This window comes from Centroberyx affinis, unplaced genomic scaffold (genome assembly GCF_046629955.1).
Source record: "Centroberyx affinis isolate AG114_WGS23_722 - 3 ecotype Tasmania unplaced genomic scaffold, CSIRO-AGI_Caff_v1 ptg000366l_1, whole genome shotgun sequence".
NCBI classification, from domain to species: domain Eukaryota; kingdom Metazoa; phylum Chordata; class Actinopteri; order Beryciformes; family Berycidae; genus Centroberyx; species Centroberyx affinis.
In genome coordinates, this window is record NW_027279037.1 from 145,825 (window position 1) to 267,720 (window position 121,896).

Below are 121,896 nucleotides of genomic sequence, written 5' to 3' on the forward strand. Positions count from 1 at the left end.
TTGTTAGGGCACACATTTTATAAAATATAGACATGGTGAGGAAGGATGCAGCTGGAAAGAAGAGGAAGGCAGAGACCATATAATTGTCTCCCAGGAAAAAAATAGAATCATAATCTACCAAAAATCAGCAATTAGAAACAGAGGTTTTCTGCAATATTCTGCAGCCATTAAAGACAAGGTAAAATACAAATGTTCATGAAATGTAGACACAACATCTTCAGTTACATTTTTAAGTTATACATTTCTTTAAATGGATCATAAATCTATCTAAAAATAAATAAAATAAAATCAACTATCTTTACATGTAACCAATGTGTTTCTTAATGAATAAAATAATAATAATAATTATAATAATAATCATAATCATGCTGTATATACAGTACTGTGCAAAAGTCTTAGGCACATGTAAAAAACATCCATTAAGCAAAGATGCTTTCAAAAAAAAGGTTTCTCCATCCATATCAAAGAAATGTACTACAAAGAGCAGTCTACTGACACACTAATGCAGAAAACAAATAAACATCAAAGATACATTTTATATAAAAAAGCTAGGGTGACTACAAACACTTTTGCACAGTACTGTATTTATATGTATATATATATATGTGTATATATGTAAAGGTGCAAAGGTGCAAAAACAAATTCAAGTTATCACATTACACAGTGCATAGAATATCATACCTCAGCTGCCTAACCTTCAGTCAAATGTGTTTTAGAGCAACACAAACGACTTTTAAACTTTATGCAACAAGGGTAACAATTTGATGTTTCTGTGGTGTTTAAAAGCGAAAAAAACAAAAAGGAAACCAGACTGGTGTGACACCAGGATAAAAGCTCATCTGTCCTTCAGTGACATCTACAGGCAGCTGCAGAACATGTTGGATGATTTTCTGCATCATACTGTGATTTCCCCCATTTTCAGTCATGCAATCCATTTTCAGTGAAAAATTCCACAACCAAACCAGGGGGGTTGTAATAGAAGTAGATTTCAAGGGTGAATTATGAAATTCACAGAAGAGACTTCTGTCGCTTCCTGCTGAAGCTTTCAGAAATGTTCCCGTATTCCCACAATAAATACGACATCTTTGAGTTACTACTGCTTGTAGTGCAGAAACGCATTCAGCAAGTCTTTGGCATTTTCAAAACTGGCTGCAAAAAGGAGGCATAAACTCACAGAATGTTACCAGGTGCGAACGTTAGCTTGTTAGCTATCACATAATCCTCTGACGTCATAACTATGCAACTTAATCCCCGGCCTGTTAGCATGCTGTGATCCTGAATCAAGTCACTTTTTTATGGTCGTGCAAAAGAAAAAGAAAGATATGTCAAAGACAACTCTGATTATGTTATACGTTTGATTGAAACTCAAAACAAGTGATGACAGACTGAGTTGGAGGTGAAGAAATTTGGGCTTCTAACAGTTTGGCAGTGGTGAGACACACACACACACACACATTCACCTCTAATCCTCACAAACTCATTCCTCCCCTTCCCTCATCCCAGGTTTCCGTCCACACACATTTATCCTTATTTATCCTCTTTTCCCAGTCAAGGATGATGGTGACCGGCTCCTCTGCCTCACCCTTTGCTGCCATCGAGTCGGCCGTCTACAAGACCCTCTTCACCGGCTACTCCCCTTACTCCGCCCTCACCGCCGAGATTAAGAAAGCCTCTATCGATAACGGCACGACCACCGGGACGACCTCTGCCGCCGCAACCAAAGAGTCCAGCGAGAACGGAGCGGCGGGGAAGCGTTCCCCGGCCCGCCGTGGCGAGGAAGACGGCGGATCCCTCAAGGCCAAAGACGAGTCAGAGAAAGCAGAGACAAACAGCTGCAAGAAGACCAACTAGTCAGCCATAGCGCCTTCTCACCTCTAAGCAGGGTTTTGGAGTCATTTCTGATTCAGTTTCGTTATGTCAGGAGGTCACTTAAACTTTACGTTCTATATTCTGTCATTTTAGCCTCTATTATTAGAAAACACTTTTTTTTCCCACCTGCTTCAAAACAATTACAATGAGATGTATGCCTTTTTGCTCCTAAAATACAATTTAATTTAATTTAATTTATTCTTAAAATACAATTTAAATCCAACTGCTGAAATGGAAATTGAATAAGAGCTGACCCCAATCAACCCTATGTCTTATTCTGGGATAATCACCCCTCTCTCCCTTAAAGTACTGTGATATGTATGATCTTAGATGTGAACCAATATCATACTCTACCCAGGCTGATTACAAACTTAAAGTGCAATGTGTAGCTCAATTTTTAATATATATATATTTATAATGAGAGCAAGCTGTTGATCTTTTTTCCAGATATATGATTGCGTCCTATTTAATCTCTGGGTTATGGGAACACAATGCTGTGCACCTGCTGATCTATGAATGTCCTTTGTCTTTTCCTTTCTTTCTGTACATATTCTGTTCCATGTATATGCGATGTTTCCTACTACTGAACTGGTTAGAAACATTTTTTTAAAAAGAGAGATTATATTCTATGATAACTCAGATGTTTTATTCTATTTATACTCAAGGAATGCACTCCTGAATGTACAAACTTTTGAAATGGAATGCGATTTTTTACTGTATTCTGTTTCTTTGGTGAATGCTTTGAAATACCATTGATAAGCATGAGAGTAAACGGGTTCACATGCACTATAAAATATGTTCGTGTGATTCCTCGCCTCTAGCTCCTTCGGACAGATTCTCATAGTTCAGTGGACATGGACTGTAGCCTCACTTCAAGCACAGACAGGCAGATGAAATTGGTAGTTATGGTATAATAGAATTAAACGACAATAGTTTACATTTTAAAATCTCTACATCCTCCAAAGAAACCTCATCAATAATAGAGTGGAGCTTCCAAAAGAAACCTCCTGTTAAAGTTGAAACATTGCATCAGTGTAACATCATCACCTGATTGATACCTCACCCTCTTTAAAAAGCTGTTGGAGAGAGATCCTGAAATCCCCCCCAATTCACATCTATGTAAACTCAGACAGGGAGGAACCCCCCCTGTGAATACAAATTAAGAACAGAGGGGGTTGTTGGAGAGAAGAGAGAAGACGTTCAAAGACGATCAAAAGCGTTACTGGTTGAGATGATGTACCTACCTTTAATACACCTTAGCCCACAGATGTCAGACGTATGCATGTCAATTACGGGGTTGTATCTCAAAGTGTTTGCTGGGAAATGGGTTTGGTTGTGTGTGTGTGTGTGTGTGCGAGCATGATTACTGTCTGACTGACTCTAATGGTGGATTGTGTGACCTGGGAAAGTGAAAGACGCATTAGCAGGGAAGACTTTGTGCAGCCTCGCTCTGTTCTCCACACACTGCCTCCCGTGACATGCGGGCAGATGACATGATGACAGCTCAGAGCCTGAAAGTTCCCAGACAATTCTCTTAATGAGGTCCAGGCCTGTGCGACCCCGGCCAGAATTACCAACTGAAGTGCGCAGCCCCCCCGCCACCAAGCCCCCTCTCCTTTGGCCTTGGCCCCTTGCTCCCTGCCTTCCACCTGCCCCGCCGCTCAACCTCCGTCTTTTCATCCCTCTGGTATTCCCAGCCTTCTGCCTGTTTTTCATGTGTCAGGTGCAGGAAATTCGCACACACACATGTATGCGCACAAGCCAGCGTAAACACACACACACACACACACACACATATGCATAAACAAATATGTATGCACACACACATTTTCATACACAAGCTTTGGACCCCACAGTGACGTCTGTGTAGAGGTCAGGGGATACACCAAGGACATGGCATACTATGCATCAGACCTGTCAGGTTTCCCTCTTTCAAGCACACACACACACACACACACACACACAAACACACACACAGGCAGGCAGGCAGTAGAAAGATTATTGGCAAATGGCAGCTCGGTTAAACACTGGGAAGCTATCAGGCCATGTTTGACACTGACAGCAGCTTGATTCTGTGACCTGTTTTTATTTATTTATTTATTTATTTATTTTTCACTGATAAATCTACTTGTCAACATCACCTCAAATCAATATAAATTATTAGTCATTAGAATGCGGTAATCTATTCCAAATATAAGCCATAAAACTGTTGTATGTCACACATAATGTAAAGCAAGTTAATGTTGAACTGAATTTCAGCAGCCTATGATCTATGTTTAACCATTACAGCAATTATCTTACTACTGAGGAAAATAACTTTAATTACATTCCATTAGTCCAAGTGCATTTATCAATAATGTAATACCTATACAATAATGAATGCATGATGCTATATAAAGTATGGCTTTATTATATGGTTCCACTGGTTAACTTGGTTAAAGACACAGAATTGGGAAAATGTCTCCTCCCATTTGGATTTTTACTTGAATCTCCAATTTCTCCATTTTCCACTGAATTTTATGAATACTGAAGTAATAATGATGTAATTTATGAGTACAAGGAGTACTTTTAACCCTAAGTCCCTCCTTAAACACACACACAAACACATACATACATACATACATACATACATACATACATACATACATACATACGTACATACACTGTTATTAAAAGTCTGCTTGTTCTGGTATAGGTTATCATAGATTTCCCTTGAAACATTGTGGCAGGATCTTGACCTCCACTGCTGCCTGGAGGAAAGCTGCCCTCTTGCTGCGTGGTGCAGCGGCAGCAGATTTCCACTTGGTGGCGTGAGGAGGCGTCAACACTGATGGCTAAATGCCTGGGAACTGACAGGCTGGCCAGCAGCTGCAGACAAGAAGGGACGAGGACAGGAGGGGACCCCTCTCTGGAGAACCAATGGTAGCTGCCTGCACACGTGTGTGTGTGTGTGTGTGTGTGTGTGTGTGTGTGTGTGTGTCTGCTTCGTGTGTGTGGGGTGCATGTGTATGTGACACGTAGAGTGGCAACAAAGGCTGAGTCCATCAAAAAGGCACAAAGAGCTCTGGGGTGCACACACACACACACACACACGCCAAATCCCTCCAACCACCAGTGAGACCCAGGCGCTTTGTTTTCCTCTCTCTCTCTCCAGAGAAACCAACATGAGCTGCTCACACATTCACACCTTCATTGCGCTGCATATGCATCTTTATTCAAATCTTCAGACAAGGGTCATCCAAATTCAGACAAATAGCTGTTCTTTGACAGTTCTGATCTGGGTAATGAGACTGAAACAAATCCAAAAGATATTTTTTTTGCTTAATTCCATTCAGTTGTGCATCTCATTTGACGTTTCAGACCCCACTTCATTCCATGAATGTGTGAAACTGGAGCTGTAATCTTCTAGCTTGTGGCTGTGCACCTGCTCCAACTCAGTGGTGACTCTAGCATGATGTCACAGGCTGTGCTCCGTTGTTTGGCCTAGCACTACACACTGACGTGATTCTCTAGTGGGACAGTATGCACTCTTTCTGCTCTGTGCTCTACCACCCAGCAGAGGACATCAACATGTCCGCCGTGCCAAAGAAAAAAACAAAAAAACATTGACTGATTATAAAGTCTTCACAGCTGCATCATAACTCAGAATTTCTCAAATTCTCAAAGCAAATTTTCTCTCTTTTTCACTGACAGCGTTTAACTTTTTCTAAAACTTTTTTATAGCATCAAAGTCTGTGTTTTTTTAATCCTACGTTTTGTCAACGAATATGAGGGTGATGCAACCGCTCCACTTCATTATCTCTTGAAATGAGATGAAAGTAAGAAGAGAACTACTCAGGACCACACAGAAAAAAGATTCAGAGAGAGAGAGCTAGAGAGAGAGAGAGAGAGAGAGAGAGAGAGAGAGAGAGAGAGAGAATAAAAAATGGGTAGGGAGCATTTGTGAGTAGGGAGTCACATCAGGGCATCATGACAGTGTGCTGGTGTTGAGCATGCCCTCTCGCTCTCTCTCTCCTACTCTCTCTCTCTCTCTCTCTCTCTCTCTCACACACACACACACACACATACAAATACAACAGTCTCTTCAGAGAACTCTAACTGAATGCCAAAGCAAACGGCCTATGTCTACCACCATTCAAGATCTGACTTGTAAAGAACAGCTGCAAGGAGAATGCCAAAAAATGGAGCTACTGTAATCTGACTAGCAAGCTGTGTGTGTGTGTGTGTGTGTGTGATAGAGAGAGAAAGAGATAGGCTTTTCCTCCCAACAAACACATAAATATGAGCCATTCTTACATATATACAGTGAATATCAAAAGTCACCCTTTTTCTATTTTTTATTGCCTTGAGGCCTGAAATGGAAAATGACCCAATAATTCAGATTTTTGCTTTCATTTGGATATTGTAACCTGTAAAATCAAGATAAAAACAAAAGTATACTCACAATTTATTAAAGATTATTAAAAATAGAAAACTAAAACACTTTTGTTATGTAAGTATGCAGACCCCTTCAATTAATAATCTACATAGAAGTCTGATTAGAGTAGTCTCTACCAACTTCTGGATTTAGGAGCATTAATCAATAAACAGAATATGATGTTACAATCCCGTGTGCCATAATCCAAGGTGAGCATTCATATAGAGGCCCAACTCAGAGTTTAACAGAATGATACACTACCATGCAAATGAGTACCACAGAAAACATCAGGCTACACAGTCATAAATCTACAGCACCATAAGACAGGCAGCAACATTCACCAGCTACGTACTAGCTTTCAGGATGAGTGATTGTAGTCAAGTCATTGTGGTTATCAACTGGGCACCTTCCTTCTCCGATGTTTTGTTGAATTAGCTGCTATCACCTGCACCTTGTTACCAACAGCACTACTTTACAATACACACAATACCAGTATATAATACCAATATTCTTTTCTATTCCAGAACATGCACTTCCACATTACAAAATTACAAACTACATCTGCACCACAAAGTTAGACACTATAAAAGTCACACACTACATCTACACTCTACAAAGTTACACACTATAAAAGTTACACACTACATCTACACTCTACACTTGCCCAAGCAGAGAGCAGACACCCAGCCAACTCAGCAGTCCACATATCCAACATTGTATCTGCTTGAGCTAAGATAAGTCTGACTGTCCCTGCTGGCTTGACTGGCAGCTTCATCTGAATGCCATGGCCCTCAGCTGTCCAGCCACCCTCATTGTTTATGTAAGTCACACAATTAGCCCACACAGTGGCCCTGTTTATGTGGGCTCTAAGTGTTAGGCTACTACCAAACTAATTTGCAAACAAATTCAAACACGCCAGTGTTCAAGCTACCAAGCTAATGCTAACACAAGGCTAACCCAGTTAGGCTGTCAGTTAGCATGCTTCCTCCTCATCCACAACCACTCACTAGCTCCCTGCTTCTGACTCTTAACTGCCTGCTTTATGCTCCTTCCACAGATGTCTAATTCACCTGAGAGAATTTTCTCCCATTGTTTGCAGAAGAGTTCAAGCTCAGTCAAATTTCCAAGGGACCGCCTACACACACTCTTCTTTAGGACAGGCCACAGGTGGTGTACAGGGTTCAGGTCCAGGCTCTGACTGATGAAATTTCTCTTTAACTCTTTAATTTGTTTAGTTTGAGCAATAAAAGCTAGAACATTTTAAAGGGTGTGTAGACTTTTGATATCAATTGTGAACATGCATAAATATGTTGGCTTGTCATTACCTGTTCATTAAATGTTGTTTGACATCATTAGGCTACCTATAGACATTCTGCTGCCTGCACATTATACTCAGATGGACTGGAAGGATGAAATAACCTCAAACTAGAAGGATGCCATCTTAATGCACCTGATCCATTTATACACACTACTGCCAGCTGTATCAATGGAAAGAAAGCAAAGGGTTTTATACTTACCACAAAGAAAAAAACAACAATACAAGAATATCAGGTACCTACTAAGGAGCAGGGCCACACTTTGTCTTAGGAACAAGTGTGTAGTGGGATATTGGATCATTCTTCAAGAAGGAAAGCCTCCATATATTTGAGGGATGAAGGACATAGAAATCTACATTGCTCACTGCCATCCATAAATTGCCATAAAGGTTCATTGATGTTTAGGTGCAGTGATTGGGAGGCTATGGAAGGTGCTGAACTTAATCTGAGTTTGTGAAAACAGTTTAGCAGTGTGTATGGGGGCGTTGTCATCGTGGAATTTGGGAACATCATGGGGTAACAGCGTTTGCACCTATGGTTTGCACCATAGGGTGCACCTGGTCCTGTAAAATAGCCTCATACTCCTTGGCTGTTATATGACTGTAGAGCAGTCACTGGACCTAAAGACTCCCAGGAGATGCTGCCCACAGCATTACCAGCATGGCCTCCGCTACCATAGACTGTATAGGTGATTTGTCTGGGTCTCAATACAACCCATTTTTACGCTCAATTAACTGCTAACTAGCAACCTCATGTGGTTGTGCAAATAATGACATTTTCTATAGCCATTCAGATTGGTAATCAGTAGTAGACTAAAGCCCTAAAGCCCTCTGAGTTGTTTTTTTTTAAATAGTTTTTGTAAATGAATGAATGACCAAAAACCATTTGCTTCACTGCTCATGAAAGATGGACATTCATTTTCATGCATGCATTTTCACACATTTTAATGTGTCATTTAGTCAGAAGATGACAAGTAGAGCTAGTAACACTGTCAAACATAACATACGCCTAAACAAACTTTGTCTGGATGCAGCAAAGTCCGGTAAACTTACAGACTGCATAAATAAGCTAGAAGGGCCAAGGTTTGTACTATTATTGCTTGTTCGTGAGTCGGATCCGGATCCGCTCCAAAATTGAATGGGTTCTTCCTTGGCCCATGCTACACCGAAAACATAACCTCCTTGGCGGAGGTAATAAAACATGGAATACCTTAAATAAAACATGGCATCTATTTTAAATGTGGCAAACATTTGTTTCAGTTCCAAAATAACATTTATTTTTATTGTAATAACTTTTGGTTTCACAGCATCAAAACAGAAATCATCACAAACTGGCAGGCAACCAATTTCTGTCTATATCATGGTCTACATCTAGGGGAACTAGACCAGTAAAACACTCATATGGGTCACCTGAGACAAGCCTGAACAATGGGCAGGAGATCTAGTAACCATTACAGATTCACCACTATGTTCAAAAGACATTGTGGGTTGAAGCCATCCTTTGGCTTTCTCCAAACGTAGATCCATCCCGATGTAGCAAAAAGGGTGAGAGACGACTCATCAGACCATATTACTTTTTCCCATTACTCAGGAGTCCAGGTTTTGTGCTCTGTATAACAACGTAAGCGTCTTTGTGTGGTGGCCTTGGATACAAGCAAAGTTTGCGGATGGCAGCCTTGCCATAAATCCCAGCCTTGCAAAGCTCACAATGTACATGTTCTGTTGCACAGAGGTGTTAATTCACTTCTATGGTAATTTTTGAGGTCGTAGTTTTGTGGTGTTTAGCTAATATGCTGTGAAGTGTCGGCTGTTGCTGAGCTGCTTTTATAAAATTGATGCTGGTCAGACTTCTTTTCAACTATATATGATTCATCTGTGTAGCTGGTTTTGAATTTATGATTTAGTTACTCCAAAGTTAGTTCTTTTTCATGTGGTGTTTCTGGTATTTTGCCCTGTAAATGTGCTGTTAATATGTTCACATTTTTTGTGTGCAGTTTGATGTGTTCAAGTCCTACTAATAAGTAGCATCTACAGTATGTTGGCATTCAATTTTTAACTTTGACTGAAGCCTCATGTTCTGTCGGTGCTTCTGCTCTCATGTTGTTCCACCTTGGAAATGACGTGAACATGGGGCATATGATCTTCCATTGTTCTCCACTGTATTTCTGCTCACATAAGCATGGCCAGTAGTTGGTACATGGTGTGCTTCTGTCACTCCCCCTCCTCTTCCTTTTCTCCTCCTCTTCTTTTCTTCTTTCACTGAGGAAGCAGATGGCGTTTAGTTTTGGTCCTTTTCATAAAAGACCTACTAGATATTCTTAGCTCAGAGGCTGTATGGGGTAAATGTGACCTTGCTAAGGGAATGGAAATGGAAAGGCTCAAACCTACAGTGGTCTATTTAAATAGACTAAAGATACTAAATATACTAAAAGAATAAATGTACTAAAGAATAAGGGTCTGCCAGTAGATCTGCTCACAGGGAAAGTGTGGTCTGGTGTGGTCGGTTCTCTTCCTATATTCCATTGTCCCCTCCTCAGTTTTCTCCTTCCTTCTTTCACTCCATCTGTCTGCTTCATTCCCCTCTATTCATTATTTCCCATTTACTGTCTCTCTGTCTTTCTCCCTCTTCCCTCTTCTCTCTTCCTGTGCTCTCTCTCCCTCATTCCCACTGTCTCTCTCTCTCTCATCCTGGGGGACCCTCATTTCACCATCATTGCCCCTCCCCTCCTCTCCTCTTGGCCCCTCCTGTATGCAAAGCAGGTGTCAGCCAGGACAAGGAGGACAGCGACTACCTCACAAAGGAGGCGACAGGGTCTCAGGGGCGAATACACACATACACACACACACACGCACTTAACACGTGCAGTCTCCTTCTCTGTCTCTCTCGCTCTCTCTCTCCTTCACACACACACACACACTTCACACATATGTGCTCCCTTTCTCTCACTCACCCCCCTACCCCCCAACCTCACACACACACATGCACACACACACACGCGCACATACACACACACACACACTCCCGTGGGCTGGGCTGGAGCTGGGGACAGGGAGAGCTGGAGCTGTCTGTCCGTCTGTCATTAGTATTCCAGCAGGAGGCTCCTGGCCGGGCCAGACATCTGAGCGGAGCAGCCGCAGCAGATAAAGAAGAAGCCATTAATCCACGGAAGATTACCAGCACTGATACTTTATCCCACCGTAATACAGCAATGCAACCAGACTCATTCCATTTACAATGCCGTCAGAGGAAAAAAGAGGGAAGAGGAGGTAGAGAGAGCTAGGCGAGCTCACCTTGTGGATGGAAAGATGGAAAGACAGACAGAAAGCAAGCATCCCTTCTTAACTAGGAGGATACTCATTTGATTTTTTTTTTTTTGATGGAGAAAGGGTTGGGCAAGTTTGTGTGTGTGTGGTCTTGCATTTGATTTTTTGATTTTTTTTAATTCAGAATGGGTCATCCTGCAATCAGTGCACCACAGATGCCCACTGTTCTGTATATCAGAAATCTGTCTGCTCAAAGAACAGCTGGCTGTCTTTCCTACACCATGCTGTGCCTATTTAAATCTAATATCTTTAATGTGTGTGTTTGTATGTGTGATTGTGTGTGTGTGTATGTCCCTGATTAACGTCTAGAATAGTCAACTAAACCACAACAGAGCAAGAACCTTAAACCAAAATGGGCACCATTATTTTCAGGGTGGGTGATAATATCCCAAGTTGAAACCATCAGTCCAGTGATAACACTATCAAGTCTAGCCTTGAGAACATGATCTAGTAGAGGCAGGCCTTTTGAAGATACAGTGAAACAAAGAGAGGAGGAACAATGGCACAGCAGATGTAGGAGATTAGATAGGAGTTAGATTTATACACACTAACAGATAAAGCCCAGTCATGGTTGGGATTTCACATCCTGGATGTTAGATGATTCAAAAACAGAAGGAGAGATAGAAGGAACTGTTGACTCAACAAGCAATGATGACGGATGAGTTGAGGAGAGGAGGAGCCAGAGAAAGGAGAGAAAGAGATCATGGGCCAGGCTGAAGGAGTCAATAGAGACAGAAATAGGAAAGAAAGATCAAGGTGTAGGGGAGAAGGAGAGAGACAGTGAGAGCAGAGTGTCCACCACTGCTATAGTGCTGAGCTCATATGTCCTGTAAAAATCCAATCTTTCAGACTTGGCAGATAGTGTTACCATGAGAACAGCAGTAGGGCTATTGTGAGGAGAGAGAGAGAGAGAGAGAGAGAGTGTGAGAGAGGGGGAGAGGGAAAGGCCAGACTTGCTCCAGCAACCATCTGTTACTCCAGCTTACCCTGGCACTGAGGCCAACCTGCCTCTGGAATGGAATGTACAAGTCCAACCACGAGAAAAGCTGAAAAGAAGGCCAAGGACTAAGCTAAAGTACTGTCCTGGGCTCTGATGCCAGAGCAGTAAACATGATTACAGTTGCATATAACCACAAGTGGATACACCAGGAGTATTGAGTTTTGGTTTATTTACTGGGTATTTCATTTGTTTGGTTGAAACGTTAACATCATAAGACATCAACATCCTTCTCAGCACATTTCTTGAAGCTGGGACACCTGCTAGTCTTCCACAACGTCCCCACAGAGAAGTTCAGCAATAATATTTCTTTCCTATCCTCTTTTGATCTTACCCTCTCTGCATCCCCATTTACTCCCAAAGCTAATAATAGGCTGGAGTTGTTCTTCTTTAGAGCCTGCTCTACTACTAACCTGCTACCCCTCTTCAAGTTTCTGATCCCCATTTTATTTCCTTCTCCATTCCCTTCTCTGCTAATCCTTATAAGCTGGTCTCTCTTCACACCGTCACTACTTGGCATGATGTAAGGTTTCTCCAGGTCCTCCCTCTGTTCTTCCCCCACTACCTCCTGCTGATTCCTTCCTGCCTCCCCCACTGATTCTGCCACCTCTGCATTCCTATCTGCTCTCTCATCGTCTTTTGACCTCCTCTGTCCCCTTTCCTCTAGACCTGCTTGTCCGTCCCCCCCTGCGTCTTGGTTGTCTGAAGCCTTGCGAGTCAAACATATGAGGCTTCAGGCAGCTTAGAGAAAGTGGCACAAAACTGGCTTGTTGGATGACTTCTTCCCCTTTCAATCGCTCCTCTCCTTCTTCTGTGCATCTGTATATATGGCTAAATCAAACTTTTACCACTCCAAAATCAAGTCATCTGCTTGAGATGTTTAACCATTTCCTCTTCTCTTCTTAATCCCTGTCCACCTACTTCTCCCTCTCTTTCTGCCGAAGACTTTGTCACCTACTTTGAGAAGGTGGACCTAACCCTAACCAATTTACCATCTTACTGTCTCTCTCTCCTCTCAACTAGATAAAGTCCTACAACTAGTCTCCCCCAGCAGACCTTCCTCCTGCCCTCCTGACACCATCCCCTCCTCTCTTCTCTAGACCATAGCGGCGGATCTGCTCCCCTTCCTGTCTACCATAAACTCATCCCCGACATCTGGCTGCATAACATCTGCCTTCAAGTCAGAAGTCAGTCATTTGGATGAACATCTGCCTCTAACCAACACTATCTGTTTGACCCCAGCCAGTCTGGTTTCAAGAAGCACCATTCCACTGAGACTGCGCTCCTTGCTGTCACTGAAGTACTCTGCTAAAGCTGCTTCTCGCTCTTCAGTCCTCATCCTGTTTGACCTATCCACTACCTTTCACACTGTCAACCATCAGATGCTCCTTACCACCGTTGCTGACTTAAGGTTTTCCAGGTCCCTCTCTTTTTGGTTTGCCTCCAAAACTGTCAGACTGCACATATCAGGTGTCATGGAGATCTTGACCACACACCCTTTCCACTGGGATCCACCAGGGCTCAGTCCTGGGCACCCTCTTCTTCTCTCTCTAGACTAGATCACTTTGCCTTGTCACCATATCCTAAATTCCTATCTTCCATCTCCTTGTTATGCTGACAACATGCAACTCTGCTTGACTCCTTGTTCAAGCTTTAGACATCTCACATCTGGACAACTGCAACCTCCTTTTGCTAGCCTCCTAAAACACTCACTTCAACCCCTACTCACTTCCTTGATTTGCTCCCTTTGGCTGCTCCCATCAACAATCATCCAGGAGGCCTATAAAAAGGAGTAGGGACAGCAGATGTAGATGAGCAGCTGTGAAGCCCACACTGCTCCAACTCGCACCCGTGCTCTTTCTCCACACAGATTGCACCCGCCTGGACAGCTGCACCACCTGCAATCCTACTATCCCCTTCTAAAATCCCTTCTATCTCTCCCTTTAGCTATTTCATTTCTTATACTTCTCTCTCTGCGTGGTAATATTGCCAGCTGGTTGTGAATTTGGTGCTCTATTGGAATTTAAGCTTATACTACTTTTGCACTCATTGTCAAAGAGTTTGAAGACAAGGCAGGCTGTAGCATTCCAGATGAACTGGAGGGGCTGAAGAGATGTCTTGCATTGTCCCCTTGTACTGTTCTAGGGTACCATGTTTGTCACTGAGTATTGTGCTACTGTGTAAGTTTGTCTGGTACACACACCAAAACACATCCCTCTACTGTAATTGAACTTGACAAATAAAGTGATTCTGTCCACTATCAAATTCTATGGTGCTCTGGCTAACTTTGGAAAGAATTGGTTGCTTTATATGGTCACCATTCATAAGATTTTAATGATTAAACACAGCAGATAAATCTAAAATGGACCAGACAACCTTTTTAGAAAGAATTGACAACTGTAAGGCCAATAAGTACTTATACAACAGGGTGAACCCAAACTTTATTTAAATCTACTGTACATGTGTTTAATCCCAGTCACTACTGTGCACTTTACCACATCTCACGGTATCTTGACCAAACAAAATTTTCTTGTGTCTCAACTGACACATAGATGTGGACATCATCATGTCACGTCATCACAGGACACTGCTACAGTGATGTTATTGTCTCTCATTGTCCATGTCACAGTACTAGTAGTTTTTTTATATTTATCGGTTAGTCACTAGTGACCACATCTCCTCATAAGGGCATGACTAGCTGAATTAATGGTGCTACCAATAGCCAGTGTGTGCATCCAGTGTGGATGTGGCCACTGTCTCCTTGGCCTGTCTCGGTTTAACTCATATCCAACAAACCATGGCTTATCCCTCTTCTTGCTTCCTCTATGCCTGCATGGGAAAGAAACAGCTGCAGTGGTGCTTGGATTTCGTGCTCAAGATGAGGCTACCATCTATGTCCTTTTTAGTCTCCATTTTCTTGGACAACAGCTTTAAACAGGATGAGGCAACAAAGCCTAGCATGTCCTCAGGGAACTAACGTGACAAAATGGACTTGTCTCTTTTGGCTCCAAAACATGTCACAGATATGACCTCTCACAGCTATCACTATGATGAATGAGTCCCATCCTAATTCAGCTGATAAGTTAGACCTGTTAGCATTGGACTTATAGCAGTTTGACAACATAGTTCAACTTGGCCAAGGGCAATGAAGCTTGTTTTCCTTTGGATGCCAATGGTAGCTTGGCTTGTATTTTCTTCCTCTGCTCCAGGGCTGTTACTCACTCCAGCTTAATGGTAGCAGCAATTATGCACAACTATCTGCCTGTGTTCAAGGACTGTAGAATCTTGTTCAGACAAAGGGAGCCTCCAAATGTTCTGTTAAAAGTTCTGCTTGTGCAGTTCATGGACATTGTATGGGCTTACTATTCATGGTCCCCAATAGGCTATTTTGTGTTCCAGGCCGATATGTTGTGCAGCAACAAACCAATACTACCAAGCAACAATGGTCACATTTCTGTCTCCCAACTAGAAAGGTTCAGGGGCTCACTGTTCAAGCTGTAAACACTTCTACAATTCTGGAGGCCTACCAAGAAAAACAATGGATGGATCTCAAATCTATGCCTCTTTGTGAGAGTCTTGTTTATGTGCACAGGACTATGGACATCTGTGCTTCACAAAAGTGGCAGCCACTTCCCTGGGCATGGGAATAAAAGAGACAGCGGTGGGAGGGCAACACCTGTGACTCACAGTCATGGAGCTCCCAGACACCTAACACCCTGCTGGGAAGTCTCCAGCATCTACCTAGGCAATGCCAGGGAACACAGTGGAAACATGAGAACCACAAGTTCATCCAGAAGAGCAAACAGTGACTATTCCATTGCAAGCATAATAGAGAAAACTCTGGATAAGGACCCCTTTCCAAAACAAAAGATTTTCTTTGCTGCTATAGGCACCTAGAGTTAACTTGGGACTTGGCAAAGATCAGGATGGACTGTGTGACAGGGGTTAAAACCAATGAAGTGGAATGCAAAACACATCTAAATCTACTACTTTGCATTGCCAAAAAGGAACAGAGGCCTTTACTTCATATTAAGCCTCATGGTTAGCCAATATCTGAGGTTAAAAAGTGTTACAAGCAGTAGCCTTTACATCTTACCTTTAGACTGGCTTATAGTCATAGACTTAAAGGACATATTATCAGCTGCTCAATTTCCCTATGCACAGAAAATGTTCACATTACCTTTTGACGACATAGCCTATGAATATCAAGTGGTGCAGGTAGTACTAAGCAGCTCTAGCTCCCATTAAGGTGCAAGATTCTAGCCTGGTCACAGCCCTCTGAAACGTCAACCTTTGCGTTCATCATTCCTTGGTTTCACTCATTTATTTTTGATCATTAGCCATGCCTATCTTGGGGAAATCTTTGGCACTTTGTAAGTCTGGAGGAAATGTCCATCTAGTTACTTTTTCTGATGCCAATGTAGAGACAGGTACACAAGCAGTGGCTGGATTGCACCCAGCCATGGTGTTCCAATCCTGGTGTAATATAATCCCTACTAATCAAAGAAAAGGAAGGTAATGACGTTATCTGAGTATGCGGCCTCCTTCACAATTGTTAATTTAGTTGCAAATACTGTTTTTTTGTCTCCACAAATAGTCAGTAGTTTTTATGAGTGTAACTTTTTGACTTATTCCATGCTTGCATAATGCTGGTGTGAATACCCATGCTTCTCTCTGAATCTGCTTGACTGACGCCGTTAGATTTCAACCTAGTGAAGGATAAAATACATTTCATGCCAAAAACAATTGGGTTGTCCACTCTCCACATAGAATAATTGGCTATTTGCAGTCATAATAGACAGCAGCACTACACAATTGTAATAATTGTAATAATCATTTACACCAGAATTTTTCTTGGCATTGAGTTGGCCTCAGTAGCCAGTTGGACTCTTCCATCTCTGAGAATAGATGTTTTCTAACTATCTACACTCTGATTCAAACTACATAGTACTGTATGCTTTTGCCAGTGTGTGCATCTATTGGGTCACATGGCTTTCCCTTTAGCAGTAGTCCCATTGGGATTTTAATGCAAAAGAATGTATCAGCAGTGATGGGTTGTGGCTACTGACCTGTCTCCACCAAAGCACTTACACCCTTCAAATCACACTGTTGTGCACAAACGCTCTGAAGTCATGACGAGCTCTGGGTCTCCTAACTCATGGTGTATCGCTGAGCAGGGGGCTATTCAGAATGGTTGTGACCACTCATGCCTCTCTGAAATGCTGGGGTGCAGTTTGCCAAATAATGGCAGTGAATGGTGTATGGTCACTGGAGCAGAGTACACAACACATGAGAAACTTAGAGCCCTTACAGTGCAGCTGGCCTTGGAGTGCTTTCATCAGATGGGCAAGATAATGGGTCATCGATGTCCTAGTGATCATGAACAATACATGGGTATAAGCCCATGCACTCAGCTACTAACCTAGTCGTCAGCTTATCTGCTTGCTTAGCCTGATATGTTAGCGTCTACCTCAGCATTTAGGTTCAGGTTTATTTATTTATTAGGTTTAGAGTCCCACCCAGCAATTTAGCCAACACTATCTTCTCACTAGCCTAGTCTGGCCTATAGCTGCTTAGCTGCTAGCTTAGCTTGCTGTATTTGTGTTACTGTCTAATAGTGTATTAGTGTTTACTTAGCATTACTTTGTGTTTGTTAGCGACACCAACAAAGGTAAGTGGTATTCATTTTTAAGAAGTTGTCTCTACTAGAGAGACGTGTAGTATGTGGTCTGCTAGTGTATGACAGCATAAGGCAGTGGCTGATGAATTTGTCCTACTTTTTGAGGCATCCAATAACTCGCTGGAGCCAGTTGCCAGTTGCACAGCCTGATTCACAATCAAGAGAACAGGTTGCAAATAGTTTTGCTCCAAACTAGGAGTAGACACAAGAGTACATAAGGCACATGCCCCCACACACTATATTTAGCAACATTGTTGTGCATGTCGGCACTCATGATATTAGGATGAAGCAATCTTAGGTCACAAAGAGTAACATAGAGACCCTTACCCGTGAAGGGTAATGATGAGGTTTATAGCAGATTAGTCTCCCTGAACCGCTGGTTGGCAAAGCTTTGTGAAGAGCATGGACTAGTCTTCTAAGATAACCCTCTTTATGGGGCCGATCCGGCCTACTAAAAGTGGATAGCCTTCACACTACTGGGTTTGATGCCACTATTTTGTCTAGGAATACAGATCCTTGTTTGCGTAGTTTGAGGTCCTTGTTTGCATCCCTTTACAACTGCTAACAACTCTAGTCATGCTTCAAATTAGTTTCCCTAGACACTCTTTCCAAGTTAGTACCGGCCTCAAAATCCATGACCTGCATTTTTGACCCCTGCCTGCAAAATTTCTCAATTTTCTTTTATGACCCCCAAGGCTTAAATTATCAATTTGTCACTTTCTACTGGCATTGCTTCCTCTGCTTTTGAAACAGCCATGATTAAGTTGCTACTGAGACTGCACTCCTCATTGTGACACAAGCACTCCACACTGCTCAGGCTGCCTCCCTATCCTGGGTCCTCATTCTGCTTGGCTGCTGCGTTTGATACAGTCAACCACCACCTACTCCGTGGCATGCTTGCAGACCTTGTGATCTCTGGGAAAGCACTTGCATGGTTCTCTTCCTACCTGGATGAGTGCACCTATCAGGTGTCATTGAGACGGTCTCTTTCTTCACCATCTACCCTTTCCACTGGGGTCCTTTGTGGCTCAGACCTTGGCCCCCTCCTAATCTCATTTTACACCAAGTCCCTTGGCTCTGTCGTAACGTCACACAAATTGTCTTACCGCTGCTATGCAGACAATACTCAGCTGTACCTCTCCTTCCCTTCCTCTGACACACAGGTGCCTGGCTGACATCTCCAGGTGGATGTCCTCCCACCACCACCCCAAGCTCAATCTGGACATGACTGAGCTACTCTTCTTCCCTGGGAAATCTTGTCCCCTACAAGATCTCTCCATCACCATTGATAAAACCAAAACAACACCTACCCCATTTGTAAAAAACCTTGGTGTTATCCTCAACAACCAAATGTCCTAGAATTCCCACATTGCAGTCTCTAATCTTGCAGATTTGCTCTTTATAACATCTGTCAGATCAGACCCTACCTTACCAAGGAGTCTGTACAGCTCTTGGTCCAAGCTTAGGTTTGAATACTGTAACTTGCTGGCCTCCATACATCCACTCTTAGACCCTTACAGCTCATCCAGAATGCTGCAGCCCAGCTTGTCTTCAGCCTCCCTAAATTCTCCCATGTCATCCCCCTCCTATCCGCACTCCACTGGCTCCCAGTGGCTGCTCATATCCAGTCCAAAACACTGGTCTTAGCCTACAAGGCGACCAATGGCACAGCACCCCCATACATCCAGACGATGATTCAACCCTATACACCTGTGCCTTGCGCTCGGCTACTACTGGTCGACTGTCCATCCCATCCCTGTGACAACCTGGCCACCGCTCTGCCCGGTCCCGACTCTTTCCCTCCTGGCTCCCCAGTGGTGGAATGATCTTTCCAGTCAGAACTGCAGAGTCACTCCCCATGTTCCATCACAGTCTGAAAACCTATTTCTCCTGACTTCACCTCGTCTCCTGACCTCCAGCCCTCCACTCAACCCTGACTCTTTACCCAAACCAGGGTTTGTATGCTGCCCAGCGCCCACCCCGACCCTGACCTGTTACCCGAACCAGGATCCATACTGATGCTTGAGGAATGTTATTCCAAACTTATTCTACTGTTGCACTTATTGTAAGCGTAAATTGTAGAGATGCACCGATCCACTTTTTTTCAGTTCCCTTCCGATACCTGAATTTGGATATCTGCCGATACCGATACTGATTCCGATACCAGAGCTCTTTTTTCTTGAATACACAGACAAAAATTTGGCCAGTTGAAGAAAAAAGGAAAAAATACAACTTGCAAAAAGTAGACAAAACGAAGAAAAATAGGCAAAAAAGGATATAAATCAAATCTGCACTATAGGCAATGCTCCTTTAGATAAGGGCCCTCTGCAGATGACAGCGATCTGGCCTGCTTCTGCCAGCAAGGTCTGGTATACTCTCCCAAGGAGCTCCAGCCTCCACCTTTATATAGTAGCTGGCTCCTACTAAGACATCAATTAGTACTTGGTAATCAATTATCTCATAACATTAGTTACCTGGTTCATAATATTCCACAATATTAAATTCAACAATTAATAAAGGTCATTAGACATTTCCAAAACAATTGATCCACTCAAAAGTATTAAAAAAACTTTTCAACAAACCCACAATTAAACACCTCTGCCACTTTACCACACTTGGTCCGACCCCCCCCGGTTTTCCGGGTCTGAAACAGAGGATCAGCCAGTGCAGCACAGAAGACAGGTGACAAACAATTCATTTGTGAAAAGTACATTAATAAATATACATTTAATTGCCAAGACTATATGTCTCTTGTCTTTTTATTTTCACTGAAATGTTTTGTGTAAATGCGTAAAACTACGACTGTGTCGCTATGTGTTAACTCCAATACTACTATCGGCGGCCTCCGACATCACAAACAGAGAGAGAGAGAGAGAGAGAGAGAGAGAGAGAGCAAACGCAGCGATAACACGGCAACACGGCCACCTCTATGCCTGCAAGATGTAATTGAAGACTAAAATATCTCCAAACTAAGGACATGTTTTTAAGTTAGCCAACTGCTAACGTTACTAGCTCACTACTGCTACTACTTACTAGCACTGTCTCATGTTACGGCGGGTTCATGGTCCAGCGCAAGCAATGGAATGGGATCTGGATCGGTACGTGGATTGGCGACATCAGTCCGATATCCGATGAGTGAATTACTAGGGGTTGGATCGTTGATCATTGAATCAATCCATCGATCGATGGATCGATTCAATGATCAACGATCCAAAATCATCGATGCAAAGTGAAAACATCGATACATATCATCATCTTTAAGATATGCCTTTATTTTGAAATTCCCATGGCACTTCTGTGTCACCATTTCAAACAATGCTAGCGGCCTAGCGCCAGGCAGATAATGGCAAGAACTACAACTCTAAAAGAGCGATGAGTAGTATCACAGCTGCCATTTCATATTTCATTTGCAAAGACAGTGTTGTCGAGAACGACGGTTTTCGTGAGCTACTGCATACTCTGGAGCCAAAATATGCAATCCCATCGAGACAGCACTTCAGTGAAACTTGCATACCGAGTCTGTACAATCAAGTTAAAGATGAGGTTAAACGTGAGTTAATGAATGCAGAACGAGTCGCTATCACTACAGATGGATGGACATCATGCACAACAGAAGCCTATGTAACTGTGACCTGTCATCATATTGACACCGACTGGCAAATTATTATTAGAATTATGTTCTTCAGACACGTGTTTTGAACGACGCACACACAGGAGCAAATCTTGGGACAGTTTTGAAAGAAGCATGTGAGGAGTGGAATACGCAACAAAAAACCTTTGCTTGTAACAGATACTGCCAGCAACATGTCCGTAGCCAGAGTAGAGGCAAATCTATCACCACACATCAAATGCTTCGGACATACTATAAACTTGGCCACACAGAAAAGCCTGAAATGTGCTGGTGCAGGACGTCTTTTGGGCAGAGTGAGATGGATCGTGTCATTGCACCACTTAAAGCTACATTGTTGGAGCATTTCAGTATCTCAGAGAAAGACTCCACTTTAGTAACAGAGATGACATTGACATTGAGGTGACATTGTCCATTCAGAACACAGCGTTTTGTCTCCTGAACATGTCGATCAGTTGTTTTTTTTTAAGAAAAACCTCTCAAAGAAGAACACTGAAGGACATACTTAATTGTTGTAGAGGGCCCATAGTAAGCTATGATACAAGCCAATGAGCTGTCATCAAACTACTGATGATGATTACGCAAAGTACTTTGTTAAAGTATTTTACTTGTACATACAATATGCACTAAGAACATGTGGAATTGTTTACATTTGCTTTGTTGTAACAACTGAAATTTCTTACTTTGATTTGGTTAAGAAAAATGTATATCCCAAGGTGTAATGGATAGCTATGATGCAGGAAGACTGTACTGCATTTGCACTTACAAGTATAGGTTAAGTAAGTGGTGACCTTGGTTATTACTAAGTTCTGTTAAAAATATATTGTTTATGAGACACTACTTGTACAATATGCACTAAGAACATGTGGAATTGTTTACATTTGCTTTGTTCTAACAACTGAAATTTCTTATTTTGATTTGGTTAAGAAAAATGTATATCAGGTGTAGTGGATAGCTATGATGCAGGAAGACTGTACTGTATTTGCACTTAAAAGTATAGATTAAGTGGTGACCTTGGTTATTACTAAGTTCTAACTGTTAAAAATATATTGTTTAAATATGAGTGAAGGTTTACACAAAAATCCTGCTTTAATGTAGCCTGGTATCCAGCCCCTATGAATCGCAGTTTTTAGCACTCGAATTTGCATGGCGATTCATAAGGAGTTCCTTATGAATAAATAAATATAACCATATTTTTATAACCATTGTGTATAACCATATGTCACCAGTTCTTCAGAGCTCCAAAAGGCCTATATTTACACCATAATTTAGTGCAAATCTTAACTACAGCTGATTGATTTGCAACAAATAATGGTGTATAGGTCTTTCTAATCACAGTGTGATTGTTTGGCTGTTTTTGTTTTGGAACTCTAAAGAACAGGTCCCCATTGACTTCAGTTGTTTTGGAGAAGGCTGCTACCAAGTTGTGCTGGCAACCTCCCTGTGTGTTATATGGACTAACACATTTCACCTTTGCTTCATTTGGCATGAGGGTGAGTAGATGATGACAGAATTTTCATTTTTGGGTGAACTATTCCTTTAACTAAGTTAGCCACAGCAGGATTTCCAACAGTGAAGAGGTTAACTAGTGTCCACATTATTATTTTTACCCATGTGGATTGTTGGACAAGGCAATGTTTAAAAAAATATTGATCAACTGTCTCATTTGCTTATGAGCAAAACCTGCACACATTTTCCAATGCAAGTCTTTTATTTGAGATGCCCGTTGTTGGCTCATTTACACTCCTCCCCAACCCTCCACCCTTCAGATCGACACACCAAAGCGCAGACTGCATTTACCAATACCCAAGATGTAACAATCCCTTGTGCTATAATCCAAGGCAAGCATTCATGCAGAAGCCCAATTCAGATGTCAAAAGAATGATGTACTAACCCACCAATGGTGAGTTATAGTAGAGGGCATCAGACTACACTGTCATAAATCTACAGGACCGTCAGACAGGCAGCACCATTCACCCGCCGCCTAATCTAAATGTTATAGGGTTGAGAGAGTGAATGCAGTTATGTCATTGGGGTTATCAAGTGGTCACCTCCCATCACAGATGTTTCATTGAATCAGGCCAACAGCAATTCCAGGCAGCTCTACAGTAAGTTTGGGCATCCCAGAACCAACCCCCTCCACATCAACACCAAACACAGCTATGGTTACCTACACTACGCTGCACCTACGCAATTTTTAAACACACAGTATTTGTCTCAACAGCAATTGGCTAATGGGACAGATGACCCTCTGGCTTGAAACAGTCTGCTCAGCAATTCAGAAAAGGAATTGTATCAAGTCAAGTTTATTTGTGCTCTTAGCTTTTAGGGCTCAATTTTTGTGAATCAATGGCGCACGCTGCAAATGTACAGGTGTGGGAACAGATTTTTCGGTAATTTTGCGGTGCACCTGCTGCGCAGTTGGACACGAAGAGTAATACATTATCAGGTGTTGTGGTGGGGACTGCCTATTGTTCCGACGGCCCATTATTCCGAAACCCCAATAGTCCGAAAAATGTCCACCCATTGGACCGAAAGCCCATTTGTCCGACAGCCCGTTATCCCGGAGGTTGGGTTGAAGCATGGGGTCACTGAGGTTAGGGTTAGAGCAAGCTTACAGTCAAGGCTGTCAGAAGCCACGGTTGTGGATGGAGCCAGGCATGGAGTTTTCGGACTATTTCGGACTCGGGTTTTGGAATAATGGGTCGTTGGAACAATGGCATGGCAGCGTTGTGGTGGACCTGACTTCAATCATGACCAATCAAATCACTTACCTTCCCTTTAAAAGCAGTGCGCTCTGTGCCACAGTGCTCTGACGATTTTGTGATGGAAGAGAACAGTCTGACTAAATTAGCTTGGGAGGAGATAATACATTTGGTTACTGTGTTGCTCTGGTCCTAGGAGAACCGCTGCCAATGTAGGAAACAGTTCAATGATATTAGAAGAAAAACCAAACAGAAGTCGGCGCGAACCGCAGGGACTGGCTAAGGGAGAGGGGGCGTCCACCAGCCAGTCCCTGACATCTATGGAAGATGCAGATGCCTCACCACTCCATGTGTCATGGTGCATAATGACAGTTCTATGTTGTATGGCAATCATTCACAACACAGCCACATATGTATGTAGTTAGAATGAAAAATGTATCTTATTTTGTCCTGCTTGAAGGAATTTTATCAAATTGATCAACATATCATCCACAAAAAGGGTTGGTTAGCTTTTGGATAGTATCTGTTCATACGCGTATTGCCTGGTAAAGCTACAAAAATAGCACAGAACACAACTGCGCTGTGCGTGTTTTGCTTTTGATGTGGTCTGATCCCCATAATCCTTGACGGCAAAATTGAAACTTCACCGCTTAATCGATGCTGACATACCCCCTACTGCACCTCTCTTCCCACTAATGGCCAGTCAACTTCATGGCGGGTCACCAAAATACCAAACGGGCGCAGGTGAGGAAAAAAACTGTACGCCAGATGAAAAAAACTGTATGCCTTACTCTGCCCATTTTTTTTCTATTCTCCAACATACTTTGTGGCTTCTGTTTTGCTTCCTTTTGTTGCATACTGTATTACATTATTTTATTCTGTGATTAATTGTTGATTAGTTAGATCTAGGTAGGCTTGTTCTTTGTAAAGTCCTTCGAGACATTCTTGTGATGAAGGCCTATATAAATAAATAAAATGTATTGCAAATGGCTTTTTATTCAGTAGCATTTCTGGCATTTCAAAATTGCTTCAACAGTAGATACTCACCTGTTAACTGTCATTTACTTCATTTAGTCGCACCAAGAAAATAGAAAAAGATATATAGCAGTAAACAGCTGTATTCACTGCAGCTTTGCTGACTGAAGCAGATCATTGGGGATGCGGTTGATTTTGGTTTCAGAAACAAGAAACAATCACTGATCTGTGAATATCATCATCAAAGGCAAGTAAATTGGTATTATGTAATACACTTTCTCACTCACCAATGATTGCTATTGTCTTCCAGCGGTTCCAAAGCAGTTCTTGCATATACTGTATTTACAAACAAAATGCACCATAGTGACAGTGATTTTAGTACTGCCAAAATGATTCACTGTGGTAAAGTAGTCATAATTGTTATACAGTTTTTTTTTACAGTTCTTAACAGAGGGATTAAGAAATGAGAGGACTAAAAAAGGGACAGCACTGCAGTAAAGAGCAGTGGTTTGACATCCAATATGATTTCAAACCCAATATCAAATACAATCAATTTTATCCAATGTTATCATCTTAAGATGTAGGTCAGGCTGTGGGACATAGAAACAATATTTCCAACCCCAAACATTATCACCATAATGTTAAGCATAGGATCTATTTCATCATTGGATCTATCGTATCTATTTTCAACATGTTGTCCTGACTTGGCCACTTATGAGTAGTGCATATTTCCATTGCATGCCCTACATTTTGGGCATTAGCCTTCCTTTACCATATCTTCCCACCATATCCCATATCCAAATCCCCTTCAAAATATGCACATGCATAGTGTACACAATGTCATGTTTGCATTTTATAAAGCCTGAGCTTACCTTTGAAAGAAGACATCCATTTTGTACATTCACACATTTATACATGAGACATCTGGGCTACCTGTTTTTTTGTCCATTATAAGGAAATTAATCACATTAACATGTGGCTTGTTCCTTTGAGAGACTTACTTCGCTCACTTTGTCCTCTAAAATGTGGCATTCACACAACTGCACTGTTCACTAACGATCCATTACTCATCAGTGCAGGGTCAATAAAGGAGCATATCCCATGTTCACCCACATATCGTATGTTCTCACTCCATTCCCCCCTGTATCATTGAATTGAGGTTATCTACATAACCTACCGAGAAGCATTGTGAAGCATCAGGAATGTAGTAATTCTAAAGGGGCAGATAGAGATCCCGCTCCTAGTGTTCCCTATAGAGGTTTCGGGGGATGACTTCAGCTATGTTTTTTGGCAACTTCAGAAGGTGGTGATAAATTTGTAGAATACCTCCTTTCCTAATTAAAATGGTACAAAACTTTGTATTGGTACTTTTGTTGCAGAGGGACCAACGAATGTGCAAATGCATGGATAAACAACAACCTTTAGTTGCATCTCTCCTTTCAATCAATTTTCATTTGAATATTTGATAAAGGAATGAATTTACACTGAAACATTTTACTTACAACAATCACATTGACATCAGTAGATCTCATCAAGCAGATATCATTTTTTGAATCAGTGTATGATCTTCTCTTTTACACAGAAGAAAGCCATGGTCACAATTACACTTTTTACTATGGTGATGGTTTACTTTTAGTGATGCCTTCTCCTTCTGAGTGATCTAGTTTTCCTAGTTCTCCAAGGAAGAAGTTCAATTCCCTATCCATCTGTGACCTCCACAATTAACTCAGCGACCAATCATATCAGAGAGAGATGGAAGTGGATGTGAGCCACTCAGAACTCTGGAGACTGCAGGTCCTCAATACTTCATCATCACTGTCATCATCAGACAAAAACCAGAAGACTTGGTGTTACTGGGGAGAATTGATGATGAAAGTATCAGCTGGCGAAAGGAAAGGATCAGAGACACCACTGTGTATACTGCGCTCTCTATGAAACCAGCATATCTTCAAAGAAATGTATATTTTTTCAGAATCCTGTACAGGACTATCTGGATTTAGGCCATTAGCATACGAAAAATAAATTGGGTAGTATCTGAAGGCCAAGCTACAGTACATATCATAAGAGCAGCAAGCATCTTGTGTTCCACAAATAAAATATCTAAAAGATCCACTGGCATTAATCACTGACTTTGTGTGTGTGTGTGCGTGTGTGTGTGTGTGTGTGCCTGGTACTGACAGCTGTTTTGGACAGCAACCTCAAAAGCTCTACAGCCCTGAGTAATATTGTACACACACTGGCAACATTGTCACACCAGTGAGTGCGTGTGCAGGTAGGGTCCAAAGGGGGTTTGAGCACCTGCCTCTGGCCTGTCAGCCCTAAACCGACCTTTGTGAATGGAATTTTTAAAATACATATTTAAAAGTATTTTCATCATCTAATACAAAGTGTTGGGCGCCACTCTCACAGAACAGAGATAGTTTGATTTATAAACAAGCATGTAATTCATGATAAACTGCCCCCCTTATTGGGGCCGTTGTGACAAGTGGTAGCCTAAAGGAGGCCTATACTTATTTAGTGCAGCAACTAATAAGGATGTTCATGAACAGGCATAATCAATGATCTGTCAGGCCTTTTTTTGACTGTGTGCAACAACATCAATCAATTTTATCGAGCTAAAAGATTAGTTTTGGTGTGGGGCATAGTTTTACTTAGTATCCTGGTGGAAAAATGCTGTCTTTTAAAATTAACAACGTCAAATAATGTAAATATTCTGTACTCGCTCGCTTCTGTACTCTGGGACCCCAACATGAAAGTCTGCTGCCCTGCCAAGTGAACTAAAGCACCAGTGTGGCTCCCTGAGAAATGTATATATTGCATCTCTGTATCCCACGGCTCTATATCTGCACTGTATTTTGGATTTTTGGGGGGTTGCCGACAGACCGACCCGGTCGCCTGACAGAGTGACTTAAACTAGCAGCTGCTCACAGCTAAAAAAGCCTCCCTGCTTCTTTATAAACAGTGGTTACACCCAATCCTCAAATCTCCAAGAAAAAAAAACACGCCTTGCTGACTTCAGAGTGCAAGCTGCACCTACACAGTCCATATCTGGCAGGTGGGAGTTACTGTTTTACCACAGGTATTCATGATGTGACAGTGTGTGTCATTCAATAAAATTAAGAAACAATTTAATGGATGCATAGTCAGTTTGTCCAAAAATGTTCGAACTTCAAAATTCAAACTCTGGTGTTAGGGCTACCTATCTCCGTTAGCTTCTTGTTAGCTAATAGCCAATGCCACGTTTCAATAGTCTTATCAGAATTAAGCAATATTTACAGTAACAATGAATGCAACATGTAGCCTATCTGTTTTGGTTGCTTGTTGTGTGTCTGGTTAGCTTTCCGTCTAGAGAATAGTAAACAGTGATGTTACTTTACCTTTTCACCCTCTCAGAAAGCACAGCACTCTGCCCTCAGAGTGCACTCCCCCATCAACTGAAGACTACAAAGCAGCAGGTATAGCAAAAACAAGCAAACGTTACCAATGACTGTCCATAGCATTGCTAGTGCTTTTTTCATTTTGTTTGTTTAAAGGATTCTTTGACAGATTTGACATCTTAATGTCTTTTTCTCTGTCATGGAGTTTGAGTCAGTAAGTAAGTGAATTATAATGTCTACATGCAAGGCTTATATCAACTGTGAATTGGATTTTGTGTTGTTTTATGCTGAGAGAGATCTGTAAGAGTGTGTGAAGAAAGCGAAGAAGATGGACAATATAAAGTTAATCAGCAAAGTGGAAAAATATAGGGAGCTGTATGACCGTCACAAAGACAACATTAAACAAGTACAGATCCTGTACAGACCCACGGCGCGTGTGTTCGATTGTATACACTGCAGCACTGCGACAAAGTTAAATTACCTAATTCCACTAACGTTACTTAAATACCACAAGATGATGCACCTACCGCTGACATTTGTAGGGCAGTGAAGATGAGTTACTGGCTGCAAATCCCCGTTACTGACTGTGGAATGTTAAGTTTCACTTTTGTTTTCACACCGGGAGACTCTGTAGATTGAGTTCAATGCTGCTGGTCTGCTGTCTGTACATCTCCAAATTACAGACATGATGTGATGCGCACAACAGGCGCATTAGGGATCGATTTAGATCCATTTCTATACAGTGAGCAACAGAAACACTGCATCTCACAGTCAAAAATGCCCTCTAGAGGCCATCTGACGAAGTGCATCATCTCAATAAGTGTTACTTGACTGACTGACTGACTGATTGCCTGACCTGAATTCCCCTTGTGATGCCCTCGGCTGCGCCGTGGGAAAGAGATAAGGCTTGGGATGCTGTTGTCTCGGCTGCTGGACTGCATAGAAATACGCTTCTGGTTCTGATTCGTACGCATAACCACTACACGTCCGTTCTGCTTCTGGTCTGGACCAGACCATCTTGAGGAGAGATGAGGAAAGGCGCGCCTGTGTGGCGCAGTGCGCGCTAGTGTTGACCACAAATTCTGTAGCCTAGTTACTGCACCATAGTTGCATGCCGGCCGCCTGCCTCACAGTCTTGACTAGGCATGGGCCGGTTTCCGGTTTCAAGGTATACCGCGGTTTGAAAAAGTCACGGTTCCAAAACCACTAATATTTCCCGTCATACTGTTGCGACGGTATGAGCAGTTTTTTTCCCCCAAGTTAAAATGACTATTCTCAAAGAGAGAAAGTGCAGGGAATCCCCCAGGTCGCGTGCAGACTGCAGAGGATCACGCCCCTCCCCTCGGTTGCGTACCGAGCAGTCAGCACTCAGCAGTCAGTCATGTGTTTACATCCCGTGTGTAACGTATAATGGCCGAAGGAGGTGAACCCCCCTTTTCCCCCCATCGAAAAAGACTAAGTCGGCTGTATGGGAATATCTCGGTTATTGAAAAAACACAGACGGCCACGGCTTAGATGAGGAAGGTCACCCAACATGCAAAACATGCTGCCACCCATTGCTCTTTGCCAAATTCAAGGTAACGTTGTCTTGAAATTAACTTGAGCAAGCATCAGACAGAAACCATTTTCCACCGGCAGGTTCGAGGAATCTTTCATGGTCATGGGACTAGGGAGTTACCGTGCCTAGCTAGCTAGCTGACATTAGTGAAATAAATACTCTAGGCTACGTTACTTCACTGAGCGAACGTCTTGCGCAGGGCAAACCATTGAATTTTGTCAGAATTAATTCAAAGCAAAATGCCACAGAGCCAGCAGGTCGTTTAACAAAACGTATTGTGCAGAAGACATGTACATAATGACCATGAAAGACTCCTCGAACCTGCTGGTGGAAAATGAGGCACAAACTGTAGCTATGCTGAGACTGAGAGAGAGCGAGTGTGTGTGTGTGTGTTATACAGAGAGAGAGAGAGCGAGTGTGTGTGTGTGTGTGTGTGTGTGAGAGAGAGAGAGAGTGTGTTTACGTGTGTATGTGCATGCGCATCAACATTGAAACAATCAGTATTATGTGTCCACCCCATTTTAAAAAAGATAAGCATTTATTTGATATTATTATTATAATAATGGCAAAAAATGTGAAAACCATCAAAATCTCATACCGGCCCATGCCTAGTCTTGACTGCACAACAGCCTAGCCTACTTAGAGAGACCATTTTCCGCCAAAATAAAATTATTTTGAAATGGGTCATGATCTTACCATAGCTGGCCACCATGGAATATATGTAAGGGACATACTAGTTAGTACTCAAATTCATAGCAGATAAACCCTTAGATCAAAACATTTTGATCATCGCCCTGCTGATCTCTAGTGATCGATACGGATCGATCGGATACTCATACTATTGTGAGTGAGTGTTGTACAGATGAGCCATTGTGAGGAAGCATCATGATTCCCTTCAATCTTGTCATGGGAAAGAATTACTTTCTTCAGTTTAGAAGAATGTGGTTTTGGTGGGTGTTCAAAACGAAGGGACGAAGGTGCCCCTTTTGTTTACTTGAGCCCCTGCCCCTCTAAATGTCTGTGCACAGCCCTGCACACCTGTGTCCAGGTCCAGGAAAAATCGGAACTGAGATTCTGTTCTAGTCTATATATTCTGTTACATAATTGAAGAAAATCTCTTTCTTGCTTATCAAGAACCAGTTCAATTTATTCAAGACTGTATGTTGTTCATTAATCATTTGAACCTTGTGGTACCATATCATCTCACTCAATGATGCTATTCTTCCATTCCTCCACTCATCCACAGAAACATCAGAAAAGGAAAGCATTGCTTTAAAAATGCAACACCTTTCAAGCGGTGGTCCTTAAACACAGGATCAACAGAAATGCCTGAGAGAGCAATGTCCTCACACACACACATTCCTAACACCACCTGCGGTCAGCACATCTTTTGAATCTCAACCTGATCTTCTCTCTCCACCCCATAATCTCATCTTTGTCCCACAATGCACTTCCTGCTTCCTCACCTCATCCTGTTTCCTTTAAGCCGAGAACATCTCAGCCTGGCTTTGAAATCAGGAAATGAAAGAGAGTCTCAGTATTGGGCAGAGTGAAGAACCATTCTTCCATAAACAGTGTACGATAAAGGTTACAGAGTCACAATAAGAGATAGTGCACCAGTGTTTTTCAAGGAAGGGCTTATTCCCATTGGTTGAGAGTTTTTTCCCATGGAGTAAAGCTCCTGGTGAATGATATGGCGTGTCTGTGTTGACAGGCTGGAGATAAGGAAGTGCCCTCAGGTATTAGTTGTCATTCCTTTTCACTGGGAAAAGCGGCTGAGAGTAGCTACCTTATTTTTTTCCTTCCTCCTCACTGGAGCACCTTTCCTCCTCTTCTTGGATGAATAGAGAAATTCACAACAACAAAGCCTTCCACTCTCATTAAGTCAGCCGCAAAGCCAAGCACCGCCGAGGAGCACAATATCTGAGGCAGATGAGTAATCCCCCCGCTCAATCTAGAAGCTGGCACAGAATTTCAAATGTCCATAATAACTGCCAGAGAAGGAAGTGAAGGACACACACTCAGGCTTGCAAACACACACACACACACACACAGTTGCACCCTCACGCATGCAATACATACTGTAGCATACAGTCACATACACGTATAAATGCGCAAGCACGCACACACACACAGCCCATATACACACACGCATACACATACTGTACTGTGATGAAAATAAATCTGTTATTGACCATTAGCCCACTGCAGCAGAGCAGAACTAAAATGTCCTTCATCTCAGAATGTCACACTGCGAGTGTGAGTATGTGTATGTTTGTGTGCACCAAGTCCTCAAAACCAATATCTTCAAAGGGACAGGCACCGACTCCACTCAGTTTTCACTATTTAGCGGCCTCAGCTTGGGACTACGCTATAATACATTATGATATTTTATTAGTCCCATTTACACTGGGAAATAACTTCATGAGGCCAGCACATTAGATAAAACACACACACACACACACACACAAACATTAGATAGATATATTGGCTGTAAAATAGTAACTTCATTCAGAAAGTCATTTTGTGTAAATATTGTACCTGAGTACCAAAGCACCTGTATGCTTTAGCACCGAGATAAATAGGCCTCCATGGCCTCCACTCAATGTGTGACACATTGCTTAGGTCACCGAATACAAACAATCCTGATAGCACTACATTTAGATACTGTTCCCCCCCTTGTTTGCATATTCAGCAGTGGAACCAGAAGGTAGCTGCAGCCAGTAGGAAGGCAAGACTATTGGTAAAGCCATTTAGCGCCTGCCCACTTTGGAAATATGGAGCTGAAATGCAGCGATGAGTCAGCTCTTTTGCTGGGAGGATGAATCATTCATCATGGCCGCCAGCAGGGTCCAGGACCGGGATGGAGAGATGGAGGGGCGGAGGGGTTGAGGGGAGGTCGATCACGACCTGATGGCAAGTTCCTCTGCTGACTCCACATACTTGAGGCTGGAGCTGCAGCAGCAGTAGCTGTTTCTGTTGTGGTCGCTGGCTTCTAATGTTACGGCCATCCTGGGTGGCACGAGGATGAAGAAACTGAGCAGTGTGCAGCCTGGAAGGAAGGAGGACAGCAGGGGAGTTTGATAAAAGAGAATTTTGATTATGATCATGATTAACTGAGTGCTTAACAGAGTGAGACTGGAGAGAGTGTGGAGAGATTTGTTGGACTACCTGTATGGCTTTAGATAGCTTTTGTTATATTATCGCTTTTTGTGCCAATCTTATATTATTTGTACAACATTAGGCATTATCAGTCTGTATGTAGTTGTAATATCTGCCTTCAATGTACATTCCAGAGGCCTTTGCCAAACGCACTTGTGGAAGCCTGATTGGGCATTTCTTTTGATTTGTGTATATTCAAGAAGTCACAACTCACTCCAATGAACCTGCCTGCTGCACTCAATCCCTTGTATCAGCTCTTTCTTTTCTCTTGAGAGAGAGAGGGAGAAAGCTTAGTTACAGCCTGGTAGGACAACCCTGCCCAGAGGGCTAGAGAGGAGAGGAGAAGCGAGGGGAGGGGAGGACGGGAGAGCAGAATAGAGGAGAGGAAAGCAGAAGAAAGGAGAGATGAGAACAGAGCATATTAGGGAATATGAGGAGAGCAAAAGAGAGCAGAGCAGAGCAGAGGAGAGGCATCAAGTGACCTCCTCCCTCTCCATTGTTGAAGAACACAAGAGCAAGGCTGGCCAGAGGCCACCACAGGGGGAGAATACATTTGAAACCAGCCAGAAAGAGAAAAAAGAGGGAGATCAAGGTAGAGAGAGGGAGAGTGCTCATGCTTTTCATCTTGTAGTCAAGGCAAATATCAAGATTTGCTAAACTAATAGCTCTTTTTACATAGTCATTGGGTATGCAGTATATCATTGTTGCGCAGATCAAGCTGACTGTAAACTGGTGGAAGTGTATGTTTCTGTGCTTTTCAAAATGCTAAACATGTGGTGTCTTCAAAGGGAAAAGCCTGTCAAGGGAGGAAATGGCTAGTGATGAAGAGCGAAGACTGGATTCAGATTGATGATTAGAACAGGAAGTGGAAGCAGAAAATAACAGAAAGGAAATGTCTGTGAAGGACAGGGAAACAGGTGGCAATGCAAAGTGATCTAGACCCACCGTCATGTGGAGATCAGACCCTGAGATGCTGCTTTCACAGAGAACCGCCAGCAACCTGGAGCTGAATACAATCCAAGTTGTGGCCTTGAGTATTGACTTCCAAAGGAACCAGCCTGCTCTTTAACCCCTGGAGATCAGTGGCTCCACTGTGAACTCAGCTGAGTCATTTAAGTTCCTAGGATCCACCATAACCAAAACCCCCAAATGGGATAAGAACATATCCTGCTGAATCGAGAGGGCTCCATTTTTATAAATCAGCGATTGAAAACATCCTCAAATCCTCCTTCGCAATCTGGTTCTATTCTGCCTCCTCCTACTCCAAGGACAAGCTCCAACATGCTGTCCGCTCTGATGAGTGGGTGAATGGCTGTCAGCTGCCCTCCATGAAGGAGCTGCGTGATGCCAGGGCAAAAAAAAAAAGGGCAGGAAGGATTGCCACCGAGCCTGCACACCCAGGCAACCATCTGCTCCAAAACCCTTCCGCTGGAAGACGGTACCTCCTCCTCACAACCCCCTATGGGACTGTCTGTAAACCTACTACTGTTACTGTTAGCATGCCGTTTATTAGAAACCAACCATCTTGTTTGCACAGTCTTGCACTAGTACAATGCCTGCAAACATATTTGCACACTACAACACTTTTCACCCAAAGGAATTATGTTCATGTTTTATAATGCTAAATATAAAAAAATAAATAGCTCACCAAGTGTCAGCACATTTTAGGAAAACATACACCAACTCCCACAAACTCTCAGATTACTATCATTCCCCGGCTATCATCATTGGAGCACCATACAATTTCCCCAGACATACTCTGACATTTCTGTGACATACTTACTATTTTCCCCATCACACTGCGGACCTCTCAGTGTTTTTTTTCACCACACCAGAGGGAGCCCCTGTCACTGTGTGTGTTGTGTATGTTTTGTCCCTCTGTAGTTTCCATAGCCTCATCCCCTATGATAAATTAGTGTTTGATTATGATGACGAATATGACAGTGCCAAGGTGACTGCCATTATGGAGGGGTGATTGAGGGCCGGTCACCCAAGCCTGTTGTTTATACTGTCTCCCTGGTGTAAAGTGCTGGTGTGAGGCCTCTGTGATGACGAGGGTCATTAGCTAGGGGAAGGTCAAGTTCAGTTAAGCGCGTACACTTATACTTGATGAAGACTGATACCCAATAAAAAGAAGTTTACTCTTCTCACCTTCCCAGTGAGATAGTTCTGCTATATTGCCAAAAACAATATATAAAAGATGCCAAGACAATAACAGCAGCAGGAAAAAAATATGATTAGCTTTGGCTTTTTTCAGCTCGCTTTAGGAGGTTTCACACTCCTGACCTGAGCTGAACTGAACTGAGCTCGGCTGCCAGTGACAGCTTCTTGAAATGGATTCTGTTGACCTTGTAACCTTTCCAGGAAATGTAAGTATGACTCTACGTTTCTTGTCTGAAGGTAACTTTGCTAGGAAGGAATTGCTGCTGACAGGGCAGGTGGCATACGTGTGAAAGTGATACCAAATAGACCAGTATATGCCACCGTGTGTGTGTGTGTGTGTGTGTGTTTTGTAAACAGACAGTATGTGGTAAGTTTGGATGGCAGAGGTGACTTAAGAACCTGTGCTACCTGTTCAGGCCTGGAAGGGCAGGGTTAATGAAACCGGCTGAGTGGAGACTTTGTGTTTCACAGTAACTTCAGTGAAGAATCAAGCCTCCGCTGCTCATGATGACTCCAGTCACTTTGCTTGAGTCCCGTAGAGAAACAGAGTGGAATTAAGCTATAACATACGAGAGAATGTTCTCCGCCTGGAGCCTCGTTCCTGCAGCTGCAGCACACTGGTACCAATAACCACAATGTACCAAACCTGGAGTATGTTAGTTCTTTTATGCAACATTTGCAAAAATGTTACAGTAGTATCAAACATTAAAGTCCCCATGAAATGAACTCCCATTGCTTTTACTTCCTGGAAAACAGAGTATATTTAATGGTGACCTCATGCTGCACCAGTAGGGAAATATAAATTCAAACCAATAAAACCATCACAGATTTTTGAACAATCCCGCCCCTCCGCCCCTCCGCCCCTCCGCCCCTCCCATCAAACAAAACTACCTGGCTGCGGTCGAATAGTCAAAAAAATACTTCCTAACTCCTATTCCTAACCACTTTTCCTTGACCTCGTTGGAAAACGTCATGAGGTCAAGGAAAGATGTGAAGGAGAATTCATAAGGGCTTAGGAAAAGACAACCGCGGTGCTAAGAGAATCCGACTGCACTTACACTAGACTATGTAACGTAACGTAACGTAACGTAACGTTAACAACCCGGTGAAAAATGTTGCTTCGTCACCAAGGTTGGAATTGAAATAAAAAAGGAATATAGGCTACCAGTCACAAAAGTGAAACGAAATGGTTGTTACATTGAGAAGGGTTGCTCACGCTCACCCTCCTGTCCACTCATATTTATCCACATGAATCCCAATTAGTATGATTGTATGAAAATAATTGTTAAATTCATGCAAGATAAACATAACATGTTAGGCCTACAAATATATTACTGTACATATCATCATTCTTCAGTTTCAAACATGATGAATTAAAAACATCATCTGGCTAAAAACGTCTCACATCCCTTTTTCTTGAAAGACAGACTTCTGTGTTATGGTTAATATGCTGATTATGATCTGATTATAAGCCTATGCATATAATAGCTTAAGAACCACCACACAACTCAGTAAACACCTTGAAATGTTGACTTGATTGTGCTTTGAAGTTGTTATGGCTGATACAGGCCTTTATTAAGGCAAGGGTTTCAGCATCTGTGACTGAAGTAAAATTAATTAATGATATTCCTAAAGGCTGGCAATACAACAACGCTCAGAATGAAGAAATAACTAATGCAAACTGAGAATAGGTTACGCTACAACGTTAACTTCACTTTGATCAAGTGAAGTTAACGTTGTAGCATTGTCGTTAATAAAGTATTTAGTATCGTATCGTATCATTTTACAACAGCAGCGTAACATTCATAATTCGCCTATGGGTTTAACATATTGTTGAAAGTTCAAAACATATAAGCATATTAGCAAGTTATGGCATAAGATGGAAAACGCTTAATAAGCAACAGTAACTTGCATGATCTTTCAGTGTTTCGGTGTTCGAAATCGCCGGCTTAATGTGGATGGAAGGCCAAAACGGAGAAATAAAGATGCGTTTTCAAATGTATTTATCCGGATTTGTGTGGACAATGCCCAAATGTAAACAAGGTGGAGCGATAACTTTCAAGTTATACGTAGGTACAAGTTCATATACTGTGGCCATAAGCCCTCACTGACCACCTCTCGTCCAATCACAGTACAACAATAGGAAACAACTGCTCCATAAAGGGTTTTCATATCTTGGCTGTTACTCGATCATGAAGCTCAGTAATCAACACTCAGCTCCCATCTCTCTCCTTCTATCTCCTCTCTGTCGTTTCCTCTCTTCCGCCTTTGCTTTATAATTCAATTTATATATTCTTTCTTGCTTGTGTTGGCTGATATATGAATATTCCTATTACCTACTGTTGATGAAACTCATGCAGTATATGGTGTTGAATTTATATTTATGACCTTGGAGACGCACGATAATGCAGGTGTATAATGATGCAGGAGACATGTTACGCCACATGAGACTACTGAGGGAATAATATTTGTTTTGTTTGCATCAGCTGGAATGAGCCTGTGTTGCAGACACAAGATGAAAAAAGAAATATATTGATCTGTGTGTGATGCAAGGTGGTTTTTGATCATCCAGTCTCACATACCACGCAGATCTAACATAGGGGAGCTGTTTGTTGTGGAATGACGAGTGTTGAATAGACAGGGGGAACAGTGGGGAGAGAACAAAACCTGTTGCAGCACTGAAGGGATCTTGAAGTTAGCAGAATCAAATGCATTCATGCATATATATTTTTCATAATATCATGTATGAATGCGAGTTGGACCAAACGTTGGCTGGAACGTGAGAGAAAGGTTACAATTGACAGCAGGGGCGGAGAGACAGAGTGGAAAAAGAGTAGAGGTAGAATAGCAATACAGATGAAGAGTGGAGAGGAGAGGGGGAAGAGAACATAAAGAGGGAAGGAGAGGAAATAAATGTATGACTTCTACTGTCACATTGTGATTGTCTTGTTTTTGTCAGCCAGGTAATAAATCAGGGAGTTGGTTTTATGGAAACTTTAAGCAATATTGACTCTAAAAGTACTATTCTGTCTGAACAATTGTCTCACTCTCTCAGCTTGCCAACCAGGTCATCTGACTAAAGCTACTAGCAATACTCAGCTCAACTGACTCATTAGGGTCCATGTTGCACCTGGAATGTTCTTTTTTTGTTACACTGAAACTGGTTGTGTGAACAAAACATCCCAAACCATTACATTAGCTGACAAAAGGAATCTTTAAGCACTATTCACCTGTTCGTGAAGATTTGTCGAACCTCTATTGCAAAACAAGTCTCCTCATACAGCACAGGTAATCTCATGTTTTCACGTCGAAAGCACTTCCATTAAACTCCAGTCGTTACATTCCAACATAATTACCTCCGCCAAGGAGGTTATGTTTTCGGTGCCGTTTGTTTGTTTGTCTGTTAGCAGGATTACAGAAAAACTACTTTGTGGAAGGGTGTAGCATGGGCCAAGGAAGAACCCATTCAATTTTGGAGCGGATCCCGATCCGACTCACGAACAAGCAATAATAGCACAAACCTTAGCGGAGGTCTGCGCTCTCCGAGTCCTCAAGGTGCGAACACTAACAAGCTTAATTAGCTCCATTAACAGAGTTGGATAGGTGTTGTATATTATGTTATGTTATATATTATATTATGTTATATATAAATTATGCTTTTACCAACTACTTACCAATTCCGAAAATGGAACGGACGAGCCCCCAATTTGTCATTGCGTGACCTTGGTATTACAGTATAAGGTTCTATCTGACCTTTTTGTCAAAACTGAGTCGAATAAACCTATTCTATGAGTGCCTGTTGGCATATGTGTGGTGTTATTTTTTGAAAATAATGATTTTTGAGTCTGTAATTTCTAAAGCAAAAGGACCCATCTCCATTTAACAATGTCTCAATGGATGCTGAAAACTTTGAAGCTCAATATCTCAGAACTATCCTGAAGGCAGATAGAACCTTATAATTCTAAGCTCATTTTGCCCCGGCTTGTGAGCCGTGACAAAAAGGTGGAGATACATGTATTTTAACGAATAAATGAATCAAATGTATTGGCAAAATAACAACGAAACCATATTTGAGTTGTGAGGTGTGTCAGTCAGTACAGTCAGTAGTGTCAGTGAGTGTGTGTGTGGCAAAAAAACCCCCCAAAAAAACAGCACAGCCAACCAAAACAAAACATGATGCATGAGGGACAGCATCCCTGGACTGAGGACGGGCTGGTCCTAAATACACCTGGGACACTGGCCAGGTGCTCCCAGTTGCACTAATGGATTACACACACACACACACACACACACACACACACACACACACACAGACAGGGGAAGACACACAAACGACAGGCCCAGACAGAGCAGGAGGGCCGACACACAGAGACAGACCCCACAAAAAGCAGAGGCAGGACTCAACCTGACCAAGCGAAGAAGAAGAAGAAGAAGAAGAGGACAGAGCATTTTCAGCCGCTGCGCCAATGTGGATGTCATATGGAGGAAATGTCACTCTCTGTGCAGCGATCAGCCATCACGGGGTCCTGCACCGCCACACCACCCTGGCCCAAATAACGCTGAACATCTGCTCGCATTCCTCGATGGTCTGTGGCATGCTCAGTTTCCGGCGCACTCTTCTGGTTCCTAACTGGTTCACCGACAACTCAAAGTTCTCCAATCTGTTTCCTCCACTGTAATCCAGTCCTTATAACCCCATAGTGGAATTTTTCGCGGCGTGGCGGCAGAAGGTGTATACGACCAAAATCCCCATGAGCGGGAAAACCTTCTCCAGGCTATAGGAGCAGGCTTGTGGGGACACACTGTAGCCCTGGAGTCCTGCCAGGGCCGGATCAGGCAGAGCAGGGGGAATTTCCCCCGCTGCCTGGCCAGGGCCAACGCTGGCGATGAGACGAAAACCTCTGGCCTGACCCAGACAGGATGCTGAGGGAGAATAAATAGCCTTTCACTTTCTTTACCAACTGTGAGTATATATTACTTACTTATACTCTGGACTTAGTTTTACTTCGATTTTTACTTGAATTCCACTGTACTGCTTGCTTCCCCAGCTTTTCTTGTCTGCTGGGAAATTCAGTTGAAATTTAGAAAATACAGTTGATACTCAATTGCTTACAGACATTTTCAGAAACTTTACCTCATTTACTCGAAACAGACACAAAATCCAAAATTATACAAATCTTTTGCAAAAGGAAGCATTACATTCAAAACCATGTTGTGTCTTCTCAAACTTGCATTTGCATTCAAATGATAAATGCCATCATATGAATTAACCTTTCTAAGAACCAGCTGAACACAGATGAAAAACACTATGAATAACTTTACTTATCAGTAGACTTACACCTTCATATATTCTATGTTATACTTACTACTTATGTATGTACAGTAGCCTGTTGTGAAAGATTATCATTGCCAAACACATAATAGGGAATCATAATAGGGAAAGTAGCCACCAATAATGCAAAAATATCAATATTTATTGGGTACCTGAAAACGTGCAGTCCCAATTTTACAAAAATGCAAAATAACGAGATGGGTGTGAAGGTTCAGGTACAGGCATCCAGCGCTTTCCATGTGAACACAAGAGGTTTTAGTTGTGAGGATTGTGCCAAATGTATAGCATTGTGTGTAGTGTTTCGCAAAAAGTGTGATATAGAGTGAAAAGTGAGTGAAAAGCAGAGAATGTGCCTGTATTTTTGAAGAGTTGGCTTAAGGGTTTGGTTCGTGACGGTCAGGTTTTGGTCACTGTGTCTCAGGATTCAGTGTTAGTGTGTAAAAAAACACAAAACTGCAAAAACTGCATAATTTTGTAGATTACAGTAGCATGATGTGGCAATGTGCAAAATCTATAGAGACTGGTTGACTGCAAAAAAAAAAACATGGTTACAGATTTATTAACAACTTTTATAGTAGTGTGTTTAATTTATCTCACCATTGTGTAATGGTATTCAGTAGTGTCAATGTATTTGATGGCTTTTGTGTGCCATAATAAGGCAAAGCTTAATTTAGATGGAAGATTTTTGGGTTTCAATAGACTGTTTCATTTTGTATGACGAAGTCTGAAATTTGGCCACGCAGGGTGTTTTTTTTCTGTGTTTACAGTTTTGGGAAAACGGAGTGTCATTTCAGTAAATGTGTGTTAGCAGTTGTGAAAAACTAAACTGTTCAGGGGTTCAAACTGACAGATAGCCGGGCAGAAAGAGTGAACGACAGACAGATGGAGGGAGAGATGGACAGATGAACAGACAGGCAACAAGTCAGAGAGGCAGGCAGACAGCAGAGACAGCAAGGCAGGTAGACAGACAAACAGATGGATAGACGTGGAGATAGACAGCGAGGCATATGGTGTAAGTATACAAAAAATATTCAGTATACAAATTCATCATAAAGTGGACACATGGATATGAGAGGGAGTTATGAGGAAGCATAATGTTTCACTCTGGTTGGGAGAAATGAGGGAGGAAAAAAAACCTCCTTACTTCCCGAAGAATAGAGTGTCATTACGACTTCTTGATGCCGCATAGCGACACCATGGTGACAGGTCTGAGATTGGAAATATGATTGGCTAATCCTGGAGGATGAGAAGAAATTCAGTGCCTTTTTGAAGACCAAGGTAAACTTAGTTGAGGACAGGGAGTTAATTGAAGTGTCACTCCAGTCCAGATTTGAATGACGTCTCGGACAAATGAGAATCACTGTTCCCCTCTCCCTGACTACCCTGCTCTGCATAAATCTCTGTTTGGAGGTCACTGGCTCTGAAAACAGCATCCGGTCAGTTAGTTCACACCAATATCTTAGTCACTCTGAGGCATAAAATGGGTGCTCGGCTTTATCTGCTGCCAGTAGGCTTGACTGACATGCATATTAGCTCCTTTCTCCCAAGGCTCTGAAAAACACATCATATTTTCCACAACTTTCATTTTCTCTATTCAGATTGCGGCCACATTGAGGTGTCTTTGTTGAATACTAATTGCGAGACGCTCACCTCTGAGAACGAGCGAGGCAACTCTGCGAGGAACCGACTATTTTTCACTGTCTCTGTCTCAATAAAAAGTGTCATCCAGGACAGGCTGGCGAATAGCTAAAAGATCCGGCGTCATCCGTGGAGAACCGGTTAAGATCAAAACACGGGCCGCGTTGTGTGAAATGTGATTGTTTGGGGACAGAACGTCTACATGGCAATATAAGCAGAGAGTTTCTTAATCTGCAAACCCAGCAAAACCTCCTTTTGTTCTCCTTGGCCTCCAGTGATTTACCCGTGTCCCGACAGTTGTTCCTTGCCTTTCCCCCCTTCTAATTCCACAGCATTCACCTGCTTTTGTCTCTCAATTAAATACCCCCCCTCCCCCCCTTCTTGTTTTCACCTCTGAAGGATTTCAGATGATTCCTCTGATGCATCTCTCAACCTTCAAGCTCTCACTGTTGTGCTGTGAGATACTGTGTGTTATTTCCTTCCCGAGAAAAAAACAAGATGATCGCAAATAATGAAATGCAGGAGTGACATGTAAAACCGTTCTGAGGGGAGAGCCTTGCCCAGGTACCAGATGTCTCTCGCGCACACACACACACACACACACACACACCCACACACACACACACACATATGAACACACAGCTGCACATACACATACACTCTCACACACTGTCTTACCCCACATATAAGGGGTCTGGGTGGAGGGGAGGAAATAAATTAAGACCATTAAGACAATTTGAATGGACAAAACAGATTTTTTCCATACAGTATGAGAATTTTTTTCAGGGCGGTGGAGGTTTGGGGATTTGATTGCTAAACACTGCTTGAACTTTATCTCCTGTCTCCACCATATTTAGAATCCTTTTCATCATGCGTATGGAGAAAATTCTTGAGGGAAAACGGGCCGCCCACTGAAAAAGAAACATAAAAAGCAGTGCAGAGCTTTGGGAAAGTCTGTGAGACTGTTTCCTTGCCCATTTCAGAGATGGCGTGTGTGTGATGAAATGTGGTCTGAGCAGGCCTTGTGTTTGGGATGAAATGAGTAACATGGTGTGTGTGTGTGTGTCTGTGTGTGTGCTATTTGGGATGGTATGAGTAACATGATGGTGTGTGTTGGAGCCAGAGGATGCATGAGTCGCCGTGGGAGACAGAGGAGATGACTGCTGCTGTGGCACGAACACAGGCTTCCACACAAGGGAACATAAAACACTGAAACCCAGGCCGCTAAATGCCTCGCCGTCACCTGAACGCAGCACACCTGTGTTATTTGCCTCATCTCATCATGTTTGCAAAAATGCCTACTGTTCACCAATTCAGCCCCATCATTAGTCAGTGTTTTAGTATGGGGTTGTGCTGACCGTCACTTCACAGCTCCAACCGACTGCAATTTGGTTCAAAAATGCATCTAAAATTCATCTAAAATGCCACTGAAACTTTTTAATTTTACACTAGTTTCAGTAGCTTGCAACATAACAATCACACAAGTGGGATTACCAGAAGGCTTCTAGTCACACATATTACATAAGTTTTGAAGCATTTGGGAGCATTTCTGAATTATTTCTCCAGAAAAAAATGTCCAAGACAGACTTCGATTCATGAGTGATGGTGTGGTTGCCACAGTGAAAGATTACTTCTACATCTCTAGGGAGTGCTTTATGTGTGTAAAAGGCATTGGGAGCCATTAGGTAAGTCAATTACGAATCAAAATTTCTGCCAAGGCAATGGATAAAACTGAAGATAGACTGTTATTGCTTACAGCTGGAGATGGGTAAAAAAAAAACTTAATTAATTAACTTCATTAATCTATTTCTAATCTTAACCGTAAAGCCTGACACAAATAAACATTTCTTCCTGCAAGGAGCAGCAAAAATGTCCTCACATATATGTTCTAAGTGGAGTATACATGGGCTTCTCGTACAGATAAAAGTGTAAGAACACAGATTATTGCCGAGCGAATGTGCATATGTGCGAGGACACACTCTGGCTGCTGCTCTGACACAGATGTCTGCCAGGTGCAAGAGGGGCCGACTTGTCAGAGCAGCAGTGGAGTCTCCAAATATGAATATTAATGTACAGTAGATAACCTGCATTATTATGCTAAAACAATGCTGCCCTTCTGCCTGGGACAGATTTATAGTGGGACAACAAAAACACAATGCTGTATACAGTCCATTTAGTCGATGAACTTTGTTTTACTGAAACAAAATACAAGAGCATTTTCTTCTTGTCTGACATGATGGTTCAGACATCATACTACCTTATTGCATTTGTGCCTGGTTGGAAATGACAAGGGAATATAGAAGATGAAGAAGAAAAAGAAGAAGAGGAGCAGAAGTAGAAGACGAAATGAGAAGAAAATATTGAGTTAAGTAACATGGTGTTTTAAAAGACATTATCCTCTCTGTATGTTCTGGTCTGTTTCACAAAGTCTGTGGCCCCTGCTGGCATCATCTGACACATGGTGTGTGTGTGTGAGAGAGAGAGAGAGAGAGAGGCCTGACAAAGGAATGTCTGGGTGAAATGAATGGCGGCTAAATCTGCCCATCAATAAGCAGCTTGGGTCTGTGCCACGAGGGCTGCATGCCTCCCTGCAGATGCAGCTCCACTTAAAAAAAGATACATCTGGATCTCAAACTGATAATGTGTGTGTGTGTGTGTGCGCGCGTGTGTGTGTGTGTGTGTGTGTGTGTGTGGCATGCAACTTGGTGCTCCTTCAAACAAGGATTAAACTCTCAGACATAGACTCATCTAATCACTGGTGGCCCAAATGGAGACAGAAAATCCAATCCCCTCCCTACAAAGTGTCATCATGAACACACACATACGCACACATGCACACATATACACGCACAGACACAGTCATACAAATACAATACAGATGTTTATTGTGATGTACTAGTTATTTATCGTTATTATTTTTATTCATTTGTATTTAGATGTTTTGGCAATACTGTTCACCTAACATCTACGCCAAATAAAGCATATTGAATTGAACTGAAATTAAGAGAAATAGAGAGATGGAGGAAGGGGAGAAAGGGATTGAGCCGATCTGGCTTGGCTTTGATTGAATTCTGCACAGAGAGTGGCGAGATACACCTGGGTTCCTCTGTTCATCTGAATCCAGATATTACCTCTGAATATAAAACATCAGACGCCTGATGAGCCGCCTCCAGTGTTTCTGATATGAGGTGGGGCTCATTCACAAGGAGGTTAGATTTACAGAGGTGCCAATGTTGTTGTGGTGCCCTCTCACATGATTGCATGCAAAATGAGAGAGGAGTATGAACACATAAACATGTGCGCACACACACACACACACACACACACACATACACACACAAACATCTGAAATGCTGAAAAGTAACTAGGGGTATTCTCAGTCAATTAAAACATGTTTTTGGTTATGACAACATGCAAAACAAATGCTTATTCTGTCAGGCTGAAATGTGATTGTTAATACATGAATGCTTGTAGACAGGTATTACAGACATTTAAGAAGAATATGTGTCCACCAAACCTAGGAAAATGAATGTTAACAAAGTGCAGACACGTATATATCCTATGAGACGTACCCGCCTGCACTGAGAAAGTTGTTGCTCATTTAAAGCAGATATGATTACCTTGCAGCTCCAGAAGTCATGCAGGTCTCCAGAGGTAAGCAGGAGCTGTCTTTGTTGGTGTATACCAATTAGTTTACAGACTACTTTGAATTTTTTTGATGGAATCACTAAGATGTTGTTTTGGTTTCAGCCACAGTCTTATCTCCAAATTTCATTCTTCATGAACCCATGAAATTCTGCTCTGTTTTTTTTTTTTTTTTTTTTTTTTTGCTTCTAGTCAAGAATGAGCAAATTATGTTTCAGATACTTGACAGATTTGTTTGTTTTCTCCCAATCTTCATCCGCTCGGTTGCATCGCCTTCTCTACCTGCAGGAATGAATAGCAGAGGAATCCAGGTCCGCTCGCACCAGTTGATAATAGATAGAGAATGCACAGCGCTTCTAAAGCAGACTGCACAATTTTGTGAAAACGGACCATAAACAGCGGATGATGAACAGAGAATATGGAGGTGTTGATTGAAGTTGATTGGATCTTTATCAGCCAATGCTTCAGCATGATCACATCACAGCGGATCTTATACATGTGTTCCTGGGGAAAACAAATTGTCCCTTTGAAAGCAGCATCTCAGAATGCAAAAGTAGAATAAGAAGTACAAAAAGATATCAGCACTATAACGAACTAACAGAGGCTCACTTTGTTGCCCATGATCACCCTGTTTCTCCATTTCAGTTTGCAGGAGCTGAACATGTCAAGATTCATATCAGAGGAGGGGAGCTGGACTGGAAACTCTTGGACTTGACTCCACCTCTGACTCACAGAGGTCAGAGGTGGATTTTATTTGCCTGTTGTTTTGCGAGAATTCAACATCTTCATTGTACGGTACAGATGTTTATTATATATGTACACGTCTACTGGGAATTCACCATGTTTGTCTGTAAGAATAACTTCACCGAGGTCAGAACGGGTCTTCAGTGCACCGCTGTACACTGAGAACTCACTTTTTTTTTAGATTACAATAGATGAAACTTTAATGATCCCTGTGGGGAAACTGGGTTCCAGAGTTAGAGGAACTTTACTAAGACTTTCACTGTATATAGAAGCCTTCATTGCATATACTATGGCTACTGAAAAATCCCTGTGCATTTCAGTCAGAGGTCTACAATGTCAGGTGAGGCTTTATTATACGGACATGCACAGTATCGACAATTCATTTCTCTCTCAACCATTCAACTTATTCATGAACTATAATGATCATCAAAATGATAACCCCTCTCCTTATATTACTCCCCCCCCTACACACACACTCATCAAGGTGAAGAGGGACTGAGGAGATCTGGAAGTCTTGAGAAGTCTCTGCAAGTAAGAACGATTCTGTCTGAATTTATTCTTTCATAGTAGTTCCACTTCGGTCAGAAAAGACCTTTATCTTATGGATGTTAAGTAAAAAAAAAAAATCACTGTTTTTAAAAGTGGCTTTACTGAAGGCTGTTGTGTCTATATTGGTTTTTTTTTATTATGATCAGAGTAAGCAGATGGATATGGAGACAAATCCATCATAAACCCTGATTACTGATTATGGCTGGCACACAGGTGTTGTCATTGTTATCACTTCTTGTCACAAGAAAGGTATCCAGACTAAAATGCCCACTGAATAAGATGCAATCAGCTGCATTGTACACCTGCATGTTTTTGTTGTTCATTGTTTCTACTGCACTGCAGCACGTGCAATTTTGCTACTTTCAAACGGCAAGAAAAGGATCTCTATCTTCGGTGTGACATTCGGCGTGGCCGGCCGTCAGATCGATAATGTCATAATGATGCCCTGTGAGGGTTTTTGATTGAATTGGGCGGATTAGACTTTCACAGACCTTTGCTTCAGCTCCATCTCACTGATTCTGAAGCCACAAAAAAAAGAAAAAGAAAAAAAAAAAAAAAAAAGCCAGAATCTGCGAAATCACAGCCATCCCCACATCTTCCTGAGCAGAATGTCAACCTATATACCTGCTGCAACCCTCTGTCATTTCCACCCAGTTACATCAGCAGCTCTATGTGTAAAAATGTGGAAGGGAGACTCCTGCCATTTGGTCATGCAAAATTAATGAAAGTAAACTTTTTTTTTAATGGATTGAGCTGTGTGTTTGTTTCTGTGTGTGTGTGTGTGTACACTGTGAGGGAGGCTGCGGATTATAGCCCTGCTACCACTGTCTAATGAGCAGAAACCCTAATCCACACCTACCAGCTACTGATTCCTAACCTGACTCACCTCACGCTCAACATGCAAAACTAGCGCTGACCATGAGTCTGTGGATGGCAGCGTGACACGGGTTCACAGAGGGAGTCTTCACCTTAAAAATCATGTTTACACGCGTGTAAATAACAAGAATTCTCACGCTCATGCTCTACATGCAAGCGCCACACACATGCAGTACATGTCTGCCCACTGCCACACACACACACACACAGACACACTGACACAGGCACCCAGACACCCACTCCCCTGCTCACAGCCTCCTTTACACATACACACACACACACACACACACACACATACAATAGAAGTTACTGGATCTGTCAACCCGTGTGAAAACCCTATATAAGTTATCATATCTTTCAACCAAAGGTACATCCTCTTTGAAAAGCCGTGCTCACAGACACACCATTTTATTTGTCCTTATAATTTCGGCTTACTGCAGCTGACAAGTGTGATGTCCTTTTACACACACCGGCTGAGGGGGGAGAAAGTGCTGACATGGACACTTGTCCCATGAATTTCGTGCCAGCGGCGAGAATCTGCTGACACCGCCAACTGTCTCAGGAAGAAATCTCAACAAAGAAGTGAAATTAAATGCCAACAACTTCTTCTGTGCTTCCTGGAGTTACACCCCGGCTTTAATATTTCATACCTGCTTCCATATCTTCTGTATCTTTTTATTGACCAATCTGACCTTCCTCGACCCGGGACCAAGAAATCAAGGGGAGAGACAATCGCACCCAGTGTCAGTTCATGGAGCTGTGAGCTCGGTGCTGGTTATAAGAGCCCTTCAATTATTCTAGAGTAACGCATAGGAAATTGGATTATTTAAATATCCGTGCAATGTTGGCTATTAATTTTTGAGAGTATGAATTCAGTTGTAAGACATTCTGTCTGTATAAAATGTCTGTGTCATATTGCTATTAATTGCTTTACATTGAAATGTTTAGAAATCATATTTAAATGTATTTTTCATCCATTAGGGGAAGTAGCCTGAAAGTGGGACACAATTAAAGAATAGCGCAAGACACCATTGAAAATGAATTATCCTTTTTGCAAGATAGCCTCACTTCTCAATGGTTTAGAATGGTAATATCTCTATTAAATCCATTCATTAAGCTTGTCATCTTTATATATACACTGGCCATCAAAAGTTTGGACACACCTGATTGATTTCATTATCTTAAAGCCATTTTGATCTAAAGGCTTATGCTTAAATGCTTGAAATTTGTTTCTTAGACAAAAATAAATAGTGAAGTTGATGCCTATATGAATTTCTTTCCAAAGCCTTTGCCTTTCCATCAAGGCAAAGGGCGGCTACTTTAAAGAATATGAGATAGTTTTGATTTGGTGACTGCACAATTCCATTTGTGTTATTTCATAGTTTTGATGTCTGTATTATTATTCTAAAATGTGGAAAATAGTAAAAAATAAAGTGTCTCCAAATGTGGTGTCTCCAAAATTTTGACAGGCAGTGTATATCATCCATTATTTTGCCAGGCATAAAAAAGTAGTTATTTGTCTTTATAGGAAGTCCGATCCACGGGACACCAAGGCTTATGATCCTACATTTCATACTTTCATGTGCATTTTTTCATTGGAAAGTGTAGGAGGTAACTACTACTCTAGCAACAATTGAATGGCCACATTTATACACAGTTAGTGCCATCAAAACAATATGGGTCAGAATGCTGCCTGGAGTCTTGGATTTGACTCATAAGGCTGGACCTAATCGGAAAATTCACCCAAAAATGAAATGCACATATTCATGCTCAAGTTGAGTCTCCCAAACACTGCAGGAGTGTTGATTCTCTGGTTTCTGGTTTTGGGAAAGTCACCCATGTTCACAATTATTGATTAAACAAAAAAATATATTTTTGATGGATTTTCCATTTAAATTCATTTTGGCAATATCTTCTGAAGACCGATTTGTACAAAAACACCTTTCCATAATTTTACTTGCATGCTTTATACTGAAATTAATTATCTTAAATGATTGTACTGTCATTGTGGTTAACATTTTATTTTATTTTTACTTTTCCTCACTATTGCTGTTTTTTTGCCATGTTCCCTTTGCTTCTGTTTGCTGTTTGTTAAGAACTTTTGAACTGCTGAATAAATGGTGTATAGTAGTAATACTACTTCTACTGCTACTGCTACTGATAATGATAACGATAATACCAGATTTTCTGATTTATGACACCCGATGCATGTTTCCAAAATCTCCTCAGTACTAAGGTTAATGGCACTACAACAAACTCCACAGCTTGTTGTGACTTCTTCCATGTGGAGCTGCATGCTTTTCATTTATTTTTTTGCCGTTACATGACAGCCTTGCTGGAGAGATGAAGTGTGACCTTGGAGAGACTGTGGCACCTTGTAGTGCTGTGGGCGCATCACAAATACCCTCTTCAAGTATCCCTCTTATATGAGGGTAACATGTTACAAATTCATGATTTTAAATGGAAATTCACAATGTTATTCCCGCAGTCCCCACCCTGGTGTTTACTGTGAGCTTACGAGGCTGTAATCAAACAGAATTGGAGGGAAGATCTCATCTCAGATCTCACCAAGACAAAGCCCTCAGAGGCTTGTGGGGAGCCTGGTATCTAGGACAGTAAGTCAGTCATCCTCAAACATACGTATGTACATATATGTGTGTATATATATATGTATATATATATATATATATATATATATATATATATTTATACACATATATATATATTGTCACATATATATCTCAGACAGAGAGTCTTATTTTTGGTTGAGGCATTGTCTTTCCTGTATTTGTATGCAGAGCGGATGAGCTCTGACTCGTCCTCTTTCACTAGGTGTTCATTAAACTAACAGCAGGGAGCAGGTCAACATTTTTCAACCATGTTCCCAATGTAGCGTACATCCATTAGCAACCTGGGCCTTGTTTGCCAAAAGCATTTTAGTAAAAATTTTGACTCTGTGCCATTAGTCAAAGGGGATAAGATCAAGAGATAGAGTTTTGTAAAGATTTGGGCAAGAGAGAAACGAAAAGGATGGAGACAAAATGTTCAAATGTTTCTCAGTGGTTTGGTTGTGATTGTTAGCTACACATGTCGGTGTCTTGTTTTTCTCCCTCCTCCACTCTAAACTCTCCCCGTATTAGTTGAGATGCTTTTAAGGGGGGCTGACAGCAAAATGGATTAAATGGGGTTTGCTGACGGAATACATATCAAATCTGCGGGCATGCAATTGTGGGCTGCGGCATTTGCAAGGCTTATGACTTCTGCTGAGGCTGTGGATCCATCATGCCTTCCCTGCTCTCCTCTCTCTGCCTTGCCTTTCAGAAGTGGAGGAAGAGAGAAGGAGAAAGAGCGAGAGGGAAAGGGAAAGAGCTCTTGATCACCTGCTTTGTCTGAAGTGAGTCACCTTGCAAATATATGAATAGCAAATGCGGGAAAAGTAATCTGGTGGTGCACTGGTACATCCTCCTATTTGCATACCTGCCAGCCCCTGTAGTTAGCTACTGCATCTCAGGACTTGGCACCTCAAATGCGCAATGGTATGCATATATTTTTCTTCCTCTCTGCTCCCTCTGTGTCTCTCTCTCTCTCTCTCTCTCTCTCTCTCTTTCTCGCCTTCCTTTGTCTCCTTCTCAATCCTGTCCATCTCTCCCTCTTCTATTTGTTTTCTCTCTCTGTTGCTTCACCCCCCCTCCCCTCCCCTCCCCCCTCCTCCCCTTCTCTCTCTCTCTCTCTCACTCATGCCTTTCCCTCTCTCTCCCTCAGACATCAGGGTGTATTTTCCCCCCGGCAGGATGCATGACAGGGGAGCAGGTGGAACGGAGAGCAAATGACAAATCTCTCCCTCCATCCCTCCCTGCATCTCTCCCTCCATCTCTCCCACTGTCCTGCCAGAGGCCCTCCTCAGCCCTCCTCCGCCCTCCCTCCTTCCAACACCTTCCTGTCCTATCTGGCCACATTGATATTCAAATCTGCCCAGGCTGCATTCCACCTTCTCTTGCCACGAAGGCCACCAAGGGAGAAAGAAGGTGGGCTAATGACCTTGCCCCTGATTCTTACCCTTCACCCAGACATATGAAAATGACAGAGCATATATGTGGTTTTCTATGTTTTTAAAGCAGCATCCATATCCAGCTCACTGTCATTGATCTATGATGAAATAAGCTGAATGCAGTTAACAGAAGATCAGGGCGAGGCTGATTCATTTAGAAAAGGGATCCACCCTGTTGAAGTGTTGACTCCTGTTTTCTGTTCCAAACATGTGTGTGTGCAGTGTGTGTTTGTGTGTGTGGGAGTGGGTGTGTGTGAGTGCATACATAGCTCTTCTGACAGGCGTCATCTCCAGAGAGAGAGAGAGACAGAGCAAGAGAGAGAGAGATAGCAGAAGAAAGTGAGAAAAGACTGTCTGTGTGTCTGTCTGTTGTTGTTATTGACGAGGTCCCCCATGGCAGGCCAGTGGAGCCAGTGTCTCACATCTGGCCATGAGCTATCATTATCTTTGCCTTCTTCTCTCGATGAATCTGCCCCAGCTCCTTGCTGAGGAGCTGGGCTTTATTTAATGGGCTCTTTCAGCCGTGGTCTGCTAGGCGGAAGCCTCTTACAAACCCATTTAAAGCAGGGTCTATGGATTTCATGGCTCCCCGGGCGCTCTCTCCCTCTTTCAATAAGGTGAAGTCCAAGGCTTTATCCATCCGTCAATGGGCCAGGGGAACAGTGGATGCAGCAGTTTTTAATCCCGGCGACGCCACTGTCCACTGTATGCTTGGCTGTTCCCTGATAGGAGGGCCTCCTTGTGCAGCTCTCACCTGGGGACTTTTTAGTTCCTATGGCAGAGCAGATTTATTGTTACATAGATGTGGATAAGGAGTGGGCACCTTGGACTCTGCCTGCAGAGAGACAGACGTGGACAGAAGGATGGAGGGAGAGATAGAGAGGAGAGATGTGAGGCAAAACGTTCTTAAGAACTACGAGGCACAAATGCAGACACGCAAATTCAGACAGGCATGCATGTGCTCGCATAGCAGTTTATTCACTGAGTCATGGCATTCATCACCTCTCTCAAATCTAACAGCATCAATCTCCTGCCATTGATCAGAAATATTGACATGAACCTTGGAAAGAATGCTGATTTACGGTACTGTGTAACTGAGAAGGCTCTGGATGCTGAAACTCACACCCTTACAAACACCCTATATCCATAGAAAAGGAATAACGTCACGACAACAAAGAATAAAATGCCATTGAATGAATATTGCACAGTGAGTGTTAGCATCTTGACATAACACGATGTTATAAATCACAGGCCGACCGATCAAGTCTTCAAATACACCTGGTGTTAATTAGGCCAACCTCTTACCATTGTCCAGTGTGAGTTCAGTGTGTTTGGTGCGGCTCTGTCAGAGTGTTAACCTCCCTATCTTAACTACATGTTGCCTAATAGAACTTGAATGCATTAATGGGATAAAAGCATCCATGCATCCTTCCACCTACCAAACCGTCTGTATTCATCAATTAAAGGGAAGCACGCTACCTTCTGGTCCCTGTGTTTTAATGGACATACCGGTGTCAAGGCTCTAGTCCGGGTGCAATCCTTTACAATCATCTTTTCATTCCAGTGAAACACATTGAATTTATTTTATTAGTAATTATCTGCTCAGAAGGAGGGCAAGAGTTTTCCAGCAGAGGCACCTGTTTAACAGCGATAAATTAGAAAATAAGACCATAGCTGTCTCTCTAACGTTAGAATACCAGTCATTTGCCTGTCATTTACTACCCATGCATTTGGCCATATTTCTCCGAGTCTGCCTCAGCCTCTGGCATACAAATGAAAGGCTTAGTAGGTGAGGGCAGATCAATGTATGATTCAGTTATTCAGAAGCAAATAAAATGCGGTCAGTTTCTGCCCTTTGATAAATGGGGAACGAAAAGCATCCACACATCTCGGATATAAAAGTATTTTTCTATTCTCAGTCTCTCGACTATGCCCCAGAGAATTACAGGGCAGTGGTTAATGGCATTATCAGAGGCAATCACTTCACTGAGGTCAGGGAATGAGGACTTGAAAGCAATAAAATTCCCCATGAAGAGGAATTATCTGCCAGAACACACACACACACACACACACACACACACACACACACACACACACACACACAAAGACAATTTTTTTTATTTCTACTGTGCAAAAACATATGGTCACAGGATTAATTATGAATTAAATTCTGCATTGAATATTGTCATCATGTCGCATTGCAGCAATTTTCAATTGTGTAAAATTGAATGAAGCAGCTACAATGTTTTAGTCACAAGACATAGACAGTGAGTGCTTTTTTGTTTTAGTTTTTTTATTGAAAGATCTACTCAAGTGTGGTGTGAAAGAGTAATGCCCTTGAGTGTCATGATGAGAATATTCACAATCTTGATCTTGACAAGCGATAGCTCTGATATTAGCTAATCATTATAAACTAAGAATATAAAGGAGTGCCTGGTTACTGATCTGAGGCAACCTGGAGAGAAGCGCTCCAACCCTGAGAAGTAAGAAGTGTGACATGAAGACATTCCCACTTCTTTGCATACAATCCAAACACGGATCGCTCCCAGATGCCATCAGTAGCATCAGCAGCAGAGGAGCAGCCGCTGCCAGTCAGCCATGAGGGAGAAGAGGGATAAGCAGGACTGGCAGAGCAATCCTTCAGCCCCTTAGAAAGGCGAGACATCCAGTGACAACATCTACAGATTACAATATCATAGCCAAATGAGGTGTGGAGGGGTTATGCAAATCATTGGGCAGTGTGTTTTTTTTGCAGCCTATGATGACATGCTGGTTCTGTCACCTTTGGGCTGATTCACAGAGGGATGTCAGTGTGTCGTCTTAGAAAACTTTGACATCGGTTAGGTTTCTCGAAAACCTCATCTAGATCAGTGGTTCTCAACGTGGGGTCCGGGGACCACCAGGGGTCCTTGAGGGTGGTCCAGGGGTCCACAGCAAATTGATGAATTGTTAAACTTCACCATTATTTCATTTACAAGGAGTTAACACAATTAGAGGATGTAGAAGACTATTTTGATCATAGTCTCACTGTTATCTCTCTTCCTACAATACAAATAGTCATGGAATTCTGGACAAACACATATCTAACAATAAAAATATTCTCAGATTTGGGTCTGACAGAAAAAATCCAATCAAATTGGGGTCTGTATGGTGTCTAATGTGGACTAAGTTAGGGTTCTTGATATGAAAAAGGTTGAGAATCTAGAATCATCTAGATCACTGATCTAGATGACTGTATCAAAGGTTCTGGAAAGGTTACCGATGTGAAAATACTATGGTTCGTTTTATTTAGCCTGCCTTCTACAGTATTGCCTCACAATTATTAAAGGAATAGTTCACCCAAAAATGAAAATTCTGTCATCATCTACTCACCCTCATGCCAAATGGAACAAAGGTGAAATTTGTTAGTCCATATAACACACAGGGAGGTTGCCAGCACAACTTGGTAGCAGCCTTCTCCAAAACAACTGAAGTCAATGGGGACCTGTTCTTTAGAGTTCCAAAACAAAAACAGCCAAACAATCACAATGTGATTAGAAAGACCTATACACCATTATTTGTTGCAAATCAATCAGCTGTAGTTAAGATTTGCACTAAATTATAGTGTAAATATACTGTAAGTCTTTTTGGAACTCTGAGGAACTGGTCCCCACTGACTTCAGTTGTTTTGGAGAAGGCTGCTATGGAGTTGTGCTAGCAACCTCCCTGTGTGTTATATGGACAAACTTCACCTGTGTTTCAACTGGCATGAGGGGGAGGAGATGATGACAGAATTTGCATTTTTGGGTGAACTATTTGGGAACTACATTGGTTGATTGGAACAAATGCAAATATGTATTTTTGCCTAGTTAGATTTCATCAGTTGATAATCGATTTCAGTGAGGGCCATATGTTTTAAACTTTCTCTAGCAGACATTGTTTTTCTTACAACTAATGTGTAACATTGTGTACCTTTCCAATTTGCTTTTAATAACTAAAGATGTTCTGGAAATAGAGGATGATTGGGAACATTTTGTCTATTTATATTTTAACAGAAACAGTGTTTTTATTTTAAAGTAAAATATGGAATGCTTGCTCTCAATCCCTTGTTTTGCCCTCCATCAAAATATCTAGTGTGTGGAAGAAAATTCAACATATGTATTAACAGCTGAACTGGGGTCACCTCAGGGAATGTAAGGTTTCACGATGTATGGTCACCTCACTGTAACCCTTGTGCCATAACTTACTATGCCAGAGGTCTTGTTGTCAGAGTGGCTCCTGGATGTCTCTGAGATGTCTATGGAAGCTCTAACATAAGACATAACATGTGTTGCTTCTACTCTACTTTGGTGACCTGTTCTAATGTCTGCACATTCTGTATGTCCTTGGAAGATACATAAAGGACTGGTTCTCTTCCTCTTGGAAGAAGTGTATGTAGCCTCCTGCTGTGTGCATCTCTTCCTCTCATGAGACTCCTTTTAATAAATATATATTCAAGTAAGACGAACCTCTGACTCCAGAACATTTATTCAACAAATTGGCGTTGTCGGGGCCAACACATGGAGGAAAAGGGGGGACACATATGTATATACATATTGAATTTTCTTCCGCAAGTGTTTGACAAAATATATAAAGTGCTCTCATTCAAAAGTGCATTTTTCTTTTAAAAGATTGCTGAAAATTGCATTCAAATTACACAGCAGGTATATCTATTGTTCAGTCTGCTATTTTGATACCTCATCTACAATAAGTGTGCCCTAAAAGCTGCACTGCCTGTTCACTTTTGATTTGGATGACAATTTGTCTAGAAACTACATGAGGGACAAAAATCCAATCAAATAATAAAGGCTCGGCGCAACCTGAATGACAAGCGAGTGTTTTTTACACCTCAGATATTTTCATTAAATGTCACTATCTGTAAAAACAGCAGTTTGGACCGAGGAGGCGAAGGCATTGTTTCAGTCAAGATTTTAATTCATTCATTCGTTCATTCATTCATTCATTCATTCATCCTTTCATTGTTTTCACTCGCTTATTCCTGTAGAGGGTCATGAGGGGCTGGAGCCTATCCCAGCATGCATTGGGTGCAAGGCAGGGAAACACTCTGGAAAGGTTGCCAGTCCATCACAGGACTAACACAGATATACAGACAATCCCACTCATACTCACATTCACACCTACGGGAAATTTAGAGTCTCCACTTGCAGGTCACCTGACTTTGCACTGCGGGAGGAAACCGGAGCACCCAGAGGAAACCGGAGCATCCACATGAACACGGGGAGAACATGCACACTCCACACAGAACGGGCTGAGGCTCAAACCCAGGACCTTGTTGATGTGGGGCGACGGTGCGAACCACTGAACCACCCATACAATTTTATAAGATGCACAGATTTTATGAATGTTATTTATGTCAGTGATTCTCAACCTTTTTCATATCATGGACCCCTAATTTAGTCCACATTAGGGCCACGGGCCCCCATTTGATGAGATTTTGTCTCTCGGACCCAAATCTGAGAATATTTTTTATTGTCAGATATGATTTTGTATAGAACTCCATGACTGTCTGTACTGTAGGTAGGGAGATAACAGAGAAACTATAATCAGAACAGTCATTCTAAAATGACAAAATAATGAAGTTTAACAATTCATCAATTTGCTGGGGACCCCCTGGAATGCCCTCAAGGACCCCTGGTGGTCCCCGGACCCCACGTTGAGAACCATTGATTTATGTGATTTCTGGTAATCTTGAAAATTAAGACAACTATGAAACATTTCTGAAGAGTTGCAGTGCTAAATCTATGGTTTTCAAACTGGGGGTTGGGACCCCCCAGTGGTTGGGAGATAATTTTGGAGGGTTGCAAGATGATTTCAGGGATAGGAAAAAACACATTTCTACTATTCAAATTTGCTATCAGGTCTATTTCTTCTGATTTTTCTCAAATTTTGTCTCTAGTTTCCAGCCTCTCTGCCTCCTCTGACAATCAGATGAAACAACCTGGAAAGGGAAAATCATTCTGTGGAGGTTGTGTAAGGCAACGCTTTGTTTTAAGGGGTACAAGCCAAAAAGGTTGAGAACCACTGGTGTAAATGAAGTAGCAGTTGACTTATTAGTAACTAATGATATTCCTACATATAGGTATACGTGTTTGTCATAACGCCTGTACAACTCCTAGTACAGGCGCTTATAATATCACGCCTTGACTACCTCAACTCCTTACTGGCAGGGCTCCCGGCATGTACGCTCAAACCTCTGCAGATGATCCAGAACACAGCGGCGCGTCTGGTCTTCAACCAGCCCAAAAGAGCACATGTCACTCCGCTGTTCATATCCCTCCACTGGCTCCCAGTTCCTGCCTGCATCAAGTTCAAATTAAATTCCGATAAAACAAAATGTATGCTGTTCTCCAGAGCCAAAGGCATTGATTACAGTGCTCTTCAAATCTGCACTTTAAATGGTACAGTTATTGAAAGAGTCCCACATTATAAATATTTAGGCATCTGGATTGATGATAAATTCACCTTCAAACCACATATTGATGCACTAATAAAAAAATTAAGAACAAAGCTCGGTTTTTTATATAGAAACAAGTTGTGTTTCCCTATGTTTTGTAGACAGAAGATTGTGGAAGCAATCTTTCTCTCAGTGCTTGATTACGGTGATGTGATTTACAGACATGCGGCAACCTCCACTCTTAAGCTCCTAGATGCTGTCTACCACTCAGCCCGTAGATTTATAACTGGAGACACCTATGGTACTCATCATTGTACTCTTTATCAAAAAGTGGGTTGGCCTTCTCTTTCCGCTAGAAGAGACCAGCATCTGCTTTTATTTATTTATAAAGGGCTTCTCCAAAAATTGCCCTTATATTTAACGTCACTTATTGGCTGGAGAGTTGGAACACATAATACCCGTTCACAGGACTGGCTAGTGCTGCAGGTTCCAAGAATCAACACTGATCTGGGAAAGATTGCTTTTAGATTTTTTGCACCATATACTTGGAATGAATTACAGTGTACTTTGCAGCTTGACACTCTGGTTCCAATGGGTCAATTTAGAAATCTAATCAAAACCCTGATTGATTTTAGCTGTGACTGTTTTTAACTTTTTTTTTTTTTTTTTTTTTTTTTTACTTCTTTTTAACTTGTTTTAAACTTGTTTTTAAACTTGTTTTAAATGACTTTTTCTTGTTATTTTATTATTTTTATTCTTATTCTTATTGTTATTCTTATTGTTGTTGTTACTATTATGGTATTATTGTCAATTATCTGATTGTTATTGTACTTTAAATTGTTTTATGTTTTATAGATACACTTATGTACTCAGGTCTCTCTTGAAAATGAGATCTCGATCTCAAGGTGACTTACCTGATTAAATAAAGGTTTATATATAAGTCCTTGCTGCTCGCCTACAAAGCAGCAACCAAAACGGCTCCGACCTACCTGAACTCCCTCATTCAGGTCTACGCTCCCTCCCGCTCACTACGCTCTGCCAAGGAGCAGCGCCTGGTGCTGCCAAGGCTCTACGTCTCTAGCCAGACTCTTCTCTTCTGTGGTTCCTCGGTGGTGGAACGAGTTACCAAACTCCATTCGATCCGCAGAGTCCCTCTCAATCTTTAAGAAAAGGCTAAAGACCCAGCTCTTTAGTGAACACCTTCTCACTTGATGGACTGTGTAACAAAAAAAAAACTCTTTATCTGCCTCTATGCACTCTATGCATTGCCTCGTAGCACATATGTCCTGTTGGACCAGAACTTAGCTTTATGGCACTTACTCTCGTTGTTCTCTCCTGACTAGAACCTTGCTTGTGTTGTATTAAAATCTCATGTGTACGTTGCTTTGGATAAAAGCGTCTGCCAAATGGGAAATTGTAATTGTAATTGTAATACCAGTTTGGTTGAGGGAACAGATCTCTCTAAAAGTCCTTACTACAGCCAGCGGTCTCCTGGGGGTCATTACAGTAAATGGCTTTTTTCCATGCTTGTGTATATAGGCTACTTTGTGCTTTTACATTTGGAGTGTTCCCTCACATCCCCAATACAATATTATGAGAAAAAGTGATTCTGGGGAGATGGTGCAGATACTGATGAAAGAAACAATAAAACGTATTGCCATTTCTTTCATCATTATCTCATATAAAAAAGAATCTGTATTGCCTTGTCTCATTTCCCTGATTTGTCAAATAACTCTCGTTGCCATTTCAAGTTTCAAGATGGAGAAGACGGCTAGATCTGTCAGAATCCTTCTCACCTTTTTGAAAAATCCTGCTTTCATTTTGTGTTTGTCGTACTTGACAATCCAAAGACTACAACAGTTCAATGAATTCAGCTGGAACACACTGTACGTACTGTATGTATTTGTGTGTGTGTGTGGTGTGTTTATGTGTTCCTGTCTGCATGCGTGTGCTTTTTTGTGTTTTTCTGCTTGTTTGAGAGAGAGGGAGAGAGAGAGAGAGGGAGAGAGAGAGAGAGAGAGGGGATTGGTGTGGTGATGTATGTGAGAGAAACAGATAGAGATAGATACTGTAGATAGATACCGTAAATAGATTGAGAGAGAAAGAGAGACAACCTTCAGCATAATCAGACTTGTAGGTGCAGATGGCTGTCCATGAAAACGCTCACAATCAGGCCAACAATCATTTCTTCTCCTTCTATCTCTCCTATTCCTTGTCCACGTACCTTACATTGGCACTAGCTGACAGATTGGACCTCTCCTCGTGTTTACCGACTCATACAGGAGTCCAGCACATCTCAAGTCCCCAATCTTCACCAGCATACGGGACATGAATGCCCGCACGTCAGAATTCTCACCGTACCCCTCAGGTGCCACCTGTCCAATCTCCTTAATTCACAATCACTACAGTCATAGTAACACTTCACTCTTTCATTGAACGCGTGTGTTTGTGATTTTTCCAGTGAAACGGTGACACACGAACGCCAAGTGTGTCCAAAAAGTCGTTGGTCACCTTCTAAATCTGTACAGCACCCCCACTCCTCCCGCTCTCCCGCCGCTCAGACCATCTGAATCCCTGACGACTGGTCTGTTTTTAGCCGAGCTGGATGGAGGCCTGGCACGGTGTGCGGGGGAGGCCGGACCAGTAGGGTTGTCCTGGTGCAGTCTGTCCTATGCTGAACGCCGGACTCCTGGCCATCCCATATTAATCAGATTTGCCGCAGCAGCCATATGTCCAAGCAGCATGATAAACCCCGGCTGCTACCTGGCACCCGCAGGATGCACTGTCAACACAGTGTGTGTGTGTCTGCATGCGTGTGTGTGTGTGTGTGTGTGTGTATTTCACACATGGTTCCTCCAGACACATTCCGTCAAAGATCTGTTGAGACATCAAAAATGATATGTCGGGTATATGTGTTTTTTCTGTTTTCTGCGAGTTTGTCTGAGTAAACAAGCGTAAACAAAGGACAGAACAGTACAGGCGAGCCTACTGTATGAAGAAGAAAGACGTAGTTTTTTGGGCCAAGGGTGCATTTGCCACAGTGTTGGGGAAATACATGGGGCTACGTACGTCACTACAACAGGAGTACTGGCACTTTGGACTTGCATAAACAAAGGCCTATTCCTGTTTCCATCTGTCGCCTTATGCCACCACATTATACGGTAATGTTTCATACTCTCCCACGATTCAGTTCCCAAGGTGTCACATATTTGAGACACTGTTTGCATCACACTGTTTAACATGATTGTGAAGAATCTATCCCAATGTTAGGACTGGTGACATGAATAGCAGATTGCTGATACAAAGAGCGAGTGAATATAATTTCCAGTCTGAAGCATTCCATTAAATTCCACACAAAAAATATGTATTCCATTATCCATAATTCATAGCCTGATCTAGCAAGAAGCAACACCAACCCTTGTCAAACATGATTAACTATGTCTGTATCTTACACAGTTTAATTTCTGTGTGTGTGTGTCTGCCTGTAAATCAGAGAACAATTATTAGCAAGCCCTCTCAAAAGATTTGGGGAAGAGAGGCTTTCAAGCATTTGAATGCTACAGTATCAACAGGAAAAATAGAACACAAAGTCTCAAGGCTTGGAGCAACTTTTCTGAATGAACATAAACTTACACCTGTTTAATTGCAAAACCTAATCATTTCAGAGCAGTTCACATTCAGTGTAGCCAAGGACAGATATTGTTACACCATCTACAGCCTGCAAAAAAAAAAAAAAGTATCTCACTCTCATAGCCTAATTGTGCACATATTTACATAATTGTCAAATATTCATGCATGCTACTTACTGTCAACAAATACGTATTCTAACATGAACATATTGGTATTTAGAGAAATAGTCTTATAACCAACCATATAACCATTAATTGTATAATCACCCTGCTCAGCCTTAGTCCAGGAATTCTGAAAGACAAAACTTTAGTCATCTCTAAGGCCGAGGGAAAGATGGCTGTTACAGAAATTACAGCTTTGGTGTGAACTTTATATAATGTATGATTCACTGAACGTAAAGATCAGCCAAGGTCTTTCATAAAAACTAAGTGTGCTTTACATGATAGAATGCATCAAAAGACCTAATGCATATTCATAAACAAACATTGTATGACGATAATTTGAGTGTCTGGGGATGAGTGCTCTTGACATAAGAATTCTGAAGTCTACATTTATCAAGACACTCTCTCTCATATCATATCAAAAACTGCATAGAGTACAGGAACATGACAAGTGCAGTGACATCATGCAATTAATAGAAATATATTCAAGGGGCAATAATTACAGCGATGAGCGTAATGAAGACATGCAGACGTTAAATGGTGATCAACCAATGCCATCAAGGCAGACAAATGTCCTCAGATCTCACATGCCATTAGGGTCGCTTGATCCTAGCCCCCTCTTCTCCTAACACCCCCCCCCACCCTGCCCCTCCTCACTGCCCCCCCTCCCTCCTCCTCCTCCTCCATTGACATACATCTGAGCAGGACCCTGCACCTTTTGTCTTGGGCTCCTTCTTTGTTAGCAGCTGGTGGACAGAGCAGCAGCAGCAGTGGCAGCATTATATTTACTGTAATGGTAATAATGACAAGGAGACACTGTAGCACAAGACCATTCTCAAGCTTTTCACACCCAGTATGTCAAGTATTTATTGTTTGATTTTGTTGGAATAATCAGAGAGAGAAAAAAAAAAAAAAAAAAAAAAAATATATATATATATATATATATATATAGGGATGTAAAATACAGTTTAATCCAGTAGAGTTGAATGGACTGAACATATTATTTTGATGGGCTTACTTCAAATAGTTTTTTTTATTTTTTAGAATAAAGATGTATTGCAACTATTATATTTGCATCTATCTATCTATCTATCTATCTATCTATCTATCTATTTGTCTGTCTGTCTGTCTATCTGTGTGTCTGTCTGTCTATCTGTCGTCTGTCTGTCTGGTACAAGTGTGCAGCAGCAGCATCACCACCAAAGTGAACTGCAGATAACCTCATGACGTGGCAGACATATGGAAAGCCTATATAAAATTCTCAGCGCCCACATTTATCTGGTGGTGGTCCGAGCCGCTGATAAGGGTTTGCTGGCTATTTGACTTCAGTCTAGATGAAGGATGAGCTTCTCAGACATAGACGTTGTCCATCCTGCTGATGCTCCCTCCTCGTCTCATCGTAAACTCTTGTGCACCCTCTGGTGCTTGCTAGTCTCCCAAACTTCTTTGTGTAGCCTGCTTTGCAGATTGTCTTCCTTGTCTGTGTGGTTGCTCATTATTCAGAGACAGACGGATCTCAGGTCATCTGCAGCTGCAGCAAAGGAGAAGCAGGAAAGATGGCGATCATCCATTAGACCGACCGGGCACACGCATGAAATACGAGGACAACTTTTTGGAAGATCGCTTGAGGAGAAGATTGTACCTGTGAGTTTTTTGTTACACTATATTTCCAGTTTCGCCAAGATTGTGGCTGGGCTTTCAAGGTCTACGAGAACGTCGGTATGGTAGATCATGGGATATAATTTGGAGAGCGCCTCGTGAATGACCTGGAAAGAGCTGATCCCCCTTTTCTTTTTAGTTCAGGTCCAGCCGACTTGGGAGAGAAAGCCGGGGCGAGAATAGACGGGTGGGCGCTCCGGCTGGCACCCATGTAGCCAAAGTCAAGTGGGTCTTCTAGCTTCCCAATAATATCCTACCAACCTATCGCTTCCTTGCTATGTCGCCTTTCGGTTTGTTGTCAAAGTGACACAAGGAAATGGACACGGCGCTTTAGCGGCTGCCTGCATGTTTCAGCACCGGAGTGAGTGTTTTGTTATTCTGACATGTCTGGTCAGGGAATTAGCCTTGCTGTACCGTCCCTTTTTCTGGCCGTGCATGTTGTTGTGCGTTAGCTTCATGGAGAAGCCATTGCACGGATTGCTCTCCTCTCCCAACCAGCCTCCATTAGCGACACAGTCAGTGTAGCTGGCATAGCCGCTGGTCCACGTCCAGTCACTCACCATGAAAGCCATGTCCAGTGGAGGCTATGTGCTCCCCGACGGCTCCCCCCCCTATACAACCACCACAATTAAGAACAGAAAACCCCTATCTGGTGTGGATTTGAGACGGTTCTCCACCGGGTTGGAGCTGTATCTAGATATCTCTGGTGGTGAAATGCATGCAAGCGCAGTGTGGGTTATATATTTTTTCGTGTGTGTGTGTGTGGTGGTTGTGTGTTTCTCGCTCGTGCCTGACTGTGTGGATGCCTATTGCTGTCAGTGGTCTGAAGTCAGGTATGTCATACTAGTAGGGCTTCACCATAAAATGGAGGAAAGCAGATGAGTCTCCAAGGAGAGCCCTAGAGTCAGACAGGCAGGATCCCTCACGCCAGAACAAAGGTTGACTCTCTTTATTCAAAAAATACCAGCCACTATCTCTTTCTTCTTCTTGTTTTTTTCTCCCTTTACCTCGAAAGTTTGTCTGCTTATGGATGCAGGAGAACTCAGAAAAGTGAGGTTAGATCATTTAGAGGGGGGCTGTGGAATAAAAGTCAAGGTTAACTTCTTTTTTTTCCCACCCTCTTCCCCCATAAACGTATTGCTTTAATTTACATGATTAAACACATTTTGACCTATTTTCCCCTCACGCCATGCAGCTTTAATGGAATATTAAAGATTTACTTAAGACTGTTGGACAATGTTTGCGATGGTGATGGCTGAGGGACACATGGATGAGATAGGAATTTTAATGCTGAATAATGCAGTGTTTTAGCCTGCAGGTAGTTAATGTTCAACAAAGTGGTCCTTGCACACATGCACATACACACACACACACTTTCTGTGAGAGAAGTGATTGCTCTTGCAGATAGTTTCTTAAAGGAAGTTCTCAAGATGATTCTCCCCAGTTTGTTTCAGATGACTTTTTTGTCAGATTGGGGTTCAACTGCTGTTTTCTACATGCTGTGTGGTGGATTTAATTTAAAAACGAAGCTATTTTGATTTATATATTTACTTTTAATTTGCAAACTTTATTTTAGACGTGCTAGTGGGCACCCCTGTTATTGGGCTCCATGCGCACACACCTGTTATTTCAAGATTGTACTTTATTTCTGTGGTGTTTTATAGTAAGTTTTCTAATTCATGCACAAGTGATGTAGACTCCTGGATTTGGTTGTTGGTAGTTTATAAATAGGGTGCAAGTTACAACACACTTAAGGTAATGATATATGGCTACTGGACAGCCATAGGTGACTTTTTCATAAATTATATCCTGAAGGTCTCTGTAGACCAGCCTGTCAGGAGAGTGAGGAAGGTGTGTTTGTAAGCCGCTGTGTTGTGTGTGTTTGTGTGCGTGGGAGTTGCTGTGTGTCCGTGTGTGTGTGTGTGTGTGTGTGTGTGTGTGTGTGTGTGTGTGTGGCTGTGCTATGCTCTGCAGTTCCCCTGGCCACTGTGTGAAATCTTGCTGACAAGGAGACTGAGCTTGACACACTGTGCTGCGACAACGGTGGGGCTGAGAAGAGCAATCAAAATGGTGGCGATGCTCCTTCTCCCTGGTGTGGCAGGGCAAACAGGTTCTCAAGGAGGAGCTGAGAGAGGATGTCTGGGCAGGAATCTGCTGTGGTCGACATTTGTTTCACAGACGGGTTGCACTGGATACTCTCCTGAAGGATGTTCTGCAAATGAGCCCATGTGTTTTAATGCCAGATTTGATTTTGATGTTTTTAGAAGAAACCTCCAAGCCTGCTTAGATTATCAGTGGGACACTAGCAGACGTGTTATCTCAGTTTTGCACTTGGGTTTCCTATAATAACTTTCACAGATCTTCAGCTAATTCTTGACTCTCTCCCAGTTGTCAGAAAATATTTCATAGCTCATTCATGCTACAGTCGTGGATAATCTATGGGCCCAGTATTTAAGTTCAGCCCATCAGCTAAGGTCATGTAAGCCCAGGCTGTTTTTCCTCGAGTAGCAGTGATGAAATGTGCAGCAGTTTGTCTTATAGCATTGGCTATTCAAATATTGATTCCAGTCTCTAAAAGCTATAGGCTACATTTCTGAATGAGTTAATTTCTGAAGTATAGGCAATAAGATACTATGTTATCACACAAATCAGTTAAATTATTTTTTTTTACACTTGCAGTTGTAGGTGTGATTGTATTTTTATGGTTTTAGTGTGTGACTGACTAAATATTTGTATTATGTGCCACTCAGTCAATCCAATTCAAACTAGTTGACTTTTACCTCCTCCTGCATAAATATTTAATACAGATTTTTGCTTTATTGCAGTTCAGTTTTAAGGTGACAGCACATTACTAAACTATGCTAGATACTTTTGGACAAAATTACATAACAGGATTTTGTAAGGTATTTCAGGATTACACTAAAAAGCAACAGTTTTGAAAGACAGGGTAGGGGATTAAACAAGAGAGACTTCTGTGATGGTTTGAATGCTGGAAGGAAGTGGTGGTGGAGCTCATCACTCACTCTTGATACTCTTTCTCAGTCTCTCTTTCTCTCTCTCTCTCTCTCTCTCTCACTCACACACACACACACTCTCTCTCTCTCTCTCTCTCTCTCTCTCTCTCTCTCTCTCTCTCTCTCTCTCTCTCTCTCTCTCTGTCTCACACTCTCTCACACACACTCTCACTCACTTGGTGATGCACTCCTCCATTCTTCTCTACCTGGGGCAGTGAAGAAGGCTAGAGAGACACACAAAAGCCAATTGAAATGCTCCAGTGAGTGCTTTCTTGACATGATGCATGGCTCATAAGATGCAGCCTGGCCCTACTGCTACACTTGTAAGTGTACAGAAACACTCTAGCCCCAGTTCCAAAAGTCTCTAGTCATTATAGGACAGCGGAAACCATCCTATCCTCTCTTGCATTTTAACTGACCGTCTCCACACCATAGACACATTCCTTCATTTTCATTTAATTGCATGCATTATGAAAACACGGCATTGTTAAAACATCCCAGCATCCACTGAATAATTAAACACCGTATAACTAGGTAGACCTGTTTGAAAAAAATGAAACACAACTGTCACTTAAAGATTTCAATAGAACAAGGAAGTGGCTGGCTAGAGGAGGTGTCTTTCCAGTTTCTGTTGTCAGTTGCCACGTTACACCACTGCTAAACTGGTTCCTCCTCTTGGCTTTCCATCAGAGCTTCAACATTTCAACCTTTGCTTTTCTTGTTTGGAAAAGCAGCTGTGTTTGTACCGCAGATATAGCTCACGGTTCTGTGATCTGTCTTTGATATTCCTTTCAACATGCATACATCAAACATATGGGGACCTAGTTTTGTCTAAAATGAAGACGATCTGTCGGCGTTGTAGCCATGCTGACAAGTCAATTCGTCCAATAAGATAAATCAAGCCATCAACACTGGCTTTCTCTCAGGTTAGGAAGCTAGCCTCAATTCAGGCTTCATTCCCTCCTCTAATAAGACACAGTAAACCAACTCTGTCAGCCTTGAGCTGCCTGTGGTGGAAAAATCCTGAATTCTTTGGAGACGCCCGTTCCTTGGGCAGTGTGGTGCCACTGGACAAGGCCTTCATTGAGCAGGAACAGGAGTGGTCTTGTAGAAGGGATCCACTGGCTCGGCCTACGAAGCAACAGAGCTGTCCAAGGACGATTAAATATTTAAGGGCTTGGAAAGGAGGTCTCAGTGGTAAGTTAATATTGATGGGTCTCTCATCTTTCCTTCTCAAACTTGTTGAGTCGCCTCGAGAGGTTGTCTTGGCGCACCTGGAGAGGAACCTCGCTTCTTCACCTCTAAGCTAAACACTCACCAACAGCTTTTAAAGATCAACATCACAAAGTCTTTCTACGAACATTTCTACAAGAGTAAAACTCAGACTCAGAGTATGAGATTTCCACTCTTTGTCCATGCATCCTCTGTGTCTTGGTCAGTCTGAAATCCTCCATCCCGACTAGCTTGTAACCTCACCCTCTCCCTGTAACTGTAGTAACTGCCATGTCAGGGTTACAAGGAAGTCAGCAATGCAGCATTTTCTGGCAGTTGTCCACTGAACGCCATTTACAAGAAACCCTTCTGTGCATCTCATAGTCTTCTCTTGTAATCATGTTTTCTTTTTTTGCAAATTGGTGTAAGAAGGCATTTCTGTTTTAGGGAAAAAGGCAGATATGAATAAAATATACTTTTTAGACTTTTGGCAGAGATGTGAGAGGAGAGAGGGACCTTCAATAGCTAATGTGCTTCATAGCCAGGAATGGAAAACATAGTTCCATTAAATGATTATTATAGTATTTCCAGATTCATTATTTCAATACAGGCCAACATGATATGAAGGAACAGTAATATACTGTAGAATATTGTATACAACATTGTTGTGCTAGTCAGATCATACATTTAATAACAATACTTCATTTACTGTGGCTTCTTTAACCAAAGACCACTAATGATCATAATTTACTTTGTAAAGTTTGGTACCTTGTGCGATGAACCTGCAGACAATCTGTATAGTCTCTTTATAATGTAGAATTTATAGTAAACTTACAAATACTAGCCTGAGATAATATAGAGTTTAGACAACAGGCGATTGATTTACTTCAGGAAATAGTTCCCTAGGAGACACGGACTACATGGCTGCACAGAATGTAAGGTTTCCTGGAGTAATTGTCCTTGTGGAAAAACACTTCCTGGTTTCTCTCCAAGATCTGTCCTTGGACATACTTCAGTTGCTTGTCTCTTCAATGGCATTTAGCTTGTCCATGGTCCTGTCCTGTTTCCATTTGGGAGATGTGAATGAAAGATGTTTTCAACTTCAATTGTTGGACTGCGAACATGTAAATTACGTAATGTTGAATAGACTAGCACACAAAATCAGTTTTGTTTTAGCCTACTTGTGTACTTGAATTTTTTTCTGAATGCTCTTTCCAAGCTCAAGGGAAGAAAACCTCTTGAGAAAACCAAATACATCTACCTATTCCTTCCCACATAAAATTGTAAAAATAATCATGCCTAAGGCTTGCAATTAAATTGTGCACTTAATCATTTTTGGATGGAATATTTAATTAACCATGTTGCTGAGGGTCGCCCCAAGTTTTTATCTTTTATGCTTTTTAATCTAGAAAAGGGATTTCATCTCTCTAGTGAAACTGTAAAATGTATGAAGAACCTGTTTAAAGCATGTGAGAGACAGAGTGATCTAGAGCTGATAAAAGTGTGTTTTTACTTTAGTGTGTTAGTGTTGTGCTCTATGGTGAACCTTTGCAGATGTCTCCTGAAGCTCTGGTTTAAACCCACAGTATCTCAGGGGGGAGTGAGTCAAAGCTCTATATTTGGAGGCATGATCCTCGGATCTCTTTAGAACGTTGTCTTTAGCCAGTGAAGAGCAGACGAGCTCCACTACTGGTGGCCATCTTTGCACTGAACACAAACACACATCTCACTTCTGCTTTTGCTGACAGCCATGACAATCTGCAGAGGAACCAACAGGAGGGAAGCTGCTTGCCCAGGTCTGTGCTCTTAAAGCTAAACAGTTCCATCTGTGTAACAAGATAGCAGAGCTAGCAGCGGCAGCTCCAGTCAGCAGAGCAGGACAGTCAGAGACCTTGAGGAGCACAAAATGGTGGATGGCCATGCCACTGATACTCCAGTGTGATTGGCTGTGTCTCCTTGGCCACAGTGGGGCTGCTGTGTGAAATGGAGTCCTCTGTGTGGAGCGTTGGCCCAGCCTCTGCTCTGATGCAGAAGATAATTCTGTCAGCCCCGAGAGAGAGAGTGAGAGAGAAGAGAGAGCGGCCAAGTGAGGTGACTACACTAACACAGGTTGAGCAATAGTCTTCCAGAGAACCCTTGCCTTGCAAGTCTGTTAGCTTCTAGCCCTTATCCACACTGGAAAGCTTCATTTCCAGGGTTTGGTCTCATCCTTGAACATTTTGACTTCTGTTATTATTTGTATTTTTCACATGCGCAGTTGTGCCTTTTCCATCTCACAGACTGGCTATTAAAACCCAACTATAAAAGGTTGATTTTGGGTTGTGTTGGCATAAGAATGAAGAGAGTGACTATGTGAGGGTATTCATTATCTAACCTTCACACCCAGCAGCTTAGGGATTTACCAGCCCCACATTTTGTTGCTTTGTGCACTGAGAAATTTAAGGCTTGAAGGTCACATAAATATCTGAGAAGGCTTACGATTGAAAGGTAAATGCAGGACAGATGCTAATGGATGGAAGGACTGTTCAAGAACTGCATTGTGAGTGGAGGAGTAGTTTTTACCAGCCGTATGGAGTTTTCACCATGACAACCCGAAGACAGCGGTCACATGGAAGATGGCCATTAATGCTCGTCTCCTCCTGATCTGCTTGGTCATTATCTTCTGCCTGCGCAAAAGAGGCCAAACGTCGCTATTGAGTGCTCTGTGTTGCAGCCATCCGCTTTTAAGAAGGAACAATCTGAGCCCTTTGCAAGAAACAAAGGCTGCCCTCGGAGCAAGGTTACGTGTACTATGACGGTCGGCTCCTTTCTCTCTTTTTTTTTTTTTTTGTGGTTCAGCTTTAGAAAGAAATATGGAATTAGCAAGCTAGTTTTCTTTTTTAATGGAGAAAGGAAATGCATTGGTTTGTAAAGAAAGCTCCTATAAAGAGTGGAGTGAGAGCAGTGATATTAAGTATTAAAGGCTGGCTGACTGGGTGGGTGATGTCAGGTAACCATCTGTCAGAGAGGGAGAGGCTGACACAGGCTCTGTCTGACCTTGCAGTATGGACGACCCAGACATGAAATAGCAAATTATCGTCTCTTCCTGGGATTAGCATAGTATTGCAACTACAGGAACCATGCTAATGGTCTCTCTCTCTCTCTCTCTCTCTCTCTCTCTCTCTCTCTCTCTCTCTCTCTCTCTCTCTCTCTCTCTCTCTCTTTTTGATCTGAAGACTTGCTTGAAGCCCTCAGTCAGCAGTATACTTTGAGGTCCAAAGATCAAAATCCCCCCCCCCCCCCCCCCCCCCAGACTCTATTGGTTGTCCATTTTACTGAGGTGACACATGTACATTTCATGTAATGCATGAACTTCAACGTTGAATCTGATGGAATCTCAAGAACAGTATTGACGACAAGTAAAACATTTTTAAAGAATAACATTGCAAACATTAAGTAATGCAGTGGAAAATGGATCTTTCAGGGGTTAAATCTCTCAGTTCAGTAGCTTCTCCTTCATTTTGTTCCACTAAACCTATATTTAGCCGACATAACAGGATGTATGCATCTCGTAAACACGTTCTATTCCTTTACCCAGAATCCTTATGGTTTGTTGGGGCCGGCTGTGGCGAGGTGTTTCTTTTTCGCCCCCTCTGATTGTGACATTAGTGAAGGTCAGGCTGCAGACAGATCAGAAAAGCTCTCTGGACTGCAATGTCTGAGAAGCTCTGCTGTATTTACCAATTCTCTCAGACAAGGAGTTCAGATCTGGGATTACTGGGCCGGTTTCCTGAATGTTCACATTTTTGACGTTCATTTGAATATAGTAACCAGCAAAAGCAAGGTAAAAACAAAAGCCTGCTCATTTCTAACTCATTTCTCTGTGTTTAAGAACAGGAAAACTAAAACACCTTGTTTGCATAAGCGTACACATACATATAGCTAATTTACCTCCACCTTAGATAAACTGAAATTACTCTAATTGGATCAAATAAAAGTAGAATTTCACTGAAGGTCCATCGTGTATGATAGTGTGCAGAGGCTAGCATAGCAACAAGGAGCTAACACAAGATCTTCAAGATCTTGCTGTCGAAGGTTTCTGATTAGGGCATATAGGATACAAAAAGATTTCAAACACCATAAATATTTCCTGGAACACAGTGAAGATTGTAATGAAGAAGTGGAGGAAACATGGCACCATCAGGCCTAGTTCGTCCCTCTAAGATGGATGACTATGCAAAGAGGTTGCCTGTAAGGGAAGCTACCAAGAGGCCACCAGTAACCTTAAAATAACTGTCTGTCCACTCCATGCATGTAACAGTTGTGTGTTCTCTGCACTTCTGGGCTGAGGAGTAGGATGGCAAGATGGAGGCCGCTTCTCACTAAAAAGGATATCAGGTCCCGTCTTAATTATGTAAGAAGATACAGTTAATCTCCTAGAACCATATGGGGAAATGTCTTCTGGTCTGATGAAATCAGGGTAGAACTTTTTTCGAAAGATAGCCTATGTTTCGTTCAGAGGCAATACAAGCCATCATCTTAATAACACTGCCTGTTGTTGAGTACAGTATGATGGTGGTGGCAGATTTCTATGGGGCTGTTTCTTTTTTGGCGGACGGGGAAAATGAATAGCTCCAGACACCAAGGTATTTTGGGGAAAAATCTGCTGTTGTCTGCAAAAAGCTCGAGTTAAGGAAGAATTTCATCCTTCATCATGACAGTGATGAAAAGAAAATTCCTAAATTCAGATGTGCCAAGTTGGTAGAGACTAATCCAAACACTTACTGCCTATATCAAAGTAGGGCTGGGCGATAATTCAATATTATCGTTTATCGTCTTTCAGTAGAATCATATCGTGATGATATGAAGATATTTTAATATCGTGACACACATTTCTGCTGTCTAAATTGATGATGACAAGCAAATTTTACTTAAAAACTCTCATAAAATGAGGTATGGTAGGAATATTATTTGAATATTTCTGTTTTGTTTGACATCACTCCTAACATTACCATTCGGTTCAATGAGATGAACATTAACTTGATTATTTAACGTGATTTTGCATACATGAACCATATCGTGATATATATTGATATCGAGAAAAATCGTTATGATTATCGTGATATTGATTTCAACCATATCGTCCAGCCCTATATCAAAGCTAAATGTGCGTCTATTCAGTATTAACTGAAGGGTGCACAACTAAGGCATTTCAGTTTGCCTTTTTTAGTATATTGTCAGAAATGAGTAGCCTTTTGGTTTTACCTTGATTTTGCTGGTTACTGTATTCAAATGAAAGTCTGACTCAATGGGTTTTTTATGTCAGGCCGCAAAGCAGTAAAACTAGAACATTTGAACATAACTGTAAATTGTAAAACTAATTGCAATTCAAAGTGTGTCACTCTGAGACAATAAATAAATGTTGGAGCAAAAAGACATGGCCTTTCTCCAGACCCGACCCATTGATGCAGTCAAATGGAGTGGTCTTACAGCATGGGAGGACATTTTTTCAGTTTTGTTTAAAAACTTTTTGCACATTTTTATTTTATATCCAATATTTCAGATGGATTTAGGGCTTTACGATGAAGGAGGGCTAGAGGAGCATTTCTTGTCAAGGCTATGTTAGCTGGTTAATGGTTGACCTAGTTTTTTTGGATGCCATATGTTTCCTGAAACAGATTTGTTGTCAGATTAACGCCAGTGTTTTTGTCAGGTGGCTGATAATATCTCATCTCATTGTTGATGAGTGTAGCCCCTTTCAGAGATGTTTTGGACGATTAGCCCATCCATGGTGGGTTGATTCATTATACACGTTACAGTCTCAGTCTTACTGTGATTAGGGCATGAACATGTTTCTGCACAGCGGGTGATTTAGGCCTAATGCAGGGTCACTGTGCTTAGAAGAGACAGATGTGTCACAATGCCGCCCTGATGTCACAAAACAAAAATCTTTGAATTAACATCAGAGTCAGTTCCATACTGAAGGTAGCATAATGATAAAGCTTAATCTTAAACTTAAATGACAAAATGTATCGCGTTGATATTTAATATTTGTCGCTGTGTATCATAAGCGGCAACTTGCATGGCGACGTCTCCGGTGACATCACTGTCATCTGGCCGGTTCTACTCTCTTTTGTTCAGCTCTGCTGTATTCTATTCCATTCCAGGCCAATCCCATCTGTTTCATTCCATTCCAGTAGATGTCTGATGAATGTTATGACAAAACGTTTATACTGAACACTATTGATTTCTCACATCTCCTCTGAATAGGCCTGGTCCATTGATCGGCCAGGTGGGATCGATGTCTCATCTCTGTGTATTCAGACTTCCTCAAATGAGCAGCACCATGTGATCACATCGTTTAAGGAAGCTCTCCGCTCTGACGCCAGAGAGGGAGGAGTGCAGAGGTAATGGATGAGGTCACTGTCCACCTCACTCTCGTCACACAAAGGCTGAAACTCAGTTGGAATTAGATATCTATCCATCAGGTGCAGGTGGTTAGATTGTGGTCATTTTTTACATTTTCCATTAAATTACAGTACATTATTAACATATTACGGTTACAATTTCTCATCCATGTATAAGAATCAATGTATTTTAGGCCAAAGCAAGAGGTAGTATGGGGTTCTCTGCATCAAGTTTGGATGCATGGACTATACAGTAACAGCACCTGAGGCTTACATACTTATTAACACAGCGAGGGACGACGGTGCAGTGTTGTGGTTTCATCTGTCGATACAGTGTGCTTGTGTGAAGGGATGAGGCAGGGGCACAGTATTGGAATATGAAGGTCAGTCAGGTCAGACAGGCTCTCCTGTTTTGAACCGGTGTTGTTATCTACTACAATGCAGACCGATAAAAGCCCAACTGTGAGCCAACTCGAGTGTGAGCTGCATGCAGGCCAAACAATCGGTTCAAACGGGAGACTGTTATTTTGGTTGGCTTGCGTAACTTTTGGAGTGTGCCATTCCCATTCTGAACCAAAATAACTTGCAAAGCGTGCATTAGGAATTTTTTGGGAGATCCTTTTTAGGGAATAATGTCCTGTGACATATTCAGACCACGTGGCTTAATGTTTAGAGACCTGCAGGTGAGGCTGAGCCATGAAAAATCACTGACAAGTTGACAGTGGATTTCTGTATTCTGTGTGTAGTTGAGGGGGTGATGGTGCTGTGTGTGTGTGTGTGTGTGTGTGTGCGCGCGCGCGCAGGTGAGTGCATGTATGCATGCTACATGCACATATGGATGCATGTCGGCCTACAGTGGTACACAAACCTTAATTATGCTTCCTGGTTACCCTTTGGCAGTGGGTTGAGGCCAGTAGCAGCACCGCGTCTGTTCACCAGAAATAATACAGTTGGAATGTGTTTCTAATTATATCATAAATGTATCTGGCTTGCTATGAAAAAAAAGCATTACCACCACATTGTCAGTTGATGTTTTTTGGGGTTTTTTTTTTTTTCTTTTTTTGGTAGCCACTGGTTCTGTTTATATGAAGACATAATCTGTGGGATCAACTTTACTGCGCTGTAGTGCGCCTCCTTTTTTTGGCTGAGAAGTCCTTTTTTCTGCTCATTATTACTGTATTTCCACTTGGAGATGTCTCATTAACAACTTCACAGCATGTTTACAGGGGTTTCCACTAAATATCTAAACCATAATTTCCATAGACAGTCATAAAACTTTAAAGTAACAGTTTCAAAACACTGTTTTACATGCAGAGCTACTGTGATAAAAACTAATGTCATGGCTAAGTAGGAGGCTATGGTTGAGTGAGTTTTGCTACAGCAGAAATGGAAATGGTCTGTTAAGATTCCCCACAGACATGGAAAGGAGTGAGTCAGTTGTGCTGACCCTCACGTCAGTGTCTGTGGCGGCTCTATTTGCGACTCAGGGCAGCCTGGATAGTAGTGGCAGTCACTGACTCGCTGTTTCACTGTTTTGGTGTTTTGTCTGAGCCAGTTTTGGACCTGTTATATTTCTCTAATATAGATGGAATCCATCCAAGTCTAGACTCACAAACTGTCCATTCTGAACAGATTTAGATTCCTCCAGGATATTGTTTTTATGTTATTTTTGCAACAAAAAACGCTTGATGTTGAGACAGGTTCTTGCTTTTTGTGGGAATTAGTAAAAATTGTAAGTGAGGGAAAAATTTTACTAAATAAACTTTTTAATCACTTCTTGTGATACTGTACATTAAAGAAACTACTCAATACTTTAGTCCTCATCTGTTTTTTATTTTTCAGGTTCAGAGGAAAGTACTGTGCTTTAATTTAATTTTTGATAAATATACCTTGAACTCTGCATCACCACATTAAGCACCAAATTAAGTCCGTCCATTTGAATATGTTTCAATATTATTATAAAACTCCACAGTTTCATTTAAAAAGTGCCCATTTACATTTAAGGTTGACTTTTCTGTCCTGTTTTTCAGACTAACAGTATGAAAACCAAAGGCTCATGATTAGTTGAAACTGTAATATTGCAGGTTAAATGAAGTGCACTCAACTTCTTATACCTGAATAAAACTGGCGTATGAAACTACAACCCTAACTGTCTGAATCATCCTTCATCTCCTCTCTCTCAAAAACTCCTCTGCAATGTTGTTAGTTGTAGTATAAGAGGACCAAGGTAGACATAGTTTGTTGATGTATGGTTTGATTGGAACATTTTATGTGAAAAAGTGTGATGGACAAAATTACAGGTTGGATGCTGTGATAGCACAGTCCCATTTGACTTCCTGATACTTCCAAATTAAAGAGATTGTGGCACATGTATAAGAGATTTATAAACAGACAGAAGATCACAGCTTTAGTTAGTAAAGACTTCTCTGGATGGTTTTATTATTCTAGGAGAGGTCTAGTGATTGTGCCTGAGCACCCAATGTCAGGGATAGGGTGGAACAACAAGTGACTGATTTCCTCCAGCCTCCCCAGGTAAAACAAAAATCCAGCCAAAGATGCACTGATTCTTTTCTGAAAAAAATAGCAAATGTCCTTCAAGTTGACATATTCAAAATGACTCACATCTCTTTATATTAGAAATTAAATCAGTGGAAAATAAGGGGAAAGCATTTTTGATGTGAATCCATTACCATGCTATCTTAGGTATTTAACATGACTGCATTGGCAAACTAGAAAATGTGCTCAAGGAAGTTATGCACCTTTTGGTGACATGCCATGCCCACCACCACGCCCCCTTTTGGCCAATCAACATGAAAAGTTAATCAGTTCTTCCTTGGCCCATAACCAACCTTCATACCACGTTTTGTTCAAATCCGTGGCCAACTTTTTGAGATATCCTGCTAACAGACGGACAGACAGACAAACGGGGTGAAAACATTCCCTCCTTGGCAGAGGTAAATAGGAGCAATGTAGTGATTTCAGAAAAAACAGAATATACTGAATTTCTTTGAAAACTCAGGAATTCAACTCAAATGCCATCCAGTCATGAACTACATATGCTTACACTGCTTGACTTTTCTCATGGAGAATCCACCCTAAATGCTAAAATCCTTTAGCGATGTATTCAAGGAAGAAGGATGCAATTAGTTTATTAGAAGTTAAAATTTACAAACCTTTAGCCTTAACTGCCTAATAAATAATTTGGTGTATGATAACATAAAGAAAGGTTATAATATTTTTTTTTAAAGTGTGTAAACAATTCTTCTAAATCAGATTTTTCTATTTGTATTTTATAGTTACAGATACATTCCTAGAATCTCCTTTTCACTCTGATTATTACTTTGCATAATTGGGCGCTGTGTAGAGTCAGAGGTGTGTAGGTGTCGCGTTTAGGAAGAGCAGACTGTGCAGTAAAGTGTTTACTAAGATTAAAAAATCAAGTGTGACGGCAAGGTGGGCGGGCAGGCTAGCCATGCAAATAAGACCCTAATATTGAAACAGACCAATGTTCATTTCATCATCAAACAAATATGAAAACTTTCAATTAAATATTGCGTGGTGTAAGTTCCACATGTGCCCTGTGGCAGGCACACTGCCCCGGTGCCTGTCCACAACATTTTCGCCGTTGGCATCTCCCAGCAGTTCAGGCAAGTGCAGCAAGGTTGTCCATGGCTGGGATGACTAGTAGCCTTGTTGCTGCGTCTTTCAGCGCACGCACATCAAACATCACTCCAGGGAGACGAGGGAGGACCGTTTCAAGGTCTTCATCCTTCTCGCCTGGAGTCATGGCATCTCTTTCAGCCTGTGGGTGCAAAATAACAAGGAATACCAATAGGTGTTCTACCCAGATCAATACAAAGACGGCTAAATAATAGTTAGGGTGACATTCTGAAAGAAGTACCTCCTACCCTTATTTCAGCCAGTCGACACGCTGTGAGCTGCTTTGCTCTCTTGCTCGTCTTGATCAGGTGCCCCCCCCCCCAATGGCTCTACCTCTCTCCACCTTCCACCCGTCCACTGGTTGCTCCACCTCTTCCTCCAGAACTTGGGCCTCCTGACTCCAAACTTGGACGTTCCACCTCAAAACTTGTCTCCTTCAATAATATGGGAAAGAACATTTTAAGTTATCTGACTGCTCAACATTTATAGCATTATAGATCCTAGAGCCACATGGCATTATAATACATTTGGGGTTTATATGTACAACAGTGTTGGTAGATAATCAAAAAGCCAACACACTTTTATTCTGCATAGTCAAATTACCATTGCCTACTGTAGTTGATCTACTGTTATAAACACCATGGCTTTAGATGACAACTTCTGAGACAACTGGCAATTTCTTGGTAGTCAAAGATCAGGTAAACATTTCACAGCTAATTCAAATAACGTCAAACTCGGTTAGCAGGTTAAAAATACCAACGTAGGTCCATTGCTGACCTTTCTGTCACTGTCCTCTGTTGATATAATGATATTGGTTGAGGATCTGTGAACGTTTTACAAAACATGTTTGATATATTTATATAGTGTAGATACCGTCTCTGTGGACACGGTCACTGTTAAGCACCGGCTGAGTCATTCTGTTATTTGTAGTCATTTCTCTAGTCTCAGTAGAAAAGCCCAGGTGGGTTTAGTGGTTTGGGAGCTGCAGTCAGCCCAGTGACGTTAAAGTACTGGTGACACTGGTGTGAAGTGATAGCTGGGAAATACAGTGCAAAACACCAGAGCAATGACTGCTCATCACCAATATTATCACAGCAATATTTTTTAACACCTAGTTTTTTAGGTGTTAAAAAACATTGTTGTAAACTGACATAAAACGAGACCTTGTGAAAAAACTAAAACGGAACTAAAACAATCTTGTCTACTGGTAAAACTTACCAAAATAAAGTAAAAAATATAGTTGAAATGTATCAAATACCACCCCTGAAGTAAACCAAAAAAGGCTAGGCGTGACACTTGCTCGGTAGAAAAATAAACTCTATTTATTACATTAAATCAAATATCAAATACCACCCCTACCAGAAGTACTAAAACCAGAACTGAAACTAAATAAAAACTAAACCAAAAGTAAACATTTGCAAAAACATTTTTTTATTAAAACTAAACTAAAACGACCACATCTGCACAGAAAATAAACTAAAACTAAACTGAAATTGAAATAAAAATTGAAAACTATATAAGAATAAAATCTAATGAAAAATCCAAGACTATAATACTCCTGATGTCACCAAAATAAAGAAAAACAATAAACTTGTGTATTAGAATTTACATTTGTTTAAAAAACAACAACTGTGGCTTCATAAGTACACAACAAGTAACCAATTTGCATATTTTGGGATGTTGCGTGAAGAATACGAAATTTGAAGTGAGAGCTTGTGCTCAAGCCCATTTCCGCAGACTGCCTTGATTAGTCAGAATTGAGAGGTACATACTTTATGTGTGTGTCATTACAAACAGGTAAGAGTTGTATGGCAAGTCTTCCCCCCCCCCCCCTCCCACCCACCCCCAGGAAAATTTTCATGGTGTGGGAAATCCCCGTGTTGAGGTGAAACGTTGGTGTGAGATTGTCGACCATGTCACACCTGTGAGCGCCTATCCCTATCCCTATCAGAGCATCTGAAACTGGTACAATGACTATTAACAAAGAGAGCCAGCATGCAAAGGCTTCTGGTTGTGGACTTGTTTGTCTTACCTTGGTGGTGTGCAGCAGAAGTCTGGCGCCGCAATACATTTTGGACGAAACAATCACAATAAAAACATGAAAAAAAGCTCCTTCCATGTAAACAAATCTCATTCGCATCAAACCTGGACTCCTGTACTGGTGTCTCCCTGTGAGGCGCACTGTTATCTAGACTTAGATAACAGACTTTATTTTGAAGCCAAGCTTTGGTGTGTACAAGGTTTTAGGGATTATTATTTTCTGGAATTAGGTTACTGTTAATTACAGTTGTAGTGGGGCTTTGCTCTATCAGCTAATACTTGTTGCTATTGGGAAGAGATGGGAGAGGTGAGAGTTTGGCAAGGTTTTCTGAGCCACAACTATCATTTAAATAATCAGAAGTCCCATGCATAATTCATTACGTTTAGATTATGGACACCGTTCTTCGTGAATATGATCATCTTGTCAGCTTGGTTACAATTTGGAAGATCATATTTTTTGTTTCCTCCCAAATATGCTGTTTTGTAACACAGTTATTCCTAACACTGCTAATTTGTGTTAATGTTGATTTAGAAAATTATTTCAAATATGCATTTGTCTATCAATTCTGTAAAATTTGGCTTCAAGCTTGGTTACTGGGCGGGTGTAAAGCTTAGCCATGCTGTTAGATTTAACTTGGCCTGTATAGCACATGTTGATCCGGCATGTCCAGTTCTCCAGGGTTGCTGACATGGGAGTAGCCATCTTGATCTCCAGCTTCTCTATCTGCTGTTTGTGCAAGAGGCCAAATTCTCCCTGGTCCTGTGACGCAACCTTTGCTGCTCTTCTGCAAGCACAATGAGATCTTTCTCTACTGTGTTTCACTCTCCTCTATCTCCTCATCGGGGCTGAGTCTGATTAAACCTGCAGGACACTGTTGGCTGAAGAGATCAGAATTTGAAGTATTTTTGGTTGCCTTTGCACTTTCTTGAAAATAAAAATGTATTGATTTTTCTCTGATGTTGTCATCTAATCTCTGCGAAAATCAATTTCCATGGCTCGGGCTACCTGCTATTACTGCCACTGTATTTTTCCTTTAAAAAGCAGGCTGTCATTTTCAATCAGTGGGTCATCAATTATTGAGTTGACAAGATGCACGTCCTGTCTTGTTTGCCAGATGAATTATCTGTAGCTGTGATTCTGGCCGTACAGTGTAACATATCCGTGGCCTTTCCTCTCCCCAACGGCATGAGATGGTGGCACTAACCAACAGTTAAGGACAAAACCTCTGTACTCCTAATCAGCTTAATGCTGGCTTATTCAAAGGCCCTCTTTCAGACAGAGCAGCTGCTGTCAGCCAGTTTGAGTAGAGGGTGTGACTGCTGGCAGAGCTCGCCGATGCAGAGAGACCGGTTGGTGATTAACAAATGTCAGTAGACTTTGGAATCTGGGGAGCCCAGTCTGATGGCTTTGTCCTCTGTTGCTCACCAGTGAAGGTCTCCCAGGTGGCTTGGTCATGCTCTCATGCTACCTCTCTTATCCTCCCACCCTTCCCCTTCCCCTTCAGGCCTTCAGGCCTGCTCTCCCCCTCTGCTTCTCTCTCCTTCCTCTCCGCCCCTTCTTGTCTGCTCTTCAAGCCCAGGGTTGCAGAGCTCTGAAAAAAAGGGAAGTTCAGACATGCTTTGCATTTTTAGACCCCCTTGTGGAACGTAGTTGACAGTTCCTAAAAACGTATTTATTCCTCCTCTGGTTTTTTGAAGAAGTGTAGCTAACGTGCCACTGGCTCTGACCTTCTCTGTTTTTTTCCATGGAATGGGGCTCCAGCATTTTTCTGAAAATCTCTTGATGTGAGAGATAATGTCCCCCAGAAATGAAAGGACTAGGCAAAGTCAGTCTGGCAAGAGTGCGAGGTGTTTTCTGCTGAGTTGTGTGGGCAGAGGGCTTGGGCACAGCACTGTACATCTGGCAGATAGATTTCTGTCAGCAGCTCTCAAGTGACAGCCTGCCTGCCTTTGAGGAAGAGGATCAGATCTGTGGGTCCATGTTGTGTGCTGGCTGAACACCTAAGCGCACATAGTCAGCTCCTAAAATGGCTGCCCTTGAAGCTCAGCTCAGAGGAGGATCTGAGCAGCTCAGTGGCTGTCTGTTAGAGCCCCAGCTGACTAGATGAAAGCAGTTACACAATCTCACCCATTAACTTGGTGTGGCACGGGGACTGACTGGCTGAAGAGACGGCCTACACTAAGGCAGATGGTGGTTGTGTAGGAGGCTATTTTTTTTTTCTCCTCAGGCATTCCTCTCCCCTCCTTCTCCTAAAGGATTCTCTTGATATCCATGTCAAGGAACCTGGCATTAGAAGACAACTTTGTTCAGAACAGCGATGAACTGCCAAGAGAGCAGGGTGGGGCCCCTGGTGGGGCTGTAACCCGACCCTGAACAACAATGGAGCCCCTGGCTGCTCTGGGACACACTGGCAGCTTGGCCCGCTCACATGGAGCTCTCCGCTGGCCGGCCAGCTGGGTGTGGGACCAACTGTCTAGGGCTGCGTATCGTTTGGAAATTTCCAGTACCGGTACCTTGAATTTGATACCGGTACTTTTTCATATCTATGATGAATAAAAGCTGATTTTGTAATGCAATAGCAATTTTTTTTTTGCCTGTTGCATAATTTTTTACTAAAAGAAGTAACGTTTGAACTCTTGAGTGTGACATTTATTTAATATAAAACAAGCCTTTATGAGTATTTATTTATTAGTATTGTTAGTAGTATTTATTTGTTAAAAATGCAATTTTACACTGTAAAAGAAAATCACACTTCAAGTGGCAGATAGTTCGTTGTCACAAATATTGTACCACACCCTTTTGCTGTCAACTTCTGTGAAATGTAGCCAGACCGTGGACCGTTTCTGCCACATTGTTTACTTTGAGCAAACTGAAAGATGAAGGTGTAGTGACACCTGGACAGATTTGTTTTCCTGCCTGTGGCAAGTAGTTACCTAGCAAGCCAATCAGCAGTCACTAGGTTTTATAACAGGTGATGTGATGTTGCAGGCTAAGATTAACGTACTAAAGTATTAAAGTACCAAACTTTGGCACCAAATGTTTTAACTATTTCCTAAGTTGGTAGTACTGACGTGATTCAGTTGGTGCCAAAAAAACACCAATGCTCAGCCCTACAACTGGCAAGATTTATAATAATCAATAATAATAACAATAATAAGTTTGAATATTTAGGGTAGTATTTAGGCTATTTGTTTGTTTATTTAGTCAGTATGTAAGTTGGTAATATTTTTTCATTTCACTAAATTGTACATAGTACATTGTACATTTTATGACAGCTGTTCCAATTTTTTCATGAACAGTCGCATCTTGTCTTCATCTTAACCTTCAGTCATCATCTTCTCTGTGGATACTCTCTCCGTCACAGGTTGTTTTTTTTTAGTCATACCACATGTATAACTGCTTATCTGCACTATGGGCTGTGGCTGGATGTGTTTGATTTACAAGACACCACGAGGTTTCAAGTTGAAGCATCTTGATCCTCCAAGGAATGTAGGTGGGTAGATAGCTGTGCATGATAAAAGAATGGCGCAACACTTCACTTTAGGTATGAATGCCTAATGTGTAGCCTAGTGACCCAATGAATGTCATTTCTTTTAGTTCTATAATTAATAGGCCTAACTACAAGTAGTAAGAATGTACTCTAATTATGACGATCCTATACAATAAAGTATCAAACTACATGTGGGATATTGACTTGAAAAATTCAATTATTAGTCTGGGTGTCATTATTGCCATTGATTTGAAATCCCCATGAGGGTCGGCCTATAGGCTTTTCAGCAAGACTCTATGGAGGCTTGAGGTTACAGCAACACAAGATTATTTTTGGTCAGATTGAACACATCTTGCAAAAACGACCCGCAGAATATTATGATGTGGACTATTTTTTCCATCAAGACCAATGGATTATACAAAAGTATGCACAAAGGGTCATGCTTGTAGTGTGAACCATTAATCCTCTTTGAATACATGCAAAATACTCCTGCCTTTGCCAAACATAATACACAGTTGACCACTTGTGGCAAATGGAAAAGAGATGTTTGGGAAAATAAGACTCAGCTTTCGGCAAAATCTGTGTTTTAGTTTGGCCCCCGAGAAGGTGCTCATCAATCTGTGACCATTTTGAATGGTAATGATATTTAAATGAAAACTGTCCTGCTTTGTCAGTACACACAAAAGGGAAAATCTTGAAAATACTGTCTTGTTGTTACATGCTCAATCTTCCGGCCTAGTAATTTTTTACAGTTACATATATATGAAACTGACATATACAGCCTATACGTGTGTGTGTGTGTGTATAGGCCCACACCCTTTCAAAATTTCCAGTTTTTACTTTCTAGTTTTTCTAGTTTCATATTTTCTACTTTTTTCACTGTCATTTGGATATAGTTACCAACAAAAACAAAAGGCTACTCATGTCTGACAATCTATACAAAATTTAAAACACATTGGTGGCATAAGTGCGCACACCCCTTGGTTGTAATTGTGTTAGGATTTAACTAAACACATTGTACAGAGCTAATTTGCCTTCATCTTAAATAAAATAGTGATTCTGATTAGACCAATTAAAACTGGGATTTCACTGAAGGTTTCTTAGCTGCTAAGTGTATTTCAGTGTGCAGAGGCTAACATGGCAACAAGGAGCTAACACCAGATCTTCAAGATCTTGCTGTTGAAAGTTTCAGATTAGGACATCTATGATACAAAAAGATTTCAAAGACCTTAAATATTTCCTGGAACACAGTGAAGATTGTAATGAAGAAGTGGAGGAAACATGGCACCATCAGGACTTTGCCTAGTTCAGGTCGTCCCTCTAAGATGGATCACTATGCAAAGAGGTCGCCTGTAAGGGAAGCTACCAAGAGGCCACCAGCAACCTTAAAATAACTGTCTGTCCACTCCATGCATGTAACAGTTGTGTGTTCTCTGCACTTCTGGGCTGAGGAGTAGGATGGCAAGATGGAGGCCACTTCTCACTAAAAAGGACATCCAGTCCCAATTATGCAAGAAGATACAGTTAATCTCCAAAAACCATGGATAAATGTCTTCTGGTCTGATAAAATCAGTGTAGAACTTTTTTCAAAAGATATGTTTCGTTCAGAGCCAATACCAGTGTTTCCCACACATAGGCTTTACCAGGCCCGCCCAGGTAAAGTCCTCTGGTCTTCTGGTCTCATGAAACCAAGGTGAACTTTTGAACTTTTTGGTCTTAATTCCAAAATATATGTTTGGTGCAGAGCCAATACAGCCCATCATCTTAATAATACCTACTGTTCAGCATGCTGTTCAGCATCTTTCTATGGGGCTGTTTCATTTTTTGGGGGATGGGTCAGGATAAAGGAGAAAATGAATAGATCCAAACACCAAGGTATTTTGGGGAACAATCTTCTGTCCTCTGCAAAAATAAGCTCAAACAAAGAATAACAAAGTCTGTCATCTTTCATCATGAAATGATAGAAAGAAAATTCCTAAATCAGTCGGTAGACACTAATCCAAACACTGTTGCAAACTGCTGCTATTAAAGCAAAAGGTTCTTTTTCCATGAATTAAAGGGAAAATCCACCCCAAAACACCAACTCTGTTAAAAAATAGCTATTGGTGACATACCTTGCATTACTAGGCCCATTTTGTTGTTTGGTGCTGGATTTTTTTCTGATCCCATGGATAGCTGGCCACATGTAAATGATGTGATGTCATGTCGAGATATTTCCAGTGCAGCTACAATGGAGTTTAATAGCACAAGAATCTTCAGCTATCTAAAACATAAACGTCAGGTTTTGGTGTAGTCCCTCAGAGTCAAAGACAAAAGGCTTCTTTCTAGACTCACCATTTTGCACCGACGTTCAACAATCATACAGGGAGAAATCCATCGTAGTAGAGTCAGTGATACCAATTTCTCCACCAACAGTAGCCTCAATAGACCAGAATGCAATGCAGGCACAAGACATTTTGCGTTTTCAGTAAAGGGACGTGACTCTTGCTTTTTCTCAACCTGAACAAACTCACTCTCTTGCTCTTATTATTGCTAATGCCATCACTATTACTATTGCTCTCTCCACCTACACATGAGACCAATGGCTGAAAGAAACAAGTTAAGGCCCATTCTCTCGGGGTTGTCCAAAGGCCTTTTGGGAAATATAAGAAATCACTAACTGAAGTAGAAGTAGACGTGGGCACACAAAAAATAACACAAATGATCACAAAATAACTCTTGGAATGCACTGAACATCACAGATTGATGATATCTAACTGTAAATGGGTCTGAGGGGGAGATTTTCATTTTAATTGAGTGGTGTGCACAGTTAAGCAACCGTTGTCATAAGCAACCAATATTGCCACAAATTAGTACCCTTTGTTTATTACCTGAGACTTTGCTGGTAAATGAAAGTGTGAAAAAAGTATAATTTACTGGGTTTTGATTTCAAGCCTCAAGCTTCAAATTGGTGAGTTTTAACTACCTATCTAAAAACCAATGTGAACCATAAGGCTTATATGCTATTTAATATGGTTGTTGAAATATAATGACAATTGATTACAATGCCATGATGAGCAAGCTGTGAAATGATGGCCACATCATCAGCTTGTGTTTTTCTGGCCAAGTCCAAACTACAGAATTGCCCCAAAGACATAAAGCCTTCATCTCTCTGTTGATTCATTCAATCTTATTTGAGAGCGGTTGATACAATCTGACAGAATAGTCTCCTGTAAATACTGGGCTGTGGAGCTGCTCTCCAGCTGTTGCTTATCCCAAGGTAATAAAAATGGGACAAATCAGCCCATAATCCCTCCTCAGTCCCTCCATTGTTCTTGGAATGATGCTATGCTAAAAAATAGAATCGTCTTAGCATTCTTAGTAACATCAGCAGAATTCTGTTTTCTCACCCGCTGTATCGATTTGTTGACAGCTCTAAAATTACATTCATTTTAGAAACTGGGATTACTCTCATTTTTATGTGAATTTGTGGTATTGCATCCATGTAGTTTCTTCATCATAATGAGACAACAACATAAATTTGTGACAGTTCATCATAAATGATTCCAAATGTGTCTAATAGTTTTCTAATTTCACATGATCTATTTATTTACTGTATCTGTGAATTGTGATTGGTTTGGTCTGGACACTAGGGCTACATAATGAATGAATAAAAAAAAAGGAAAATGCAATATTGCCTATTTCAATTTACAAATCGTAAAAGGCAGATTTTTTTTTCAGCCTCCTAAACAAAAGTCTAAAAATCATGATAAATGTTAGAGATGTAATTTTATTCAAATTTTGCAAACCAAGTTAAATTTTTTATTTTAGTGTCTCATCTCCATTTTGAGCATAATTTAAGCATTGAAAATATTATGTCTACATTTATTGTGAATCAAATTACAATCACAATATTCAACAAAAATATTAGTTTTTCAGTGATATTTTGCCATCCTTGTGGGTGCTTCTCTCAGGTAGACTACCTTTATATTTACTTTGAGTTGCCAGGCGCTGATGATCAGCGACTACTTGGTGACTTAGTGACTAGTTACAGAACTTTTTACTGTGCCTGAGTCTTTCAAGAAGGCTACTCTTTTGAGGATTTCTCTGAAGCTTGCAGACAACAACCTCAGGGCTTTGAGTTTGCTCTGAAGCCGAGGTGAAGGAACTGCTCACTATCTCAGATGTACAGGGGTACAGGGGTCAATCTAACTCAGCTCATGCTTTTTTATCTGGTCTGCATGTGGCTCTCACTGGATGCAGGGATTTGCTGGGGACAGTAGTGATAGCTTTTCATGAAAACCTCATCCCCAGGTACAAAGTGACACATATATCATGATTCTCTCTTGATGTCTCTGCCAAAGACAAGCCCTGAACAGTAGCTTAGTATGCATGGCAGAGTGCAGAGTATCTGCACTAATCTTGTAATTAAACAGGAATCTGGACACTTTAGTTCACAAGCTCTCCCTCTCACCTTACATCCTCCTCATTTCCTTCTTTAAGGTCCGACCTGCTTGATCAGCCAATATATATGATGGTTAAAAGATGCTGAAGTCAAATGTTTTAATTCCATTTTTTTTCCACTAATTCTGCAAACTCTGCACAACTGACATTTTTACTCACCAGCATTTGAAACTTTAAACCGCAATTGTTGCATGAGTAGTTGCCATATTTTCTGGATGCACACATCCATCCATTTAGAATAGGGACAAAAATCAGCAGCAAGTGCTCCCATTTTCCACAATCCGCATGTTGAATTTGAGGATTCTCTGGACATTACCATGGTTGTAATCATGTTGCAGCAGACTGCCTGTTCTGTAGATTGGTTGACTTCTCTTTCCACATCTTGGTCCATTTGTGGCACATTACCTTACCAGGCCCTTGATCCTGGTGGGACTGCCGCAACAACTTGGTCAGTGCACTCATGCCTTGTGGGGGAATAACCATTTGAATACATCCATGTTTCACACAGTTCCAAATGCTGGGTGAAGAGGCTCTGCAATTCTAGCAAATGAGGCTCTACTAACAGAAGGCTATCCTTTGAGCACATGCTCATGGACATTTGAAAGTGTCACATCTTTTGCTGTCCATTTCCTTCATTACGATCTCAGCTGACTTCAGTACTTGGACTTTTTAATGGTTCTTATTTACATACAGTGAATCTCCTTGCTGCAGTATCCCTACTGAACTTGTAGTGTAATTGGAAGCTGGCAGAGTAGAGAGGTTGGGAGGGAGGTGGAGCAGTAACCCTTAGTAGGCCTAGAGCTCAGTTGTGTTAGTTGGAGCTGGAGCCACTACAACAGCTTTAATCTTAGTATCAATTGTGTGAACTCCCTTGGCATCCGCTTTCTGTCCCAGGTACCAAACCTCTTCAGCGAGCAATGGGCAAATGGTTCTCTTTTGTTCCATTCTTGCCAATAGTTTATATACAGTAGGTTCTTCAAGTGTGACTCCCTGGTTGTCCTGATAACTAGAATAACTAGAGGCTGAAAATGCTCCAAATAGCAACCTGCATGTGAATGTCCCTTGGCGTGTTAATAATCCTGTATTTCTTGGAGTCCTCATCTAATAATATTTGCGACTCCTGCCAGCCAATGTAGCCACTAAATGTTCCACTTTGGATATGGAGTTCTGTTTATATTAGTTCTATTTACAGTTATTTGTAGTCCCCACAAAATCTACATTCAGATCTTGGCCTGTAAAAGTGGGATGTAGTATCAGCAATCACATGAGTGGTAATTCTGAAACCTTTTAAGGTCCTGGCCTGATTTTTGAACACTTCCTCATGCTTTGAGAGCACTTGGTGTCAGGGTCTCAGTATTCTGTTGCCTAGAGGGAACTCTGGGCTTTGCACCTTTAAAATCCACTGGGCTTTGCACAAACTAGGGTTTCATCCCGCCCTTGTCAATTATGGCAAATACTTATGGATGCAGGACTCCATAAGTAAGTCATAAGTTAAACATATCTTACAGTGTTACATTATTCAGTATACATGCATACTGAGTAGCACAGCATAGTATGGATCTTATTCATACTGCTAGGTGACTATACAATATGATTCTCAAGAATTTCAGAATTATTTTTAAGTTACAAAGACTTGAATTAACCTTTTAACCTGTACTCATAAGATTTTTTTTTCCTTTTTTCCCTCTGCAGGTTTCCCTGATTTTCCAGGGAGTGCACCCCCTTCTTAATTATGGAGGTATTGCAGTGTGATGGGTGTGACTTCCGTGCCGAGTCATATGATGACTTGAAGACCCACATTCAGGAAGTACACACTGTTTTCCTGCAGCCTGCAGATGCAGATGAGTCTGACTCTCTGAAAGATGAGGATGAAGACGAGGAAGAAGAAGAGGAATATGATGACAAGGATGACAAGGATTATACGCCTCCTAAAGCTGGAATGAGTATGGCTACCACATTACCTTAGACATTAGAGTTAAAACTTTGGATTGGAAAAGACTTATTTTTTCTGTTTGAAAGAATTCTTCAGACTATGATGCTCACATTATAATTTACTGATGAACATTAACAAAATTAAGTTTTCTATTTAGAATTAGCGCTGCCATTTGCTATGTCAATAAGTAAAATCTAAATAATTTCACAAAGTTGTTATATTGTACTAAGAATAAGACAGTTTTGATGCTGTTATACTATTTTTCAGCAAAATTCTCACATATTTTCTCTTTTTTTAGGCCCCAACTCCACTGACGGTTCCAACCAAACATTACAAAAGCAGACAGCTGAATCTCTCCTGCCGTTTTACCAGTGCAAGTTCTGTGTCCGTTACTTCAGATCAAAGTCCTTTTTGAAAAACCACACCAAAAAGGTGCACAATGTTGTAGAGGAAGATTCAGATGCAAGTAACTCCTCACAGACATCTAAACATCCCAGCTACACCATCATAATGCACAATGACCATTCAAAAGTGTATTCCTGCCAGTATTGCACATACAAGTCTCCACGCAAAGCAAGGATAATGAAACACCAAATAATGTATCATAATAAAGTTCCTTCAGAAGGCACGGGAGATCCTTCAGAATTTGCGGAGACTGGAGAGGAATCTGACTCAACCAGTGGATTCCTCAAGGGAACATTTGCCTGTGAATGGTGTGACTATCAGACCGACGAGAAGGATAGCTGGACTAATCATGTAGTGAAGGAGCACAGTGACAAGGTGAAGATTGTTTCCGGCGTTGAGGAGCTGGAAGGGGAGGCAAGCTCACCCAAACCAGATTCTCCCTCCTCTTCCAGAAGCCCACCTAGATCAAAGATAACTTTCAGTGATGTAAGTGGAAATGAGGGGTCCACAGGGGAAACACCAGAAAACACGTTGGGGAAGTCAGTTGCTGGCATCTCATCCTTTCAATATGCACAGATCAATGCAGTAACACCAAACAGTACAGGTTCCTCCATTTTGTCTAAGAGGTTTGCTGCGTCTGATGTCTCCAATGCTGTCATTGAGATGGATGCCAGCTTGCTCAATGAAGAAGACTCTAGGAGCAGCTTGGAAGATGATGATGAAGAGTTAGGTGATATAGATGATCCCAACTATACTGGGACCCTGTCAGCTGATGCAAAGCAACTTTTAACTGATGAGGATAACAAATTACTGGAGACTAAAGGAATACCATTCAGAAAGTACATGAACCGCTTTCAGTGCCCCTTCTGCTCATTCCTTACCATGCATCGGCGGAGCATCTCCCGCCACATTGAAAACATTCACCTTTCTGGTAAAACCACAGTGTATAAATGTGATGAGTGCCCATTTATTTGTACCAGCCCTCTCAAACTAGGCACACACAAACAGAGCCACAGTTCCTCAGACTTGGAGACCATGGACCTAACCAGCGATAGTCCAGAACCCCAGAATGACACTGCTGCAGAACCAGTTAATGGGGGTAATGTAGGTTCCAAAGTCAATGGAAAAAAGTCAACCAGCACAGTGAACGACCAGCAGAACCCTCACCGTTGCACACTCTGCAGCTTCTCTACCACCACACTGAAAGGCCTGAGGGTTCACCAGCAGCATAAGCACTCCTACTGTGATGATCTACAGCCCACTGTCTTTGAAAGCCCATTGACTGACCAGCCAGACTCTGAGGTGGACACTTCTCCAATTTTTTTACAAAAAACCCAGACCTCCATTCTAGGACTTGCCACCAAAAAGCCCTTAGTGACAGGGAAAAGAGCCAGGAAGTCCATTAATGACTTGCCTTTGGATTTATCCTCCGTTAAGAAGAGAACTAGAATTGATGAAATTGCCAGCAACCTTCAGAGTAAGATAAGCCAAAGCCAACAGGACATGATAATAAATCTGGATGAAATGGATGATGAAGAAGTGGGAGAAAATCACGCTAGTACTGATAAAGAGGGCAGCAACCATGACAGTAAAAACCCTGTCTTCACTTACAACACACAGCAACTTCATGTAAGAGAATCAACCATCTTGCACGAAGGAGGTAGAATAGGGAAAAGGAAAAGCAACCCCAAGTCAAAACCTAGGAACATTCCTATTGCACTGACTCTCTCAGATGATAGTGAAAATATCTCTGCTGACCCTAATGATCTCCAAGACCAGAGTAACCAAGACAGCAGGGACACTTTCCAGGAGAATGCGGAATATTCAGAGGAACCCGGAACTGCACGTTTCTATTGTAAACACTGTGATTACCACAACAAGTCAGCCCGTAGTGTCAGCACCCATTACCAGAGAATGCACCCCTACATCAAGTTCAGCTTTAAGTACATCCTGGACCCTGAGGACCAAAGTGCTGTCTTCCGCTGTCTGGAGTGCTACATTGAATACACAAATTACAATGATCTACACCAACACTACATGGATCACCACCCTGAAGCAAGCAATGTGCTCAACTTTAACCAGCCAAATCTGGTATACATGTGCCGCTTCTGCTCATACACAAGCCCCAATGTCAGGAGCCTAATGCCCCATTACCAAAGAATGCATCCCACAGTAAAAATCAACAATGCCATGATCTTCTCCAGCTATGTAGTGGAGCAATCCCACAAGACTGGTGAATCGCAAACACTGAGGGAAATATTGAACTCTGGCCCCAAGAATTTCAACTCCGCCACCTCCACCCCCAGATCCTCCTCCAGCCCAGTGCTGAAACCCATCTCCAAGACCCCTGAAGCCAGTGCTGAGACAGAGGCTCTGAAAGAAGCGATGGGTGGTAATGTTGTGGTCTATGACTGTGATGTGTGTTCCTTTGCTAGCCCCAACATGCACTCTGTTTTGGTCCACTATCAGAAGAAACACCCGGAGCAAAAGGCGTCTTATTTCCGCATACAGAAAACCATGAAGGTCATCTCAGTGGACCGGCCACAACCTGCTGCCAACTCTTCATTTAACCTCAGTATCGCCACACCTACAAAGTCATCAAGTGCTACATTGTTTGGATCTGATGAGGAAATCTACTACTGTAAACATTGCGTGTACAGCAACAGATCTGTTGTTGGTGTATTGGTCCATTATCAAAAGAGACACCCAGAAGTAAAAGTGACAGCAAAATATATCAAACATGGCGCTCCCACCCCTGGATTGATGAAATTAATGGATGAATTGCAAATTGCAGCTCCCAAACAGTTTTTGAAGCAGTTTCACAATAATGGATATGATGGATCTAATAACTCAAGTCCTAAAGCTGGAAATGGAGAGAAAGGTGAGGCTGAGATGCTGTTCTTTTGTCAGCACTGTGATTATGGCAACCGTACTGTAAAAGGAGTGCTCATTCATTACCAGAAAAAGCATCGGGACACCAAGGCCAATGCTGACCTTGTACGTCGCCACACTGCAGTTGTCCGGAGTCAACGTGAGCGTGCTCAGATGGTTCAGTCTGGCAGTGTCTCATCCGCCATGACACCAGCCCCTGCAGACCCTGAGAACTCCACAACTCTCCGTTCACTAAAGTGCAGACACTGTTCCTACACATCCCCCTATGTCTATGCCCTAAAGAAACATCTGAAGAAAGAGCACCCTACTGTGAAGGCCACGGCCATGACCATATTACACTGGGCCTACCAAGATGGCATCTTGGAGGCTGGCTACCACTGTGAGTGGTGCATTTACTCCCATGCTGAACCCCAAGGCCTGCTGCTCCATTACCAAAGACGCCATCCTGAGCACAATGTAGATTACACATACATGGCCAGCAAGTTATGGGCTGGGCCAGAGACTACCCAGCAAGGGGGCAACTTGGACACTAAGCATTACAGATGCAGAGACTGTGCCTTTGAGGCCTGTACAATATGGGATATCACCAGTCACTACCAAGCAGTTCACCCCTGGGCCATCAAAGGGGACGAGTCTGTACTTTTGGATATCATCAAAGGGAATAGGTCACCTGAAAAGGTCCACCAGTCAATGGCCAAAGAACATGCACCTTTCAATTGCCAGTCTGTTGAAGATGATGGAGCACTGGTCATTGCTACCCCACCTCAAGAAAGCAACCCCCATCCTTCCCACCCACGTCTTTCTATCTCCAACAATCCATATCAGTGTACTGTATGTCTGTCAGAGTACAACAGTCTCCATGGCCTCCTTACTCACTATGGAAAGAAGCACCCAGGCATGAAAGTAAAAGCTGCAGATTTTGCACAGGAGGCTGACATCAACCCCAGTTCTGTTTATAAGTGTCGTCACTGTCCGTATGTGAACTCTCGCATCCATGGGGTCCTAACTCACTATCAGAAACGGCACCCATTAGTGAAAGTCACTGCAGAAGACTTTGCAGATGATATAGAGCAAATTGCCGACTTAAATGAAGGAGATGACAAGTGCAAAACACAAAGGCAGGGCTATGGTGCATACAGATGCAAAATGTGCCCGTACACACATGGGACACTGGAAAAACTCAAAATCCATTATGAAAAATATCACAATCAACCAGCTTCTGATATGTTCTCTCCTTCCCTTATAAGTTTCTCCTCCAGCAAAGAAACAGAGCCAGTAGCTGAATGCAGTGCCAGTAGTATATCGAGTGCTCCAGAAGTCCAGGAGGTCGGCGAATTGGACCTTGCTCTCTCCCAGTTTCCCATCAATAAGACAGAGAAACATGCTGTATTCAAGTGTCAACTCTGCAAATACTTTTGCTCCACCAGGAAAGGCATCGCCCGCCACTACCGTATCAAGCACAATAACGTCCGTGCTCAGCCAGAGGGTAAAAACAATGTCTTCAAATGTGCTCTGTGTTCATACACAAACCCTATACGGAAAGGCCTGGCAGCACACTACCAGAAGCGTCATGACATCGATGCCTATTACACCCATTGTTTGGCTGCTTCCAAGACAATGACCGATAAGCCTACTAAGGTGATGGCACCCCCATCATCAGAAGGAGACTGCCCAGAAATGAATGAAGACCTACGCTTAGCTGTGGAGAGGCGAAAGTGTTCTCTTTGCAGCTTCCAGGCCTTCAGCAGGAAAAGCATTGTCTCACACTACATTAAACGCCACCCAGGTGTCTTCCCCAAGAAGCAGCATGCTAGCAAGCTCGGCCGCTACTTCACCGTTATCTATGCCAAAGAACCCGAGAAGATCACTGTCAGTGCAACGGTAGAAGAAGACAAGGAAGTGTTGGAGGTTCAGCTTGAGCCTGAGCAGGACAGAGAGGTTGAATGGCTGCCGTTCAAGTGTCTAAAATGCTTCCGGTTGTCCTTCAGCACAGTCGAGCTGCTTTCTATGCACTACAATGACCACCACAGCAATGACCTGAAGAGAGATTTTGTAGTATCGCCCAGTCCTGGGGAGGATGGTTCAGAGTTGTACCAGTGTTCCCACTGTGAGCTGAGGTTCCTGGCTCTCCCAGTCCTGGCCAAGCATCTGATGAACCACAATGAGGAGTTTCAGAAGAGGGCCATGAGGCAGGAGAGGAGGAGGCAGCTCCTCAGCAAACAGAAGGCCACAGAACTACCAGAGACCAAGCCTGAGAAGGTAAGTACAGATGATATTTCATAGATTGATCGCTCAGAAACTTGTTACCTGGTAAATTAAACGTTAAATAATCTAAAAGAAAATAAACATAATTTTCAATGCTCCTACACTTTCATTCTTGAAAGGAGGTAACAATTAGTCAAGTTAAAAAAAAACGTGGTGTGTATATAACAAGTTCTTTGTGTCAATTCCCTTTCTGTTAACAGGAGAACCCTGTAAATAAAGCCCCCATAGGATTCAGGTGTAACTTCTGTGTGGAGGTGCACCCCACCCTCCGAGCCATCTGCAACCACCTTAGGAAGCACGTCCAGTATGGAGAGGTCAAAGAGGGACATGTCAAGGTAAGCAGAGTGGCATTTAATTTTAAATGGTTTTTATACATGTTTTAGGCAGTGTTTGTCTTATTGTAATTGATTTGCTGCATTTGGTCTCAAATTTGGTCTCAAAAATTGTTATTTATATAAATTATTCCATATATTATTGTTAAAAAAAAATACAGATTGAAAATTAATCTTAATTTATGTCAACATTTACAACAAATTTTGTTTTGAAAATATGTGTTCCTTGTATAGTGGCATGTGTTGTTCACTGTGACTTCAGTAGGTTTCATCTATCTTAAATTCACAAGATATTTGAGTTTGAGATGTTAGACAGTGTGTAAAAGGTATAGACATCATGTAGCAGCTACATTGTTGGGCAGATCAAGCAAATGTAAAGTATTCATTATTAACATAATTAAATAATTTCTTAAATGTATATCCACCCTCATTTAATACAAATAGATTTTAGCTAATTTAAGGCCCACTTGTTCTATCCCCGCTGACTCAGTCTTGCACACTAACTCCCACCCTTCAGACAGATCTAGCTCTGCAGTGGTCTGTTTTACTGAACCTGGGTTCTGTTTCCCATTTTGTTTATTACTAACGGAGGCTCCTGGGTAGACAGTCTGTCAACTTCCCCTAGAGAAAACAAGCAATGTTGTCCCATTGCAGGAGAGGGGGAGGAGTGGAGGACAGAGTGGCGAGCCATAACTTTTAGGGCAGCGGCGGGTAACCATTTGGACATTAGTATTCCACTGAGGTTGCCAGTGTCTAAGAGAACAGGCCTAAGGATCCAAATGGAAGCCTGGTTCTTCTGCCAGACACTCAATCTATCTTTTGTATGTAAGATGAGATGGTTTGGGGCCTCAGAGAGATATAGAGAAGACATGTATTCATATTGGCAGCTGGGACCAGTATACAACTAATGATTCTGAAAATAAATAACAAAGGTGGTAAGATGCCTCTGTTCAAGGGGAGTATTCCTGTTGTGATGTTCACTTCACTTCACTTTCTAGGTAGCCTCAATACAATGGAGATTGTTTTATCTGTATGTGTTTTATTGTTATCTCAACCTTTGGACAAAAGTGTTATCCTGTGTAGCTCAATAGTGTCATGCCACTTACCCTGCCAGAGTTAATTACTATAAGCAGTCATGGTCTTCAGGTCCAGGACCAGGTTCATTGGATAAATGCATCTACCAAATGGAATATATGTTTTAAAAGCTAGAGAAGCTGACAAATTATTGTTGGATTTCACATTCTCAAGAAGACTGTTTTAATTCCAGTTTCTAGAACCTAGAGTGGTTTCTTGTACGGTTCAGTGAGGAATGGGCTGACAGTGCAGTCAGGGCAGACAGGATGGCAGGGTTGGGCCTGTGGATGCCACATCTTATTTATGGATGTATGAAGTGCAGGGTCAGGTCCTTCCACAGAAAGAATGAGCTTCCTAGAGGCAATAAAAAGTCATGGTGTTTGTCTGTCTACTTGTGACTGCAGGAACCAGCCTGCACTCCTACAGATGAAGGAAGCCGTGTGGTCTGCAGTAGGCTAGTGAGGAATAGATGGAGAGGGGTGTAGTCAACGCTAGTAGCCACCTACATATAGTGAGAGAGAGGGAAGTGAAGCGAGAGGGAAAAGTCATACTTAATTCCATCTTTGTTTAAATAGCCTCATGAAGACCACACTGCATCTGTTTTAGCTGAGTGTAGTGGAGTGTCAAAAATTCAGCCCACTATTTTTCTTTTTGCAATATACCTCATTGATTTCATTGTACCAATGTAATATTTAGTTTCATTGTGAGCTACTGATGAGGAAAAACAAATCAGAAATGTCTTTAAGTTGCTAAAAACAGCTTTGTTTTTCAGTTGCTCCTATTTCACAGTGTCAAATTTTACTTCACTGCTTACTAGCCAACTAGTTAAAATGGAAAGAGGTTAAACTTAGAACTGTCTTGATGACTAGCTATCTTGATGTTTGTTATAACCCAGTCAAATAAAACTAAGCAATCAATTATTTTGTTTTATCTCATATCGTTGTTGGTAGATGTGTGCATTTTAGTAGGCATCTCTTCTATTGATTGGAATAGATAGATTTGTGTCCTCTCCTTTATTTTATTTTTGATTAAGCATACTCATCAGCTAGTAATCAGACCTTTCTGTAGTTACTGGTGAGCCTGCCTGTTTTTATTCATTCATTTTATTAATCAGTCAGAATAAGAGCTGATGGTTTAGCATTAGATAGGGCTTGGTGCTGTATTAATATGATAGACTTTTTTATGGAGTATTTTATGGCATGGCATGGTTTTATGGTATTTCTACCGTATTGTTTAGTTTTATAGTGGAGGCAGACTAGAAAGAGAGAGAGAGAGACTGAGTGATGACATGCGACAAAGGTCCGAGGCCAGATTACACAGCTACATGGTATGTGCCAACTGAGCCACCACAACGCCCCCTAGAGTAGAGCTTTTAAGCCGAGGGATGGAACAGAGGAGACATTTACTTTTTCTTTCTACATTCATTGCAATATACTGTAGCTGGACCACATGCTCTAGGCTGTGGACTACATCGGCAGGCGCAGGTAGGTTACTGAATATCTGAAACACCTCCTCTTTGTTTTGCAGCAGGAAGTCAGTGAAGTCCCCCTGACCCTCCCTTCAGAGAGCATAACTAATGGTGAGCTGGACGGGAACGAAGCAGCTGCTGCTGAAGCCGATGGCCTGGAGACCAGTGCTGCTACAACCATGGGCCCGCCATTGGTCTCCACAGGCCCTGGTGGTGTTGCTGTTGCCATGGAGACGATGGAAGCGCAAGCGGACGGCGGAGGAGGAAGGGCAGCGGCCCTTGTGGCCGCGGCGAGGGCGGTGGTTTCAGGGGGCCAGCTGAAGCAGCGGTTAGCAGCGGGGGGTCACCCGTGCGCCCAGTGTGACCGAGTCTTCATGTCCATGCAAGGCCTGAGGTCCCATGAGAGGAGCCACTCAGCTATGGCCCTGTTCAGCAGAGAGGACAAATACAGCTGCCAGTACTGCCAGTTCGTCTCACCCTTCAGACATAAGTGAGTAGAGAGGAAAGGGGGTCTATGATTGACAGTTTTAACACTGCTTCTACTGTAGTGTCCTCTGTATGCAGCATAACACTTTGTTACATGGTCATTTTGTGGGCTCCTTTCCCCCACATATGTAACAGACTATGTGCAATGTGTAGCCCTGGTAGGACTTGATGTTAAAATCTCAACCTTACATTTCTTACCAAATCAGCTGGATGTTAAACCCCTTTTGTACAGAGCAAATTTTTCATATTCTGTTTACCCTTATATCAAAATTCCTTTGAATCTTCAGTCTTTATAAAGATTTCCTGCCCCCTGGGAGACAGGCAGAATAAGACAAACATTATAGCAAGACAGACATTTTGGTAGTGTGATTTGTTTTATCCATCGCAGAGAGAGAGAGAGAGAGAGAGGGGGGCGGGAGAAAGAGAGAGAGAGACCTCATCTCCTCTCAGCTCCCGGGTGTAATCCCTCTGTACTGTATGTGCCCTGACCCAGAAAGAAGCCGCATTCCCATGCCACCTAGGAGGCTGGCATTAAAAACACCGCCACCGTCCCCACAGGCACTCACACACTCATTCCCACCAGGGGATTGTGGGTAGATGAGTTCACCCCACGGTTCCCTGTTCTGTAGTCATTGGAAATGTGCTGCTGTTGTTTGTGAGGTAAACAGAATCAAGCGCTTAGATGCTGCTGAAAATCCTGCTGTTGAAATCATCAAAGTGGTTGTTGTGGAACATTAGTAGAGCTCTCTCTCGCTGTCTCTCTCTCTCTGTCTCTCTCTCCTCTGTACTCTATTCTTGTCACTGTCTCTTTCACTTTGTTTTCTCTCTTTATCTGCTATCCTTTTGTCCTCATTTCATCTATCTTTCTTCTTTTATCCTCTTATCTCCTATCTTCCTCCCTTTCACTCCTTCTGTTTTTGTGTATTTTCTCTCATCCCCAGTCTGGACAGACATGTGCAGTCTCACCATGGGCACCACAAGCCCTTCAAGTGCAAGTTCTGCCCCTTTAAATCTGCCTACTTGAGTCGCCTGAAGAGCCACCTGCATAAGGCACATGCAGGTAAACAAACTTGAGCGTGCGCACACAAACACACGCACACACACACACACACACACACATATTAAATCACTTCTTACAGCTCTCTCCATGACTAACAAGGCAGTCCCGGGCCAGAATAGCAGCCCTGTTTATCATCTTCCACATAATGATGCCGTGCTTGATTTAGCTTATCCAGCACAATTCAACCAGTGGAAGAGCAGTAGATTCACCACTCACCGAGCGTACAAATTAAGCACATCCAAAGGAATCACATGTTCTTTTCTCATAACAAATAGCCATGATGAATGTGTTTTACAAGGTGACCTGTTGACCTGTTGACCTTAGTAGTGTTTTTTTTAAGATTGTACTATCATATTTCCAGATACCAAATAGGCCATAATATTTTTATTTCAAAGGATATTGTTTAAGGAATATGATCATATTTTTTCAGCCTGCTACAAAGTTGAATGCATGTGCTTGTTTGATGTGATTCCTTGCCTCAGATGGTTTCTGTTTCTGAAGGAACCAGATGGCAGAGATTGATCCACAGACAGACACAGAGACATACAAGCAAATGCAAAAAAAAGCTCCACCAGAGCAATAGATACAATATGAGAGACAGAGTAAATCTTTACAAATGATAATACAGAAGAGCCCATTTTCAAAAAGCAGTTATGAATACTCTCATCTTTCTGATTGGAGAGAACAAGAAATAGCAGTCAGATTTAACAATTGCTGCGGATAATCGACACAAACCAAAATCAATTTGGAGTTGTGATTACCTTTTGGAAAGTGGGGCTTGATGTTTTTGTAGGCATGCAGTTTTATTCTTTGTCAAAACATCATGTTCCCTCTGTTGGGCACTGAGTCTCACCACTGTGTCTCAGCCTTTGTGTGTTTGATTGTAGCCTGAGTAATAGGCTGAGGACGGTGTGTATGCTATGGAATTCATATACCCCATGTCATGTGAATGCTGCTTTTCTCGATTAGGTGTTGAAGTCATTCAAGGGTAGAGCAATAGAAAATGATTGTCAGTGTCTCTCTTTTCAGACTACTTGCTGAATGTTTGTAGCTGGACTGTTCAGGTGGCTATCAGGGCAATCAATTTGCCCTTGAATGGGCCCCCTGACTGGTCATTATCAAAAAGTGTCAGAAACAGAAAGCTGTAGAAAGACAGATTGTTCATGTTTTGCAGCCTGAGCCACAACTGGCTCTCCTATTCAATAATTTGGATTGGTGCACCAACATCAAGGGTTATTCTTATTCCAAACAACCTTTTCTTGCCAGTAGTGGTTCAATCAGGAAACCATCTTTTTTGTAAGACAGTAATACAATCATATTTGGTGGTAATGGCTCTGCTCTTCAGGGTGCTCCCTGCATTAGGTTAAGCAAACATGCTCAAGAGTAGCGGGAAGCAAAATTCCATAAACCCCCCATGGGTGCATACAAAACTGAACCGAAGCGTTTGCCAGCACCGCACAGTGGCAGCAGCATGAGCAGTCAGCAGCATAAATGAATGTAGAAGCAGGTCAACATAAATCAATCGCCATATTAATGTGTTGAATTGTAATTTCTGAGAGGCAGGGATCAGCTGCAATACTGTCTTTCCAACATGGCTCACGTGTCCTGTCTGAGTTTTCCTGATATTCCGCTTATTATTTAAGTTGGTCTCTACATCTGTGTTTGCATTGTAGGCCTTTTTTCCTTAGTACACTAAAATCATAGTAGTATCCATAGTGGCAGTAATATCTCTGGCATACTGTAGATTTTTATTGGATAAATACAAAGTTATTATCCACTTCCTAACTCATTTCAAGTTCTAAATCCCCCATGAGGAAAGTGTTGGAAGGCTGTAGATTGGTCGTCTTCATTTGTTTGTTCATTCGTTCGTTCACAAGTTCATGTGCCATGTGTGATATCTCAGACACCGCTAATTGGATTTTGGTGAAACCTGGGGAAATGATGCATCTCACCACTCATTCTGTTTTCACTTCAAAATTACACTGATTGGCCCAAGGGGAGCACTACAATTACAAGTCAAAACAAGGTGACATATTTGGTACAGATTGGCTTCATTTGTGGGGAGCGACATGTTTCCCGTTTCTTTGTATAGTGTGTGTCTGCTATCATTTATAGGTCTCTACCTATCCTCATCAAGATAATCCCTTTGAGCATTTGATAGAGTAGTCAAAATAGGTGACTATGATTCCCGACTTTGCCTCTTCCTTCAGGTGAGCACACATACAAGTGCTTGTCGTGCCCCTTCTCCTCTATGACCATCAGCCAGCTGAAAGAGCACTCTCTGAGAGACCACGGCGAGGCCCTGACCCTCCCCAAACTCCGAGCCGCAACCCAGGCTGCTCATGCCTCCCTCAAGCCCTCCAGGCTGGCCAGTGACACAGAGCAGACTCCCTTGGCCCCGGATGGTAAGAGATCTTGCATAATGTAATTTTAATAGACCATCTTTGAAATGGAGTTTTATCCAAGGGCTGTCTTAGTGTACCAATCTCATCCTAGACATAAGATCATATGATGGGCTTGTCAGGCCAGATTTGTCGCAGCTTGATTGAATGTTAAAGCAAAATCCATCTTAATACAGATTTCCATATGCCTTGAATGGCTCTTTGAGTGGTTCAATCTGTGATGTCATCAAGCAAGACTTTTTAGAGCTGCTTCACTGACAGGCTAAATTTGGGAGGCTGACTTTGGACTCATAAGATTTTCTGGTGGGCTTTTACACCCAAATTGGTTTTTATTTCATACTAGTGATGTTTCTGAAACAGAAATTGGATCTGTATCCCTGGAAAATCACCTGTTAGCGTCAGTGTCAACAAAGACTGTGTCCTGTTCACTTACATCCAGCTTTGGGAGCGGGTTGTTCATGTGCACAGACTGAATGAATTGCCCAAGACTGCGGGTGTTAACAGAAGGAAATTCTGTCTCAGGGCGGATAAATGCTCATGCGTTACTCCTACAGGTAGATATAACATGATTGGAACAAAGTAATTTCTTTTAATATGTGCACCTCTGCCAGTGGTATGCAGCATTCCCACAGGTGTTTAAAGCAGAGGTTCTCAACGTGGGGTCCGGGGACCACCAGGGGTCCTTTAAAATTGATGAATTGTTAAACTTATTATTTAAGTTAACACAATTAGATGTATTTAGTGTAGATTTAATTAATGTAGAAGACTATTTTTGATCATAGTTATCTCTCTTCCTACAATACAGATAGTCATGGAATTCTGGACAAAATCATATCCAACAATAAAAAAATATTCTCAGTTTTGTGTCTGAGAGACAAAATCTCATCAAATGGGGGTCCGTGGCTCTAAATGTGGACTAAATTAGGGGTCCTTGATATGAAAAAGGTTGAGAATCACTGGTTTAAAGTATCTATTAAAAGTATACATTTTTCTGGACACACTCCAAGCTGTTCAATCCAAGGTTTGACAACTAAAGCCTTCTTTTATGTCCACTATGCCACCACAGCGAACTGTATATTTGTTGATTAGGTAACTTTGTTGGCAGTCAAGCAGGCGACTTCACTATTAGTTTTGGTGTAGCAGTTAACTCCTTTAGGTGTGGTGCCATGCTTTTAGCCTCAGTGGCTGTGCTGCTGCTCCAGATTCCAGAAAGTTCTTGGCAGTAGCTGTCACCTTGCTGCTGGAGCTGTGGAATCTTCCCTGGAGGTGAAGCAGGGCAGCATTCCTCAATGCACCAACCACCACTGTCAGCCGTGCCCTACCAAGACAAATGAAGCATTGAGAAAGAGCAGAGCAGACATATTGAATGTCTCTCTATCGTGCCAAACTAGCTACCTTGAGTTGAAAGTCTGAAGCTCCGGGGATTCGGATATTTGCAGTTGAAGAAAGAGTTTGTCATACTTCTGATTTTTTTTTTTTGGGTTGTGAAATGCGTTATGAGAAGATTATTACTTGCTTGCTTCTTATTAGCAGCAGTTGTTTACTTGGATTCCTTGAAAGATGGTTGAAATTCAGTTGCACTTATTTGTGCTCTGAGAAAAATCCAGTCCTCACTGTTTTTTACGCATCTTTCCTGGGCCCCTTAAAAAATATTTTAAAAGGAGGCTTTGTTCTTCAACTTCTAATAATAGTATTCCACCTCTCATTTCTGTGCCTTAATATTACACCTGGACAGTTTTGGCCCTTCATCCATTCAGGAAGACACATCACCACCATTCTACAGAATTTCGCCTCCATCTGCCATCTCATCTTCATACATCTCTACTGTACAGAGAAGATATTACAAGCATGAATCAACTGTGGCATTGTTTAATTCATATGAATTCTCCTGCCTCCACTGCAAAAGTGAGGAATTGGATCACAAGCATTTTAAAAAGTCAAAGAAAAGTCTTTTTTTTTTCCTCCTCGCCTCCTCTGTGCTGAATGAGGCATTTTTCACATGGATAGATATTCTATTAGTGTCACTGTGGTTTATTTATTGATGTGGTGGAGGCTCAAAGTAGGACGAGAAGATGAGCTTGCTCACTGATATTATAGACTGTTGAGAAAGAGGGAATGAGAGAGAGAAAGAGCTAGAGGAGGAATGATGACAGTTACAGTTACACTTTTTTTTCTGTGAGGAGGGAGGGGACATATGATGTGATCACAACAAAATTCCCAATAGTCCAATGGTAGAGTCTCCTTGAGACATGGTTCAACTGATTTTTTTCTTTTTGATGTCATATTCAGACAGCTTGCATAAATCAAATAAACAGATGAATAGATTTGGAGAAGATGCATAATGTAGGTTAAACTCCAGCCTGCTTTGTGTAGAAATTTCATCAGCTTGACTACTACACTATGCATTGGAAAGACTTCAGTCTTGGATGTACAGTAGCTCCTGTGGGTTGAAATCCCACGGCCAAATCCTCAAAATTCTGAAAACTACACAGCTGCAATTACTGTCCAAAGATATTATTTTAATTTCTATGGATTGTGAGTTCTAGGTAAAATGGTTATTTCCTTTCCATGTAAGAAACTAATTCTGAAAGAGGAATATGGTCATTTTAACTAGCATATTGTGCTATCCTAACAGTATTCCTTGACTCATGTCAAGTTATGTATTTGCTGGTCATAACTAATAGACTACAGCACAATAGCCTCTCCTTGTCCACATGAATCGATACAGCATGTTCTAATAGCTCTCTCTCTCTTTCACTGCCCTCTCACAGACCCAGCATACCTGGAGCCAGCGGATGTTCGTCAGCAGCTTAGCCATTACCAGCTGGCCTCGCGTAGTCAGATGTCTTCCGGCTCAACACCTGGCGGCTCAACAGTTGCTGACAGTCGGCCAGACGGCGTCCTCACTTGTGAGTTCTGCGAGTTCAGCTCCGGCTATATGCAGAGCCTCCGCCGGCACTACAGGGACCGCCATGGTGGCAAGAAGCTTTTCAAGTGCAAAGACTGTTCCTTTTTCACCTGCTACAAGTAAGGAGGGATTTCACTTTGACTGTGAAAAATAGTGATCGCAATGGCAACAGTTGAAATTCAGGGAAATGTATTGTACTCATGCATCCCAAGGAGTGCTCACCCATGCAAAGTACACTGGAGAAATTGTTTTGGCAGGGCAATGATCCTTACTTCTCTCTATGAAACTATTGCAGGAACACCTTCACCATGCATGTGGAGGCAGGGCACAACATCAGCGCCCCTGACGAGGGCCCTAAAGACCTGCGCTGCCCTCTCTGTCTCTACCACACCAAACACAAGAGCAATATGATCGACCACATTGTCCTGCATAGAGGTAATGCCACACATCATGCAAAATAGAACCAAGGCCATAGAACACAAGGGAACTTTACAATTAAATACTGTTGGGTGAAAACCTTGTAACTCCAATTTTGGTGATTTTCATGTTTTAACTTGAATTGAATGATAACATGCTCCTCTATGGGTTCAGAAAATTCTACAAACTTTGAGTTTATGAAACCTTTTCAAAACCAATTAGATCATCTAAAAAATGCATGGCCGTTGAGATTTAAAACAAGGTTGTTTTTCTTAGTTCCTGAAAAGTTGACATTTTGGAGATGAGGTTTTCACCCAACAACAGTGATATGCATCTTGTATTTCATCATAATAGTTGTTAAATGACACAGAGTATATGCAGGTTAGGGTTAGGCCATTAGTTATTTAGATAATTAATAGGCATCCCAAATATAAGATGGTTCATGATGATATTTATGCTGATTCTTACCAGTTTGAAGGATTATACTTAAAATGTCAAGCCAGCACAGAGGAATGGAACTGTTCTAATAAGTCAATAAAAGTAATTTGGGTTGTTTTGTTTTTTTATCATTTGGCTTTTCTCAATTTCCTAGAGAAAGTGTTTGGTCTGTCCCTGAGAAATTGAGAAACTGACAAAAACATCAAAGGGTAACGTGTTGGGGAGTCACTGTGAGTTTTTTGTTTGACGCAAGTCATCTGATATCACCTCTATTGTTTCACCCTTACATCTCCCCTTCCCATTCTGTGGTTCTGTCCTGCTTTTCCTCCCAATACATCCTCTTCTTCCTCATTCTCTCTTCTAACTCCCCCCACTCTGCCCTCTCTTCCTCCTCCCCCTTTCTTTCATCCTCTTTCTCTCCCCTCTCTCGTCCACCCTTTCCATCCTTTCTCTAACCACCTCCTCTACAACGCTCTCTCTCCTCTCCCTCTGTCAGAGGAGCGTGTGGTTCCTCTGGAGGTGAGCCGCTCCAAGCTATCACGGCATCTCCAGGGCCTGGTATTCCGGTGCCACAAATGCACCTTCACATGCTCCAGCGACCAGGCCCTACAGCTGCACCTCCAGAAGCATGCTGAGCTCAAGCCCTATCAGTGCCAGCTCTGCTATTACGACAGCAGCCGACGGAGCCAGCTAGAGGAGCATCTCCGCCTTGAGCACAAGGTCAGTTGGAGTCCAGATATGCACCAAAGAGTCTTTGCGCTGTAGTTACCCCTATAGTTCCATTTTCACCATGTACTTCTATCTGTTTACAGTATATAAACACATAATGTTTGCTAACAGAGTTTAAAGTGTCATATGGAACGGGCTTCCACAATATAATTTCCAAAATCCCATACAGAAAGAATATGACCCTGATTACAATGAACAGTGGCCTCATTCAGTGGATCAGAGACTTTCTGACTTATTGTGTAATGAAGAGTCATAATGAATGTGGTCTACTCACAAGAACAGGTTTTAACCACATGTGTACCTTATGACTATTTGCTGTAACCTGAGATGTTTTCAACTTACCCAAATGAATGTGATGTCAAACTGCTCAACTATGCTGATGATATGGCCCTTGTTGGTCTTCTGGGAGGTAATGAAGGAGGCCTTTGCCAACAAATATTACAAAACTGCTCTCAGACAAGGAAATTAAAAGTCAGGCTAGCCAAGTGTTAAGATCTCAAACATCATACAAAAGGGACCAAATGAAATGTGTAACTACATTCCTATAATCCTCAATACTCAGCCCATGGACTGGATAAAACACTTCCAAGAACTTATAACAACAACTCGGAGAATTATTAAGAGACAGAAGGTGTTTCTATTTAATCAGGCAACTGAAGAGTTTTGTCTTTGGCCAAGACATTATTCAAATGGTCCACCAAAGCCTAGTGGAAAGCATTTTATGGCAACTTCAATGCAAACAATAAAAGCAAGCCTCCAAAATGGTTAAAATGCAGTAAAATTGAGTGCAACTGCACTCTTAATGATTCTCTTGCTTATATTTTGTATGTGTGGTATATGCTTTTTAAAAACACAGCTTTTTGTGTCTGCCCCACCACACATCTCTGCTCTTTCCATCCCTTTTTCCATGCTAACTTCTATCACCTTTTAGTTTCCTTTTATGTGAATATTAACATGGAATCTCCTCCATTTCTGAGGCTGTTTTACTCACACACAAGGCTACAAATGACAATAGAACATTGCTACACACAGTTATAAAACCAAAATTACTTTTGGTTCAGTACACCCAGTACAATGCACCTTGACAGATAAGGAGATAGAAAAAAAATCAGTGAAATGTGAATGATACAGTGGAATAAGATCACTAGATGCATACATATCAGATAGCTAAAGCTTCTATCTATTCCAACCACATCCAGAAGAGAATAGGTTTCATCTCTCAGTCTCCCTTAATGGGGATAATGCATGAGATGCTGTGAGAGGGCACATGATATTTTTGGAGGTTGAAGTATACATTAAACTTAAAAGGGCGCCCAGTTATCCCCACTGCTTTTTAAGGGACAAGAAAGTTACTCTTCCCTGTTTGCACACCGTTTGTACTTATCGCCAGTTGCATTGATCATTATTTATGACTGGATCCCTCGACATTTTGATGGGCAGCACTAACTTTTTTATGCTGTAGTGGTAGGTAGTGTAGGTTTCTGATGGTACAAATGCATACAGTTGCATACAAATTGAGAATGCCGCAAAATATTTTATTATAAAGTTAACCCAAAAAGAAGTAAATAATGGAAAGAGAGGAGAAAGAGAAAAATGGACAAAAGAAACTATTTATACTGAACAAAAATATAAACGCAACACTTTTGTTTTTGCTCCCATTTTTCATGAGTTGAAATAAAAGATCTCAGACTTTTTCTATGCACAAAAAAGGCTTATTTCTCTCAAATTTTGTTCACAAATTTGTTTAAATCTGTGTTAGTGAGCACTTCTCCTTTGCCAAGATAATCCATCCACCTGACAGGTGTGGCATATCAAGATGCTGATTAAACAGCAAGATTATTGCACAGATGTGCCTTGGGCTGGTCACAATAAAAGGCCACTCTAAAATGTGCAGTTTTATCTAGTAAAAACAAAAGTGTTGTGTTTATATTTTTGTTCAGTGAATTTAGAAATAAAATCAGAATATACTGTCTACATAACAACCGATAAGCGGAAGAGTAGTACTGCTAGCTCCATTTAGGCTTGCTCCACAGAAAAGAAATAACACAATAGTAATCTACAAATTTAACAATACAACAATCCAAAGAGGAGGAAGGAGAAAAACTAGGAATAAATATACTTGCAAGCAGCCATTAGTGCAGTCCAAGCCCATGGGTTAAACAACAGCAACATTATAGAGCATGGTCAAATGTCATCTGACACATTTTGGAACCCCTTTGCAAATATGTATGTAAGTTTTATTACTGTAGCATTAAATGTTTCGCTGTCATTTTTATTAGTGTGTCCTGGCCAAATGCTTACGTGTATCAACATTTTCTGGAATATGATGTAGGCAGCTGAAATATGTGTGTAAAATTTTGTGGCGATTGAGTCAGCTCTGTAGGAAAAATATAAGATAGGTCCTGTTGCAAGGTTGGCCTGATGGTGGTGCTATGATGCATGTCCACATGTGGTCTACACTTTAGGGTCCATCCCAAACCTGCATGTGAAGTTTGGTTACTCTAGCTTCAAGCGTTTAGGAATTATGCCTCACTTCCTGTTCCTGCATGTATTTGCCATGCATCAACTTTGTGCATCATGGCAGTTTGGATTTTCAAATTTGCTGTGTAATAACTAGTCTAGGAAGTCCATATATGCCATGTACATTTTGTACATGGCATATATGGACTTCCTAGACTACAGTTATTAATTAACGGAGATTAGAGCAACTTTGCAGGAGAAATTGTGAAAAATAGGTTTTGCATAAAATTCAAAATGGCAGAAAAACTATCATGGTTGATATGAAGACCATTATGTGCGACAGATCCTGCTTGTTAGGGGTCCTGCAGTGCTTGGACCCCTAACAAGAACTATATAAGGCACTTTTCTTAACAATATTGCAAATTTCTTAGACCAGCAAAGAAATGTTAAATACTACTATGGAATAATGAGAGCAACAACAAATATAGCTGTGTCTGAAAAGAAAATATAGAGTTTTCTAATCATACTTCCTCAGGCAGTTTTTTCCAAAGTTTAGGGGTCCTGATTTCAATATTTCAATACTTGATTGTCGTTTGTTGTTAATCTGGATTTGTAGAACTGAAACTGAAAGACTGAACAACTCTTTGGACTTCATTCCCATAATTCAGACCAGCAAAAGTTGCATCCAGTGAGCTAAATATAACAATCTTGGATTTACCATAATTAATTTGAAAAATGTTTTGAGACATCCAAAACTGTCTGCTAGACAATCTATATCAAAGTATAGAAAGTATCATGGTTAATTATATCACTGGATTTTACAAAAAAATACAGCGGTGTATCATCATCAGCATAGCATCAAGATATAACAAAACAACAAGATAGAAACAAAATATTACGTGTACAACTTATATGACAATGTGGGAGCATATAAATAGAGAGCAGAATGGGGACCAGGATAGAACCTTGAGGTACTCCACAAATGAAGTGCACTGAGGAAGATATAGATTCACCACCCAATCGAATGATGTAATCTGATTTATTATGTTGTCACTTTTCTTGGAAAAGAAAGTAGAAAACCTCACATTCTTCACTAGAATCCTCAGTAACTAGTTACTAATTAGCAGAGCATTAAGAACTTGCCTTGGCACTAAATAGTATTTTAGCATTATGGTAGCAATCTCTAGAAAGATTTCAAAAAGTATTTTTGATATCATATGATTAATATATTACATATGTATATCATATGCAAATATAAATAAAAATAGACATGCATGGGGAAAAAAGTAAAAACTACAGTTCTGTTTTTATTAAGCTGCACTTACTGTTAATAGGATGGGTATGCTCATTTATCCATGGAAAAGTTTTAAGTGTTAGTTTTAAGAGAAGCGACTATTTATTGTAGCCAATGAAATGTTATTGAAATTCTCCATTAGATTTTCTGATGGACATTATGTAATGCAATTTGGATATTTATTTCAAAATATTAAAAAAAATACTCAAAATGATTAAGTTAATCATACTAGATTGTGTGTAATATAAGAGATCCTGGTAGGACTAAAAACAAAGAATTTTAAAAACGGTACCAAGACAATCAGACAAATAAACACTTTTTTCTAGAGTAATTTAAATCCAAAAGTCCAAAGGTCTATAAAATATAATCTGTATAATTGAGTTTATGACTAGGTCCTGTTATAAGATTAAATTATTTAAAAATATTTGATCCAATGTACCATCACAGCAGGGTGGCGTGGTGAGTAGGGAGACGTCTGTCAACCAGAAGGCCCAGGTACAAGCCCCCAGTGACAGCAAGCATGCGCCCTGCTGAAGTGAACATAGCTCACCCAGCTCTCCCTATGGAGGGGAACAAGCAGAAAGAGAATTTTCCCTTTGGGGATTAATGGAGTTTTGTGAAAAAAGATATAAAATAAAAGCACTGAGCTTGATGAAATAGTGTTGATTCCATGTGTAGCTCTCTTCACAACAACACAGACACAGGTCGGCTCTTTGAAACGGGCGTTTATTGCTTGGGCACGTCTTGTTTCTCTGATGCATCCACGCCTTGGTCACGCCGTGAGAACTATATTTGTGAATGAACATAGTACAAAATACATCAACAAATTGTACAGTACATGGCATGAAAACAAATGAAAATACAAAATGACGCTTTGCGCGAACATGAAACAAAGGGCATTCTACAAGTACAACAAAATACCTTGTTGGCCGCTTGTCATGAAAAGAAGTTCTTGAGTCCTTGAAAATCTTTCTAAAGTCTCTTTAACCGTCTGCTTTGACTTCAGACGTCAATAATTATAACTTTGAATGCCATATAGCAGAGCCTAATGAGCGCTCAATCCGCTCACACTGGATTGTAAACAGTCCATCAATTAATTCTGCCGTAGTGGTGCTACAAACAGAACATTAGTTCTGGAAGAGAAACAAAATATAAACAATGGACTAATGCACTAGTGGCTACGACATTTTCAGTAGCCTATGTATGTTTATTTTATAACTGTTATATATCTCTCGGTATATTCCTGTACTGTATGGGATAAATCTGTTTAATCACATCAGATTTACATTTTAACTTTACATCAATAAATTATTTATTTATTGCATGAAATTATGGAATCAATTATCAGTTATGCATCATGAACATAGAGCATTTATGCAACAGCACTTACACCATGTCTAGGATGCAGCAAAGTGAGATGCAGGGGCACAGATGAAAAGGTTAGGTGGTTGCAGCTGTCCTCTCTGAGTAGGGTGTACTGGCTGACCTGGGGATAGGAATCATACAAAGAACCTGGAGACTTTGGAGGCTCTGATTAAGAAAGGGAGGAGAGCCGTAATTGCTTTGAATGTTAAGAAGGTACTGGGTGGAGGTACCTGGCATCTCTGGATCTGGGGTGGAGAGACCTGGAAACTCTGGAATTGGTCTGAGGGGGGGACTTGATATTTCTGGAAAGTTGGAGGAATCCGACAAGTGTGGATATAGGTCAGGGGAGGGACCTGGCATCTCTGGAATAGTGTGGAGAAGGGACCTGACATCTCTGGAAAATGGGTGGAGAAATGTGGGATCTCTGAATGAGTGTATATTTGAAGGCGGGGAGCCCTGACATCTCTGGGAGGAGAGTGGAGGAAAACAAGGCATTTCTTAGTGAGGGGTGAAAGAGAGCCATGATGTCTGTGAGGGATGAGAAAATGCCACTGACTGCTCTTGGAGAGGTCTCTAGTGGTCCTGGTTCGCAAGTCCTGGCATCTATAGAAGAGGAGGATGAATTCCAGTGTTCATTCAAGAGTTGGAAGTGGAGAAGACTTCTGTCAATGAGAAGACGATGCATGATCTTCTTGATCTTCAGAAGCCCTAATATTATTTTGGCAACCTAATGTTTTTTCTGGGTCTCTCAGCATATTAGCCAAGAGTTAAGCGCCCCTCTTCATTCATATGCTCATCATCATTTTGTGATATGAAGATGAACATCAAGAAACATGAAGACAGCAAAGTAGAGAATTTCAGGGGCTCTAAGCTAACTTTTTTAGGCTTTAAATCTTTAGCTCCACTGTATATGATATATTTAGTACCTCTCAGTTTATCTTAAGAGATCATTTTCATAGCACCCCGAGTTGTGGGTCTCAATTTGCACACCAAATTGCACACTTGCCATTGGAATCATGCAAATGTTTGCCTCAGTCTTGGAAAAATCTTAATGTCCACTGAAGATGTGAGAATCGGAAGAGCTGCAGTTGGAAGGAGGAATGAGAGAGCAAGGCTCCTCAAGGGTCGGAAGAGGAGCAGAGTAGTCGGGCATATTAGTGGTAGGAAGAGGGGTGGAAGGACAGACTGTCACTGGTGAGAAGACGACTGGAGGAGTAGGGATCTGAGTCCTCAGTGACTGTGGAAGGAGGGACTGGCTCAGTGAAAGTGAAATCAGTTGTGCGAAGACGGTTCTTGTAATGCGCTGATGGTCTCATCTCATGACTTAAACTCTTTCCTGACAGCCACAAGCTCTGTCATCATGTCTATCCTCTTCCATCTTCTTTGTGAAAAACACTTTTGTTTCTGAGAATTCTGTAGTTTACTCTTCACATAATTTTAAGTTAATTCTTCATCTGCTACAATACATATACCGGGTAAATGCCTCTTGCTTGAGAGACGGTTGAGACTTGATTTCTTTGTCCAACTCCAACTCTGGCAAATCAGAGGGAACCCATGATTGACAATATTAACAATAAGAACATTAGAATTTACATTGGGAGAGGATGAGTTAGGTCTTCAACTTCAAAAGATAGGGCACATAGAGGAGCCAGCTTTCTCAGAAGTCCCGATACTTTAAGCTAATATAAGCCTCAACCAAAAGATTTTAAGGCAGATTCTTTACTTCAGACCATAAAGATACTGTTGAACTTGTTTGCTTGTTTTTAGTATTCCTAAAAATGTAAATTGTCTAGAGCAAGGCATGGTTACACTGAGCATAGATCATAAAATCATAGCTAGGCATGTATCAAGAATCAAAATAGTCATCTTATTTTAATTTTGCTCATCAGTATATGATCTGCAAACAGAGGCTCTATGAACTATACCAAACTGAAAACTACCTCCTGTCTTTGATCAGGTTGTCCGAAACTTTGAGCTGATGGGCCGGGTCAACCTGGACCAGCTGGAGATGATGAAGGAACATGGCAGCAGCGCAGAGGAAGAAGAAGAGAGAGAAATGATTGAGATGGTTGTGGACAGAAGAGTAGCTATGGAGGAAGAGGATGAAGGAATGGACATGATGGAAAACGAAGTGGAGGAACAGAGAGAGATGGACGATGAAGACCTAGTGGAAGAATTCAAACAGGAAGAGGTGGAGGAGGAGGAGGAAGAGGAAGCAGAGGAGGTGGAGGCAGAGAAGCCTGCCCCACAAGGTAAATGCAGACGATCATCAATGAACCGCCATTCCTTTTGTTGAATACTAATGTCTGTGGCTTTTTTTCGGTGTGTTACATATTGTCCATACCTGGGGTGGGCAACATGGCGTTTGCTATGTACCAGGTGGTCGTAACGAGCCTGACAGTCAATCACAGGATGAGATTGAAATATTAAAGCATATAAGAATCCCTTCTCTACTTTTGCTCAGTGGCCCTCCTTTTTTTTCATGGGCTGGCCTCCATCATGGCCTATTGGCTATGAGTCATGAGGATGAGAGCAAAAAAGTGTTGAAGATTACGTAAACAAAGTAATGTCCATATCCAAAGGACAATTTGTGATCGAACTAGATAGGTAATGATACATTTCACAAGTTGTGAGCTAAAATAAACTTGAAACATATGGGGCTTGATTTGGGCAACTTTGTTTCTAAAGCTTTGACCGCCACCAGTGACTCTAATCAACATAATACACGGTACACCTGTTCTTCCCTGTCAATATCCCACTTCAAAACTTTTTAACAGATTTATTTGCTCACCACTGGGTGTAGAAAAATATATTTTTCAGTGTCAGAAACCTTGAATCAGACTGTCAAATCCTACGACAGGAAAATTATTCCTTCAAAATAATAACTTAGATTTAAACAGTCTTAGAGATGGTGATGTCAGAGTACGACTGAAGTCTCTTGGGGACTAGTGAAAAACAAACGTATGATATTTCACACCTGCCCAGTCAAGACCAACAGAAAGCACTACTGGACACTGTTTGACTGCTGTATTAGCCTATTGCAGAACATATCTCATTATAACACGTAATGGTATTACACTGTGAATGGGTATCTGCTGAAGAACAATTTTTTGTGCTGTTCTCAGTATTTTATGTCAAAGAGAAATACATCTCCTATGTCTTTTTAAGCCAAATCATTTATTCATCAGTAAGAAACTATCATGCTTCCAAAATATTGTTTCCAAAACTGAATAACCAGCATTTGATCTTTAGAATATTTTGAAAACAATATCATACATTGTTGCATTCAGCAAATGAGCTGGAAGTGAACCAGGGGAAAATGCTGGCATTGCTATTTTGGATAAATTACATGTTTGTCTGTTTGTTTTTTAGATACAAATACCTAGTATATACATTATCTCCCCAAATAGCCACAATTTATGCCTTATTATAATTCTTAACGGATTTCCTAATTTCATTCTTGTAGAAGTCACTGAACCTGCTCAACTGGTGTTGGATACTCATTAAAGGAAAAAGCAGATCTCATGCCAAAAAAGCTTGCCCACCCCAGGTTTACATAGCAGCCAACATTAATGGTTGTGATACATGAAGCATTTTACATTCTGATTCATCTATAATTACTGATATATATTAATGGCACTATATATTAATTGTAGATATTAATGCACTTTATATGTATAGTATTTTTTATTTTTCAAATTTGGTTTTACAAGGGTTTTACAGACAATAAATTAATAGTAAATAAAAGTCATGGTAAATGAAGATAAAGTAAAGGTAAATGACAGATATTGATTAATTACAGGGCTACAGGGAAATACAACAAGAATTAAATGCATAAAAAATCATATTCAATAACACCTGAGATGAGAAAGGACGAAATGTTATGAGACCAGCTGAGATCTGCTCTGCCAGTTTTCTGCCTATTCTGCATGTTTGAGATGAATCAATGAGACTAATCACTTGTACTCCATTTCCCAGAAGTCCTTGCATCTCCCAGCAGCAGCAGCAGCAGCGTTGGTTCGAGCGGTGTAGAGAAGCGTCTGCCCTGTGAGTTCTGTGGTCGCTGCTTCACCAACAGCACCGAGTGGGAGCGACATGTCCTTCGACACGGCATGTTAGTATTTATTTATTTGGGGTTTTTTTACCTGTTTCTATTCCTCTTTCTCTGCTTGTTCTACTCTCTCTCTCTTTGTACCTGAGCCTATGTACTTTCCTGTGTTCAGTCCGCTCCCCACACCCCACTCTGGCATGTTCCTACCTCATACTACGGCCCTCTTTACCTGTCTTTCTGGTCTTTGTCTCTGGACACAAAACAGACCTTTATGTGGGACTTTGTTTTTTACACAAATGCCCCAGTCTATGCATTCAAACTTCAGGGTTATGCATGGGGGAAAATGAATCTCGAGGTGGAAAAGTATGCTGAATATGCTGTAGCTCCAACGTAGTGTGCACATCTCTACATAGGTGGAATAGTTTCCTCTGTCTCTTCAGTCTTCCGCTTGCTCATATCTTGTTTTTCCCCACACTGAAAACACTCATCTTTGCCCTCTCCTCCTCTTGCAGGATGGTTAACAGCACTCGGATGGACACCAGCACCACCCCAGAGATGGAGGCCTCAGCTCTGCCTGCCGTAGGCTCATCTGTCTCGATGGACGCAGGACTGGAGCTGTCCAGCAACAGCACGGAGGGAGGGTACCCCACCGACCTGTCACAGAGAAGTCAAAACCTGTATGTGGAAGACAAAGAATTGCTTGAGACCAAAAAGGATCAACAGTTTGGTTGAAATGAATTGTGGCCTATCAGGATATTGTGCTAGAAAAACATAACATGTGGTAGGATCAACACTGAGTTGGATATTAAAGTAGGATGCTAAAGGAAATGGAAACTGAAAATGAAATGAAAAAAAAAGTGAATTCTCATGAGTTGGCGCATTATTAGATTTTATGTGTTACATATTAGAAGTATTAGGTTGTGCTGCATCCTACTTGTTTTTAAATGGCTGAGCTCTTTAAATGAGCGGTCCCCTAGGACAGATCTTAATATATTGGTAACCAATAGTGAACAGAACTCTTATTGCTGACATTCTGGTCAAATCTACAGTGAAAGGTCCCACCTAGATAAAACTACTAAGCTATTTATCAAGATTGTTGTCCAAACTGATTACTAAATTTAAGCATTTATTGTTTCAAGCACCTTTGACAACCCCCCTGCACGTCCAAATCAGGGCTACCTTTACCTAAAAGGAACCGATGAGGTATAAAAGCATTTACACCCCTGGCCCACTGTAGAGCTACCTTTTCTTGTTTCTTATTGAAAGTTGGGTGAGAGAGGTTTTTTTTTTTTTTTTTTTTGCATCTTAGCCTTGTGTTAACTGTGTAGAAGTATTCCTTGACGAATAGTTGCACCTTATCTATTCTAGTTAAATCGCAAATCATTTTCTTCTTCATTGATAGAAATAATGACAATTCCCCCCAATGATTATAGCAAATTGCTATATTATAGGTCCCTTGATATTATACTACGTATAAGCCTTCAGCCTTTGGCACCCTTAGCATTTCCACTGTACTACTTTGTTGTTGTCCAGTAATTTCATTGATGATGGAAATAAAGGGATTATTTTACATCTACCTTCTCCCATCAAGCAGTATGTTGTTTGTATTCCAGGTTACCAATATCACAGTTGACCTGTGCATTCAGCAGATCTACATAACATTACAGAGATATGTTTAATGTGTCATGCCTGTACCAATATGATGTTGGACTCATTGTTATATAGAAGTATAGAAGCAAGGGTTACCCTGGAACACAACTTCAGGTGCAGCGGTAGTAGGTGTGATATCTTCTCTCATCATCAACAGAGATTTATGAAAACCATTTGTTTCACATACATGTGTACTACTGGGGCTGTAATGTGAAGATGGAACATTTGAAGGTGTCTAAGTCAAGTTCCCCAACTTGAAATCCTATATTACCATTGTGTTGAGACAACTGTCAGAGCCTGCATTTGTGTGCTTCTTTTTAGACAAAGCTGTATTGTTGTTGTTGTTGTTATTGACAAAAAGGCAGAGATTGTATTTGTTGGAAGTTGCTGCTTGAATGCCCCAAAGCCTTATAAGAAATGAATAGCAATTAAGTCAACCTTCATGTCGAATTCCAATAAGACCAATAAGCAACATTTAACAGTCTGAAATGAGTGACTAATAACTCTTGAGCTATCAAATTTGTAAAGGAACACAATAAATATAATTGTGTCCTTGGTACCAAAATGTTTAGCAAGCTGGCTATGTTTGCTGTGATTGTCTTTCCTGAGCATTGAACCATTGATGGACATAGGAAATCGGGGTTGGAACCATAGAATTTTAGAACCAGATTTCCGAGTTCTATGGTGGAACCCTGGTGATCTACATGTTTGCAGCCGTGTATAGAAAACAAAACTACTCGTTAAGTGTTTGAACTGTGGTGTTTCAGAAAGGATACTTTAACCCTTTTCCTTTAGGTGTTGTTCTCATAAAAAAATACAAAAAAATAAATTAAAAGATGATAGATAACCCTTAGGGGCTTTTTGAGTCCCCAATCCAATGTTATTACGCTGTTGTACAATGTCTGGTTACAATAAAAAATATCTCCTTTTTGTACTGTTACGGGAATGAACAGATAGTAAGAGCAGTGTGGTTGTACAATAATTAAACACGTGAAGGCAAGCAATGCCGTTTTCCTGATTAATGGCCAGGGCTTTTATTGTGGGAACAAAAGGACAGAAACTTGGCAAGAAAGAGACCAAAAAAGGGTTCCTTTGGGAACTTCTACCTAACTTGTTTGGGGGTTGGCTACCATCTGGCTTACCAGTCAACCAACAAACTCACACTTAGTGTATATGGCTCACTTGAGTCTAATCCAAAGTCTTTAAGTCTAGTGAGCTCCAGCTAAGTTAAACTAGCTGCAGGTGTGTGGCCTCAGGTTGGACCTGCTGTAGTGCTCCCACTGAGCGACATGTGGGGATGTAGCAGCCCTCCACCACAACACCCCTCAGTCCTTTACAGTAAAAACAAAACATTGGGTGAGTAGGTGCTGAATCTCAAAGCCCTTTGTCTGTTTTACAGGACTAGCCCATTGCTTTTCGAAAGTAAAACCGTTAGAAAACTGTTATTGTGGAAATAAGCTTTGCAGGGGCAGCTTGGTCCCCAGCACTCAGAACCAGGGGATAAATTGGGACATTCCGGGTAATGAAGCTGTCCACCCAAAATTGGTTGTTCTGTGATTATTTTAATAGAAAATCACTATGAATTCCTCACTGTGTGCAGTCTCTCCAGACTGTAGTGCTCTCACCTCCCCATTTACCCCACGTTTAGCCCCTGCTGACAACACACTGGATACTGTATATATGTTTAGTTTGTTTCCATTGCGTTTCTCTTTTCTCTTCAGACTGTTCTCTCCATAGTTTGACACTAGGATCTCTCCTTCTTGCCTTTCTTCCCATATAAATCTGATTACCTGATGGTGGGTTGTGATGTTGCCTAGAATGATTGTTTACAATTTTATTCCATTTATCTCTGGATATTCTGTAAATATTGTAATTCATTGTCTTTTTTTAACTTGATAATAAAGTTATCAGATAACAATTACTTGTGTGTTTTTCTCCTCTCAGGAAACCCAGTAGTCAGTGTCTCCCTTACAGTATAATAATATGATCATAATGTGATTTTGGTTCGTTTGGTAACACGAAGATGTTGAAGGATAGGATCAAGCCATGTGATCGTTTAAATGCAGAATTGCCAGCACATACTGTAGCTCACCCTATGTAAAATAAATTACTTTTTAAATCCTCTGCAAACTTGATACACTTGATATCATGTGCGATATCACTTGTCCTCTAAATCAGTGAATCATGAATATCAGGACAGATGTCACGAGTATTAAAGCTTCCTGATAAGCAAGCTTCCTCAATAGCAAACTGAGAAAAAAAAAACATCATTAAAAGCATTTCAAGGACAGAGTGCGGTGATACTAAACTCTAGTCAAGAAAATTCCAGTACCAACTCAAGTGTTTTCTTTCTCCGATGTATAATCAGCTCACCTTGTGGGTGTTTATCCTTTTAATGACTCAATCATTATCAAACTGGTCAAGTGGTAAGTATTACTTGTGGCGTAATTTTTATTTGATCCAAATTTGAACCACCGTGTTCACACACCCTTCAGTCAGTCAGTTTGGGACAAAAGGAGAGGTTGGCATTAAACTATTGAGAAGCTGCTCCATCTTGGTCATAGATAAAAAAAAAGATGTGAGATACAATAATTGAGGTGGCAAGGAGCGGGGCCAACGCTCGGCTCCGTTTTTGTGTCTGCGGCCTCCTATCTATCCACAGGCCATGGAGAAAAAACACCTGTCCGGCTCATTTTAGTAGTAGTAGGATCATATGTTTTTTCATTGCAAGTCATAGTGTGCTTTTGGGAAACCCAGCCTTGAGAAGGTCTGTAGGAGACACAGACTTTCAGGCAAGAAATGGTCTTTGTATGTGATTTACTGGTGAAACTGGTCAAAGGAGGCAGTACTGTAATTGGCACATTAACCCCCCACCCCAACATCTGAGCCACATCTGCATAAATACTCGCACTACTGTAGTTCGGAGCACAAAGTTCATCTGATATCCTTAAATGTCTCTAGTAATCTGCAGATAATACTACTACTGGTGGATAATTACCACCGTTCATAAAGTGCTGTTTATGCTTATCTCTCCTAGCTTTTGTGTGATATGTTTCCCATCCTCAGTGACCTATAGGATTTCCTTTTGAATCAAGTCCCTCGGAGCCCTTGGAGTAACCAATAATAGTTCCCACAGCTTGTCCACAGGAAATAGCTGCAGGCTGAGGAGACATCCCAGTGGCCTTCACTCTGCGTTACACCCTTCCACCCTGTCTCTCTTTCTTCCCCTCTCACTCTCTCTCTCTCTCTCTCTCTCTCTCTGTCTGTCTGTACTCCACTCCACACCCTGCAACAGTTCTGCTGACCAAAACCACAAACCCAGAGAATGCCAGTGTGTGTTTGTGTATTCCTGTGTGAGTGTGTGTGTATGTGCATGAAATAACACAGCGCTCTACCACCCCAAATACTGCAAGTCGTTGCCATCACCGGGTTCACAGTGTTGCTACTAGCTCTAATCTTGGTCCAACCGCATGTTTCACTGTGGTTCCCCTTATTTTGTCAACAAGTCTCTACATCGCTCTAATATTAGCAGTGGGAGTAGTCTCTCTTGTGTCTTCGTATTCAAAGTCTCTCTCTGTCTCTCTCACACACACACACACACGTACTCTGCATTTCCTCTGCCGCCTATTTCGGAGGGGGGGCACTTCTTTATTTCACAGGTCTAACATCATCTTTTAAAAATATCTCCAAGTCACCGGGGATCAGACAGTAATCTCCGCGGCTCACCACTTCAGAGGGGGCCGACGGCAGACTGACGACCCCTGGAGACGGGAGCAAGAGGAGCAGCCACAGTGGGGAGAGGGGAAAGGAGGACACTGCCGCCGCCACTGCTGCTCCTGCTGCTGCCGCCGAGCGGAGCAACACAGGGAATGCCTGATGAGCGCGTTCAGGCCGAGGCAAGCGAAACGCCACTCCTGCTGTAATGATTGGAAGACGTGGACGGGGGGTGGGGGGCGTGGGGTGGACGGAGGGAGAGAAGAAGGGGTGCGAGCAGAGAAAGGGGGGTACCAGAGAGGGGGGGGCGAAGAACAGGGGAGATGCTGCTGGGAGGAGTGAGGGACAAACGGACATACTGTAGGAGGTGAGAAGGAGTGATAGGGCCCTGGGCAGAGGCCCCTTTGAGCTGCAGCAGCATA

The 121,896-nt window shown here is 41.6% G+C and overlaps 2 protein-coding genes and 1 pseudogene across 3 annotated transcripts in view; all 3 read left to right on the forward strand.

Annotated features, from left to right (window-relative positions):
• The window catches only part of tmem38b (transmembrane protein 38B), an 11,981-nt gene extending 9,342 nt beyond the window's left edge, over positions 1-2,639 (forward strand). The window contains exon 6 of the mRNA XM_071515713.1: positions 1,549-2,639. Coding sequence (XP_071371814.1) covers positions 1,549-1,851 — 303 coding nt within the window. The 3' untranslated portion in view covers positions 1,852-2,639. The remainder of the gene's footprint in view (positions 1-1,548) is intronic.
• A 14,415-nt stretch (positions 2,640-17,054) lies between these two features.
• Positions 17,055-59,632, forward strand: LOC139641365 (uncharacterized; annotated as a pseudogene).
• A 4,027-nt stretch (positions 59,633-63,659) lies between these two features.
• On the forward strand, positions 63,660-119,636 carry znf462 (zinc finger protein 462). Of its 2 annotated transcripts, none has more exons than XM_071515703.1 (13): positions 63,660-63,870; positions 89,824-90,074; positions 90,363-95,620; positions 95,827-95,961; positions 98,560-98,990; positions 99,928-100,046; positions 102,257-102,451; positions 105,220-105,475; positions 105,652-105,791; positions 106,708-106,931; positions 114,017-114,311; positions 116,038-116,173; positions 116,623-119,636. In XM_071515703.1, exons 2-13 carry the CDS (start codon positions 89,864-89,866, stop codon positions 116,840-116,842), a joined length of 7,620 nt encoding a protein of 2,539 aa, XP_071371804.1. In that variant the 5' UTR covers positions 63,660-63,870; positions 89,824-89,863; the 3' UTR covers positions 116,843-119,636. The 2 variants fall into 2 exon arrangements, with proteins under 2 accessions (XP_071371804.1, XP_071371805.1); XM_071515704.1 differs by having other exon boundaries at positions 116,041-116,173.
• The last annotated feature ends 2,260 nt before the right edge of the window (positions 119,637-121,896 follow it).

What these genes read in the sequence shown, in the direction of transcription:
- znf462 (XM_071515703.1), top strand. Translation starts at nt 89,864, where the DNA reads ATGGAGGTATTGCAGTGTGATGGGTGTGACTTCCGTGCCGAGTCATAT. An exon ending in TCAAAGAGGGACATGTCAAG is followed by an intron (nt 95,962 to 98,559) that starts GTAAGCAGAGTG and finishes TTTGTTTTGCAG; the next exon opens with CAGGAAGTCAGTGAAGTCCC. An exon ending in CCTGCATAAGGCACATGCAG is followed by an intron (nt 100,047 to 102,256) that starts GTAAACAAACTT and finishes CTCTTCCTTCAG; the next exon opens with GTGAGCACACATACAAGTGC.